Source organism: Bacillus rossius, chromosome 2, assembly GCF_032445375.1.
Source record: "Bacillus rossius redtenbacheri isolate Brsri chromosome 2, Brsri_v3, whole genome shotgun sequence".
NCBI lineage: Eukaryota > Metazoa > Arthropoda > Insecta > Phasmatodea > Bacillidae > Bacillus > Bacillus rossius.
Window position 1 is genome coordinate 85,443,000 of NC_086331.1, and position 144,179 is coordinate 85,587,178.

The window sequence follows — 144,179 nt, forward strand, 5'->3', positions numbered from 1 at the left end:
ACCTACCATCAATACCAAGGTATATATATTGTCAACTGGTATGACATCATGCCCGACATCTTGTCTTCGTCCACTGGAGGCCACCATCTTGTTTGCGCCTGCGAGAGTGTGCTGGTGTCATGTTAGTAAGTATAATTTTCTGTTCACTATACCTGTAACCTCGACTGTTGGCATTGTACTTTGCCCTTGACCTTGAACTTTGACCTTGACCTTGAACTTTGACCTTGACCTTGAAATTTAACCTTGACCTTGAAATTTGACCCTGACCTTGAACTTGAAAATTGACCTTGAACTTTGACCTCGACCTTGAAATTTGACCTTGACCTTGAACTTTGATCTCGACCTTGAAATTTGACCTTGACCTTGATCTTTGACTTTGACCTTGACGACCATCATGGATCCGACATTTTATGATCAGTATATGCTATCAGGAGCTACCGCCTGCTAGTGGTCATTGTCACCATCTGGTTTTCGTCTGCTGGAGGACACCATCATGTGTGTGTACTCATCTTACCATCATGATAGTTTTATTCTAACCCGCTACAGTGCAGTAATCATTTATTACTGAGGTGTCCACCATCTTGAAATCATGTAATTATTTAGGCAGACATTCCGAGGAGTTCCAGCTGCGCTGCGGAGGTGGACGGACGTGTCCCGGAGCAGCTCCTGCAGTCTTGCTTGTTTAGTTGTTGATAGAACTTCTCAGTGCTATCACAACCGACAGCAGACAGTCTAGAAAGGTGCCTGTGTGCCTAGTGCGGACAGGCGGTAACAGTTATCGCTGTACAGGTAAAGGTATTGACGACCGACGAACTCAGTGACACCCGGGGTGTTAGAACCCCTGTAGCCTAGCCACGAATCCGGCTAACTAGCCCCGGGGGAGTGGTCAGTGGGTGCAACTGAGCGATTAGGACTGAGTGACATCAGCGACATGGACGAAGGCCCTTCAGGCAATGGTGAGCAGCCAGGCTGGACCACAGTGTCCAACAAGAGGGCAAAGCGTGTCCACAGCGACCGAAGTGCGGAAAGCAGCGACGAGGAGGGCCCAGCCCCTACTCCCGCCCCCCAAGCGCCTTCAGAGCCAGCGACCAAGGCTCCCAAAGTGAAGCCATTATTTGTGTTCCTGGATGCAGGGCATCAATATCCGAGGGTCTATCACGCCCTGAAATCAGCCCTGGCAGAGAAGTTTGTCTGCCAGAACCGCGGCCGCGATGAGCTCATGGTCCATACGGCCAATATCACCGAGTACCACCGCGCCATTAAGGCCCTTCAGGCCATCGGCGCTCAACACTCCGTCCTGCTCCAGCGGGAGGAGACGCCCCAGAAGTTCGTGTTGCGTGGCGTGCACCGCCACTCGCCCAACGACTTCCTACAGCAGTAATTCGCTGCAGCCAACCTGCCGGTACAAACCTGCTGGTTTCTTGAAAACCGGCAGAAACGCGAAAAATGCGACGCGCTCGTCATAGAGGTGCCGCAGACGTACGACGCCGAGAAAATCAGCGCCCTGACAGAATTTGCTGGCATGCAGATCCGCGTCGACGACTACCGCCGCCCCTCAGGCCCTAGTCAATGCAGTGTTTGCCAGCGATTCAACCACGTCGGCAAGGGCTGAAGATCCGCCCCAGTCTGCAGGTGGTGCAGTGGCCCGCACCGCGCCCCCGACTGCCCTCTGGCCGGGCAACAGGAGCACAAAAAATGTGCTCACTGCCAGGAACAGCACTGCGCCAACTACAAGGGCTGCAGTGCCTACAAAAAGGAAAGCCGCAGGCACCTTCCACCCCAGGTCCGCAAAGCACGCGAACAGCAGTCTCGCCGCGACATCCGCGAGAACAGACGAGCCGCGACACAGCCCGCGCCCCAGCAACAACCCCCACCGGGCTTCTTCGGTCCCCCAGGCCCCCAACCATGGGGCCCACCGAGGCACCACCCGCCCCCGGGCTTCACTCAGTTCACCAACAACAGGTTCGAGGCACTGACACACCACGGTGTACCCAGCTACAACGAGCTGGACTTCCCTGTCGTCGCCAACAATCCCTGGCAGCGCAGGCCGCGACAAAAGCAGCCAAAGAAAAACTGGGCGGGCCACAAGAACGGCAATGGCAAACAACAACAACAACAACAACAACAACAACCGACCCCAGCTTTCCCAGCTGCCCCAGCTGCCCCGGCCAAGGAAAAACCCGCCGCGGCCCCGCGACGAGTGACGCCATCAGCAGCTGCCAAACCATGGTTGTTGACACAGCCCCTGTGTCACCACCTCCCCCACCCACACCCGCCACCGACACGCAGGTGCCACTCCTGGAGGATGTCCAATCCTTCCTCCTCAACAATAAGGCCATAAGTGCCACCACACAATTGCGCGGTGCCATCGGCCCACTTTGTCAACTGATGGCAATCTGGCTCGACCCAGCGAAATCCATGGCCGATAAAATCCGTGCAACCATGGATTGCGTGTGTGCGCTCGCCGACACCATCCATTGCGGCGATGAATAATGCGGCTCCGGTTCACAACACAAACCCGGCCAGTAGTTTTAAGTTAAATTCCCTCCTATTCTGGAATGCACGTGGCATTAAAAATAAATTAACGGAATTAATAAACCACCTGGATAAATATAAAATTAAAATAGTAGCGATAAGTGAAACGCACTTAAAACCGACTGATAGGCTAACCATTTTAATTATGTCATCTACAGGCGCGACCGCGATGCCAGAGGCGGCGGAGTCGCCCTGGCAGTACACAACAGTATCAGGCACTCTGCCTGCCAGCTCCCCGATTTTCAAAATTTAGAAGCAAAAGGTATTAATTTGACTATTAACCGCCAACAAATTAAACTCATTTCAATGTATGCGATCCCTGGTAGGTCCCTCAGCGTGGCGGATCTGGACGCTCTGTATGGGGCGGCCCCGAGATTCCTCGCTGTAGGCGACATAAATGCAATACACATAGAGTGGAACTGCAGGTGCGCTACAGCGAACGGCAGATTACTCTACACTCACCAGCTTAATAAAAACTATCACGTACATGCTCCCTCAGAGCCAACACATGACTCTGGCAGTCTAAATAGCATACCCAATATATTAGATATCGCCCTAAATAAGCGTGTCAACACGGGATTCGAACTCGAGGTTGTACACGACATGTCGTCAGATCATTTCCCTGTTCACTTAATCTTCGATGACGCAACTGTAGATAAAAATCCACCGCGCAAAGTTAGGGATTACAAGAACGCAGATTGGCAACGATTTAAACATTACTTAATGATTAATCTCCCTGACGCGGCCGAAATTAATATTGAAAATAGTGAAAATCTAGATTCTGCGATAACTGAATTAACTGTAAAAATCCAGGAGGGTATCAGCCAGTGCATCCCTGAAAAGGAGGCTAGGTTAGCGCATGACGAACTGCCAGAGTACATCCGCAGCTTGATCACACAAAAGAATCGACTGCGGCGCAAATACACGCGGCGCCGTACACAACAGACGAAACGCCGAATCAATGAACTCAAAACAGTCATATCCGACGAAATCTCACTCTGGCGCAGCAGCCAGTGGGAAACAAAAATATCAAAACTCAAGACCCAGGACGGCAGTGCCTGGGACCTGACTAAACGAATTCTAAACAAAACGGATAAAATCCCGCCCCTCCAAACAAACAACGGCGTAGTTTTTCAGCCCCAACACAAGGCACAGGCCTTCGCCGACACACTGGAAACAGCTTTCCAGCCAAATAAGCAGCCCTGCGACAGGCAATTCACCGCACAAATTTACCGCGAACTTCATATTAAATTGCGACAGCCCATTGTCTCCGAGCCCTTGCGAACACAAGAACAGGAAATAAAGCGAGCAATCAGAAAAATGAAGCCGCACAAAGCTCCCGGAAACGATGGCATACAAGCTGTTGTTCTTAAACAACTCCCAAACGAAACACTTGAATACTTAGCGGAATGCATAAATGCAATGTTTCGATTAAATATTTTCCCCTCTCAGTGGAAAGAAGCACAAGTTATATCCTTCCACAAGCCGGGTAAAGACAAAACACTACCACAAAACCACAGACCAATCAGCCTATTAAGCACTGTGTCGAAAGTCGCAGAATGCATTATACTAAATCGTCTCAACAGATACATTAGCGATAACAACATACTGCCTAACGAACAGTTCGGCTTCCGCAGTACTCACTCAACAGTACACCAATTAGTGCGTCTCACAGAAGTGATAACAAGTGCATTTAACGCACACGATTATGTAGTCGCAACGTTTATAGACGTAGAAAAAGCCTTCGACAGAGTTTTTCATGCGGGGCTGATTTATAAACTCTATCAAACAGGATTTCCAGACTGCTACATCAAGCTAGTCGCGTCCTACCTAGCAGACAGAACATTCAGAGTATTCACAGAAGGAGCTCTATCAGACATCAAACAAATACGAGCAGGAGTACCACAAGGTAGCATCCTAGGCCCTGTCTTATTTAACATATACGTAAGCGATATGCCACGCCCCACACACCGCCTCGTCGAACTAGGCTGCTACGCAGACGACACGGTGCTGTATAGCAGGTCTCACAACCTCCAGCTAGCCACAGACAGACTACAAGTCGCACTCACCGAGTTCCAACACTGGTGCACGACCTGGCGAATTAAAGTAAATACAACTAAGTCTGAAGCAATTGTGTTTACCCGCAAACGCATTACTCCTGTCGACAACAGGCCACACATTAGTTTGTTTGACGAAAACATCCCTCACAAAGACGTAGTCAAATATTTAGGCGTACAAATGGACAGGAAACTGCTTTGGCGCATTCACATAGACGCCAAACGAACGAAAGCGCAGGCTAGAATCAGTGCCTTATACCCAGTCATGAGTAGGCGACGCGGCAGCACAGTCAAAAATGGCTTGCTGCTTTACAAAGCCCTTATCCGCCCCATCATAACATATGCAGCCCCTGTCTGGGCAACCGCAGCTCGCACACACTTGCTGAAACTACAGCGAATTCAAAACAAATGTATTGAATCGCTACAGACGCCCCAGTGTATTGTCCTGTAGAAGCTTTGCATCGCGAAACGGAAACGGAAACTTTGCAAGACATTTACATTCGTACAACACAAACATTTTACGATAAATGTTTAAACAGTTTAAATCCGCATGTTTCATCACTTGGGAATTATGATCCAGACATAACACAAAAACACAAACGCCCGAAATCAATCCTCGCGCATCTCCCCCCGTAGCGATGCGCGATTGGCCGAGCAGCCGGCCAATCACAGCTGCCTGAGGCGGCCGAGGCCGGACCCCAACTACGTGGTTGCGGACTGGTGGGAAAATTTCGCACATACACTTGTATTGCTGGCAGTTCGTCATAGATAGATTTAGTTACTATCTTTTATCACACTAAAAATTTTGCGTTAAACATGCGAAACTCCTCCCCTACCCCCTGAACAACATACACAATCTAGATTATAGGTGTCAAAAAAAAAAAAAAAATCAAATAAGAAAAAATAAACAAAAACATATATAGTTGTTAGGAATTTAGCTTTAAGTACACAACATTTTGCGTTAAACATGCGAAATCAACACACCACAACACCACCAGCGATAAGGACACACAGTGCCAATTCAAAATAGTGCGAAGCACACAGGTGTATGTACGGCCCCCTCGGGTTCACTGCCTGTCGTGTTAGTACTGACCCTCATGTCTGATAGCATCGCTCGCCTGGCAGGCCTCACCTCCAGTGCTGGTTGTGTTCTGAAAGGCATGAGATTTTGAATTACAGCTTAAATAAATTAACTAAAATGTTCCTTCTTCGTAATTTTAAGTGGGCTGGCTGGCAGCCTGGCGGGAAACGACTAAAGTCGCCCCCGAAACAACCAGTGCCACCCAAAACAATGCGGACAGCAATGTCCAAGCCCCCAACCCCCCCGCATGGTAGACTCTTTTCTACTCTATCCAACTCTTCTTCCAGATCCATCCTTCTGTTTTCCCGTAAGCCTCCTGCTCGATATTAATGCATGAAATTTTGCATCCCGCGTGTCAGAGCCCAGTGTTTTACCTGTGTCTATGCAGGTTTTACCTGGGCCCAACTTATCTAGTTATATTCTAGTATAATCAGTGAGGGGAGTTAGTCATGGCGCCAATCGCTGCCATGGCTGGCCAATCCCCTCCTAGCATATGATGCATGCTACCCCTCCTGCATGGCTAATACCCTGCATGATTAGAGCGTATGGGCTTCGGCCTGAGATGCACTTAGTCTCCCTCCCTAACCCGGAACCCTCCCCAACACACTTAGATTTAATTTAGGTTAGGAAAAAAAATCGTAATTATTTAGCTAGAAATGCGGGAAAAATTCCAAAAGTCTCCGAAAAATCAATTATTAATTTACAAATTGAATAGATGTATTCCTGTCCACGGTTTGATTCTTGAACAGTGACAGTTGTAACTAATTATTAAATAAATTTTATATTCTGTTTTCCATTACCTTTTGCGGAGTTTATTAATCATTCACTATACGAAAATCAACTCAAGACAATATACCTGACCAACGAATTAAATACAGTGCCGATTAGCCTAACATGAAAGTCTAATTTTTCAATAATCTGAATAACCTATAAGCTGTTCATGTACAAAGCTACACATACAGGCCAATTGTCTTCAGACCATGAGACCGAGTCATGACAATATCAGACGTATAGGCTAGTCATTTCAGGACCGCGTGACCTTCTTCGTCGTTAGCTAGTTATATTTAATTAGTCCATCGTGACATTTTTTATACATACTAAATGGCAAAGTGACCTTGAAAAATATTTTAGTAACACCAAGAGGTTTTGAACTAGTAAATATTCAGTCACTACATTTTGTACTACGCGCAATCAACAAAAAGGAAGCACCGTCAACGAAAAGGCTGCACATTTGGAAGCACCGCCAACGAAAAGGAAGCACATTTGGAAGCACCGGCAACGAAAGGCAGCACAGTTGGAAGCACCGCCATCAAAAAGGCAGCACATTTGGAAGCACCGTCAACGAAAAGGCAGCACATTTGGAAGCACCGCCATCAAAAAGGCAGCACATTTGGAAGCACCGACAACGAAAAGGCAGCTCATTTGGAAGCACCAACATCGAAAAGGCAGCACCGCCAACGAAAATGCAGCACATTTGGAAGCATCGTCAAAGAAAAGGCACCACATTTGGAAGCACCGTCAACGAAAAGGCAGCACATTTGGAAGCACCGTCAATGAAAAGGCAGCACATTTGGAAGCACCGCCATCGAAAAGGCAGCACATTTGGAAGCACCGTCAACGAAAAGGCAGAACATTTGGAAGCACCGACATCGAAAAGGCAGCACCATCAACGAAAAGGCAGCACATTTGTCATTAGCTATATATGTATATAAGATACCATCATCATAAAGTGTAACAATGAAAACATAGTTGAAAGCGAATGATTAACTTGTTTAGTTAATACTAAACACCAAAAAACATAACATACTGATTGGCTGCGAACGAGGGAATTAGTAATCGACTGATTTTTATATGAGTCGTAAATAAAAGTTTCGTAATAACGATTAATTCGATTGTTTTTATTCAACGGTTCTCATTAGATATTATAGAAACCGGTATTTTTTGATCACAATTTAAACTGTGATAGCTCCTTTTGAATAGCATTGATTTTAGCTATGATACGATTACAGTGCAAGAACTTCTTATCTGTTCTAATTGTGAATTGTTAATAATTGCGAATAATTACAAAATTCGTACACGAAATAATAATATTAATAAAATAACTAAATTAAAATATGCTGCAAAGTGAAAGCTTAATACTAAACACCAAATACACTAATAAGAGAAATGTAGAGTAGAAAAGCTAACTGATCTAAGTGCCAAAAGTATGTTTTTGAATAAAGGGAAAAAATATGAATATTATTGAAGATATTTAAGAATAAAAATGTTACATAACATGTGTATAAGTGCATGACAAGAAATTGTTTACTTTTATTGAACACAAAACTTAAAGAAAAATTTGCAAACATGGTACTTTTGGAAATGATCTATGTGCCAGTAGAAGTGTACTTCTAAATGCACTATGTCCAGAGGGACGTCGAAAGTTAGGCACTTAAAATTTGTCGGTAAAACTGCCGGTTTTCTTCGTCAATAAATTCCAACATTGCACGAAGATCGTTCTTTTTGTTATCAGTCAGTGGATTAACATTAGGTAACCCCTCAATTTGCGCTGACACAATGTCACCCACAGTGATTCCTTTCTTCAGCACTCTGCATGTCTCCCATTCCAGCATGTCACTGAAGCTGTTCCTCTTGTACATTACTAAACCAGGATTATCTTTGGTCACTTTAAGGCACGAAACTTGAGTAATGCCTAGATTTGAGGCATCAATATAGCTTGATGAAGCTTTATCGAAGTTTAAAAACCTGTCAGTCATATCCAGTACTTGGAACGGTCTGGAAGGTCTCACTGAAGTAATAACACTTTTAACATGTTCAACAGTCTGCATTTTACAATGCTTTGCACGCTTCTCAATGATAGCAAAGTCTCTATCCGAGGAAGAGAAACTGTGGCCAGAAAGGAGGAATTTGTGTTCAATGCTGTCGAAAAAACCTGAAGCAACGAGAAAAATGTACACAAAAAGCAGCATTCTGTTTTTGATCTGCCCTGCGTAGTTGTCACTCCAAATGCAAAGCTGCCGTTTATATGGTGCAAATAGTCCAGAATTTATAGCTTGCAACAGACACCATGCCATCTGGTTCCCACCTCGGCCAGATTGCCCTTCGTGCCACACGCACATTATTGCATCTGAAGTATCATTTATGTGAATTCCGAAGTTGTAGCAGGATAGTTGGCGACTGTAGTACATGTTGGTATGTGTCAGCTTTGGAAGTGGAAAAACCTTTTGCAAATCCATTGTGATTGTGCATGTATCACTGTCTGGTAAAGCGCTGCGTGTACTATCATCTTTCATAGTCTTGAAAGCCTGTTCTGCTTTCCTGTGATGTAGTTCAAGATCGATTTTGGCCTGGCGTACTTCATCGGTGTCTCTACTCTTTGTTTTCATGTGAAGTAAATCACAGTTTTTACACGTGTCCATTCGAGGTCTTTTGAACGACAAGTTGGGAAAATCTCTCAAAAAAACACTCCGATAAAACTTGTAGTTCACACTACTTTCGGGGTGTTTTACTTTAAAAGCTTCAAAGAGCCTATTCACCTTCAGCTCAGGGTTCAAGTTATGTTTTTCTGATTTCTTACGGTTGTAATGGCTTTCATCTCTTGGGAAACTCTTAACATGGGTTTTAACCATTTCCCTGTCACGAACAGTGTACTTGAATGTTTTAACACAGCCACGTTTATCTTTGAAGACAGTATTACCGGCTTTCTTCTTCTTAACAAGTGTAGTAATTTTCTGTGGACTGACTGCAAATATTTCCATGAAAGTGTTCTTACATACCTGCTTATGATCGCCACTTCCATCAGGAACTGTAAAGGTAACTGTAGACTGCCTTCTGCTTTCCGAGGGATCATCGTAACTGCCATGACAACGTCTCTGCACAGGTACAATGTGGATGAGTCCAAAAAGATAGCTTCCTTGTTCGTTATTCTTCAGATTATGGAATGATTCGTACAGTTTGATCTTGCCGTCGTCCGGGGTCTCGGGCTCGAGTCCCGGTGCGGCTCCTAGCGGGAATGGCTGTTGCCGATGTAGTGTTTCCGGGTGGGTGCCAGACTAGCTCTGTTTCTAGTCGATAGGTGGGTCGTGGGGTCGGTTGCCCTGCGTGGCCCACTAGGACCGTCGGTGGTGTTGCGTGGGATATGAGGGATTCCTTACTGGGCAGTGGTTGGGAGTTGTATGGTTAATTGATTAGACGTTGAATTAATGCGGCAAATGACGTGCGTCGTTTATTCATGCGACTGTGGGCTTGGTGTAATACCGTGTATTACACACCACGTCGTACAGAGAGTGATGTCACACAATACATAAGTTACACAATTACACAAAGTTATTCTGAAAAGTTACGTAATGAAGGCATGGCACAAGTTTACAAAAATGTTGCGTGATGGTGCGTTGCACAAGTTTACTGAAATGTTACGTGGTGGCGCGTCGCACAAGTTTACTCAAGAATGTTCCAGGTTCAAGGTGTCGCACAAAATTACTAAAATGTTACGTATTAGCGTGGCACTAGGCAGTTCTGAGCCTGGTTATACACAAGAGGGGTGAGGGCGATTGGAGTCGGCCAATCCCGTATATCAATGTCTCGAGGCGGTGTTCGCATCCACTGTAGTGGAGCGCGGACCGCAGCTAAATTCGTCCAAGTTCCCTTACGGGGTGGTGTCAGTGCCGGGGCGACTGGTTTTAATTCAAGTTCTGTGGTTCGGAAGGCGGCCCATGCCATATACTGAAAACTACCCCGCAGACCAAGTGTGGTGCAGGGGGTTTTAAAAGTTATGCGGCCGGATTAAGTCCTGGACCGAAATTTGGACTGGGTACGCACGGAGAGATTAATAAAAAGAGGTTTCGAGGAAGTGACTATAATTACCAGAAGTGAGTTCAATGCAGACAAAGGATGATGTCTCTCCGTGGGACGTGCGTCCGCCCCGGTCCACGAGTCGCGCTGTACTGCCGTTTGTCATGGCGTCCGGCCGAGGCTCGGTGTCCCTCGCGCCAGGGTTGACCTCATTACGTTATTTTCCAATTTGACAAGTTAACAAGAGATTTTAAGGGCGCTAAATTCCTACATTAATTATTAAGGCTAAATTAACATTACTCACCCCTTCTACAATTTAGAGTTAGTATGTTTACGAATTATGTTCTTTAAATTATACGTCACACCAGAGACCGTTCGTCTCCTGCCGGACTGCTCCGGTGGGGGGTAATAACGAAACACAAGGGGTTAATAATTATGTCACATGAATTACTTAACTAATCTAGGCAGAAGGCCGCCAGGGGAACACTCACACACGTATCGACACATTTACACACGTGAGTGCCCGGGCACTCCTACGTCGCACTTTCATTAAGCGAATGTTTAATTTATACGTAATATTGTTTATATTCTGTGTGTGTTTTATCAACGTGGTCAACTGTACTGTTGGTCTGTTTATTATGGGGCCGGGTTCTACCTTGTCTGCTGGTGGCTCGCCTGACTCGGGTGGGCCATGGCTAGGGGCGCTTTCTGTTAGCGGGGTTGAATACTGGCGGTTGCAGGTCGGGCTTTAGCGTGGCCTTCGGTCGGACGACATCAATCTTCATGTGCTTTATCTCCTTACAGCTGTACTTGCATTTACAATTCACCTGAAACAAACGAGTAGAAATAATTACTGCAGTATCAAAACAATTAGTGTTTTCAAAATACATTTGATTGACCCAAATGGATTAGGTTCACAGTAGTTGTTTTTACTTTAAAAAATGAGTCTTGTTTGGCTTATTTCAAATGACTTAATATTAATTTTAACACTGGTAACATAATAAATATATTGTGTGATAAAATCCCTGAATGATACCACTAGACTAGTTTTTTTGGTTAAAAATGCTTACTAAACATATGAAAATAAATCACACACATACATTAACATTGAATACTAACCTCATTCGTTGGCATTCGTTTCGAATTTTTCCCTCTACAGCACTTTTTTCTAGCGCAGGGTGTCCCTCCCTGTTTTCTGCGTATGTGCACCTGTATGACTTCCTTTCATCACCACTAAAAGCAGGCGATTTATTAATGTTTGAAACTTCAGTTTTCTCCTCCATTCTGAGCGTTCATACTCGTTACATAAAAAGAAAATAGTGTGTCTACGTTCTTCCAGCTTGTGGCACTTAGATCAATTAGCGCTGCAAGGGCCTGCGGACATGCAGGTTGTGCCATCTGTTGTCGCTCGTAAAAACTATTTGAAACACGACTGGCACTTAAATCCAACAGCAGTACATTGGCGCGGGCACGTAGATTATTTTGCTGTATGAAACTCATTTTCGTAAATTTTGGCACTTAGATCAATTAGCTTTACCACTCTACAAATATGTTAGGTAGGTACTTAAATATTGAAATTAATATTCTTGATGTGTAATAGAAAATCACCATCGTAAAGCTATAAAATATGTTACTTATATCCCTGACTTGTTCTATATCCCGGAGTCATTACCTCCATATGGGATCTACAGAACAAAAATTGAATAAATAAATAAATAAATAACACTAAAAATGAAATTCCAATTGTGCCCAGAAAAATTATTATTTTGACTTTAGGTATGCTTTAACAGATGCTGGAAATATCTTGTCCTTTTTCTTCTTTTCGTTAGTAGTTAATATTTACAATATAACATAAATAATTTTTTTTTTCAGAAGAGATTATTACAGTAGTAAATTACAAATAAAAAAACTTTGTTATTAGAGATCAAACATTTGTATTTATTGCTGTGTGAACAGGTGCTGCGCTCTATTTGCCAGTGAAAAACTGATTGAAGTTTAGTTCTTCTATGAACCACTTTGATGTATTCATGAAGTAAAAAATATTTCCTTGACAATATAAGAAGAAAACATATGTGGCAATTGGTTGTCTGAGAACAATCACAGTTTCACGGGAACCGAGGCTTTTGCTATTTGTGGTTTGGTAGCATTTATAGTTTACAGAAAGCTGATGTGCTATTCGTGTTATGGGAGCGATCGCAGTTTCCAAACTCATGAATTTGCCACATCGGGTGGAGCGCTGGTTACGTCGTGCGACTGTTGATATTGCTACTCTGATCACAGATACTTCGTAAGATTATTCACATACTGCGTCTGCGACATTTTGATATCTTTGACTAAATCACAGGTTGTGATTATACGACCTATCTCGCGTTTTATCTGTATCTTCAATGTGTCTACACGTTGGAGGAAAATTTAGAAAGGTCTTGATTAGACGCTTTTTAATTTAGTGCGGTTATGTGATTGCATAATTACTGATGACTCTTGTGATTATGCTGTACCTAATAGGTAATTAATTTTGCCACTTATACTATTTTATTATATATTTCGTAATTTCTTAGCTTTCATGCAGTGCCCGGCCGGCAGGTTGTTGATATGTTTCAGCATATTTAAAGCTAGCTACTTATATAGAAAATAATTATGAACATATTGGAGAAACCTACGGAATATGTGAAGGGCTAATACGATGTTTGTTGAAAACTCCAAAGCCATTGTAAAGTGTTCACAGTATGTACATAATGTTCTTAAAACAATAAATATTTTAATTTTTATGGTTTATGTGAATTAATGACAGAAATAGTTGAAGGGTCATTCGGACTAGATGAATAAGCTACAAACAATTGGGGAAACTGAAATCAGGGTAAATATGGGTAAATATGTAGTTTAGCGGTATTTGCGAAAATAAATTTTAAAAATCCGAAAATACTTTTATTATATGCTCTTTCACTTTTTTAATTAAACCCGGCGGAGATAAGAAATTCCAAATACTTTAGGAGATATCGAATTTTTTAATTTTCATAGTTGGGTGGTATTTGTTAAAAAAAGTTTAAAAATTCCGAAAATACTTTAATTCTATGCTCTTTAACTTCTCTTTTCATTAAATCCGGCGGAGATAAGAAATTCCAAATACTTTAGGAGATATCGAATTTTTTAATTCTCATCACAATACCTGTGCATTCATGCTGCCTTAACCATTGTTTCTTGTTTACTAGTATGAATTTGTTTTTTCACGCGACGTAGGTGAACGACTACATCATTTTCTACTAATGGCAAAGGAATTGTACCCGCCTCTAACTTAGGTGAGTTTTTAACGTTTTAAATTTTAATGTTTTATTTAGCAAGTAATAAGTAAAAAAAAAAAAAAAAATTACGTGAGTTCCTACTGTTCATCCTTTGTCCCGGTTTGTTTAGTCAGGTCAGTTACATTATAAATACTTTAAAACTAAACAACCATTAAAATTAATTCACATTATTTTTAATGTCTGCTTAGTTTTAAAGTATTTATAATGTAGCTGACCTGACCTAATCGACCATTTTAATTAATTAGGCATTCACGAACACACGGCAAAATAAAAAAAATGGCAACGGTCGAATGATAAACACAGGTATTGTATTGCAAAATAAGAACGGCGATATCTCCTAAAGTATTTGGAATTTCTTACCTCCGCCGACTTTAATGAAAAGAGGAAGTGAAAGAGCATGTAATCAAAGTATTTTCAGATTTTTAACATTTATTTTCGCAAATACCGCTCAACTACATATTTACCCACAATTTAAGTATATCTAATTTAGGTAAGTCTAATAAACTATTTACAAAATTTTAAAGTATTTTAAATTTATTAACCTAACCTAACCAACCATCCCCAATATTATAAAATATTTTTAATGTAGCTTAGCTAACCTGACCCCTCATTCTCACGATTTCACGTTATTTTTAATATACCTAGGTACTTAATGTAGTATAACCATTCTTTAAAATCATAAATTACTGCTAAACTACATAAAGGATCACAGTGCCCTGTTAGGTAATAATTTGAAAACATGTAAGGACGTAAATAAATGCAGTTCCGAGTTTTTATTATAATTTTTAGTGGAAAATTGGATTTTCTTAAGAATTATTTGAGGAAAATGGAAAATTTGAAGGGGAGACACTTTTATTTAAAAAAAAAAATAATAACTGGGTGATTTCCAATATTAGTGACTTTTCCTTAGGGTATGAGAAAGAATTCTGAAAGTTTTATTTTTGATCACTACATACGTTGTATTTTCCCTGAAATCAGGGTCAAATTACTGCTTGATTGTGAGAAACTTTCAAGTGGGCAGGGCCATGCAGTGGAGGGAAATTTTTGTGTATAGGCCAATAAAAGTATTAACCGTATAATTATTAAAATTGCTGTTACAATAAAATTACCCAGAATGTAATAATTTACATCATTTTAAATTTGATTAAACTTAGTATTTTTGCAGATTGCACGGCAGTCTCCCACTAGCCTACCAAGTTTCCTCCAGTATCATGCTGCCAGGATCAAGTGCTCAGGATTTTCGGTGTACTAAATTAGAACAAGCAGCATGATTTACAACAAGATTAATGTATACAGGATCATGCCATCAGTATTAAGTGCACAGGATTTTCGACATACTAAATTAAAATAGCAAGCATCATGCTCAACAGGATCAATTTATACAGGATCATACCATCAGGATGATATGAACAGGATCTGGGTATTGCATATTACTAAAAAAATCTAAACTTTCAACCTTCACTAGGATTGTGAATGTGTTTTTCGCTGTAAGTAGAAAATGGAGATGTTTGGTATCATGTAGAACGTTCAACAAAACATGAATTCTGAGAGTTAACCAATATATTTAGAATTCATGACCATGCCAATGTATATTTTGACTCATAAGTGACACTCATGGACATTCATACTTCAGAAAATACAATTCAGAACAGACAAATTCACTATGAAAGACGTTAATTTCTTCTCCCAGAAAACTGATGCTTTCACTTGGCAAACAACATACAAAATGATAAGCAAACAACCAATCCCAATTTGACAGCTTTTTGTATTCATCTCACTATGTGGGGCAAAATATTTCTTAAAAATTAACACAAATCTGCAATTGTATTATAGCTATTGTAAATTATATATTGTAAAAATTTTAGTTAGTTGAAATACAAGTTAACCTAAAATTACCAATTGTATATAGTTGGCATTACATACACAACCAGAAAACAATGTATAAAACTGCTTCCATAATTAATTAAATATTACACTTGTCTGGGCTAGCACCAAAAAATAAAATAAACACAAAATAAACATTGCACGTATGATGTATGTACATGAATACAGTACTTCAGTGTAAAATTGTTGCAGATGATTAAAATCTGACAATATTGCACCTCTGTCTAAACAAAGCCACCACATTGGTTATTAGAACTGAAATATAAAACACATTTGGGATGTAATTTTTTTTTTTCATGCAGAAACTGATAATCTAGAAAATTACAGTGAGGATTAGGTAAATATGTATTGTACGGATTAGCGCCAAAAAAAATCGTACAAATATGAAATAACTTTCATTATATGCTATCTTACGTCCTCTTTTCAGAACCGCCTGCGGAGATAAAAAATTCCAATTACTTTTGGAGATATCAAATTTTTTAATATTCATTTTTTGGCGATTTTTTTAAAAAAAATTTTAAAAATCCGAAAATACCTTTATTCTGTGCTCTTTAACTTCCTCTTTTCATTAAACCCAGCGGAGATCAGAAATTCCAAATACTTTAGGAAATATGGAATTTTTTAATTTTCATGTTGTGCACTGATGCGGCGTTCAGCGGGAAGCCTACGATTCACACATCCTTCTGGACATACCCGAATACTCACGTTGGCAAGCCTTCTTTTCTTAAAATTAGCAAGAAGTAATTAAAAATACTTTAAAACATTGTAGATGGTTGGTTATATTAGGTAAGTATAGCTACATTAAAAAAACTGTAAAATCATTTTATGGTTGCTTAGCAAATAACATTTTAATATGTAGCTATCCAGTGCTAGAAAACCGCTTACATGATTTCACAGTATTTTTAATGTAGCTATCCTAACCAAATCAACCATCCACAATGTTTTGAAGTATTTATAATGTAGCTAACATAACCTAATTGACCATTAGTTAGTTAGTTAATTGACCATTAGTTAGTAGTTAGATGCACGATCGGGCGTTTGCCTCTCGTCTGTTGAAAGAAGGCTTGCCAACGTGAGTATTCGGGTATGTCCAGAAGGATGAGTGAATCGTAGGCTTCCCGCGTTCACCATTGTTGCTTGTTTACAAGTATTATTATGTTTTTTTTTTCGCGACGTAGTTGAACGACTACATCACGTAAAAAGAAAATTACGTGAGTTCCTACTGTTCATCCTTTTTCCCGGTTTGTTAGGTCAGGTCAGCTACATTATAAATACTTTAAAACTAAACAACCATTAAAATTAATTTTTATTATTTTTAATGTCCGTTCAGTTTCAAAGTATTTATACTGTAGCTGACCTGACCTAATCTACCTTTGTCCCGTTTTGTTAGGTCAGGTCAGTTACATTATAAATACTTAAAACTATACAAGTAAAATTAATTGATATTATTTTTAATTTCCGTTTATTTTGAAGTATTTATCATGTAACTAACCTTACCTAATGGAAAATTTCTGTTATTTAGGCATTCACGCACACACGGCAAAATATAAAATGGCGTCTGTTGAATGATTACATAGGGCTTGTATTGCAAAATAAGAACAGCGATATCTCCAAAAGTAATTGGAATTTTTAATCTCCGCAGGCGGTTTTGAAAAGAGGACGTAAAAGAGCATATAATGAAAGTTATTTCATATTTGTACGATTTTTTTTGGCGCTAATCCGTACAATACATATTTACCGAGGATTATTGGTCACTGTTAAATATTTTGGGTGTTTAGTTAGGAATTACCGATTTAAAATGTAGCTAACCTAACTTACTCACTGTTCACGACATTTATCTAATAAAATGTTCTCATAGTTTCACAGTATTTTATATGTAGTTAACCCCAACCATTCTTATGGTATTATGCTACTTTAATTAGGCCTATACCTTACCTAATCACTCATTAAAATGGTTAACTACCTACTGGTATACTGAAGTCTCATGACAGCCTCAAAGAGAATTATTAAAAAAAAAAAAAAAAAAAAAGTTTTTAAGTAACAAAAAAGAAATATTTTTTTTTATTTTTCAAAGATACTTTTCTTAAGAATTAGTCACAATACCAAGTTATTTGCTGAAGGGGCATTAAATATTACATATGAGGTTGCAGAGTTTGGGCTTTAGTGAAAAAAATATAATAACTATATTAGAGGTTGGTTAGGTAGATCACCTATGTTAACCCATTCGTGCACAGATCGGTCTGTCAGCCGTCGCATTCCTAAATGACCTTCGTGCACGAGTCGGTCTGACAGACGTCCAAAATCCATAGCATTTTTAAACTTTTTTTACAAATTTAGTTCCTCGATTTTTCACTAGAATGCGTGTTTACTCTCCTAAGTATTATTCTTTGCTTTGGTGGTTAAGTCTTATTCTAATCTTTGCTGTAAACAAATATATTTGTTTTTATTCACGCACGTGTTTTTGTTATGACATTTGGTGACACGTGACAATGTGTTCAAAACGTAAGCGGATTTTTGATGACATTAGCAATGCGGTGGATGAAAGTGATTCTGATGTTGTGGAAATGTTAGATAATAGTGATAGTGACAGTGAAAGTAGTTATTCTTCATCAGTGAACATTTCTGAATTAGAAGAGTGCGGCCAAGGCGACAATCTGTCAAAATCTGACATATCTGCGCCTATCGGTTCTCGCGAATGGTCCAACGAAAAAGGTAATAAAATTATAACTAAAATACCATTTCACAGTAATGTTGGTGTAAATCCAGTGGCTTTACTCACCCACAATTTTCCACCAAACCCTACAAAATTAGACTGTTTTCGGTTAGTGTTTGATCATGTGGCAGTCAATCTGCACTGAAACCAATGACTATGCCACAGAGTGCATTGCAGTAAAACCAAATTCTAATTGGTTTCCCACCACTTGTGACGAAATACAAGCATACTTCACTTTGTGTGTTATGATGGCACAAGCAAAAAAACACAGCATTCGTTCATATTGGAGTGGCAAAGGTATGACTCGTACACCAGGCATTCGTGAAGTTATGTCTTTGAAGAGGTTTCTGGACATCTCCAGGTATCTTCACTTCCAAAACAACAATGCTCTGAACAAACATGATCGTTTGTGTAAAATAGCACCAGTGCTAGATTATTTCAGGAAAAAATTGGGAAAACCTTTCATTGGACGAGTCCCTGATGAAGTTTCGAGGCCGTTTGTGTTTTGTACAATATAACCCTTCAAAGCGAGCTAGGTTTAGAATAAAAATATACAAACTTTGTGACTCGAAAACTGGGTACTGTTTTTCCTTTTCTATTTACACAGGGAAAACAGAAGGCAAACAAGCTACACTAGCCAGTGAAGCTATTGTAATGAAGCTAATGGAACCATATCAAGGGGTTGGTCACACACTGTTTGTGGATAACTGGTACAGTTCGCCAAAACTTTTTGACGAGTTACATAATCATGGAACTAATGCTGTTGGCACTGTTAGGCATAACAGAAAATCATGCCTAAAGATACTGAATTCAAACAGAAGTTGCACAGAGGGGAAAGTATGATCAGGTACAGTGAAAGTATGAGCGTTGTAAAGTGGATGGACAAAAAACCAGTTTTAGTGTTGTCTACATGCAATAGTGAAATTGACTATGCTATGACAAAAAAGGTAGACAGGAAAACAAAGATGGCTGTCATGAAGCTGAGAGTTGTAATCAACTACAATACTTGGATGGGAGGTGTAGATAAGCAGGACCAACAGTTAGCATCCTTTCCCATCATGCGGCGGTATGTAAAAGGTTACAAAAAAGTTTTCTTTTATGTAATGGACATGGCACTTTACAACACATATTTGCTATGGATGTCAGTTACTGGAAAAAAGGCCAAGTACAGTGCATTCAGAATTGATGTCATGGAAGAACTGATGGCATCACTGACTTTGCCACACTATCAACGGCGGGGACGCAGATCTGCGGGTGACACTCCAATGAGGCTTCAAGCTGCTCACTGGGCTCATTTCCCAAGATTCATTCCACCGAATCCTGGCAAGCAAAACCCATCCAGACGTTGTGTTGTGTGCAGTGCTCATAATAAAAGGAGTGAAACACGGTGGGAATGCAAGCGCTGTGTGGTTGCACTTCATGTGCCAGAATGTTTTGAGATTTATCATACAAAAACCAATTATTGAATCTTAATTATGGTTTGATATGTTTATTTAATCAATGCACAGTTCTGTAATAAGTGATTTTAAAATAAATTTGAATATGTTGTAATCGAAACTATTTTTAACCAGTAATTTTTCTCATGATAATTTTTGTGATTTTGGACTAAATTAATTGGTGTAAAAGGGCCGCGTTTGTAGTGAAAAATAAAGTGAGCGAATGGGTTAATAACATGTAAAATCACTTTTAATTTTGTATTTTACATGTTAATATAGCTGACTTAAATGATAAACCTTTCTCATAAGTTACTGTTCACCTTAATTTTCAGAAAGCACCATTTTATTGTCTCTACAAGTAAAAAAAACAATATTTTAATGCCCCTATTCAGAAAAAAAATTGTTGAATTAAGGGGCCACGCATTGGGGTGAAATACAGCACTCAGAACTTCATCTGAAAACTGCTCAAAATTTTCTAGGGGTATCTGTTTCTGCATTTAGTTTATTGACTGTATTTTAAGAGAGTGAAAATGGCTAAAATATATGTTTTCAGAATATTTTAGCAATGATATATACTCATAACAGTTTCTTGAAAGCAATAAAGGGACTTGCGTTACACCATTATCTTTGTTTCTCTGCCATATAATGTTATGGTCACTGTTTAAATATCATAGTTGTCCTATGCATGATAAGAAAACTGCACACTAGTTTCACTTAAGGGGCCTGCCTAGCAGAGTTGTATTTTTAATAGTGAGGTGGGATGATAAGTATAATGCTCGCCGATGCTCGCCAGTGCTTCTAGCGTGGTATTGCCTCTTAAGTGCAAGATTATGAACTGGTGTGCAGTCTTCTCGTCATGCATAGGGAAACTATGACTAGGTATGTATCATTTAATATGTTTTAAATTTAAAAAAGTAAAGTTTTCATTTTGTTTGCAGTTAGTTTTGTGTAACTTATGTTATTGGTTTCATAGTTTTTTGTTGCCTACAATAAATACTTTCGATAATACTTTAGAGTAGCGGTTTCTAGAAAATAAGACAAATAATAGTGGAAGTGTAATATTGGTTAGTTTGTAATGTTTATACTACAAAATAATATCATTATTTAAACATCTACATTCTAAGTTTTTAGGGCTATATATTTTTAATTTAGCTAACATAATCTAACCAACTGATCACTTTATGTATGATCCCCTCAATGTGCAAAAACCAACATTCCGAGAAAAAATGTTAACAAAAAGTCTTGTATTTCCATAATTTTGATTGGTAACGATTTTACGTAGGGCTTATATCTATATAACAGATCTAATGGAACCATCCTTTCATTTCAATTTTGGTCACATACATGTGTTAAAATCTAACCTTCTGAAAACAATTCAGAACTCAAGTGCAAATACTTAGCCTCCTTTCAAAAAAATTAAGTTTAAAACCAAACCTTTATAAAAAAAACAGCATTTATATTATTTTCTAACATGTTTTAAAATCATTCTCTAAAGGGGGACATTGTGATACTTCAAGAAGTTTACCATTTTAACAAGTGGTATGAGTAGGTAAGCTATGTTACAAATACTGTCATATCATGAGAATGTTCATTTGCATTAGGTTGGATACATTTAAAATACTAAAAATTGTGTCGATGGTTGGTTAAGTTAGCTATATTAAAAAATCAGTGAAATTGTCTGAAAGTTTTTTAGGTTAGGGTAGATTAGGTAAAAATAAAAGTACTGTCAAATTGTGTGAACGGTTAGTTTGGGTTAGCTACATTAAAATACTTTGAAATCATGTCAGTGGATTGTTAGGTCTGGTTAGGTACATTTAAAATACTATAAAAATATAAGGGAAATTTGTTACATTAAGTGAGGTACATTTTAAATGGGTACATAATTACTAACCAACCATTGAATGATTTTACGTGACTCATGTGGGTGCAAGACTCAAAACTTACCTCTTTCATCCAGCTACATGACCTGGTCTGCTCTATACATCTGGCATGCTACTTACAGTTAATGTTCGTAATTAAGTCGACTCTTTAAGGCTTTCCACGCACCTTAGTCTCAACTGTATCGGATACATGGTCATTCAAAAAATACACGTTCAAAAAAGGTTTATCAGTTCAGAATTGTTATACTTAGCTGTCCAGGTCACCTCGTGGCCTAGACTAAGTTCAGCACTCTTCGTTAAAGTTCAAAAATATGTAAACGGAGAAAAAAATAAATACTTAGGTTAAACAGTCTTCCACCCGAGGTAGGCCTTGAAGCAAATGAGAAAGGTTTAAAAATATTAAGTGCAGCGGCAGATGGAAACACATCAGTTTAAACAAAGTTGAAGGCTTCAGGGTGCGGTGAGCATCCTACCTCAGGTGGCCATCTCAGGAGACTTGGAATTGTCAAAGTGTCATGGCTGCAAGGAAGCGTCCTACTGCTGAACTAGGATTACCACTAAGCCGATTTAAAAAGTTTGCTGAAGGCAAAGAAAAGAAATCCCTCAATAAAATTTGTAAAAATAAACATAAGCCTTTTTACAATAATATTTATATATTGCATTACGTGAATTTAGGCTAACAATATGTAAAATATATTTGGGGATGGGGTGTGTTCCAAAATCTCACATGTGCAGTACTGCTCCATCCTTATTGTTAATCTGCTGAACTTGGGGCATTACACATAAAATATAAATTGGCAATGTTAATGTAATATTTCAATCAAAGAATTATGGGAACATAGAACTGGCTTGGCGTCGATAACATGTTGCACATGTGCGGCAGGAGGTTCTAAAACTGTGGAGGAGCGGGGTGGAAATGTGGTTGTTGCCGTGTCACATTGGGGTGATAGAAGCGTATCCCCTGGCCGACGTCAATATTGTGTTTTTAGTGTAGCTAACTTTACCTAACTGAGTCTTATGATTTTAAATTATTTGTAATGTACCTAACCTATCCTAATTAACCATAAACAATATTTTTAAGTATTTTACATGTAGACAATCTAACACAAACAAACATTATGATATCTCAGATTTGTAAGATATAAACCAAACCTAACCATTTGTTAGAATGGTAAACTACTTGAAGTATCACAGTGCCCTCTTAGAGAATGATTTAAAAACATGTAAAGAAGTTTTTAAAAAAAAAAATTATTTGATTTTATTTTTATTCCAGGAAATTTATTTTCCTTAAGAATTACCCAGCGTTCACAACATATACAAAAACCAGTGGTCTACAAAAAAAAAATTTCTGTCACAATAACAAAACTGGAAGATAATATATCACTTGAAACCATATTTATTTGCAGGATTTCTATAGCGGCCTCAGTTTCCACTAGATAATCTTTTTTGTAAGTGCTACGTCAGTGTTTATACCTACATTATAAGACATAAATATCGGGAAAAATTACATGCTCTCACAACGAGCGTTCCAAATCTAAACAGCAAATATTACAACATACGAGGAAAGAAAACTATGAAACCAACCTAAAAAAAATAAAAATATTTCCTTTCACTGATCCTGTGATATTGCAGCAGGAAAGACTTGTTTAGGTTCAGCAGTAGTTAGACAACGTCGCAGCACAATTGCCTTGATATCGCTCTTCCATTTCAGTTATTTCCTGGTGGAGACATTTGCCATGTTCGGCACAAACATTGCCAAGATTATCCGGGAAGAAGACCAATGGTCATTCAAGAAATTTAGTTTAAGTGACATGTTACATTCCATATGGAGATATGATCTTAGTCGTTCATGTTCAATATAGAGCATGTAGTTTGCCTTAATTAAAGTTGCCTAAAAAATAATTTGTAGATACTTTGTGAAAGGCAACCATGTCACTTTTTTAAATCACTTTATTAATCAAGGAAATTTTTATTGGCCATTAATTCCTTAATTGCTGTTCTTCCTTCCTGGGTCAATCCATATCAAATGTCCCAATTTTAATTTTTCATGTTGCTTGACCATTTTTTTTTTTTTTTTTTTAAAATAATTTTTTGTGTATGGCCTCACTAGAATATAATTAGTTCAAAACCATAATAATATAATTTTATCATGCTGGGTTTAAAATGGTGGCTAGATTTACATGATCGGGTGTGGCAGTTTTGACGTTTGCAAACCTTTGGGGGAACTCCAATAAATTTTTATTGGCTGCTTCCAGAATTATGAATTAAATAGCACTGTACTGAGCATGCTCTGAAGTAACTTCATTTGTAGTAAAAAGGTTTCTTTTATTTTTTTTTATTTTCAAAAATTGGGTACAAATATAGTCAAAATTTGGGTCAAAAATAAGAGATTCAGAGGTGTGTGGTGAAAGGAAGGCTTAAAGTCTCAGAGTTGAAATTCACACAGGGAATTCCTCTCTACCAGTAGTCTTTGTATACCAAAAATAAAACCTGAGAAATATTTCCTTTCGTTTCTATGAGCTCGTCAATTTCTCACTTTTTACATTTTGTACAAATTTTACACCTAAATATCTCTGGTGGGCAAACTGATAATAATTTGGAATTATGCTAGAATGAAGTCCTATATGATAGTAAACTCCTGTAAAAATTTGGACTTTGAGATTTATCTGTGAGTTCATAAAAAACAAGTTTGAAATGTGGCAATTATGCACATTAAACAATTATAACATGCATGCATACAGATACACTATATTAAATATCACATATTTACAATACATGTACTTTATAAATTTAAGTGTTTAATGGCCGGTTTCACCAATGTCCCCTAACTTTTAAGGGCTGCTTAAGGCATGTGTAAGGGCTGCCTAGCACATTGAATCGTTTCACCAATAGTTAAGGAACTCTTAAGTAATCTTAAGCATCCCTTAGTTTAAGTGGTGGAAATCGGGCCCCTAACTATTTAAGCGGCCCTTACTGTCACAAAACAAGAAAAATAAAATGGATGCCGTGGATGAATACGAACTAGCCGAAGATGTACATTTTATTTTTGATATAAATGTTATTGCTGAAGTTGTGGAACATTTTTAAGGTGAACTTAATGTGAAATCCTTTATTATAAATACATTCGAGAATGTTCGCATACTCCACTTTTATTTAAGAACTCATTAAATAAGGAAGTAATTAAAGGTTTTTCTTTTGAAAAGTCTTAAAAGAACATTTATTACAATGAATTTTGTATGTCCTAAAGGAAATAAACTGATATTTTTTTTTTCTTTTCATCTGCTATTAAAACTTAGTTTAAACTTAGACAAAATTACAATAGCGAATAAATTCTCCCATGCTGCGTCCTTTTCTTTGCTGGAAACAGCATCCGTCCTCTTATTTTCTATTATATTTTTATGCCTCTCAACTAGGCTCAACACCTTCATTTTCTCATCAGAAGAAAAGTTTTGCGTTTTCATTCTCTTTGTTTCAAACATTTTCACACTACTTTGCAACGACCATATAGCTACTACTTTCCGTGAAAATACACTAACATTGTAACATCCAATTACTGCGAAATTAATAAACATTCAGATATTTGTTTACTGTTTAGTAAAAATATTTGATTGGCTTATGTATGTCACGTGACAAGAAGTTCGAAGTACCAACCTGAAAACTATTAGTACTTATATCTGTACGAACCCTCGCTCTATGGCAAGCAAGTCCCTAAATAAGCAACCCCTACATAAGTGAATGTTACGATGGTGAAAACCAATTTCGTGAGAATTGACTTTAAGGAACGCCTAAACTTAAGCAGTCCTTTGCTGAGGGTGTGTTTAGGAGGCGTTGGTGAAAACGGCCCTAAAACTTACCAAAGATTAGCAAGCATGACTGCTAAGCAACACATCGAATTTCATCACAAAGAATGTTGGAAATATTGTGTGTACGTCCTGTGGATGTTGTAAGTTCCTGTGGTGTAAGTTTCCTCAGAATTCTGTTAAATGGCACCCAGGTAGAATCATTAACATGTTTCTTGAATGATGTACTGGGTCCTGTTGGATGGTAAAATTCTACATGGATATCCATATTTTCATTGCTGATGCCAACCACCATTGTCCATCGTAGATACATGCAACTATATCTGTTATGTCCACATTCAAGGGAGTTGTTTTGCGGACTTGAAAGTCTTCAAAATTGTCTGCATTTGAAGTAGCATAATACCTTACAGTTCTCTCATTATAGGCACAAACCTATGGAAGCTTCTTATTCCAGTAACTCGCTTGCAGTTTTAATATCTCTGTTTCAGCATTGTGGCATGATTGTAGATCTCTGTGCTTGTCACATATATGTAAGAAATACCAGTTATTTGAGTGCTGCAGTACTTAAACATTTCTTGAGGAGTAAGTATCTGGTTATTTTCTGTTTGTGAAGACTTGCTCGTGAAACATGTCGTTTTGTAGTGCCACCAACTCCATCACAGGCATTCTTACCGTGCGAAGAACCAAAAAATTTCCATTCACATCGCAGGTAAAAATGTTTTTTATGATTGCAGACATTCATTAAATTCTTTTTGTTCTTGTATTGGCTGGAAGCCCCATCAGAAAAATACAGAATTTTGTTGATTGCAGGTTTAGTTTCAGTAATGTTTCAAAAGATGATCTTGAAATGTGTGAACTGCCAATGTGTTATGTTCCAAACTGTCACTGATAATGCAAACACTTTTGTGTTGAATATTTTCTCCGTTCTTGTAGTAATAGACAAATGGATGTAGAGTGGCCTGGGTTTTTGCCCAATGAGCAGATTGGCTTTCATCTTGAATTACAAACTAGTAATTTTCAGCAAAATCAGCTAAGACCAGGCACTCGTATTCAGTCAAATACATCTTCCTTTCTTTCAAGAACTGAGATTGATTTTTGCTAATATATTGATGTTTTTTCAAAGAAACTGACTTTCCTGCCAGATCTTCCATTAATTCATCTCTTGGCTTCACAGTTGTGGCCATTTCTGCTCTATCAAAAGTAACCCATTGTTTGTAGACAATATTGTCAGGCAAAGAATCACTTTCTTCAAGCTCAGCAAACAACTCTAGGATTAAAACATCTTTTCCTGGGCATTGTTGGCATTCACCCATAATACACGAGTAGTTCTTTGAATCACACACTATCATATTGAGCAATTCTTTGTAGTCTAAGTCTACATTCAGTCGGGCTCCATCAATCATTAGTTTAACATTTTGATGGTAAAGACACACATATACTGTGTGTGTACCTGACGAACCCGCTAAAATTCACCACTTTGGTCTCAGCTCACAAAATTTAGACCTACCTATCTTGAATGCTGTATATTCATTCTTAAACTGTAGATATAGTTCATTTAGGTTGTTCAGAAGGAGTCTTTTTGTTTGTGAACTTTTTCTCCAATGATTTTCACAGCTACAAAGTCATTTTTTCCCGAACAAATACAACTGTTCTAATCCTCTTCATATAACCTTTCCACTTCTTTTGCAATGTCATCAATAATTCCAGCACCTTTCTTTTTTCCTAGGTGAGGTAAAATTCCTTGTTCTTTCACTAACTTTATTGTTGTTTTCACAATAGTCTCTGTAACTTGAAATTCTTTCATTGATTTCTCGCGAGACCAGGAGGTAGGAAGAAGACTGATGATTCGTACTGTGTATTCTTTGTTAGCTGTAAGAGTTTTAGCTTTCAATTTTTCAATTAACTCATTATATTCAGATGATGAAGATACTTGACAATGTCGTTATCTTGAATAACTGTATCATTTTCTACAAAACATAATCTCAACTTCTTCTTTACTTGTTCTGATACTCTGTGCTTTTGAACTGATTGCTAGATTCCTTTTGTCAGAACTAAGTTTTCTGATCTTAGAAGTTAGCATTTTGGGCACAGAGATTTTCCAGGCACAAGACATAACCTCAGACTTACATCTTGAAAAGTATGCTTCAACTTAATTTCCCTGAGTCCTTTTGATATCACCTTCTTGTGAACGTGCATCGGGTCACAACAAACACAACCAAAACTATGAATATATTTGCATAGAAACTTCATCTCATGATATTTACAAACTGTTAAAATATCCTTATTCATTCTCAACTGCAACATATTTTTATTTTCCTCACTGAACTCACTTATCAATTTCATTTTCATAGGCATATTACCATAAACATTCTTGTGACATTGTTCTGAAGTAAAAATTCCTATTGAACAGATACCCTCCATACTGATCTGTAAACAATAGCAATAAGACAAAATATCCAAAGATAATGCAATGACTAATTAATGTGCAGTGCTCCTTGTAGTACAGATTAAAAGTGCATTATAATTGTAATATTCTAAATGTGCTGAAAATATGGATTTTAATTATTTATATGAAATTGGTTAGGAAAATTGATGTTTTTTTAATGGGTGGGTAGTAACATAACCCAAGAATATTAAAGGCAAAATTTCACACATTAAAATAATTTTTTCTGCGCTCACAGTGCAGTCTCAAAGTCAAAATTTTTACAGGAGTTTACTATCATATAGGACTTCATTCTAGCATAATCCCAAAATTTTATCAGTTTGTCCACTAGAGATATTTAGGTTTAAAATTTGTAAAGAATGCAAAAAGTGAGAAATTGTTGAGCTCATGGAAAAGAAAGTAAATATGGAAATATTTCTCAGGTTTAATTTTTGGTATCCAAAGACTACTGGTAGAGAGGAATTCCCTGTGTGAATTTTAACTCTGAGACTTGAAGCCTTCCTTTCATTACACACCACTGAATCTCGTATTTTTGACCCAAATTTTGATTATATTTGTACCCAATTTTTGTAAATAAAAAATAAAAAACATTTTTTACTACAAATAAAGTTGCTTCAGAGCATGCTCAGTACAGTGCTATTTAATTCATAATTCTGGGAGCAGCCAATATATATTTATTGGAGTTCCCCCCAAAGGTTTGCAAACGTCAAAACTGCCACACCCGATCATGTAAATCTAGCAACCATTAATAAACCAAGCATGATATTTTTATGTTATTAGGGTTTGGAACTTATTATATGCTAGGGATGTCACACACACAAAAATTTTTTTTTCTGAAATGGTCAAGCAACCTGTGCTGGGATACTTGATATGGATTGACCCTCCTTTATTTTTGCTTCAATTATTCGTGGGAACATCTTTCACGAATACATAAATAAATACATGTGATTATTTGTCCATGGCTTTAAAGCTTTGACGAGACCCAATTTAATGTGCAGTACAGGTGAAAGCACATTTTTGGGGTTAACAAAGGAAGTGTTCACCATATTTATCTGTCCAGGCACTAGTTCATTCTGAGCAGGCTGTTTTTCCCCACAATGTTGGTTTTTTTCTGTCTCTACTGTCCCACTTTCTTGGAAAGCAGCAGTGCTTTGTGTATTCGAGCATTCCAAGCAGAATTACATTTACTTTGAGATCTCCTCATATACACCAATTGTTGTTCTCATATTGAATAAGTGTGAGTAGCAGTTTAAGTTCTTATATGTCTTCTGCGTGTTAACTACATGAACAATCAGAACAGAAGGAAATTGGTTCCCATTGTAAAGAACTTTGACTAACTTTGTTAGAATTTATAAACAAGCACCACTCATTTACACTGAATTCATGGCAAAGGGCCTCCATAACTGACTCAATATCATTAGAAAAAACCGTAGGCCTATCACTTTCCTTGGAGAAATATTCAGAAAAAACAGGATGGTAGTCATGAAAAACACACTTGTATTGCGAAAAGAAGATTCCATTCATTTAATCATGAAGCTTAATGATAAGCCTGTTTAAAAAAAAAATTTAATTCATAGACAAGATCGTTGAGATCTTCTTGAGAAGAAAAGTGAGGCTCATTTGATTCACATGTGGCTTGAAATGTTAGGTTGGCATACATATATTCTTCTTTCTTCTCCATGTTCCACACTGTATTAATCTTCACTCACTGTTACATTTTCAGTAGGCACTGGTTCTGGTTATTTTTCACTGTGACATACAGGCCTCTTAGCAGATGGTAAATTATAATATTGTACATTTTTCTCTTGTTTGAACCGAGGTTTCCCTTAAAATCATGGGAACACCAAAGGACATGTGACCAGCCTTTTAGGAGTGTAACACTAACACATGTTAAATACCATATGTGGGGGTGCCGTTTGTGGTCCTGGTCGCCGACCTTACACCCAAAATAAAGTTTGTAATATTTCTTTAAAAGAGGATTAAGTTTAAGTTTTTGCAATTTCATGGTAAATTCTCTCCACAGACATGTCAAAAAGAATTTGGGCTATTTATACCAGTAGGAGGCAGTTCTTCATCTGAAGTAACACAAAAAACAAACCTTTACAAACCTGGAACAACAAGAACAGACACAACTGGCAACAAACACAACATGATTCTGTCTGTTCGAGCAGGAGTCATCTGCAATATTGTTAAACCTTCGTCATTACCTGGAAGTGGGTTTCTCAATTGAGGTGCATGTTTGGGAATTCCTTAAACATATTTCAATTGTTTTTCATTAATTACATCTGCAGAGTAATTGAAGTAAGCCACAGCAGAATAACCTATCTGCAGCATTATCAAGGGTTTCTTTATATAGAGGGTAGCGTATCTCAAGAAAACTGAGTCCAATAGGCAAAATCTGATCTCAAGCTAAAAACACTCATCACATTCTTTGTGACAAAAATGCTATTGACCAATGTAGTTAAATTTGTAACCAGTTTGTACAATTTGCAGCAATTTTCTCATTTCCATGACTCAAATAACAATTGTGCAGATATCACAAACTGTATCAGACATGGCATAAATCACACATTAGGGTAAACACACAGCTAAAAATTATCTTTCTCTGGTAACAGAATACTTTGAATGCCAGAATCCTGTCAGATTATCATCACATTAATTAACACTGCTCAAAAATATCATTTTTGAAAAATATTCTTTTAATCTTGACTCTAGAAATTAAGAACATTACTTAAAATTCTCAATTTTTTTTGTGAAAGTAGATTTTTGCATGTTTTGGTGATCACAATAAAAATAAACAATTGGTTAGAAATGGTCAGTGTTCGTTAAAATGCTCTGAATTCAAGGAAATGTTAGATTTGTCACCATGAAATTGTATTTTTCTTTTTGACTGGATTCGAGAAAACTCGGTAGTTGTGAAAGGCCCTGAAGTCAGGAAAAATTATGTGGTTTAGTGACTTAAACAAACAGTACCTAAATATTGATGTAACATTTTTTTATAATCAGTGTAATTTTTTAGTTATTTTAATAAATTTTATTGTAATATGTCATATTTAATGTTATTTACCACACAAACTTGCTGGACCTAATTATGTTCCCTACTATCCAATGTTTTTAGAATCTAATAGGAAATCAAATGATGTTTTTCGTGACAGACTAGGAACATTTTTAGTGCTGTAAACTATCATTTTAGGAATTGTTTTTATTGAAAAGTTATTACTTTGGGATATTACAGTAAATATCTTCCTTCAATTTTTGTTTTGTTTTTATATCTTCGGTTCGAAAATTTTTAGCAGAAGTATTAACAAATGTCATATTGTTCCATGCTGTGCATGGAAATAAAATTTGGGTTTCACTTATTTTGTTTTAGATAGAAGATACCACATAGAAAAACCAATTTTACATTTAGTATTGTGTCTTCTCTTGGGGGTTGCTTTTGGTGACAATTCAGAGTCTAAAAACACTTTGGTGAAGGAGAAGTTGAAAGCGTACAAGTTCCCCCCCTGCAGGGCTTGTAAAATTCTTGCAACATCATTTCAAAAGGTAAGCTTTTCAAAATTCTTGTAACATGTCTAGTTACAAACAATAAAATTAAGTAATTTTCACAATAAACTTAATTCTTAATGCCTGTGTCAGAGCAGGATGGGTATTTGGCTAATTGGTGTACGTGTCAACTTCTGTGTCTGCACTTTGAAATCTCTGTGTTATCTCATCTCATGTACATCATACAGTTTTTTATTTACTAGTAAAATGCTTCTGAAACATAAAAAGCATAAAATGAAGGTATTAAGCATTTGGATTTTAACGCATCGTTTCCCATGACATTACAACTATTTTTCACTGAAGTTTACTTACCTAGATTTCAAGAAGTTTATTGTTTGTGACTGGTGCCAAAAATTTAAGAGGTACATATAACTCTTTTTCAAGAGGCTATGAGGCTTGCATCATTATGCCTTGCTGGAAGGTATTGTGCTAATCTGTGGTATGCAGGCATGTCACAGATGGCCAGTCAGGTGAATGCTGGGATAGTCTTTACAATGGCACGACAATCTTCCCATTGCCATTGCCACCATAAAGGTGGAAAGTGATCTATTAATAATTCAATGTTTGAGAACCTTGGAGCTGGAGCACAGTTAGTATTTTTGACAGAGGAACTATGGGGTAAAAGACAAGGTTGTGGTCAAGCATATTTTGAAATGTTTTTTTTAATTTTTCAATTGCAATTTTTCATTCCATTGCAGTTACATTAGATTATTTTCATAGTTATAATTTTTTTTTTTAATTTGTTTTTGTCTAATGTTTTTATAGCAAATGGACAGAACTTCTCGTGGCAAATTTGAAGGTGGAGATACTGCTTGGGAGGAAGAAAAATTGGGAACATATGCACGTAGTGAAGTGCGTCTTATTGAGATCCAGGAGAAAATTTGTGCAGATGTCAAAGAGGGAGAAGATCAAGTAAGTTATCGTGTTTTACGGGCTGCTGTGCTCACTGAAGTATCACACTCATGTGGAGAGTGACTGTGGTACAATACCGAATAGGTACCGTGTGGCTCAATTTATGAGCTACAATCCAGTTTCCAAATGGTTTGGAGTCCACTATAATCTATATAATATTATAAAGAGGAAAGATTTGTTTGTTTGTTTGTATTGAATAGGCTCCGAAACTACTGGACCGATTTGAAAAATTCTTTTTCCATTAGAAGCCGACATTATCCCAATGAACATAAGCTACTTTTTACCGCGTTATTTATTAACCACATTATTTAAGCAACATATTTTAATTTTTCTATAATTTTAATTCAGTAACTAGCAACTGTCCGTCGTCGTGGTGTCTCTCTTGACGCTCGAGTTCCCACCACCGCCTGCCTCTGCTCCCGCGCCCCACCCACACCCCGCTCGGCTAGCTAGGCAGCAGCATTTGACCTAAGCGTCACAGCGGTGCGGGAGGGGAGTCAATGTCACAATATAAAGTGCCGCGCGGCTCACTTGCGCGGTCGGCTCCCTACGCAGCGGTTGTGTGCAATTTCGTATATTTTTCCTTGAAAATATTTTGAATGTTTTATAATTTTTCAATCACCACTTCATATACAGGCTAATTCCTATTCAACACTTTGTCTGTTTTTGTTGTATAAGTGTGCACGCATGACACAATTTATTTAAATATAAAAGATAGACAGAGATAGAGTGATATATATAGTGAGATAGAGAGAGACAGAGATAAGTTGTGATAGAGCGAGGTATAGAGAATGAAATGGGTTAGATAAAGAGATATATAGATGTATAGAGCTATATAGAGATTTATATATAGAAGAGATAGAGATAGTGTGAGGTATATATGTATATATGTAGATATTAAGAGATAAATAGTGATAGAGAGATACATAGATATATAAAGATGTAGATAGAGATAAATATATGTTTAGAGAGATGGATAGATGATTTGTATATGTGTAACTACTTCAAACATATTACAAAACAAAACTGATTGAGGCATTGCATTGCATGCCGAGCATTAGCTAGATAATGGAATCTTTTCAATATTAGTAATCTCTTATTTTTCAGCTTTTTTCTATAGTGCTTTATAGAGTCTAGATTACATACACAGGGTGTCTACTAGGTCACGAAAGTCACGAAAAAGTCACGAATGTTGTAAAAGGTCACGAAAGTCCCAAAAAAGTCACCATTTTTAAGTATATTTTGGTAAAAGTCACGAAAATATTAATTGCAAGGCTAATGTGTATTTCTTGTGCACTGATCTTGTAAGTACCATATTTTTTGTGCTTTTGGCAGCTTGCATTTCCAGGAAAATCATCACATAAGATATTCCCACACAATACATTTTCCCGTGTTTAACTAGGCCAGTCCCGCCATTTTCGCCATAAGACGTTTGCTTTAAAATCCCGTTCAAAATGTTGCTTACAGCTTCTATTCTCCTACGTGCAACGTCATAATTTTCACATATAATGCAGAGAAAATTTTAATAATAGCGATTTGCTCTTCTTTATTTAAAAAAAAAAAGTCCATTAGAATGCTGTGAAAACGTAATTTATTCAATTCTCGTACCTTACATGCTTAAAAAAAAAGGTGGTATTTGTTCCGTGGCGGCCACGGCGTAGTCAGTTTCATTCTTACTCTACAGAGCGGACAACGATCGCACATAATCGATTGTAGCTGTCAAGGCGTCAATGCGTGCGACCCACGTCCATATCGATAAATTGTTAGCCAAATGGCGAGCGTTCATAATCGAAATTATAGCGTTGAGTTCGTTTGTTTACTGCTTGCTTGTGTGTACGAAACGTAAATTTATGTTTGGCTAGGATAAAAGAAAGCCAAAAATTTGTGCACATAATGTGTGATGTATTTTCGTGAAAAGAAGAAAGAAAAAGAAAATGTATGGCAAATGTTCTTTTAAAGAATATTGGCTCTCAGATGAAAATGATAGGTTTTCAAAGTGGTTGCGTCCTGTTAAAGATGACTTATACAAGGCATTTTGCACACTCTGTAAATCGAAGTTTGATGTAAGTCACAGTGGTTTGTCATCTGTGAAGGTTCATGAAGCAGGAAAAAAACATCTGGAGTTGTCTTCTGCCATACTACAAAGCAAACAATCAACACTAAGTTTTTTGAAAGTTGACAAGCTCACACATTTGGGTCAGGAAAAAGATACTACACCTTCCACTTCAAGTAGTTCAGGAACCATGACTACTATTGATAAATCATTTACTGAATGTTCAACTCCTTCAAATTCAAAGTCACAACATTTCCCATGTTCTTTAAATAAATATTGTGTTGATGAGAATGTGTGGAAAGCAGAAATATTGTGGTCACTTAATAAGGTAATGACACACACATCTGACAGAGGTTCATGCGCTACTAGTATTTTTGTTCCCCATAATGTTCCCAGACAGTGTTATAGCACAAAAATTCAAAATGCAGAAGGATAAAATTGGTTATGTGACAACCTTTGGCCTTGGCCCTTTTTTTCAAGATTAATTTTATAACATTTAAAAATTATACCGTTTTGACAAGTTTCGTGGTCACACTTTAGTAGAAATTGTCAAGAAAAAGTCACTAATTTTTATTTTTGTAACTCAGTAGACACCCTGATACATACACATACATACATCTGATTTTGAAAAAGGTCCCCTTCGCCCTGTGTTCAGCCCGGGCAACGCCGGGTACTGCAGCTAGTATTTTATATTTGCCTTAATCCTTAATGCATTACCGTAAATATAATTCTCAACTTTATCATTATACCTATGGTTTTTATTGGGTAAATATTCCGGTAATTATATAGAATTGTGGCTTTTGCATTTAAAAAAAACATACATTTCTACCAACCATTGCAGTGGTTGTGTTATCAGTAGTGCAAGATTCAGAGATTTTACCATATCTGCTTTATTAATCCAAAACATAAAAAGTGATAGTTTCATATTTAAGTACATTGAAGTTATGTTATCATGTTCATTGCTGGTAAATATATATATTTTTGGTGAAATATCAATTTTTTTAATAAAGGTCCATTTTCTGAGTAAAGTGATTCCCAGGTGTACAAAGAACTTTGAGGTGCACAGAACAATTGAGGCCAGGTGTGCAGCGTGGTGTACTGAGGGTTAAAAATGCTTGTATGTACTTTTTTGTAACACTCATAAGCTACTTCCTCATTGTAGTGTCAGTGTATCTCACATAATGTTTTGAGAGAATTTTCAGGCATATAAATCAATAGAAACAATTTGTGAAGTAAAGTGAACTGAAAGTGTGTTGGTTAACTAATTATTTCTTTAGATAATAAAGTTGCATTTAAATGACTTCCAAAAATATCCTGTGTAAGATGCAACCTAACTGTAATGTTATAACTGCAAATCAAAATAGCTCTTGAAAAGATCGTGCCAATACCTACATTTTTCTTTCACTGTGTGATCTTCGGATCCAAACTTGCAGAAAGCGCTTTGTTCTGATAAACATAAAATATGACCTTAAACCATTTCCTAGCTGCCACCACCTTACTTAAATCACCATAACATTCTAGCCAAGACATGTGTTCAGACTATATAAAAGAGATGATTCCCTAGAAAATTATAGGTAAAGTAATAGATACTGAGTTGTTAAAATTTATTATCTCAATATGAAACTGAAATCATGCTTAGTTAATTTACTTCTTGTGAATATATGTAGAGTAGCTAGTTACATTGTAAATTAAAAACTTGCACCAAGTCTAAACTAGGAGTCAATATAGGTCTTTGTATAAAATCACAAATTTTTGTATGCTTTGAGTGCGATTAAGCGTGTGAGATGTGGAAACTTGGTATACTGAGTGTGCTATCATTTGGTGTAATGTGAAAAAATTTTACAAGTAGTAATTTGTTATTAGTGTAAGTCTTGTTGATATTTTTTGTGGTTTAGGCTCAGGGTTGGGTCAGTAGAATATTACACATAGAAAATAAGTAATCTACATTTATATTCTACTGTAGAGTATGTCATGTGGAATATTGAAATTTATTACATAGTCTACACGTAGAAAATTATGTTTATTAACAGCATACAGACTACATATTTACCTGGAAACTAGAATTTGTATGTATTAAAGTACATATTTAATATTCTTTAGTAACCATAAAACTAGAGAGTAGGATTGGTTTCCATTTATCAAGTTAGTCAATATTCATCAGATGGGACATCTCGAATTTCAGCGTATGGTACACATGCAGCAACTTTTTTTGACCTTTCAAATGTAAGTATGTTTCGTAAGGGGCAGTGGACATACGACCAATTACTAAATGCCCTCTCTAGTTGTGCAGATGAGGCTGGGATATTCAAGAGCTTAATTGCTAGTTTGCTTATTTCTGGATGTTTTCTTTGAGCAAGCCCCCAGAAAGATGATGGATTAACAACACCTTTCTCTCTAAGTAACTGAAAAATACTATGCTCCGTAGAACTCTTGAATTTTGCTAGATCATCCAGTCCTTGCCCATCAAGTTCTTGAAGCAAGAACTCCTCCACCTGCAACAGATTAATTTGTGTGGCTAACTAGGAGCTGTTAAGATTTCAAATGTTAATAACAACAACAACAACAACAACAACAACAAAAACAACAACAACATTTACAACTGCATTTGGGCTACCGTATTTTCGAGGGTTCACTTTATCTGTCCTCTCTCCTTCCCTCCCTCTACCCTTACTCTCTTCCTGAATGCTCCAACCCCTAGATTCGTCCCCCAGCTCATTCCACTCTCACCATTCTAACCAGCATTCAGTTATTTCCTCTCTGTTCTCCTTCTCTGCCTATGGACCGTCCAACAATTGCCCCTCCTTTCCTTGTAGTGCCCTCTTACCGATCTGTCTCTTAGCTTCCCCATGATCCCTCTCCATTCAAAACATGGATATATCCTCACCAATCTCTCCACCCTCCTCCTTTCCTTCAGAGTCTCTCAACCCAGCCCTCCTTAAATTTATTCACTTCCTGGGTACATACCTCATCATGCTGTTCTGCAGAAAACCTCTTCCCTAGGTAGACTGGGTGCAAGAAGTTTGCTGCTAAGCCATAGGTGGTAAGTGCTTGCTCACGCCTCTTTTCAAAATTTTTTTGGAGTTGGATGTATCCATCTGGCAACCGTAATTGCATCCACTCTTCTGCAGCGTCAGCAATACTGAATTTGCTTTGCTGACACTTATTGATTAAAGTACAAACAGGGTCAAACAGCTGGATGCCATCTGAAACTTGCTTCATGAAGTTGTCATCAAACATCAGCTGAAGAACAGCAGGGTCAATTGATACACCCTGTCCAACCACCTTTTTCATTGCTGGTAGATTTTTCTGCAGACAAAGGAATGCATCTCTATTGCTGCACCATCGTGTTTCACATGCCAGTGTTATCCGGTGACCACCATATGCAAGGAGATGTACTTCTTGATCAGCTGAAGTGAAAGCTTTTAACAATGTATTTACTCTTGATGCCAGCTGGGGTGGGACTAGCTCTTTTGCAAGAAGATTGCCAGTATGTGAATTGCATGTAATGTGCCACAAATCTATTATTTTACCCATTTTCATCATATTGGCAGCATTGTCCGAACATACAGCATATAATTCTGTATTGTAAAGATCACGTGCAGATACAATTGCTTGTGAAACAATATCCTTTAGAGCACTTCCTGTTTCACTCTCTCCCGACAGTTCCCAAGCATCAAAAAATCCAATGTCACCTGCTGCATTATGTATCATAGCAGCTATGTTTTTTGTGTTGGCTGCCTCATTCTTCCATCCATCGATGAGCAGAACAGAATGTTCACCAAACTTAAAAGAAGTTCTGCACTCTTCATATTCTGCATCAAGAATGGTTGTTGCAAGTGTTTTTCGAACTGGTGGCCTGTATGACGGTCTTAATGTCTTGACAAAATTTTTAAAATGATTAGAGTCTACAACACTAAGAGGAATGTTACATCCAAATATAAGTTTCCCCAGTGCACGGTTGGCAATTTCATTCTCTGCTTTTGATATTTTATCAAAAAAAGTCCGGTTCTTATAATCCAAATTTTCTTGTGTCGCGTTTGTGTGTGTTTCCATCAACTTTGGGGGCTCAATACATTTACGTACTCCTTCTGAAACCTCTGGTATGGAATTCTGTTCCATACGGTGAAAATCACCCAGAGAGTCGCCTGCAGTGAAATAGTGTTGTTTTGTGGTTGTGACTGTGGGAATGCCTAGAACTTTGGTTAGTGAAATATGTTCATGAGATTTGTACTGTAAGCCACCTGTAGATAAAGATCCTTGGCTATTAGTTGCAACAATGAAACTCGTAGATTCACTAGGAGTGGAAAGGCCAAATACAGGATCATCATCATCATCACTAACTTTGTGTCTTCATTTAATTGTGTGTGGTTGAACAGATTGTGATGCAGAGGAAACCGCTGTAGAGGTTACATTGCGGCATACATTCCTGAAACAGAAGTCAGGTTTGAAGCTTTGAAAGTATGTAATTTACAAATGCATTGTACAATGTCCTTATCACGTAAAATATGAACAGAAAGAGACATTTAGACACTCTCTGGCATACCAAAGAAAGTTTTTTGATTGATTAAGACTAAGCACGTTTTGTAGGCAAGCTGATGAATGACCTTAGGTCTCTATTAACTCTATATTCCTTAATCAATGTATGAATGAATGTTAGAATAAATCTAAATAAATCTAAATAATATTAATTGTAGGCAACCTGTTATCAAAGTGACATAAACCTCAAACAAATACAAATCAAATGTAGTTTGTAATATAATAAAAATTAAGTTATAATTATACCATTAATAGTATGTTGTTAGAACATCTTGTTTACTTTTTTAGTTATAAACATCATATTAAGCAAACTAAAGTTAGATATTAATTATTCACTTGACATAAAATTGTACTTTTCATGTTGTAGGCCTAATGATAATCAAGTTTCATAATTATTTATTATATTAACAATACATATGCAGTTAGTGCAATAAGTGCCTAGTTTAGTTCTTGCTTTTTTAGGTTATAAATATCATATTAAGTAAGTACTAAAGATCAAAAAAATTATTTTCTTACCTGTGTGATTCTAGACGTTTTGCAGCAGTATTTGTTTTCTTTGACTAACTTAAAACCCAGGTCACTCCAAAATGAATGCTTTGGCCTGCCAGCCATTTTGAAACAACTGATGTGTCTCTCCTATGCCCTGATTGGTCTGCATACAATAGTCTGTTGCCATTATGTGCAATTGTATAAACATAAATTATTCCATTTGAATGAATGCATATTTTAACAAACCTCAAGATACATTATTTCACTTAAAATACAATATATTTCTTTAACAATGTTAGGCTTAATTTTCTACGTGTATGTAGAAAAATAATATTCTAATATTCTACGTGTGATGACCCAACCCAGGCTATTAGTTCCACTTAAAATGTCTGAGCTTGTAATTTTTGTTAATATTTTTAATCTTAGTAAATTTTGTTCATGTTATCGTTGTAGAAATTAAAAATACTGAGATACGTGCTTAAAAAATTCTAAGGAACTTTATTTTTCCCACAACCTAAGCTTAAAGTTAAAAGCAGTGCATAAAAGTACCAACATTGTGTGCTGCTATCTAGATTTAAAAATAAAATCTAGCTGTGTTTGTTTTTGCTGGAGCCAAGTCACCAGGCCTAAACTATTGCTGTTTCCACAATATATTTTTTTTATAGTAATAAACAGTAAGCTCATTTTTTAAGGTTTATTAAAATCTCTTAATTTTTGGCATGAATTTCAAATATGTTTCATTCTCCATTGGTATTGTATCAACATTGCTAACAGTATTTTGTTGCAAGTGGTTTTCTATTACTTGGCCATGCTAATGCTCTGTTTGATAATGTTCGTGTATTGTCAAAAGGACTTTTGTTTAGAGAATTTTTCATGATTGTCTTATATCATAGTACTAGTGCATGTACGTCGTTTTAGGTCAGCGCACCTTAAAAATTACATTTACAAACAGAATAACAGTGCAAACAACTATTTACAGTAGAGTCTTGCTTTAGCCAACATGAACAGGTCGATGGAACTTAATATAAGCAAAAATGACTAATGAAAGGGTTGTGCTTAGTAAAAGCCTATTAATTGTCAAACTATGTTATAATTTGACACATTATGAACCTAATCATGTTTTATAACAAAACAACAACAAAAATTAACTGAGAAAATGTACTTACAGTTACAAAATTTTCTGAAGTTAAATAGTGTACTTGAAAAGATCATTCTCTGATAATTTAAGTAAATTTTAGATCTTTTCTGCTTTCCTGGGGCATCGGTAAGATATAGGATAATACGGTATGTCGAATAAGTGAAGGTCAGATAAACGAGACTCTACTGTATTCTGTTTAGATCTACATATAACAAGCTCTCTGATGCCATGGCAGCAACCCACATAGGTGTGCCTTTGTTTGCCAGTAAAAAAAGTAGTCTTTCTTTTCATGTGTTTTTCTCAGATTATAGTCACATTTTAATGAAATGGATTACATGCTGATGCTTACAAAACATCAGAAGTTATTGTAAAAAGAGAAAAATCGGACAACATCTGTATTTATCCCCATCATTGTTGTGTTCTAACATTTTGGAGAACTATACAGTTAGCTATCACACTATTGTCAGCTAACACACATTTATAGAAAATAGTTGGTGGCCATACATTATGAAGGATAAAGCTGAAGAATGAGTATTACGGACTAGTAAATGTGGTTGTTTTTAAATGGCTGAAAGCGGTACTTTGAAACACGAAAAGCAGTGTTTTGAATAACAATATTTCACTGTGCTTTAATAAAAAATTTAGTATACATACATACTTGAAGAATGACTTAGAAATCAATCATTTTATAAACTGTTATATAGGTAAATATTAGATACCTACAGGTAATGCAGTGAAAATAACATTTTTGCTGTTTCTTTGTTCTCATTTCTGAATTGTGAAACAACAAAAATGTTTACTATTTTGTGATGTATGAGGTTTAGGTTATGCTAATAATTTGTATTAATGGAATGATTGTTGTTTGAAATGTTCATTAAAAATGTATGTATATTAGTATAGAAATATATTTTTGTTGAAATAGTTATTTGATATATTGAAATCAATAATTTAAGAAAGCTAGGCTAAGTTAATGTTTTTTTTCTCATTAGGAAAAACTTGAGTTGTTGAAATTGCTTTGTTTGGTTGCCATTCTAATGGTATTGTCTCCCAGGAAATACCTATTTAGACAGTTAAAAATAAGCATTGGTGCTGTACTAATTTAGGCTATATCCTATTGGTAGAGACATGAACTTTTCGCGATCGCGAAACACCGACGTAATTTCGCGATTTTTGACATTTTTTTGAGAAATCGCGAAATTTTGTTTTTTTCTGCAATTCGGTCGCGAATTTGCCACAAATTTGGTTAGTTTTCTTCTTTCGGAGCTTTGTTACATGATATAAGATATATTAAAAATCCGGGATTTAACACCCAAATGTCAAGAAATAAAATAAGTGAGAGAAAACGCCACAAGAAAATTCTGCCGCCAATGTAAACATTCGTATCGTTCGTCCGTAACACTGTTCATAACCTCACTCGGTAACCGACAAGTAGGCCTAATCATGTTGTGATCGTGTGAATTCAGAAGTATGTTAATTTATCGTTGGTTTTATTTTCCTGTTGTTTGATAATGCAGGGTTAAGTTACTTACGCTTCTTTTTAACAATTTACAATAGCGAACATTTTATTTTAGTTCGTACAAATACAAAAACAAATGCAATGCAGCACCGTAGAGTCGTTGCATTTTAGGTAGCGGGGACGGTAGTTGGATTTGCCAAAGAGTAGGCGAGAGAAATTGATTGCTAACACGTGACATAAATCGATTATTTCAAACATGTCAAAGATCGTGGAACGATTTGAAATCTTTTTGTTGGGTTTAACTGCAGTAACAATCGTTTTTAAACGTTAACAATTCTTTGTAAAATTATTTTTTTTAGATATTCACGCACAGAAATGAAATTTCAAACACATTTTTTTTTACAGAATTGCAAAGGCCACTATACCATTTCGAAATAACAACCAGCCCCCTGCATGTGTGTTATCTGTGATGTGATTAAATGCGAGCGCAAAACTGCGCGCATAGACAAAGGTAGCGCGCGTCTGTAGAATAACAAACATTTGGTCGTTGACTAGTTGGTTGAACATAAACATTTTGTTTGTTTAAAAATTATGGTTTAAGCAGGACGTTTATTTGAGTGATACCTAAGTGCATGTGAATAAAAACTGTATATATATATTCGGATGTAAATTTTTATTTTGCATCGCCATGCCTAAAAAAGGTATTACTGCTATTGATAGGGGGAAAGAATTCACTTCTGATGGTCTGTATTCTACAGATAAATCGGTTTTATTTTGTAAGTTTTGTAATTGCAGAGTTACCTGGGATCGTAGAGACTCAATATTAAAACACATTAATGGTGAAAAACACAAGAAGTCTCGCATTTCCTCTAATTCTATTGTGACACTTCAGCAAACTATTGGCAGCTGTGCCCAGTTAGCTAAAAAAAGGAAAACGGATGCTGATTGTTTTGCCATGAAAACCACAGAAGCATTCGTAAAAGCAAACATCCCACTAGAAAAACTACAAAATCCTAGTATTACAAGTTGGATAAATAAATATATTGAAGGTTTGTACACTTATTTATTTATCTAATAATTATTTTAGTTAAACTGCAGGTTATTTTAAATGTGATGTCTGGGACATGAAAAGTGTCAACTAGTGAAAACTGTTAAAAATTAACTCACTTAACTTACCCATATTGCAATTTCTGCATTCTCTTTTTTTTTAATTGTACGTTGCTTGCTTATGCTGTTTTTAAAAAACTGTATTTTTTGGTTGTCTTCCACAGGTTCTGGAGATTTGCCATCTATAAAGACTTTAAGAGAGAAATACGTCCCTTTATTAAAGGAGGAAAGAGCAGAAAGTTTGAAAAAAGAAGTTCATGGGAAGTCCATTTGCATTTTAGCAGATGAAACTACAGACAGAAGAGGAAAGTGTGTGTTTGTTGTACTGTTTCGTCTGTTGGAGCCTACAGACACACAGAAGACCTTTGTGGCCGGGGTACATTTTCTTGAGCAAGCTAATGCAACACACTGTGCTCGAGCAGTGTTGGACTCCATGAAAGAGTATGATGTACATTATGATTCGGTAGTGGGATTTGTAAGTGACAGTGCTCGGTATATGACAAAGTGCAGTACTTCTTTGCAAGTAGTTTTGGGTGATCAGATGCTGCATATTCAGTGCTGGGCACACAAATTGAACATTGTTGGCAGCATCTGCCCTAAAGTGTTGACTGAACTAAACTCTGCAATCAGCAAGATTAAGTCAGCATTCCTCAACACTAGGAAGAGGAAACATCTCTATTCAAAATTTTTGATGGAGAAGTATCCAAACGGAGAGAAAAATGTCACTCAGTTTCCCCTGCCCATCTTGACTCGGTGGAACAGTGGGTTTCAATCTGTGATATACTCTTCTGAGTATATTACAGACAGGATTGAGTTTTTTACTTCCGAGGATATTCAAGATTTGCCAAACGCAGGGATTGAATATTTCAATTCTTTGTCACAAGTGGATACAAAAAAAAATTATAGTGCAAGCTAATTTTGTGAAGGAGCATCTTCAAAGTTTGATCAAAATGATTGAGCACTTGGAAGCATCCACATATGCCACAAGTCACACACTGGTCAACAAACTTGTACTCATCAAAGAAGATTTGTCTATAGCTGCTTCAGGAATTTTCAATACTGAGACGGCTGCTGCACTCGAGGACATTGACAACAAAGTCTTTCAAGCTGAAGTTAAGAACGGACTTCAACGTGCAGCATCATTATGCATGGACAAATTGCAGCTGTTAATGGCCACTAATCCAGCCAAAAAGTTTTTTGAAACTTTGGGAAAGCTGTTTGACCCTTCAAGAATACTGCTAAATGAGGTCAACAATCAACTAACTGTGCTCTTCACAACTCTGCCAGGAATAAAAGACTTGAACCTCACGTGTACGGACATTGCTCGAAGTTACACACGAATTAAAGACTTGGTTAAAGAAAAAACACGAGATTCGCGAGCGGAGGTGGTGGACATTCTTTTCGCTATGAAAAATGAATTCCCCGAGTTCGCATCTGCTTCTCTAAAATGTATCTGGATTCCATGCTCCAATGTAGATAGCGAGAGATTTTTTTCATCATACAATACAGTTGTTACAGACAGAAGGCATAATCTGTTGGGCAAAAATGCAGAACTAATGACGACACTGGCATTTGAGCAACATGAATGATGAATGAATTGTTAAAAAGTTGCATTTCTCTGTTTTTGTTAGAAACTGTTCCTTGCGGAAAAAATTCCATTTTGTAAGTCATTGTCTTAATTATTGGTTTTATATATACTGATAATTTGCAGTTTATATTATATAGTTGCAAAATTTTGTTAGTGAACAAATGTGAATTCTGCTTCTTATTTTATGTTGTTCTACTTTAGATTCATTGTATTATGTTATTAAATGCATCAGAAGACTTGATTATTACATTATTAGTTACATTACTTGATGTAATATTTTTCTCTTGCTGAATGGTCAAAAATATGTTTCACCGCTTTTGGCTATTCTTTTCACCGCTTTTGGTTTTTTTTAACACCGCTTTTCAACTTTTTTACACACCGAAAAGTTCATGTCCCTACCTATTGGGTGATTATAAGTCATTACTGCAAAATAATATCTTTGTTGCCTATAGTGTTAATAAACTTTTGGCTGTTCTGCATCATATTTTGCATTGTTCTCCCTAGAATGATATAGCAATCTATACATTCTACATTGACAATTCATGTTTACCTGCAATCAATGATAGTTGATGTTATTTAAAACCTTCATAGCTGTTTTATTTCAGTGTAAGTAGTTGATACTGACGTCGTCCCGACCATGGCCTCTAAGCCCGTGCTCCGCACCGGTAGTACCAGATCCCTCGGAGTGCACCCCTAGCCCAGCGGGAATGAGTCAGGTGAGCGCCTCGGGCGTGACCCCACTAGACTCAAATAAACTTAAGGGCACGAAACCCCGGGGGCTCGACCCCATGAAACAATTAAGGGACAAGACACTAGGACACAATTATTAATTCACAGGCATTAAACAAGTGCGTCGTAGCCACTCGGTGCGAGCACCGCACGCACGGAGCAGACAACGAACCTCATTAACAGTCACCGCGGCCACTGGCCTAAATTAAAGTGCCCGTGACAATGATCAAGTCGGATTAGGAGAAATCCCACTAATACAGTTCACAGGGAGACAATATGTTAATGAATTTACAGTCGCCATCTTGATGCCACAATTCAAATAATTAAATACTCTAAAACAATTGTTAAGCCTTAAGCACCCATTTACCAGGTGCTACCTATTAATTGGGCACCTGGAATGTGTTTTTAGCTTATAATAGAGCAAATAAAGTTAATGTAAGTTTTGGCGCGGACTCACAAAGGAGGTGAAAGTTTCCCTCCCTTGTGAGGCAGCCATGTTCGGCAGTCTCCAACCACTCCGCGCCGGGTCAAGACGTGTGTCCGTGAGCAGCCTTCAATTTTGTTCCACCGACCATTCACTTTGTACTCACTTTAATATCCAAACCTTTTTACTTCATTGCTGCTCACGTCGACTCAGCATGTATTTCGCGGATCCGGGCTTATCTCGACTGGCTTCCTTAGTGGTTCCGCACCGTGTCGCGGACCACGCAATTTACGGCACTGGCCGACTCCAGCCAACTCACTTTCGCTAAGACCGCCGCGCATACGCCTGCCGGATGCAACCTCAAGTAAGTGTAAAGTGTAATTTATGATCATGCTCACTGAGCCCCCCTAAGACTTTCGGTACTGGCAGTCTCTAGAGCACTAGTAACCGCACCCCCGCGAGACTGCCGCGGCAAATTCACAGTGTTATGTTAGTGTCGTGTTTTGTTCTGTAATCAGAGTGTGTTAATGTAACTGTACAATGGCTCAGACGCCGCATAGCACATTCGCATAGTTTTTGTAGCGGTTCTGCCACCGTGTAGTGTGTGTATAGGGAGTACTGTGTACCCATGCGCACCACCGGAGAAGTCCGTGAATTAAACGCAAATTAACATAAACTGTGTCGCTTACGATTATTTCGCACCACTCCGTCCTCCACACGGCTCGAGCGGCCTCAGCCAAGTAGGGAAGTTCAGGATAGATTTCAAGCCGCGTACCTGGCGGGGCACGCGGGGGCAGAGTACCCACGACCTATCACCAACGGCCTAGTGTCCTACTAGCCTGCCCCCCCCCCCCCCCCCCCCCCCCAGACAACAGCAGCTCCGCGATGCCCGTAGCGCCCGTCAGGTACTTTCTGGGCCTTCTACAGAGGCCGGGTGATGGCAATACTCAAAATAAATCAATTACGGTTTTACATACCATTGTGTGTGTTTTGAGCTGGCATCATTGATAGTAATATTCTTTCACTCTTTTCGACTCGCTACTGACCACCCATTTATTACATTACAGTTGTTTAGAGTTGAGTTTTGTATGGTCTGATACAGTGCTGATTTTAATTAAACTGGTCCATGTTTGTAACTCTACCTGGTTTGGAACACAATGTGGAGCCATATGAAAATGTTTTTCGTAATTTGTCTGAGTGATAGTCAGAATGTGATGAATATTTAAGTGGTTTTTCTTCTGTTACAGTGTTTGTTTTTGGCAGAAGAAAATGAGCATGTCCTTGAAGATTGGTTTTTTCACAAACAACTGGAAGAACCTGATGTTTTAAACTATTTATGTATCAATACACTTAAAGTATGTTGTCCAGATGGCACTTATGGTGTGGAGTGCAAGCCATGTCCAGGATTTCCAGAGAATGTGTGTAATAAATGTGGAAAATGCCAGGTATTAAAAGTTTTTTTTTATATTGGTCCCTATTCTGTAGTTTATTGTGTAGTTAATTCGTGTCAGTTTTGTGTTTGTACACTGTGTATATGTTTTATTACTTATTAGTGATAAGGTTTTTGGAGGTGATTTCTAGTGAAAATTGAGTTAGAATATATACACTAAAAGCCTTGTTCCCAAGGGTGATATTCACCCTTTAAAATCAGATATGGATAAGTTATTTATTCATAATATAAAAATTATTTCAAATCAAACATCAATTCCATTGTAGTGTTTTATACAAATAATTTTTACTGTAGGAACAAACTTTAGATAATACACCTTCCCCTTCAGTAACATATTGTAATGTGGTGTTTTAATAAATAAATAAGTGTAAATAGTTAAAAGAATGATTGAAGGTGTGAGATTGTAAGTTTTACAATCATAATTAGAGACTCCTTATTACAGTAACTATAACAACTTTGTCAATACTTCTCAAATAAAATAGAGGGGAATGTTGCTCTCAACAAAAGAAACATTTCGCTTGGCTAGGGTGAGAGAGAATACAAGATCTACTATTTTTCTACGCGCATTACAGTGTGGTTACTGATGGAAGCTATTAAATTACTTAATACTGTTTAGAAAAGAACTTACATTTAGTTGAAATAAATTGTCTTCAGTAAAATATTGAATAAACAGCTATGATTGTATCGTCAGTAGTAAATTACAGTTACATTAACACAAGTTAGTTTATAGAGAGAAAATGTCACCTAACTCTTCCGTAAGTCTGATATACAAGTTAAATTAATCTCTAAAACCATAATTTATCTTAAACATAAAAATTAGATAGTTAAGTGCTCACATTTTTAACTCCTTTGCACCAGTCTCCTCTGCCCCTCCAAACCCGAACTATCAAAAACTACGTGACTCATTACCACTGGCGAGAGGCATAGCCTCCCCCAGAGTGAGCTTTGATCCTACTTTCGCTGTCGCTTAAAAACAGTTTGCGCCCCGTGCCTACCAAAACAATACTAGGTTGTTGAAACAAAATTTACAAACAAAACTAACCAGGACAAGCGTGCAGCCAGACAAACAAATCACAAAACAATTTGTAACATCTGCATGCCCGCAGCGCACCGCCCAGCCCCGTTTCCCAATTGCGTGGTTACGCCACCTGCGCTGGATGTGAACAGAAGAGCTAGCCCAGAGTCCCATCAGTAAAGTTTCCAAATTTGACTTCAGAAACCCTGAGAAAATTCTGCCATGCGACAATATTATGGCAATATGTATGCTTTCCGACATTTTGATATTATCATGAAGACTGACAAAAGATAAAAAACTTTGTTCTCATTGCCACTCTGTAGGGAATTGCACAGTGACAGATTGCTGCTCGAAACAAACTGGCATCAAAAATATATTATTATTGTAGCCTGTTAGTTGTGTTAGTGGTTAGGATACTTTTTTTGGTATATATGGTATGTTACTCGGGCTAATGTAGCCTGCTGTGATGTATGTCAAATGTATGTTCGCCAGCTCCTCTCAAGTGAACATCAATGCACACCAACTGCAAAGTCACGTTCCATTTGGGGCTGTCAGGAATAGTCTGTTAAATATTGGTGATTATAGTGTATTTTCATTCCTCTTTGTGTTTGATTGGTTAAATTTAAGTTTTGATTTATCAGTTTTTGTAAGAATAGTACAGTAAAACTTATTTTACTCTGCCCTTGTTAATCTGGAACTCCGGATAATCCCAGTCAGATTTGTAGAAATTTTACTTCATGTTCACATAACATTTTTTAACTACATTAGCAATAATGTATAGCTAGAAGTACGCCAAATATTAACTTTTTAGTTTTATTAAATGTACAGTTCCTGCATAAATGGTAAAATTACGATAACAAAATGTTTTTTGTTTTGTTGAGTTAAGAATGTGCACCAGCTGACAAACATCATTGTGTACTTGGAGCATCAGCCTGACACCACTCCAGCTGAACTATTAATGATAAATTATTTGAGTCACCATGCTTCAATCAAACGGTGTACATGTTTGAAACAGAAGACAGTGGACAAGTTCTTTGTTAAGAAATGATGTGAAAAGTTATTTTTAAAATTTTTTTTAATATCTTGTAAACATCTTTATTACAAACCTGAAGGAACCATAATTTTAGCACTTTGTAATAACGAGGTTTGTATTAACCAAACTATCGGGAAAACATTATGAGATAATTAAATTGATTGCCTTCTAATTCTTATAATTAAAACCATTAAAAATATTATATAAACTGTATTATATAAATGTTGTGGTCAAAGCGATTATTTATTTTTTTAAATATTGTTGACGGCAATTGCAGGATGTTAAATCTCAAGCGATAAGTTTTTTTTTTTTCCCCTTTATTGTCAACTTCTTTGATATTTTTAGTTTTAATTTGCAATGTAATATAACGTTTTTACGTTTTGTAGTCATTTTATTATAAAATAAGCTCACAAAATTCAGGTTATGGCACACGTGTAAACAAAAGAAAATACCCAAACTTAATCATCATAGATTATCTAAACTTCTTCATATGTGCACTTTCAACGAATATCTTCCTTTTAGTTACAATTTTCATCTTGTTTTTCAACCATTTTGCAATGTAGGATACATACATCTTTGGAGAAACAAATGTGTACTTGATGGTTATAAAAACCTGATCATTTATTTTGAACTTCGGTGGTGAAATTTTGTTTTAACTATTTATTTATACATGTAAACAGCAACTTGAGGAACCAAAACTACTTCTTATTTCATATTAACCATATTTTGTATTAAAATTACTTAATAACATAGGAAAGCATACTACATTTTCTGGGACTGTTAAAGTACTGGCATAAACGGGAACTTCGTACTAAGTGGATACGTATTATAGATTTGACTAAGTATTTTGTTAAAAAACTTAAATTTTTTGTCATAATAAATGGAAAGTGTGCTTATTTAAGGATTTTCTTATCCTCATTACCCACATTACCAGGATTTTCCGAATTTTTGTTGTCCAGATTGCCTTTGGCCCCAGTTTGTCCAGTTTAACTGTACTTACACAATTATATGTATTTAGTGGCTATAACAGTTAATATAACAGAAATGAATCATGAATAATAGTAGCTGGAAATAAATTGTGTGATGTTTGATATGTAAAATGCTTACTGCATATTCATAGAAACAAAAAAATATATATAAAATTTGAGTAATTGTGTGTTTAATTAACTATCATATTTTTTTGGTTGTATTCAACAATTAATTTTTTAAGTGTTATTGTTATACTGACGTGCATGATTTTTCAGGGTTCTGGAACAAGGAAAGGCAATGGAAAATGTGTTTGTGACGATGGATACTCAGGCGATTTCTGTAGCTCATGTGCAGAGAATCATTTTGAATCATATCGGGACAAGGATAAATTACTCTGCTCACCTTGTCATACGTCATGTAGTGGGACGTGTACACAGGCAGGAACCAAAGGTACAGTTTGTTCTTAAAGAGAAGTAAAGAAACTACTGTAAAGTTAGTAGAATAACTGTAACTGGGTTTATTTCTTATCGAGGGTTTACATCTCGATGACGAGGTCAGTAGAGACAATAACATAACGATACACACAAAGAAAGGGATATTGGGACAGGCATCGGCCATGGCGTATTGTAAGAAACCGTTCCGCACTTGCCTGAAGTGGTCGGGAAACCATTGAAAACGGAACTAGTGATTGCCAAACTGGGATTCAGATCCGGGTCCTTTGGAGTACGAGTCCAATGACAAACACTGTGCCACCTGGCTTTATGTAAGTAACTTTTATTTGAGTAGTTTTCTTGTAAATTTATTTAATTTAAAAAAAACTACAAAATATTAGCATTTTCGTGAAGAAATAAATTTTTATGATAACTCTTTCGATATTTTAAGCATGTTCTTACGTTCCTGCAGGCATGTAATGAATGTAAAGTTTTTTAATGTAGAACCTTCAATACATTTTTGATATGCAGAATTGTTTGCTCACTAACTTACTGAATCTAACCTAATCAGTTGGTTGCATAGTTCCTGCTTTTTTTGGGAATTGAACCTGTGCTCTGCTCGGTAAGCATGTTGGCCCACCTTATATTTTCCTTAACCCATTTGGTCACTGAATGGGGGGGGGACAAATCACTAGTACAATGATGGTGCTTTGAAGTGGTGTGATGGGAGGAACGGAAGTAAGCTGTGAAAGCTTGCAGCTACCTGCAAGTCAATTACAGATCTCATTTCACTCCGTTTTAATGTTAATGCATCTTAGTTAAGACGTATCATAATGCCACTAATCTTTCATGCTGCCATAATATTATGACATGGGCATCATAACAAAGACATCCAAATTTGGCCGGTGTAAGTTTAAATGTTGCATCATGAGACAGGTGCAAGATTTTGTTTTGAGAGTTTTTACTAATTTTTTAAATTATTTCCTGCAAAAATGTGTTGTAAATACATTATTCTAAGTTATTGCCATCTTATTACAGAATTACAAATTTGTTGTATTCTAGATTTGTTATTTCACTGATATTCACAGGTGTATGGACAGATGGTTAAAAGTACATTAAATAATGATTACATTTCAACTAGAGTTATAATACAAAGTTTAACTGAAATATGTTATATGTGTTTATCATTGATGTATTCAATAACAGTAAATAATAATGCATAAATCTGTATTCCTCTTGGAACCAAACCTCTTAATGTGCTAAGCATGCCATTAATTTGGTTGTTGTAGATCCACAAAGTGGGCTAAGTTATTAAAAAGCTGATTAATTACTTTGCAAAAATCAAAATCAATATAGCCTTATATATCTTAGCTCCAATGTTAAGTCAATTCAATTTGATCTTGGTTAGGGCCTTACCCAAAAGCTTAGTTAAACAACTGATATACTTACACCTACTTTGCATAAAATTGATAAATATGAATGTTATTTTCGAATGCAAGATTAGGTGTTTTATCTTTTCCGTATGTAGAAAAATACAGCCTATAAGTACTGATATTGGGTGAAGTGGGGAATGCCAAGAAAATTGTGTTGCTTTCTACAGAAAAGAGTAATTAAATTACTTCCCTTTCCACATCCCCAAACCAGTTCTGTAGATTATAGCAAACATGCTAATCTGTATAAGTAAATACCATAAAAACCTTAGATAAATATGTGGAGTAGCAGCTATGGTTAAATTAAGGCAAGTAGTGTTATACTTCACTCTCTCTTGATGACTTGTGTAACTGGTGGATCTTTTAGTTTCAAAAGGTTAAACACAAGGGAAAAAAGGCATGATTTCATCTAGATACAAGTACCTCTATGATAATTTAACTCTTAATTACTTTCACATTAAAATTATAACTTTTGATAAATTGATTGACAAATACAGGATGTATCAAAATTCATGTTACAACGCTGGAGGGTAGAAAGCTCTTATTATTTGCAACCATTTTTTGCCAATAAACATGTTGCCGGAAACGCGTAATTAAGCCCCTGTAGCCCCAGAAAGAGTCAGCGTAGGCAACCCATTGTAGAGTGTTGTGTTGTGGATGTTCGGGCGTTCGAGTAGAGAAATACCCTTTTTAATAGTGGCACAGATTTTAATTTCACTCTGAAATCAATCACAGCTTCGGCTTTGTTTCACAACATTGAAATTGTTGCATACGTTTTAACAACGTGACAGCCTAAAGCAACGGCTCAAAAACACGCCCACCTTGAGCGACACAGAGGTGGCAACGGCGAATCATGTTTTCACGGATACGCTGGAGCATGTGTGGAGTCAACCTTATGATTTTGAACGCTTCAATCATTCGCTGTGTAAGCACTTCTACCGTTTATACCGGCGTAGCGTAGATAAGCCCTTTTACGTAACCCCACAGAAAGAAATCTAACGGGGTTAGGTCCGGTGACCTTGGCGGCCATGCGACAGGGCCCGCTCGTCCTATCCATCGGTTTGGAAATGTTTGGTTTAAATACTCTCGCACTTGCAGGGAGAAATGAGGTGGTGCCCCGTCATGTTAGTACCACATCACACGTCGGACATGCAATGGAACCTCTTCAAGAAGACCTGGTAGTTCGTTCTGAAGGAAGTGGAGGTATCCGGCGCCGGTAAGTCGTGGCGGAAGAAAAAAAGGCCCAATGAGTACGCCGTCAACAATACCGGCCCACACATTAACTGAAAAACATTCCTGGCGAGCTGTAAAACGTTGCATGCGTATTGACATCATTCCAAACATGACTGTTGTGCGAATTGAGAATAGCATCTTGAGTGAACTTGGCTTCATCGCTGAATAAAATCGCTAACTCGGGGTTCCTCAATACTCTTTGAATGTACCAACGAGAAAAGGTCATGTGAAGAGGATAGTCCGCCGGACCCATATGTTGCACTTTTTGAAGGTGGTACGGGTACAAGAGTTGCTCATGAAGAACTCGCCAAACAGCCATTTTGTCAGCGTCCATATCGGAACCTTCTGCCCTTGTGCTTGTATCCGGACTCTCCTCAAATCTCTGAAGTACATCTTCAAAACTGGGAGTACGAACCCTGCGTGGAGCACCAGCATTTGGTATTGTGACGGCACATGTACCAGTATCACGCATTCGCTGAGTAAGTCTTGCAAACATGGCGTGAGCTGGAATCCTACGACCCGGATATCGTTCTTCATACAGACGACGGGCGGCTCGTCCATTTTGTCTAGCTTCCCCGTAAACAAGCAGCATGTCCGTGTACTCACTAAACGTGTACTCCATTGAGCTCCACTAAAATGTCGCCCTTTTCAGAACCACAGCGAAAGAAATGACACCAGGAGTTTGCTTGTACGACAGAACAGTCAACGACAAACCACCAGTGATATCAAAACACACTGAGACACTGCGATGTCATGCTGCACAGTGCTATGGCACGGCACGAACGAAAGAAAAGAGGTGAGGGCGCCACCAACGGAAGTAAAAAGGGGCGGGGGTCAGCATTAGACATCGTACAGTCCTCTCGAGCGCTGCCTTGTGTCGTAAACACGTAATTCACCACAGCATCGTCTGTCTCGCACAAAGCCCAACGGGTTGCCTACGCTGGCTCTTTCTGGGGCTACAGGGGCTTAACTACGCGTTTCCGGCAACATGTTTATTGGCAAAAATGGTTGCAAATAATAAGAGCTTTCTACCCTCAAGTGTTGTAACATGAATTTTGATACATCCTGTATATTAAAATTATTAAATTATATTAAAATATGTAAAAATTACCTCATTTAAAGAATGGGCCAGCCCTAATTAGAAAATTACCATTAAGTTTCATTGGACATAATTAAAACAGAATCAGAAACAATAAACAGGTTAAGTTTTACAATCCCAGTGTGAACGCATAGAGCGATTAAAGTCCCGAAAGAAAAATTTCTGGTGTTCCGATTTTTCAACTTCGTGATCGAATGGTTTTTCTGAAGATAAAAAACTGGAGGACTGGTGTTTTGATGTTCGCTGGCCAAAGTTGAGCTGTTAACATGGTGTCAGGGTGCCTTAGCCATCCTGTTTGCTGGAGCAAGGACTCGTGGGTGGTGGTGTTAGGTCCGCATCCGGCCCTTGGACCCTGTCTGCGAACAAGCCCAAATCGAACATGATCAGAACTGGTTCACAGACAGTTAGTAAAAAAGGCAGAAAATGCCTACTAAGAAAGGTGATGGTCAGGGAATAATGTTTGTCAAAAACTTACCATACAGCGAGATGGCTTCTAGCGTCAGCCAGGGTGTGAAACTTGCGAACACGCGGTTGTCGCGGACGTTTCCATAATTTAAAATGATTAGAAAATATTATTAAGTATAATTAGTGAAGCATGCCTATTTCTACAAGGTACGCAGACTGACTAATTACTAATTACTTAAAAGTTGTAGGGACAACATCTGTTGCCTAGCTGATTACATATTTGAACAATGACCGGAGTGAAGTCTTGTGCGGTTCACCAACGATGCGGTGCGGTCAGTCTGATCTCGCGAAGCAAAGTATTTTCGGGACGGTAACAACTCGTAATTAAAAAGATGAAGTCAATCAAAAGAAAGGGGGAGACTTCATCTTCTGGACCGAAAGGTTCCCGAGATTTCCGAGGGGGGTGATCGAGAAATACTGACTTCGATAACTCGAAGTTGGTGGTACTGGCCGATGTCAGCGCGATCTACTGAGGGGTGTCCGAAACAAGCAGAGATTGACTAGCCAATCTCTCGCACTAGATGCATAGAGCTTATGGAAGGGACTTGTGCAGTGCTCTGGCAGCTTGGAAAGGAACTAAGGGGGTACTGCTTGTTGCGTGCTGCGCCAGGGGGCAGGCGTTTAGCGGGCGTTCAAACACTCAGGGGAAATAACTCGCAAATCTGCTACGAGAGGGCAGAGGCGTTGCCTTCGCAAGCCAATGGCGTGACCTCAAGGCAGGCCGGGTTGGTGACCGGCCAGTGAACTGGACATGGTTCCCTGGAAAGGCTGTAGGAGGGGGCAGATGGGAAATATGCTGCAGCCAGTGGGAAACTCTCTCGGCAGGGACCCGAGGCATGCAGAGAAGGCTGTTAAGACAACCCGCTGGTATGCCTGAAATAGCTCGCGAAGACTGGCTCTCACAACCTAGCGGCTCTAATAGCTTGCAGGACATAGCACTTCTTGTCACGGCTCGGAGGAGAATTACAGGCGACGGCCGTGCTTCAAAGCAAGGATAAGACGAGTGCACTTGCTGGCTCATTAGATGGTTGGAAAAATTAGATTTAGTGCTGGGAAAAGATTGGGGAGACTGGCCTGGCAAAGATTAGACTGTAGTGTACAGGAGGTGAAAAAAGTTTTAAGTTTATTTTTAGCTGCAAAAAAGACTGGCAAAATTATTTTTAAAAATTCAAATTTAGAATTGTGCCAAAAATACTAATTGGCGGCAGAGTAGTAATCAAAGTACGTCAAAATTTTGAAGTAAAAATAAGAGAAAAATATATATATTTCTGGAATTTAAGTTTTTTTTTATCAAAATATGCATGAACACATCAGTTATTTAAATAGGTGACTTAAAATTACCAACCTTTCACCGTAGTTTATATTTGTTTTATAGACCACTACTCTACAAATTTATGATTACAGAGTTAAAATAGACCCTGTTTCCAAAACTGACAATTTTTTTTTAATTTACTACATTTCTCCAATTTATTTTCTTAGAATGTTTTTCTTGGAATCACAATTTTTCAAATACAAGAGCTAATTATACTAATCTAAACTAAAACATGCTGATCCAGCATACTGAATATTTAGAAAAAGTTTAGTATTGAAACATATCTACATTATTTATTCTAAAAAGAGAGAAAGTGATGTGAACTCTTTATAAATACTATAAATACATGCAATAACATGAGCACACACACACACACACAGAGATACACACACAGGTACACAAAAAACAAAAACCCACCTGTTTAGTCGCTAATCATTCATCTAATATTAAGAGATGATTACACTTTTTTATTGACAGCTCTCTCAATGAGTTAAGAAATGTTGTGTGTTTCAAGGGGAAAGTCCTATTATTAACTGTTAATAAAGCTAAAATAAGAAACAATTACTAGTAATTAATTGAAGCATTACTCGATTAGTCAGGAAAATAAGCCAATGTCAGTAGTTATAATCAAAGACACCCTATGTAGGATGAGTAAAAACCTTTTTTCCACTCCCCATCATGACGAGCTCACCATAACAGTAAGGCGTCATAGTTACGACACCTTAAGCTAAAAGATCTGTAATCTATCTTCTGGGGGCAGGCTAGTGTGCTTGACCATACAATTACCTGTGCTTCTGCATGAGAGCACTTGTCGGCATCTAGTGTTTGTGTGTTAACATGTGTGCAGAACATCTGAAATTCAATTTTATCATAAGGTTTTATGTATGCAATTTTGTTTACAGGTTGTATTGCATGCAAGCCTGGCTGGCTCATGGATACTGAAAGAGGATGTGTTGATGTTAATGAATGCTTGGGAGAAACATCAGTCTGCAAGAAGGATCAGTTTTGTATCAACACTGAAGGCTCCTATTCTTGTTTAGGTGATAAATAATTCCATTTATTTTTAATTTATTTACTTGAAAATGCCTAAGTGAACCTTCATTGATAGACGCAGTACAAAAATATCAATACATAAACTCAAAAATAAAGAACGTAAAGAAACAAGGTCACAACTAATAGACAATGATAGATATCTCGTAACATTTACAAGATCATATTAGTAGATGTTAAGTAAATAAAATACAATAGTTTTTTTGCACCAATATGTTTATCTGTTAAAGGAACATAATTTTTAAATTATTCAAAGTCGTGAGTCTTAAGTCAAATGCGATTTATTTTTTTAAAGTACGAAATAGTGGTTTTGACTTCCATTGATTTGGAGTATGTAATTACCATTCCGGTTGTATTTATAACAGTACAAATATTGCATGTAATATTTTTTTTTCTTGTTGGCAGAGAACCAAGAAGGGTATCTAAAATCTGTGTCATTATCATCTTTTTTTGTCTATAATTCTTATTTATTGGTTCTTGACGTCATGAAATGTTTCACTATCAATTTAATTTTTTACAAATAATAGAACCTTGTTATAGTTTATCTCAAACTAAAGCCATTTGGAGACTAATCATGGAATCTTTGTTAGTAGAATTAGTATATGTAATATATTTAATGAGGGCAGGAGTACTACTACCATTTGATATTAGTGCGGAGTTCCCACAGACAGGGAAAAACTAGGGAACTGAAAAGGTGTCTTCAAAACCTGGAAAACACAGGGAAATTGACAAATTGTTAGTTACCAAACTGGAGGTGTAGTTTTTAATACTGATTTGTTCCTTTAATGTCTAATAATTATTATTTTTTAATCACTTAGTAAATCAACAGTGTGTTGATTTAATTGTTAAAGCACAATCAAATGTAAATAGTCATTCACCTGGTCAGAATCAATAAGTTTTCTTTCAAATTTTGATCAAATCTAGTGGGTTTAAATAACAGACTGGTAGCATTTGTTGTATAGCATTAATGAAAATGACAGTGATAACTGGTATTGCGCAAGAAAGGCTTTTATGTTCATTTTTACATGTTATGTTGTTTCTTTAAGTATTGGTGTTTTAATATATTTATGTAACATTGTGATATTAATGAGATGGGGGGAAATGTTTGGTTGGACAGGGTAACAAGGAAAACTTAGGGAAACTCTTAGAGTAAGTGTTTGGGAACCCTGAAGTGATTCCATATGATGATTAAAATAATAATTTTAGAATCAGTTGAGGTACCGTAAACTGGGGATACTTTGAACACGGGGGAAACTTTGAACACTTTTTCAGAAATTGATATTGACGTCTATAGAAAGTTTTCCTGTCTAATTTCACAGGTAAAACTTATGTTGGTATGTTTTTTGTACTATATTTAAGCGTTTTGGTGCAACTGGCCTACAGAGGTTTTACTCATATCTCTTTGGTGGATATTCAAAATGGTTGCTAATTTTCACTAAAATTATTATCTGGGACAACTTTAATCTCTAAAAAGGTTAGTATTTAAGTTAACCACTTTATTTACTGGTTTTCTAGTTTACAAAGATGTTGGTAATATATTTTACTCATGAACAGTGCATTGATTTGGAATATTTGCATGTTATGTTCAATAACTACAAATTTGAAATTTTCTAATCTAAAATGGGGTAACTTTGAACATTGTTCAAAGTTCCCCCAAGCCGAATAAATTATTTCATTCATTCCCTCTTCGCTATTTATGCTGTTTTACTATTCAGTTATGGTACTTTGTTGTTAAAATGTTATTTGTGTTGTGTTATATGAGTCTGTATTTGTTTTGTTTGACAGATAATGCCAAGAAAACATTTTCGTAGGATAGATGCACGTGCATACCAGAATTATACCACACAAAATCTGGATCAAGCTCTGAAAAATGTGTTGCAAGGGAAAATGACATTAAGAAAAGCTAGTAAGCAATTTTCTATTCCATTGGGAACCCTAAGCCATAAGTTAAGAAATAAACGCACAAATAGCATTGGACGACCATTAGTATTTTCTGCCGATGAAGAAAATAGTTTTGTTGACCACTTGATAAAGGTTGCTGAATGGGGATTTCCGTTCAACACATTAGACCTGAGAATGATGGCTAGTGCATATTTAAACATTAGAGGCCGCACAGTACCCTGTTTTAAGAATAACATTCCGAGTAGTGATTGGGCCTTAGCCTTTCTGAACAGGCACAGAGCCAAAATATCCAGACGTATGGGTCGAAACATCAGCATAAGTAGGGCTTCCTTATCTGCTGAAACAGTAAAGCAGTACTTTGACAATCTGACTGCTACACTGTTAAATGATGATGGTACTGAAGTCTCGCCAACAACCATATTCAACTATGACGAGACTAATTTGTCTGATGACCCTGGCCAAAAGAAATGCATTTTTAAGAGAGGGGTCAAATATACAGATAGAGTTCGAAGCAGTACCAAAAGCTCAATATCCATTATGTTCTGTGGTTCAGCATGTGGTTCTATGTTGTCTGCATATGTTGTCTATAAGGCAGAGCACATATGGTCCACTTGGACAGAAGGTGGTCCACCAAACACTCGATATAATCGCAGCAAGAGTGGATGGTTCGATATTGTTACTTTCAGTGACTGGTTTGAGACAGTGTTCGTTCCACATGTGAAGAACATTCCTGGGAAAAAAGTCTTGATAGGTGACAACCTGAGCAGCCATTTCAGCGAACGTGTTCTGAAGCTGGCACAAGAAAATGACATCGCCTTCACCTGTTTACCAGCAAATGGTACTCACCTGCTGCAACCTCTGGATATTGCATTTTATGGCCCATTGAAGCGGTACTGGAGAAATGTGCTGGACTTTTGGAAGTCATCATCAAAAAAGAAATCCCAAACACTCAGTAAAGATCAGTTTCCACGATTACTTACCAAACTGTATGAGAAACTATACTCTAGTGTGGCTGATACTAGTAATAATTTGACTGCAGGGTTAAGAAAATGTGGAATATACCCTCTGAATCCTACCATGGTAATGGCAAGACTACCTGATGGAATTTGTGACCAGTCTACAGAAAAGGAACTTGCACCCAATGCAGTTGTGTCAGAGGCAGTCGTCAGCATGCTCAAGGAAATGAGAGGAGTTGATGAGCCAGTGAGAAGACAGAGGAAAAGAAGAATTAATGTTGTGCCAGGAAAAAGTATCTCTGCATTTGACCTATTATTAGCAAGTAGTTCTACCCAACAGCAACAAAGCCAGAAGAGTATTGTAGAGGAAGATGACAATGGTACAAGCAGCGATGAAGATGTGTGTGCATTACAATAAAATAGTGAACACAATCATAGTGAACATGAAGATGATGAGCATGAGTATGGGATGGAAATTTTGAATGGTTCCTCAGACCATGTTCTAGTAGAAGAGGCTTTTTGTTTGGTCAAGTTTCAAGTGAAGAAATCCGTAAAACATTATGTTGGTAAGATTATAAATGTGTCTCAAGATAATGTTGGATCAACATGTGATGTAAAGTTTCTTCGGCACAGTCATAAAATGGCACTGAAGTTTTATTGGCCCAATGTAGCTGATGAAGGAACAGTTTGCAAGGAAGACATAGTGAGGTCATTGAGTGCTCCAAGGGTTGATAGACGAGGATTTCTAATTTTCAGTGAGAATGAGCTAGATTTGTATCTAAAAACACTTCATTAGATGCAGTTATGTGATTTCAAACTCTGCAAAGTTGAAATTTCTGGACTAAGATAATCTGATATAAAAATAAGTAGTTTCTAAAAATTTACAAACAAAATTTGTGTGTTGTTGTGCTTTAAATTTAATGTTATGACATAAAAAACATAATTTATTAATTTACTTAGTTTGTGAAACCTAGCAGGTGTTCAAAGTTGATTGTTAGCAATATTAGTTTGAATGCCAGTATAAAATAATGGTTGTTCAATGTTACCCCAATTGCAGGGAAACATTGAACACTGCATTTTTATTTAATTTTAATAGTAATTTTTTTTTATCTGACCAACTAAACTATGGTATCATTTTGGCTTCATGGTCCTCCTATTTTGGTGAAAAAAATTTCAATTAATACATTGTAAATATAAATTATATTTAATAAAAAAGTCAAAAAGTGTTCAAAGTATCCCCAGTTTACGGTACTTCAGTCTTTTAGATGTTGTTTTTTTCATGATTGATTGATTTGCTAAGTTATATCAAAAAGATGAATTTTCCTAGGTAAGATTATGGTGGTAGTTTTTCTTTATTTAAAATTGACAAAGTTTTCATCACACAACTTTACAATAAAAAATAAGTCAGAAGTAACTAACTGTCATGTAAGGAAGTAATTTTTCTTAACAGTTTTAGGTCATCGGCAAACAGAAAACCAATACATGTTGTGGTTTATCTTTTTAATTATATAATGAATAAAATTTTTAATAAAAAAGTCAATTGGGTACTTCCTCCTTGAACCCCAGAACTAACAACATATAATTCCAATTTAAAGTTATTGACTGAAACGCAGAAACATCGTTCAGACAATGTATTGAACCATTTTAATTATTTGGACCTTAATCCAATATTAGATTCTTTTGTTAATTTAACATTTATTGTGTCAAAATCTTTTGCTAAATAAAAATAGCAAGCATCCATGTGATCACGTGTTATTACTTCAGAATAAATAGAGTTAAATCAATGCCAAGTGGACTTAGCGCTCGTTAAAGTATACAGTTGTGCAGCGCATTGTACCATATTGGTGAAGTTGGTTGTCAAATGTGCTTTCGTATGGTAGCTTTCATTTTCAGAAGGCGTCTACTATTAAATAAATTTATATTTGATTTTGAAAACGTGTGGACTTTGTGCCAGAGATGGCTGAATGTTGGTTGTGGCTCGTGAGTGATTGACAAAACAAATATAATTTCAGGCCTATGCGACATACATCCTAACTCTAGTGATGAGGTTGATTTGAAATGAAAGGTATCACTTCGGTCACATGCAACGCACATTTGTTATGTTCTCATAGATCGAGATTATAATAAAGAAGTGTATGTATTTGCACGCAAGGAAAAATGTATGGTTTTGTTGTGTTTTTTTATGCCATGCTGAATAGTTTGCCCAGTCATAAATCTTTCCACATGGGATACATTTTATATGTGGCTTCAGGAAAGAAAATGCACATTAAAATTTGTGTATTATAATTAAATGTAGCTTGAACTAGGGTAATATTTATATGAGGTGTGTATCAGCTGTGGCATTTTGTTGTTTTATGCTACATGTACTTCAAGTTTCCCTCAGCTGTCAACTACGTTTCCACCTCCTTGCAGGAGGAAACCATCCTATTTTCCATGGTTGTAAAGTTGGGCTTTGTGACATGGGCAAATGGCAGACAAAGAAAAAATCCTTCCATCAGCTTGTGCGGGAATACGTCGTGTGCATAATATAGTATCTGCACTGTGGTGTAATAGTCAGTTACTGCTGTTACATGTAGGATACGCAATGGTGTACAGCATCATTAAGTACTTCTCGGTGGTTGCATGAATATCACAGAATCACAGAATTCTTCATAGTCTGTAGTATCTTATTTCTTAAAACCGGTATAAATTTTAATCATAAATATATATGCCATTAATAATTCCTATCACTAACGTGTTTTAAACATAAGCACCAGGTCTCCAAGCTACTGTGTATTTATTTTAAGTGCAATCAAATATATAAAGCCTTTGCTTGTTTAAAATCAATGCATCATTTCAAAGTGATCAAAAAAAAATTTTTTTTTTGTCAGACAGGCAATGTGTTACATAGAAGAAAATTATGTAAATTTGCATTATGACTTAGTCACACCTGTAAGTGGTTAATAAAATCTTTCAATTTTGTAATTTAAAATGTGCTAAAGTTGTACTAAAAGTCATTGAATAAGCTTCATAGTGGTGAAAAAATGTTAAAATTAAATATTTGAACAATTGCAAAACATCAACTGGTTTTACACCTTATGAATGTAATTAAGTTTGGTTTGAAAAATTTTATAAACCAAAACACAAAAATGTTATAATGTGAAAGTGTAGTATTATTTAAATTCTCAGTTTAAGAAAGTAATTTCAAGATAGCGCACATCACCACGAAACGGTAACAGTTCCAAACAGAGTAAACTGTTTGGCTATATTGCCACTGAAATGTATGGATCCTGAGGGGGGAAAAAAACAGGGACATAACGTATTAACCTGTATAGAGGCCGACCCCTACTTTCTCCAACAAAAAATTACAAAATTCATTTTTCTTCATCAGAATCCTTTCTCTCCACATGTTCTTATAAAACCTACATTGGCGAACTGCTGCACAGTTGTTCGTCTGTTTGGCATAATGTACTACTATGAATTTATAATTACTATTAGAAGAGTTTATTCCTGGTTTTGGAACCTGGGATGCAGATGTACCACATTTTTGACATAATCATTAATAACAGATAAATAATTATAAATCTTATGAAAAACTGAAATGCAAATTTCAGTTATGCACAACGTTTCTACCATACAGTTCAGGTTAATGTTAAATTTAAGAAGAAATTTTTTTTTAACTGTAAACAAGTACATTGTGAGAAATAATATTCATTGGGTCCGTTCTTTTAGCTAACATAAATAATAACCTGTACTTAACTTTTTATTATATTTTTTTTTTCAGACTTCTAGGCAGATGTAATGGAACATACCTTGCTTGTAACCATATTCTTTCCTTTGTAGTTTGGTTAGCCTGCATCCAAATACCCTGTTTACATTTTTTTTTTTCCCTGTTGACAGAGGAAAAAACACACACATACTGAAATTTATTTGATTCTGGTTTATATGCTTCAATTTTAGTTTAGGATATTTCAATTTTTTGAAATATAATTTTGCAGTCAAGAAGTCAAAAATGAGGTGGTAGTATAAAAGCTTATGCTGTACTGTATGTACTGTATTTTTAGTGTTTATGACCATTCTGTGATAACATTGTTTATTCGTATAAAATTTCGTGTTTTTCAGAATATTTTATTGCATACAGTGTAAACTCTTTATAACGTCACTCGATTTAAGATAAACTACTTAAAACGTCGAAATTGCTTGACTTTGGTTGGTTTACCTTGTTTTTTATACAATAATACACTCTATATAGCGTCACGCTCACTCTATTTAACGAAAACAATACGGCATTATAAATCATTTGGCAGTACTTTCTATGTTTCAGAAGTTGATAATACTGCAGCTGTGTACGTTCTTTTGTTTGCTGTTTTGTTGTATTATCTAGCACGTGTTTACTTCGACTGACGTACTGGGGATTCTAAGAAATTTTGTCTTTTGTTTTTGTATGATGAACTTGCTCATGTTTACCTTGGTCACTAGACTTTTGTAAAGTTGTTACACGTTATCATTATCGCAGTTGCTTACAGACTTTCGAACTGTAAACATGGCGAGTAAATGAAATCTTTGTGTATTGACAAAAAAAGTGTTATTAATACGCTCAATAGAGGCGGGAGAAAAGATCAGTGATGTTGGATTTAGCTGATCTACCGTGTCTACAATATGGAAAAACAAGGAAAAAATTCTGTAAGCAGAGGATGGAAAATCTGCTAAGAAATTAAAGAAACCTCAATACGAAGATCTGGATCAAGCGATGCTATCATAGTTTTATAGACATGTAAAATGTGTACTATATTAGTAAATACATTTTATTATAGAATAGTAAAATTATATCTTTTATTTCTCTCCATTTAACGACCACTCTCTATAACGCCGAAAAATGCTCAGTTAGTTAAGCGTCGTTATATAGAGTTTACACTGTATGTTAAAAAAAGTGTGCATTTCGTGTTTCTAGTCATTTTTTTTTTTTTTTTCATTTTCACGACAAGTGCATGTCCTAAATTACTGCACATTAAAAATTATGGAATTGTGTATGTTTTTTAAATGTGTTTTGATTGTAATGTGTATTGTAACATAAGTGTTATCTTGCCAGTTAGACTAATGAAACCAGGGGAAAATATTAGGTGAGACAGGAAAACTTGGAGAAATTGGGTGGATAAGTGATGGAAATCTGGGGGGGAAAAATGGGAGTGAAAACATAATATAAAAGCTTAGTAAAATTACTTCATATATTTTAAGAGCTTAAAACCCTCTTTACATGGTTTTTTTTTTTTTAAATTTTAATTAAATAAAGTACTCAAACAACTTACTAACATTCCTAAAAAAAAAACTAACAATTGTTCTTTAAAAGCAATAAGATAACACTTAGGTTATCATTTCATCAGTACAATTTCATACAGTAAGTATACTTCAAATTTTAAAACTAGCTGCTCATAGCTGAAACATTTCTAACCTATGATTCTGGAATAGAGATGCCACATGGGTAAATCACAGAGGTTGTAAAACTAGGGTTTGAGATTAAATTAAAGGTAATCATTGTAGCTATAAAAAGGGAATCACATGGGAGCATTGTAGAATTTGTAACAATGTATGCTTTTTTTGTGTGTTTACGAGTAATTCTGTATCCAAGCTGGTTATATATTACTTGGTATTCAAAATTCAGTGCTAATTAGATAATTTTCTCCAATTTCATGTATTACGTGTGTATGGTTTTACTTTTAATATTTAAGAGTTTTATACAAGAAATATTTCTAAAAAATATGGACCAGAGTTTTTTTTTTTTGTCCAAGCTCATTTGATAGCATTACACTCAGTTATGTACTCAGAAAATGATAGCATCTTTAAACTTAGTGGTAGTTCCAATTTTTTTTTTTCAGTAGCAAAAAAATTACAAAAGAGACAATGAACCAAAGCCTTAATTTTTGGTCACTAAGTTTGTGGGTACTAGTGACCTGTGACTAGTTCAATTGAGAAAATGTCACAAAATAAACTTCTCTGACCTTGTACACTACTTTGTCAAATGTTGGATTTAATATTGTATGGCTGAGCACAGGGACTTGAGATGATGGGGCATCCAATATTTTGAACCATTTAAGCAGAAATTCTTTGCCCATAAATTGAATCATGTCTGGGATTGGGTTTAAACAACCAACCATTTCCTAATGACCATTTTGTCTCTGTGATCATGCCACCTAGGACTCGACCCTATTTTAGTAATTTTACAATAAAATTGGTTTCTTTGATTTCAGAATGTGACAAATCATGTGCCAGTTGTCAAGGAGATGGACCAGATATGTGTGAAAAATGTGCAGAGGGCTATACACGGAAAGATAATTTTTGCATCGGTGAGAAAATGTTTTGTGTTAACCACTGTAATAATGTTTGGCTTATTTAGCCAATTTTTTTTTATTTACATTACAACATTTACATGGAGAAATTAAATTACTTTTAAGAGGTTTTTTTTAATGTGGATATTGTTAATAGAAACTGTATCTGAAATTTCTTATATTTGTTGCTAAGTTAGTAATGTTTCTAATTTTTTTATAATATTTTCGAATTATTCAAGTTGTTTTACAATGGAACCCATCTTGGAAGAATTCTTTGCATGCCAAATTTGGTGAAGGGGCTGCGAGTGTTCCTGTAAAATAAGGGTTCAGTTTTTTCAAGGTGTTTGTGTGTAGACTAGATCATGTTTAAACCTTTTGTGTATGGTTATCCCTAATTCAAAAGAAAAAATTGAAATAGCTTGAACTTGCAGATAACAAAACAATGTTTTTGATTTCTTTTCTAAAATGTTACAAAATAAAATTTTGTTTTTTATATGGAAACTTATAGCTATAAATGTTTTTCATTTATTCATGTACTCTTTGATCTTTTGTTTCAGATGAACAAAAGCTGTCTCGTGACACACATGTAAATTTAACACGCTACCTGACTTATTTTGGCCTGTGCATTGCTACGTGCATTATTTTTCAAAAAAATCCTCTTATGGCAAGTATAATAGGACTGTGTGTAGCTTTGTATATATCCATTTCAGAATATATGGTGAGAACTATGTCGGAAGACAATGGTTTGCCTGGACTGGATGTTAACAAAGTTCTAGGAACATAACTAATGGATGACCGTTAAGTGGAAAAAGTTCAAGCATTTATTTGTGACCAAATTAGATTCCTTTTTGTTAGCTATTTATTTACTTAAATCTATGACTATTTGAATGGGTACATTGTGATTTTTCTTGCATTTTCCTTGGACCAAAATTTAAAATAGTAAATTGTTTTACCCTTGTTTAAAGTTCTAAATGTTTTTCTTGTAATAGTGTCATGTGTCTGTTATATTTAACTGTTTTTCATGATCAATGATTGTGTTTGTTGTTAATATTGTTATTTCTTATTTGTGAGTTATAAATAAAAAGAAAAAAACAATTTGTTATTAATTTATGTTATAGTTAGTGTGCTCCTTTAAACATGTGACTACTAAACTACTATATATTTTAATCAATATAAATTAGTATAAAAAATATATTTTTCTCTTAAAATAAAGTTAATGCAAACAAAGAACTCTCTCTGTCCTATTTGATGTAGGTTAGTAAATGGAAGCCTTTCAGTTTTACTAAGGTTTTTAATTGCTATGATTAGAAGAGTAGAGAGGTTAGTGATTACCACTGAGCTAATTATGAGTCCTTGAAATGGGTATTGAAGGAATCTTAATACTTTAAATTCTTCTAAGTACCCCTTATCACCCACCAATCACATGCAATTTCTCCTCTACTTCACCTCATCTCACCTCATGCATTCCTCAGACTGGCTGGTGCAACAGGTGTGTCCTTTGGGTCTTGCCGTCTTCCACCTCGTGCAGGTATAATCCACCAGCCGGACCTGACTCCCCCTTCGTCCCCTCTCCTTCCCCTGTCACCATAGGCATTACCTGTGGGCTGCCATCTCAGCTTAAAACATGAGAACATGCGTGAGCACCGCTATCTCGTTGCGAGGAGACAAGAAAGGGGACTGTCACCCGAGACATGACGTGCTCCGCCTGACGATTGTCACTTGTACGCTGCTGCCGTGATAATTGCCAGCAAGTCTGACTTAACCATAACTATGGAGCATACATGTATAAAGTACCAGAAATGCAGGTTATTGGACAATGCCACAGAAAGATGTTATGCCAATTATTTTTGAGCGTGTGCGGCCACCGGTACTGACGATACTGCAGCCTGTGTTCGCTCGACTCGCGAGAGACATGTGAGGTGCATCTGCAGCTTGCGACTGACCAAATGGCGAGATTGCGTTGTGTCAGTGTTTGCTCAGCAAACATTGTCCATGCACTTCATGAGAGTTGTTTACATTTGTGGTGTCCAATACTTGTGTTCCTGATGTGATAAAACTACTCTTAGTTTCGATCATGCTCAATTTGCATCCGCGCCCTCGCCCACACTTGTGCCCACTCCGCACCCCGCCGCACATCCAGTGGGTTCTCTGGAGGGGTATATGGGGACCTGTTACATTTCCTGCACGAGGGTCTGGGGAAACTAGCACATTGTGGGGTTGATCACGACGTGTGATTCAACATGTGGCCAAGCTGTGTCAGCAACGCACTTAACGGGCTAAGCGTTCACTTGGTGGAGCAGCACATGCGAATACGGGATGAACTGGCAAAGCTTTGCGTGGAATTTGCAGCCACAATATGGTGTCACACGATCGAGGCAGCTGAGCTGTGTCTTCTGCGACCGAGCACTTCCCGCGGGTGGCGGATGTTATTTACTTTGCTGGGTTGACCATGAATATATAGAATAGCAGTCTGCTGGCTATCTGAGGGGAAGGACAGTCTGGTATGATTAAGAAAAAAATTAATAACATCAATAAATACCAGTTTATAAATTCAAATAAATAAAGTAGAACCAAAGGGAAAAAATCCAAATTATGTGATTCAAGAATTAATACTGAATCTATTGTGAAATCTCTGAAAGAATAATAGTCAATTAAAAATGGTTTATCCTTTATGAATTTTTTTTTTTTCAATGGTTTAATTTTTGATGTACAATTTTCTGATAACCTCAAATTTTAACTATTTTTTTTTATTTTCCTAATATTACGATAATATATTACCATCTGCCAGACAATAAATCTAGGGTCGGCGGGAAAAAGCACATAAGTCAAAAATTACAATTTTACAGGACAGTGTTTAATAAGTTTAACTTCAACTAGTCTTAAGAAAACTGTAATTTTTGCTGTAAGACGAATTAATTTTATAAATACGTATACATCTTTACTCACATTAAATCTATTGCTAAAGAAATACATCTAAACAATCACTTAGGTGAAAATGCCCAATACAAATTTTAATGCTCTGAATTCTAATGTAATCTTATAATTTAAACTACACTGTTTTCTTTCACAATGTGTGCACCTTTTACATTGCATCTGGGTCTATGTCAATAAAATCTGGGTCAACATTACAGACATTTGCTGTAGGCAAGTCCCTGTAGAACTGATGTAAGATGGGAGGGACCAGTTCCAACAAAAACATCAAGTCTCTTTTTTTCTGTGTACTTATGGGCACAGGTTTGTCGGTAAACGGTTTCAATTTAATGTAATGTATGCCTCTACTTCGCAGATCTAAGGACTGAAATACTACTTCTCTGTTCAGTGAGGTCTTGAATTGTACTATCCCAAATTCTTGCACTTAGTGGTGTAGCCAATTTGCTTTATGCCGTTTGAAGGGGTTTCCTGTAGCATCTTTGTGTCTCAACACCAAAGGGCCTTTCAGAAGTGCAGAGAAGTCCAAAAAGTCACCCTGTCCTGTTTCAACCACACTGGATTTATTACTACATGCTCGAATCAGTTGATACCAGTCATGAGGATGATATATGGGTACACTAACTTTCTTCTTCTTTTTTTCGATGATAGCATGATCTACATCCACTTCCATGTGTCTATGTTCCGGAACCATAAACTTGTGGTCGATTACTTCAATTTTTGTTTCGCCAGCAAGAAATGCTGAAAACATGGCAGCCACATGAGAATTCTTGTTTTGGCCACCGCAGGTATCTGAATAAAAAATTATGTGTATAATTGTGGGTGGCAAACTTTTCATGTGTTTGAACAAACTCGATGCAATCTGATTAGCACCACAACCAGAAATAGCTTCATGCCACATGTAGTGTGTTGCCTCTCCAGTTGCGTTGTCATGAATAGTTGAATTATAAGTCCATAACTGCCTCTTGTAAAATGCTACAGAGGTTTCCAGAGCAGGTGTCGGTAAGCACTGCTGCAAATCAAATGCAAACATTTTGTATTTGCATTTTGCTTTGCATGTTCTTGTCTTTCCGTTTTTCTGAATAAGCTGCTACTGCAGCATCATGGTGCTCATCCTTTGCTTGACAGACTTTATCTTTGTCATCCTGTGTTCCAGGAATGGTAATCTTCATTTTCAACTTGTCACAAACAGGCAAGTATCGACTTTTGGTTTCTTAAAAGATAACTTCATATCATGAAATACGTTGCTGTAATACTTGATGCCAACAGGATCATCTGAAGTTTCTTTGTACATGATATACATTTTTTGTAAGGTCAAGTTAGGTGGAAGATACAGCTTCGATGATTCTTTCCTTGTGTAGTGGCTCTCGTAGGCAGGAAATGATATTATTTATTTATTTATCAATTTGTTACATGCCTACCAACGGCATAAGGCCATGGGTGGTAGGCACGATAAACATAAAAAATTACATAGACAAAACAACCACATGAAACAAAATGAATAACATTGAGGACAATGCTATAATAACACATACACAGGACAACACAGCAGGCAACTAACAGATAAATAAGAACAAGTTTCATAATTATATAACAACAATAAAGATAATGAAGAACCTGTTTATAAAAAAAAATTAAATATGGTAGCATCATTAACCTTAAACATATTAAATTTAAATGAAGATAAGAAAAATGTTTTATATTTAAATTATTTTTTGATAGATTAGAAATAGCAACCATGTTTATTAAAATTTGATATAATTCTGTATAATATATAATTTGTTTTGCCTAAGGAGCATAATAAAGGTGCATTTCGACTGTTATAGGTGGGTACTTTAATCCCAATATTTTCTAGAATATAATTGCATTTTGTTTTATTAGTATAACAGTTATAGATAAGAAAAAGGGCATCTAATAGCTCTCTTCTTAGAGCTAAAGATCTGAGAGAGGATAGACTATTAGAATTGTTGGTAATGTTGGTCTTTTGATTAATGATGTTGATTAATTTATTTTGTAATTTATCTAGTTTGTCACTCTGTTTTTGTGAATTTGTTCCAGACCACGGAGGCATACTCAATCTTGGATCTTACTAAAGCTATATATAAACTAACAATAGAATCTAAATTAGTGGCATTGAAAGTAATATATTTAATCAATGCTAACAATCTATTACATTGTGATCTAAGAGATTCAATATGGTTATGAAAGAACAATTTACTATCAAAAAAGACACCTAAATCTCTAACACAAACTGACTTCAAGATAACATGATTACCAAGTTTATAAGGTTGACCAGATTTATTTTACACCATTCGAAAACTGATGAAATGTCATCTTGAAGAAGTTTACAGTCTAGGTGAAGAGAAATTTTTCTGTAAATCTTAAGATCATCAGCAAAAAGTAGGCAATTAAAGAATTGTCATACTTTGGTAATGTCGTCTATAAAAATGTTAGAGATACGTTTATGTGAGAAACAACTTCTTCAGTCTTTTCAGCTGGATACTTATTCGCAGGAGGATTTTTCCCACGCATATCTCTTGTTGGTAAGCCTCCAGTTGATGCTCGTTTCTTCAAAGGTATGTTTTTGATGAAATTTTCAGATTCATCGAGAGTTTTGAGAAAGCATTCCCTACATACTGCTATTCTCATTCCATCTACAACAAGGTAATACTTGTATGTCTTCAGTCTGAATTTTTGTTCATCAGGATCTGTAAATCTTGGTCGGGATGTGGCTTTGTCTTCTACATCAATCATGCTAGCTACGAACGCAGCACGTTTATTGTAGCTACCCATCTGCCAATATTCTGTAAATATTTCCTTCCTCTTGGCATCAGTTATTTTGTCCTTGCATTTTTATCTGCAAGATGGCAAAGACTTCATCTGTCGTGCTTTGATAACTTTCCCTTTGTCTGTACTATATTCTTTACCTAAATTTCTATTCTCTTTTCTGACACTTTTCTTCTTTCTTGACTTGAGTGGTGATTGTTTAGGTCTTTTCATTGGGTTTTGGTTCTTTTCCAGATGCATACCTTTCTTCACAATCTTTATGTAATTCATCGAAACTATCAGACTCTTCTTTTCTTGGAAGACAATATGTAGGATCTCTATCACCGTCGTCACTGGATAAGTCTGCTGGTTCGTCACTGCTGCCTGTAGAAAAATTATATTGGTTTTTATTAGGTGATAAACCAAATGACGTACTTGGCTCTTCAATGCTTCCTCCTCCCATGCTTCTTGACATGTATACGCCTAGGCAGGTGTGAACAGTAGATGTAACACAGGTCTCAGAATTATCCCCTGAAACAAACCAAATGTAATATATTTATTTTCAAAATGAAAACAAAAGAAATTGATGTTGACATTAGAAAATTGTATTGACACAAACACAATATATTATATAAAAGACATATACACATACTCAATCTACTTGCCCTAATTCACTGCTAACTTAACTGGAAGTAATATGCTATAATTTAGTAAAAATTAATTCATTAATGGACAGGGATATTTTCCGAAAGTTTAGTTTGAAAGTGCTTATTTTACCTTAATTAACTAGGTTGATGAAACATTGAACTTTACTATATACAGTAAGTCCTCTATTTACGTATTAACTAGGTTGATGAAACATTGAACTTTACTATATACAGTAAGTCCTCTATTTACGTCGTACCGATTTACGTCGTTTCGGATTAACGTCGCTAATGTTTGAGTACTCATGTTTCAATTTAAGTTGTCGCCGATTCACAATAACATCGTTTACAATGACCGTAAATCTTTATTTTAACCAAAACACCGTATATAATTCGTTTATAATTCTTTGTTTCCTTCAGTAGTTAATTTATGCTATGTAGCGTAAGCTACACGTTCACCGCCTTATCTTATCATACATCATTAGGGACGCTTCCTGCTCTTACGTACAGTATGTACTATATATCTGTTTTTATATTTCAATCAATAAAGGTAATAAAGCAGCTGGTTAAATAACCATTCTATAAAGCTGAGAAGTACTAGTTGGACTTGTTTCCCACGCTGTCGGTTGTGATTTGCTGATAAAATTGCCCGTTGTCACGTCTGTATGCCAGCGCTTCCGGCCGACCTTGGGCCGTGGCCGGCCGGTGGCATGAAACATGGCTCATTTTGCGTCGTTTCTATTTACGTCGCGGTTTTCAGGAACGTAACCCCGACGTAAACCGAGGACTTACTGTACAATGATGTGTGGTATTGTTTTCTTATCCTTGGCATATTTTTAAAAAATTAATTTTTAAAAATTCCTTTTTTTAAGACCTGGTAATTCTCCTGCCGTTCCAGTGTATCATAAGAAGAGGTTATTTTTAATTAGAGAGGGGGGGGGAAGCTATAAATATAAACACACTAGCCTTGACATATTTTTAGAAAGATAATTTTGAAATATGCTGTTTCTTTTCAAAAGGCTATAATGTTTCTGTCATTCAAGTGAATCTAGAAAAGAATTCAATATTATAAAAAATATGAAGAAAAAAAAAAGCTTTAAAATAAAAATTGGTTGTGATGATAATTAACAAAACCATCTGTGACCTTAGCCAAGCAAAGAAAAAGTTAAGCTCTGCAACCCCACATTTATAAGTTTATGGATGTACCTAATGGATTCACGGCATAGGAAGAGTATAACATTATTTAAATTAACTTCAATAAATATAGAACAACAAAAACGCAGGCTTCACAGCCTCAAATTTCATAAAAAAACTGTGCTATAATCGTATTACAATAATTACTAAATAGAAAATCTTGAAAACAGTTGTAGGTGAAAATAATGTAATAAGTCAAAATATTTTCTCCAAAAACCTAAATTTAATGTCCCAGTTTCTTTTCTAAATCAATCCATGGATATCTTTATGTAAAATAACCGTTCTAAAATGAAAAGCAAGAAAGTAAAAAAAATTGGAGGTTGTGATGGGAACCAAACTCTGATCTGCTTACTATGCTAGCGCGCTACTGTTATTGCCACGCAGTCAGTGGCTTCATATGGGCATTTTTTTTTATCTTGCTAATAAACTGCAGCTAGCAGAATGACACAGCGCACATTACTATATTTGTTTTAAATTAATTTGTATAACCTCACAGATTAATTCCAATAACAAGACCTGTCTGTATAAGAAGTACCTGTACAATATACTATTTACACATTGGAATATTGTTAAGTGAGATGAACTAAGTTTATTGTGTTTACTTACCAGCACACTCTTGTTCAACGTCTTGAGAAGATGATGTTTTGTGGATGGCCACAGAGTGTTCTTGGAATTCTAAAACATGTCAACAAAGGTGCATAGGCTAAACAACTATTTTTAATGTTTTATCGTTCTAACGAAATACATGATAGTTTCCATATTGTTCCACTTACCTGAACGTTGTTCATATTCCCTATCCTTTTCTGTTTGATTAAATGCTAATTGCACAAGCAGTTTGCCCCTACTGCTCATTATAGAAAGTTTATTCTTCCATCAACACACACTTTCTTATTATACTGCCATTTCACTGTTTTTGTTTTGCAGGGCAGCCAACCGCATAAAAAATAATTACAGTACCTACTTTGGCCATCTTTAGAGCTACAATCATTGAATTCTCATGAGGTTAATAAAATAAGAATTTTAGATTATAAGTCCTAGTAAATAAATTAACTACGAAAATTAAAAAAAAAGTGAATTTTATTATAAATGTTACATGTGAAATGGTTGAAAGTAAGAAAAATATATTAGTTCTCGATTATTTGGTGAAACAATACGAACAAGACAATTAAGAGCATATTTTAAATAACTTTTACGTCATCTATGCCCTAAGATAGTCAAATGGCCTACATAAGTAATAAACTCTAACAATAAAAAAACATTTCTTTAAACAGGTAGCTTCATTGTCACATATTAAAACACTATTGTGATAAAGATAGTTTGTTGTGGGCATGATAATCTTCCAAATGAAAATTGAAGAATAAGTTGGGGAAAAATAACACAAAATGTGACTTAAGTTGTTATTCCCAATCAGAATGATTCAGACTTCATTTTGGCAAAAGTAACTAACTTGACTTACATTATTCTGCCCAGCTACTCTCTCAGAAAAATTATTGTGGGTGATTCCGTTCATGTGAATCAAACAAGAAGTTAAATAGAGTTGACTTTGATAAGATTTATTTCATGCAGAGACACATGGTAATTCAAAATGTTACACTATTGTTACACTACGATTTAATACACATCTTGGTCTTTACATCCACTCATAGATAACTCCATCCCTCGTCGTCTGTACCAGAAGTACCAACTCAATAGAAAAACATAACATTTCTCAAACAGTTTAACACTCCCCCTCAAGTTAAACATTTTAATGACAGTTGACAGAAAAATTTTAACTTGACACAATATAAACCCTTCAACAGAAAAATTTTAATTTCAAAGCTTCTCTAAAGTATATAAACTTGTTCAGTCCCAAAGCCTTTGTGAAAATGTCACCTACATTTTCTTCTGTGTTTACATACTTAAGGGTGAGCATTTTCTTTGTAATAACATCCTTTAGAAAATGCATCTTGATGTCAATATGTCTTGACCTCTTGCTATTCTCGAAACTTACAGCCATGTTAATCGCACTCTGATTGTCTGTGTATAAGGTGGGTATCACGGTATTGTTCTCGAAATCTTGGAGCACACCTTGAAGATAGAGAAGATCAGCAGTTGTTGTTGCACATGACACGTATTCGGCTTCTGCTGTTGATAGTGCTACTGCTGACTGTTTCTGTGATGACCAAAGAATAGGATTTTGTCCATGAAAAATTACTGAACCGCTGGTGCTCTTACGATCTGTTGTGTCTCCTCCCCAATCTGCATCAGAGTAGGCACACAAGGTTTTGTCCGAACTTGTTTCAAAAGTCAGACACACTTCACTAGTTTTCTTCAGGTATCGCAGTACTCTTTTACCAGCAGTCCACAGTTGGTTTGTTGGTTTATGTAAATGTCTGCTCAAAAATGATGTGGCGTAGGCTATATCTGGTCGGCTTACAGTAGCCACATACATGAGCGAACCTACAAGTTCTCTGAATGGCAGTTGAGCATTTACAGGTTCTTTTGTGTCAATCTGGAGATTATTTTCCATTGGAGTATTTGCCCCTTTGCAGTCCTGCATCTTAAATCTCTCCAACATTTTGCCAATAAGTCTTGTTTGTGAAATCTTCATTTGATTCCCATTCCTTATTATATTGGTTCCCAGGAAGTCCTTTGGTTCCCCCAGATCTTTAGCATTGAACTCTGTTTGTAAAGACTGTTTTAATTTGATGCACTCGACTGATTTTCCTGTAATTAACATGTCGTCAACCCAAACAATTAACCACACATTTTCACCTTTGTACAAGCAGAAATCACAGTTTGATCGTTGCATCCCAACAGTTTCCATAAAGTTATGGAATCTTTCATTCCATTTTCGTGGAGCTGACTTGAGACCATAAAGGCTCCTGACAAGTTTCAATACTTTCCCTGGCTTATTTATCACACCTTCTGGTGTTTTGATGTATACATCCGAGTCTAAGATGCCGTTGAGAAACGCGGTAGGTATGTCAAGTTGATGAATTTCCCACATGTTTGAAAGAGCAACTGACAGGAATAGTCTTACTGTAGGCAGTCTAGCCACAGGGGCATAAACATTGTAAGATGATTTTTCCTGAAACCCCTTTGCCACAAGTCTCGCCTTCTTCGTACCATCTTGCTTTGTTTTAAACACCCATTTTGTGTCTATGGCCTTTTCTCCTGGAGGTAGGGTGACTGATGTCCAGGTTTCATGTTCTTCCAGAGCTTGAATTTCATTTTTAATTGCCTCTTCCCAACCTTCGCCTATCTTGATTGCCTCGGCATAGTCCACTGGTTCACCAGCACATAGGCAGTAGGCAATGTGAAGTTCATAGTCATTGAGTCTACTTGGTTGAACAATTTTCCTTTTTGTTTTTCTCGATATTTGGTTTCCTTGGTTTTTGAATCCATGAAAATCTTCTTCGCTATCACTTGTTCCGACATTCACATCACTGTTATCTGGCTGAATTTCTTCAAAGCGTGAAAGACTATGCTCTTCTGTTGCCCCTTCTATGGGCAGAGGGTTTTCTTCAGTCACAGATGAATCTTTGTTGAAAAACACATCATCCTCATCAAACACAACATCTCTGGACTGTACAATTTTGTCTTCTTCTGGATCCCAAAGCCTGTAACCCCCTCCACAATAGCCCACAAGCCTCATGCACTTACTTTTAGGATTCAGCTTATTCATCCTGGGTAAGGTCACTACCCAGGATTTTGAGCCAAAAACTTTCAGTTTTTCCATGTTCCTTTCTCCATACCAGTAATCTGCAGGTACTTTGCCCTTCGGCAGAGACATGGTGGGACATCTGTTTAGTTCATAAGTTGAAGCAAGTAGTGCATCTTTCCACATATGTTTAGGTAGGCCTGTTTCTACAAGTTTTACTCTTGTTTTGTTCAGTAAGGTTTGGTTCATTCTTTCAGACACTGGATTTTGTTGAGGAGTATATGGCATAGTGTATTCTAGTATGATACCTTTACCCTTGCAGTAGTTCTTGAAACTATTACACACATACTCCCCCCCATTATCACATCGTATTCGTTTGGTTTTGAGCCCAAACTGAGTTTTAATCAACCTTACAAAATCAATAACATTCTGTGATGCTTCATCTTTGGATTTCAAGATCTTAACAATAGTAAAGTGTGAATAATCATCAATTAGTGTCTGAAAATATTTTTCCCTATCCTTAGTTGGTGGATTTATCGGACCACATATGTCTGAATGAATAAGATCTCCAATGTTATCTGATGACTTATCATGAGCAGGAAATTTAAGTCTATTCATTTTCCCTTGTATACAAACACTGCATTTGTCTTCGCTATATGGAAGAGCTATAATTTTAAGTCCATTTCTGCCCAAATGACCAAGCCTTCTGTGCCATAGATTATTGTTGACATGGAGGTTACAACTTTCATTTTCAAACTCAAAACTAGCTACAAATAGGTTTCCTTGCAACTCACATTCTATTGGGAAATTGCTATTGGTTACTATAGTTGCACGACTCTGTGTGAAAATTACTGTGTTTCCTTTAGAATTGAGTTTTGAGACAGACAGTAAATTGTGAGACAATCCCTCGACAATGAGAGCATGTATGGTTACAGTTCTATCCGCATATTTGAGACGTATAATGCCTTTGCTGTTACTTGTTAGGGTGGAACCATTTGCTACTTTTATGGTTACTGGATACTTAAGAAATTCAACTTGTATCATGTGCTTTTTAAGTGAATCTTGAACCAAGTGTTCTGTGGCACCAGAATCTACAATGAAGTTTATTTTCCCTGTTGCGCTTATGTTTACTTCAGAAGAGAGAGCAACGAAAGAAATTTCAGATTCAACATTATTTACATATGCTTGATGTGATACTAATTTACTGTCAGTGGGCTTACCTTGATGTTCTTGATCACCATACCTGGGCCTGCCTTGACCGTAACCCCTTTTGCTGAACCATCCTCTTCCTCGTCCTCTTTCAGGGGTTGTATTTTTGCTAGGGCAATTTGAAATGAAATGCCCTAAGCCATTGCAACCAAAACATCGCCTATTGGTACGTTCTCTTGCGCTGAACGAGCATTCACTATCACTTATCACTACGTTTGTATTCTTCATCTTGAGTTCTGCATCCAGAAGTCTACTCTTGACAAACTCTACAGTCAAGTTATCGGTGATGGTTTCCAGCGCTGTTACAGTTGTTTCGTAAGGAGACGGCATGGTCAATAAAAGATGACACACTTTGTCACTCTCGTCCATTTTGCTACCCGTTTCTTCTAGTTCACGTATCAAACGGTCAAACTGTTGAAAATGTTCCTCTAATTCAGTTCCGTCTTTGCACTTTAAACTCAATAACTTTCTTCTCACGTACAGTTTTGATAAAATCGTCTTCCTTTCAAAAATGTTTTTCAAACACTTCATCATTTCATAGGCGGACTTTGCATCTTTAACATACTCGATATGTCGGTCAGTTAGACACTGTACTATAATTGACCGAGCTTTTGCATCCTTCACATGTAATGCCTTTTCATCTTGTGGTGTTAGTTCTTTACACTTTTCCGTTATTTCGTCTTCCAGCACTTCCTTACACTGTTTTTCGTCCAATAAACATTCCACTCTGAATTTCCAATTTGAGAAATTTGTCGCAGATAACTGAGGAAGATTGTTGTGCAATGCAGCCATCTTGTCTTCTTCTGCGGCGACTTACCGTTTCCAAGACATTTGTAGTTTTAAATATATCTCCCTACATGTGCCATAGCGAATTTTTTTTTCTCCCACTTTCACGGGCTGGGCCCATAACCTGATAAGATTTATTTCATGCAGAGACACATGGTAATTCAAAATGTTACACTATTGTTACACTACGATTTAATACACATCTTGGTCTTTACATCCACTCATAGATAACTCCATCCCTCGTCGTCTGTACCAGAAGTACCAACTCAATAGAAAAACATAACATTTCTCAAACAGTTTAACAGACTTATGTGCTTTTGTCAGAACCTGGGATTGACTGTATACACCATGAATGTGTAAAAAAAAAAAATCAATTTTGACTTATGTGCTTTTTCCTGCCGACCATAGAAATATTTGATTCATTCAGCAAAATCCATGCAGTTTGGTAGTAAAGAGTTTTGCTGTATTTATATGCATTTTAAATTGTTTGTTATTGTTGTTAAATTGTATTTATATGCATTTTAAATTCATTGGATTGAAAAGTATGTTAATTTGTGCAACAAATTAAAACTCTTCAGTGCACTGTATACACATCCAGGTTAAATTTTTTGCCGCCAATAAAAATTAATCTCGTTAAGGCCAATAGACTCGAGGTTTGTTTAGGCGTGGATACTGTGTTACCAAATCATGCAGTAATAAATAACATAAATTATGTTTTCAGTATTTTTTTCTACTGTAAGATTATTTTTATGTATTGGTTCCGGTTTAAAAGTGTCCAGAAATTTATTCCAATTTCTGGCTTGACCTAATATTTTTTCACCCTAGTGATATGTAGCCCGCGATTGTCTTGGGTTTCTTGTACTCTGAAGCTTCGTCTTATAACTGTTGGATGTAAAAATATATTGTTATAGACATACCCTCCCTTTTTTCACAGTGATTCTGCAGGAAACTTATCATTCGACTCCTGTTAACGTAGAGATTGCTTTTGATTAAAATAATTGCATGTAAACAAGTTAGTATTTTGTACAAGGTGTTTCCCCGGGACCTTGAGAGAGAGAGAACCTCTGGAAAGTCACGAATGCCAGTCATTTAAAACAGCAACATTACCACTTGCATCGAAACAACACATAGAGGTGTTATTGAGTTTCAATAATAGTCTAACTATACTGTTATAAAACTTTTGTGTGTTTTTTGAGCATCATGCAAAAACTACTGGACCGATTTTGATGAACGTTTTATTAGAAAGGTCTTCGGCAAAATTAAAAATTAGGTTATTTATAATTAAATAATTCTACCACTAAGGGGGGTAAATATGTTTTTAGGATAATTATATCTCGGAAACTAATCAAGCTAAAGAAAATATATTCTGTGACAATAATTAACATACAAAAACACAACCTTAAATTTAAATTTTGTGAAATACAACTCCTAAGGGGTAAAAAAAGGGGGAAATATGTTTTAAAGTTGAATAATAAAATCTCTGAATTGAATTAACTGTAATATATTGGGTACCAATAATAAATGTATGAAAAATACCAACAACAATTATTTATATTGTCAAATTTAATCCCTAAGGGGTAAAAAAGTTTTAAGCATGCTTTTAAGATAAATAAGTATATCTGCAAAATTAATTAAGTGTAATAAATTTTATTGGGTTCAAATAATAAACATAAAAATACTACAAACAACAATTTTTATATAAGTATGTTTTTGATAATAATAATTTTATTTCTTCAAATTTAATAAAGGTAACAAAATTGGGTACCAATAATAAACTTACAAAAACTTACATTGCTAAATTTTTTATATTGTGCGAAATTAAATCCCTAAGGGATGAAAAAGGGGTATGTTTGCTTTAACGATTAATAATTATATCCGCAAATTTAATTAAGCATGATAAATTATATTGTGTACCAATAATAAACATACAAAACCTACCAATAACAATTTTTGTATTTTGTGAAATTCAAACCCTTAGGTTAAAAAAGAGGGTAAGTATGTTATTGAGAATAATGATTACATCTCTGAATTTTATCAAGTGTAAAAAATGATTTTGGGTACCAATAATAAACAAAATAATACAACCACAATGTTCATATTTGGTTGAATTCCACCCCTAAGGGGTGAAAAAGAGGTGGGTATGTTTTTAAGATTAATTATACCCCCAAATTTAATTAAGGGTAGTAAATGATTTTGGGTTCCAGTAATAAATATGTGAAATCAACCAAACACAATTTTTATATTTTGTGAAATTGAAATTCCAATGGGTTGAAAAAGAGGTAAGTACATTTTTAAGAATAATAATTGTATATCTGTATTTAATTAATCGTTATAAATAATATTGGATACTAAAAATATACATATAACTAGCAATTAAAATTTTTAAATTTCCAAAATTCAACCCTTAAGAGGTGAAAATGGGACACTGTGAAAAAGGTAAATATGGATTGAAGATAATTAATTACATCTCCTGAGCTAACCAAGCACAACAAATGATACAAGGGACCCATAATAAGTATGTGAAATCTACAAACCAATTTTACCATTTTGCCAAATTCAACCTTTAAGGGGTGAAAATTGGTAAATATGGTTTTAAGAATAAGAATTATATCTCTGAATTAAATTAAGCATAAATTATGTTGGGTACCAATAATAAAAATACAAACATAATCAACCACAATTTTCTCAGTTCGCAAAATTCAAACCCTAAGGTTGGTTAAAGGGATAGGTGTGTTTTTTAAATAAAAAAACTAACACTTCTATCAATTCCAATTAAAATAACTAGTTATAAACTAAAAAAGTCTTGTATCTTAGAGTTATGTATTGCTTATTTTTGTGTTAATTAAAATTATTCTTTTAAGGGGGGTGAAAACAGAGTAATTATGTATTTAAAAAAATTGTATATCTGAAACTATGATGTCAGTTAATTATAAAATTAATGGACTATTATATTATTTAACTTATGTTAAAGGTTCTGTCCTTAGAGGGTGTAAAAGGGTTAAGTTTTTTTTAAAGAAAAAGTTCATAGTTTTTTAATCTACTATATCTAGGTGTTACAAATGAAGAATGAACATTAAGCATATAGTTACCAATTGAAATTTTTCTGGATTTTGTCTTGTAGTAGTGTGGAAAAGAAGTAAGTTATGATTTATCATTAAAAAACTCATATGTTCATAGCAAAAAAGCTGGATGTAACAATCTTAGCATAAATAACGTAAATGATTACGTTGATTTCTTTGTGTCTATTTATTTAGAGAAAAAATGTTTGTAATTGGTCACATGCTTTTCTTTAAATGGTAAGATTTAAGCAATACGTACTCTGAAATTGCATGAGTGAAGCCACTGTTTTTAAGCTAGTTTTGTATAAACTTAATTGCACACTGTTAAGATTTATTTTCATTATCTTAATTTTCTTCCTTTATTGATAAGTTGATTTTGCCTACCAAAAGAATGTTACTAAATTATATACAAATAAAGAATGCTAGAAAAACCAACATTCATAATTATTTTGTTATATTTGTTAAAGCTCAACCTATATTTGATTCCTCAGGTGAATATGATGAGTTACAGTTCCGATAGTAATAAAATACTTCCACAAAATGTGATACTGGTTTGTAATTATTTGAACTCTAAAACTCTTAACAGTTGAATTTGTTTAGTTGAACCTTAAACAATTGTATTGTATACTCTTTATATAAAATATTCTCTATTAATTGTTTGTGTTGTCCTTGGCATTATGCTTAGTACAAAATCGACATTACAGACACATTACATTTGTCAGTGTTTTAATGTTGCACAATTGTAAGTAAATAAATAAAATTACTGTGATAAAAGTTTTAAATGTTAAAGCGTAATAGGCATTTGAATTATTACAAAACCTAAATTTAATTATAGAATTTGAAATAATATTAATTTATGGTCACAATTTACAAGAAATCCAGTTAGAGCATCTTAAAAAAATTAAATTGTTTTAATACAAATTGATTAAAAAATTGTTATCTATGAATTGTAAGAGGTCCTGAATAGGTTGTGCTTTAGAGTAAAGAGAAAGCTGCTACTTCTGTCGCTGTTGTTACATCGAGAGGCTGGAAGTGGGGGTCTGATTAAGAAATACTAAGAAATACCTGAATTTCTGTGAACACATGTACAGTGCCACAAATAGGACCACGGCTATAATAATTTAATTGCACTAGTACTGTAGTAATCCTTTCTTTACTCTCTAGTTTTGGGTTGATTTGAAAATCATCCTACAATATGGTAGCAACCCAATAAAGAAACATTACTACTATTTCTGTGAAGCTACATGTTAAATTCTCAATATCTATGTTTAACTTGAATAAGTTCTATAAAGCAGACAGTATTATCATTAAAAAAATAGGAAATAAATAATTTCTTAAGATGAATCTACTTCCACTGGTTGTCGTTAGGCCTCTCGCAGTCATTAGAGGCGCTTCTGTGAACGAGTAAGAACTGCACTGGCGTTTATTCACTCGTAAGTATTGTTTTTAGCTTTGAAATATTTTATTATCCGTTCTTTATTTTGCATTTATTAAACAAAAATTAAAATATATCTCAATATTATAAATGTATATGTTTGTTCCATTGTTGGAACATACTGTGATAGTATATTGTGATATATCATCACTGTTAACACACTTTGGTGTTGTATGGCGGCTTTCCTTAGATTTTGGGAGAGATGCCACATCGGCTATATAAAATCACGTCTAGGGAGTGATGCCACATTTTTTATATGACTTAATATTCTATGGAAAGAAGTCATGGTTAGTCAAAATTTGATGGATAAGCCTCAAAATATTTTCAACATGGATGAAAGTGGTATCAAGTTGACAAACAAACCAGGGAAAGTTTTGACAATGAAAGGTGCCAAGGATGTCCACATTTTGACTCCTCGTGAGAGAGACGAAAACTTAACTGTAATTGCATGTTGCAATGCAGAAGGAGTATTTCTACCACCAGTTCTTTTGATGAAAGGAGTGAATAAGAAAAAATAATTCGTAGATGGACTCCCTCATGTATCAGATGTTTACATGAACCCAAAGTCGTCGTTCATAACCACAGAATTGTTTTTCAAATGGTTTGAGGAGCATTTCCTACCCCGGAAACCTCCTGGTAAGACTGTTTTGATTTTGGATGGCCATGCATTACATTACAACGCATTCAACATGTTGAGTCTGGCTGACAATAATGATTTGAATATAGTATGTTTGCCTAGTCACACAACAAATGCTCTCCAGCCACTGGATCGTTCATTTTTTGGTCTGCTTAAGGTATATTACAACAACGAGGCCAAAGTGTGGATGCAACATCATAAGGACAGAAATATCACTAGATATCAGGCTGGATATCTCATTGGCAAAGCCTGGGAGAAGGTAGCATCAGTTGGTAATGCAGTTGCGGGATTCAAAGCAACAGGAATATATCCCCTTAATCCCAACATTGTACAAGAGCACTTTTATGCAATATCTGATGCATCTGTTTCCACATTGACAACTATCAACACACCACTTACTTCTAGCAGCCCTGTTTCATCAGCTTCCACAACTCATTCTACAGCACTTTCAGCTGCCATTCCATCAACATTTCGAGCCTCAAATCCAACCCCATCAGGAGCTTCCAAATTTGTTTCGACAACTTCAACCCCTGAAAGTGAATCTCTCCATACACCAACGAAATATCTTCATGAGGTTAGTCCCGTGCCAACTGCTCCAGTTTCTCTCAGCAAGAAAAGAAAACAATCTGCAGCAGTTTTGACATCGTCAGAACACATTCACAAATGCAAAGATTCCAAAGAGAAGAAGCAAAATAAACTAGACAGACAGCTCAACACCAATCAATGTAAGAAGAAGGTACCTACCTACCAAAGAAGAAAAGTAAACATGCGAAAGTCGAAGAAGCAAGTGATGTTTACAAATTTGGTATCAACGGGACACTTGCTACAAGTGAAGATGATGTGAGTACCAACAATTGTGTAGAATGCTGGGAAGATTACCACACCACCAAAGAGAAGGCAGACTGGATTCGGTGCGTAGTGTACCACAAGTGGCTCCACGAGTCATGTACGATGTATGGGCCCATGTGCAACACTTGCGGAAGAGAAGTGAAGAGACAGGACGTGAATAAAGTAAAAAACATCAAGTGAGGCATCTCTCCCGATTTCCGTGGCATCTATCTCTCCCTTAGCCTGTGGGAGAGGTGCCCAAAAATAACTTTCATTGCTATTTTTTATTGGGTTTTTTCATTATGTTATTATCTTGTAATATTTTATCACAATGAGTACACTTCTCTGACATTATTTGAGAATTTTTTTAATGTATTAAAAATTATTTTATAGATTTTGTGATTTTTTTTCAAAATGTGTGGCATCACTCCCGCAATTGCCATATATATATATATGGTATATATATATATATATATATATATGGTATATATATATATATATATATATATATATATATATAGACACACACACATATATAGGCTATATATACATAGGGGAAAGGTGCGTAAATCGCACCACTGTTAGTTTAAAGAAACTGGATGACTCGAAGTGACATCTGGTGGCAGCTGTAGTACCTAGGAGCATAATCGATGTGTACACAGTAATATAGAACCCACCAGAAGTTTCAGTCGTCCATTGCAAGCGAAATAATTTTCTCGTGTGTTGTGGTATAAGATTCTGACGGAAGACAATAGTCTGTTTAGACATTACCAAGGTATGTTTATAGAATAATTTAATAATTACTGTTCGGATTCCTTGCAATGTCAGTTATTCAGTTGTATTGTTACATTGCGAATATCTTATTTTAGTTGAGGTTAGAACTGCTGTTTGTTGTAGCAGGGAAAGTTGCATAAATCGCACCACGTAAACATGCCTTAAATAGAACCTGGTGCGATTTAGGACACTAATAATTTTATGTTAATTCCACTATCGGGATGTTTGTTCATTACAGATATAGGAATGTCTAAGCGTGAATACGGAAGATGGAGGGCAGAAGACATGGCACAAGCTGTAGAAGATTACAAGGAGGGTAAATTAGGTTTGAATGCATGTGCTAGACAGTACAATGTGCTAAAGCGCACACTTTTAAGACATGTCAGGGGTGAAGTTAAAAGAGGTGTAGGCCTATGTAATCGTACCCAACCGATAAATGGCCGACATACTGACCTCCCACCAGATGTTGAGACAGAATTAGAGCAACACATTTTGAAACTGGAAGAACATATGTTCGGTCTATGTATAACTGATGTTAGGAAACTTGCTTTTCAAATTGCAGAAAAATATTGCTTACCTCACCGTTTTAATAAGGGACAAGAAATGGCAGGTAAAAAATGGTTTTACCAGTTCATGAAGAGGCATCCACGTCTCAGTCTGCGACAGCCTGAGTGCACTTCAATGGCCCGACTAAAGGGATTCAACAAAGAGAATGTGAATGGATTTTTTGATCTGTTGGAAAAGGTAGTAGACAGTAATGAAATTGATGCATTAAGAATGTTCAATGTTGATGAATCTGGATTTTCCACTGTCCAAAAATGGGCAGGAAAAGTTATAGGTAGGAAGGGAAAACACCAGATTGGTGATGTGTCTAGCGGTGAAAGAGGGGTGAATACCACTATTGTATGTTGCACAAGCGCCTCTGGAATATTTGTTCCACCGATGATCATTTTCAAACGACAGCGCAACAGTCCATTGCTGCAAGCTGGTGCTCCTCTTGGAAGTCTAGTTGAAGTTTCTGAAAGTGGTTACATCAATTCAGAACTATTCGTTGAGTGGCTGGAACATTTTGTCCAACACATTAAACCTTCTCTTGAGAACAAAGTTGTACTTGTGATGGATGGCCACAGTCAGTGGCGTAGCGTGGCGCGCGCGAGCCGAGTTGAGCCGCACTCCTTATTATGTTAATTACTCATACAAAATCTTTTGTTTCACGCGTCGGCCCGTGTCGATGGCTCTCTTTCGCACTCATTGAATTTAGTACTACGCATTGTACTGTAAAGTTTGACCTTAACCCAGAGCAAACCAAACAACTTCCGCAAACCGGGACACAGTAAAACTCATATATTATTATTATTATTTATTTATTGTTTACAAAAGTTACAATATTTCTTACATTAGTCTCGCAAAACCTATTCACCTAGGTTTGTCTGCGAGTACGGAGTCACACTCGTACATTAAATCTTATTTTATAATACACTTAAAATTGCTCTAATAGCTGTTTGAACATTGATTATTGTTTAAAAAGTATGGAGTATATTAACATAAATTACATTGAGTTAAGGTACATCTTTTTAAGATTACGACTGAATTTTGTCCTGCTACTTGAATTTAAAACTTCAATAGGGGATGTTTTGTAAATCTAGTAGTAGTCTAGGAATATTTTTTTTTTTGTTTTTGGATATCTTGATTATTTATGGTACCTGTCATACAAAGAAAACATAATTTTTCATTTAGCTCAAAAATGGCGCCAACGATTTTTATCAAATTTCTTGTCATTTTATCTTTTAATAACATCTATAACATGGCTTACTCAGTCAGTTTTTACCGGGAAACTCTAAAAAAGGTAGCTGCCATACAAAATCAATTTTGTTTGTAAATTTTCCTATAAGCCCGGCAAACCGCGCCGTCACCAAAACCACTTTTGTTTTGTGATAGATAAAATACTTATTTGAAATTCGAACGTGTCCTCCGGCCAATATTCATGGGAATACGTACATAACTTATTTTACAGGTACAAGAAGAAGACGTACCTGCCGTCGCAGTTGGAAGTAGTTCTGGTCCCACCACAGAGCAGGGTCAAGACGAAGTCGACTCATTAAAAGTACCTCAAGCATCTAGTCATAAGCCTGCAGAAAAAGTGAATGTTGCCAAAGAAGACATAATTGAAATCGTGCCTTCTGCTCCTGCCGAAATCAAAGATGTGAATCTCGACGATGTAGGTTGCTGGCCTTCTCCTATGACCGACGAAGTAAGAACGCTTCTAGTATGTCGCGGATCTGACTCAGTACAGCACATCGATTCCAAATTTGCCGATGTTGTTCGCTCAGGGACTTCAACGAAAGGCGGTACCCGAAAACTAACCAAAGAGTGGTTCTACAAACCATTATCTAACGGCGAAAAGGTTCTCCGAACATGGATGGTGTACTCGCCTTTGAAGCAATCCTTGTATTGTTTTTCTTGCAAGCTGTTTGGCAATTCCGGCTCTAACTTCGCATCTGAAGAAGGATTCAACAAATGGTGGAAGCTAAATCCAAGAATAGGAGACCATGAAAATAGCCTGGGCCATGAACAGAGCTTCTTGAAATGGAAGGAGTTGGAAGTTCGCCTGAACTGTAAAGCAACCATCGATCAGAAACAACAAGAAGTTTTCGAAAGTGAGGAGAAGAAGTGGAGGGATGTACTGTACAGGTTGCTGAATATTATCCAGTTCTTAGCCAAACAGAATCTGGCCTTCAGAGGACATCAAGAAGACATTCGAGGAGATGATAGTGGCAATCGCGGGAACTTTCTGGAGTTAGTGCACCTCCTAGCTAAATACGACCCTCTTCTAATGGAACACCTGACAAAGATAAAGCTGGGAGCAAGAGTCTCAGTTTCGTATCTATCTCCAGAAACCCAGAATGAATTTATAAACTTACTGGGACAGCAAGTTCGATCCACCATCATCCGTCGTATTCAAGAAGCTAAATATTATTGCGTAATCTTCGACAGCACACCAGTCATCTCCCACAATGACCAAATGAGCCAAGTTCTGCGATACGTACATATCGAAGGAGAAAAAGTCGCAGTGGTAGAATCTTTCATTGACTTCTTCGAACCAAAAGGAAAAAATGCAGAAGATCTCAGCCACGATATAATCGCGAAGATAACATTAGACGGACTGGACATACAGAATCTGAGAGGACAGGCTTATGACAATGCTGCCACAATGTCAGGGATCCACAATGGAGTTCAAGCCCGGATTAAAGCACCGAATCCGAAAGCTATATTCGTTGCATGCACAAACCACTCACTAAACTTGGCTGGGGTACACGCTGCTTCTGAATCAGTGGATTCCGTGACATTTTTTGGAACTCTGGAGAAGCTGTTTGCCTTCTTTTCCGCATCAACTGTTCGGTGGAACGCTTTGGTTGCCGTCACAGGTCAAGCATTAAAACGAGTCACTGAAACGCGCTGGAGCGCTAGACATGTAGCTGTCAAGATGCTTAAAAATAAGTTTGAGGTAGTTCTTGAGGTACTGGAACAATTAACAGATTCATCTCAAACTTCCGAAACAAGATCGGGAGCCAGTCTTCTCCTGACAGCCATGCAGTCATTTAACTTCCTAACTTTTCTTGGCTTTTGGGCTGCAGTGCTACCTGAAGTAGATGACGCACAGATTTACCTGCAGCAACGAGGACTAAGTGTGGATAAGTGTGCTCAGAAACTCTGCGCTTTGAAAACCCTCTTAGTGGAAAGTAGAGACCGTTTCGTGCAAGAAGCAATCGACTTTGCTAAGACTCTCTGCGAAAAACTCGGAATCGAACTGAAAACGAGAAGAATTCGCAGGAAAAAACGCATGCATGGCGATGAATCTTCTGAAGATGCAGCTTTGTCTCACGAACAGGAAATCCGTCGAGAGATTACCGCATCATTCGACAAGATCATTCAAGAAATGACGACTCGATTCCAGCAAATTCAAGAAATATCGGACAAGTTCGGATTTTTGATGCCAGCGAAACTTTTGGACAGCAAGTTCGAGTGCGATCTTTCCCATGTATTAGAAGACATCGACAAGGACGAGTTTCAGATGGAGCGGAAGCGTCTTTATCAGTTTGTTGTTGTTGCCTGTTCTGAATCAGAGGAACATATAAGTGGTAATGGACCACTGGAGCTCCTCCAGTTCATTCAAAAACTGAATCTCGGAATTTCGGTTCCAAATATAGTCATCTTGATTCGTATATATTTGACTTTGGCGATTAGTGTTGCAAGTTGTGAGAGAAGTTTTTCGAAGTTGAAGCTAATAAAAAATTACCTCAGATCTACTATGAGCTCCGCTAGACTATCAAACTTGGCTATATTGTCGATTGAACAAGAATTGGCTGCTAATATTGATTTTGACAAAGTTATTTCTGACTTCGCTGCTCATAAGGCCCGTAGAATCCGCTTGTAAAACCGCTCATCCTATTTTAACTTCAATAAAAGGTACCTCATTGCATGTGAAATTTAATTTTAAGTAAGCACCTATAGAATGGGGGCGGCAAAATGGGTCTCCCGCCCCAGGCGCCGAGATGGCACGCTACGCCACTGGCCACAGTACACATTCAAAAAATCTTGAAGCGATAGAACTTGCTAGAAAGAGTGGTGTTATCATGCTACAGCTACCAGGACATACTACCCACCGTCTGCAACCCTTATATGTTGCTCTGTTCAAACAATTTGAAACCTATTATGAGCAGGCAGTGAACAAATGGCTTCGTAGCAATCCTGGGCAATGCATCACTCAATACCATGTTTCAACTTTACTAGCAGAAGCTTACAGCAAGGCATGCACAATATCTAATGCTGCTGCTGGGTTCAGAGCAACAGGGATATGGCCTGTAGACCGCAGTGTGTTTTCAGATAGTGATTTCATAGCATCTGAAAATATTAGTTGGAGACATACTATCACAATACCTGAATCAAAGCAAACAGCCAACATGTGTTCCACAAACGATGACTTTCATATGTCAACCTCTGGTGTCCCAACAACAGCAGGAAGCACAAGCTCTCCAGTTCACATGTCAACCTCTGGTGTCCCAACAACAGCAGGAAGCTCGAGATTCCCAGTTCAGACGAGAGTGCCAATATAAACTATATCGCCCATACCATCACCGACCTCTTCAACCTCACAAATTCGAAGGAAACGTGAGATCCAAAAATCTGTACTCCTTACCGAGAGTCCGCATAAAAATTATCTGATAACCAGCAGAGCAAAACGGGTGAAAGGACAGAACAGACAGAAAAAAAAGGGCAAAGAATGGAAAATCTACAATGACTGGTTCATCCCAACAAGTTGTAGTGGAAATAGTTAATACCAATGAATGGCTTTGCGCGCTATGTGAAGAAGCAGTAGTGGAAGACATGGTGCAATGTGTGAAGTATTTGAACTGGGCACATGAGTCATGTGCTGGATACGGTCCTGATTGTGTCGAGTATTTATGTGATTTATGTATAAAATAAACTGATTTTCCTTTCAGTGTAGTAAATCTCCAATTTTTCAAGCTTATGCCAATACTAGCCAATGTATAACCTATTTAATAATTTCAATTTATTTTTTCATATTTTCAATGTTGCAATATTTGTTTACATAATTGTCAAAGTTTGTATTACATACAATTAGTATGGTGTTTAGAAATGTTTAAATAAAGTAGTCATAATTTTAGGCCTGTTAAGTGAGAGTGCGATTGATCCGCCATGGTGCGATCTAGGACACTGGTTCCTAAATCGCACTTATTGTAGACTCTTGATTTTCTGCCAATAAAAGCTATATTATTGACAACCTATGTTATGTGACATTCTTCAGTGTATCTCTACTAACTGCAATCACAAAAACTGTATTCAGATATTTGAAAAGGTTAAAACGTTAAAAAGCAACAACATAGGCCTATCTCCTTAAGGGGTGCGATTTATGCAACTTTCCCTTATATATAGGCTATATATATATACATATAGGGTATATATACATATATAGGGTATATATACATATATAGGGTATATATACATATATATACATATATATACACATACACGTCCGTTAAAAATAATGAGGCTAATATTATCTACGAGAAAATATTTCAGATCGAACTATGTGGTTCAAACACCTTAGCTCTAAAAGTAAATGATTGGCCAAAACTCAAATCTATACCTAATTACACAAACAATAATATACTGTCTTTAATTTAAACTTTCCTTGAAATTGGAGAACCCGAAGTGTTGCTCTATATATGGGACACCGAATACTGTTAGGTGCAAGACTTTTCACGGAACAATTACGTCATGAATTGTAGTTTGCTGTATCGCTGGAATCCAAATACATATGTTGGAAACTGTTACACTTCTCAACTGGAAAACATCGCCAGTTACGCCTGTGTATCAGAATGACAATGGAGAAACTACGCTGTAGCTATATAAACTAAAATTGATCTTAAAATGTAACTATCACTTGAGACCAGAATGCTTCATTATTAGAGCATTAAAATTAAATTTAAACATCCGCAACGTAATGATGGGTAAGATGTAAACCACTGCGTTAAAATAGATCATATCATGTTTTCTTAAAAAAAGTTACTGATATGTGCATCTGTTTTTTCTAAGTTAAATATTTATAGTTATAATTATTTCATTGATATAAAGTAGCAAGACGGGAAGAGAAACAGGAATAACGCAGTGGCAATCATCTGTTCTCACGCGAATCGTTAAATTAACTCCTCTCCTGCCACAGTTTTTACACCGCTATGACGAACGACTTCAAGAACTTACAAATCGCAAATAAAGCAGTCAGTTTTAACGAACGTTTCTCTGCTTCTTTAAAAGTAAAGTAGTTTGTTTGTGGTTTCAATTTTTTTTCAGTTTAAATATAATTAAGAAATTACTGATCCAGATTAAGTTTTCATGAAAAAGTTTTAGAAAAAATCTTATTTCGTACATTGTTTCATCTGTTAACATGGTCTAACATGTATTGCATTTGTATTTTGTGTAGGCCTACGCCTGCTTTAAATTCTATGTACTGTTCTTGGGAAATTATTTGCGTTGATTTGTGAGATAAAGTACAGTAACCTGTAGAATAAAATTTAAATAACTTTTGGGTTTTAAATGCTTATACATATTAAAAAACATTCATAAACGATTAAAATAATTTACGTTTGTTTATCTTTTTCTTAATACGGGCGTAGGTAAAGCGTGTGCTGCGAACGTCATAAACAACATTTATAGGTAGGTAACTTATTTAAATGTTTAAAATGTAAAATGGATTTTACCTATGTACATGCTTTAAAAAGTTGTTTGATTTGTCCTGTTTTGCATGTTGTTTGTATTAACGGGATTTAGACTATAATATAAATACATAAATAAATAAGATAAAAATATTACTTATTACTCTCGAACCCAAATGTCATGGCGAATCGCCTATTTAGTTGCTCACGCATTGGTAATCAGAAGAGTATGGATCATAGTATCTGAAATTGTTAACAGCTCGGTTGTAAACAGACCATTACCAAATTAGCGACTGGATGTTGAGTCAAGTTCTTTGATGTGGCAATGCCCTCCCTCATGAAGTTTCACCCGCCAAGAAGTTTGGCGCAAACTATCTAAGTGACCAGTTCAGGAATGTAGTCGTAGGTGAGTCTCTAGCCACTATTTTACAAAAAAAACAATCTTAGATTACATAAATCAAACCTTGATGTTAATTATATATTAACGAACCTCATCATGAGCCATCTAAATTGTGTGAACTCATTTGCCAATCACGGGCTACGTACTAACTTTCCCAGCGCTAGGTGAAATGGTAAATAAATTAACTTACAGTGTATTTTTTTTACATAGGCATTATGTCTACCATATCAAAGTCATTTTCAAGGGACTGTCGAATCACCTCACTTTCGTAAATTTAATTTTCATAGTGAACAGGAAATATTTTCTGTTATGTTTCGTGCCGAATATAAAACTTAAAAAAAGAGTGGTATAATAACATTCCGCGTATTATAATTGTAGTGATTGGCATGTCATTGACATTACATTCGCTTGTAAATATACATTTTCAACGTTTATTACAATGAATTAATATTCTATCAAGTGGTCTCATTTTTCAAAACACACTATATTTAATCTTCATTAATTACAGCGCTGACTTAGTTTCAAAGTTTTTGATAATTTTATTTTGTAGGCTATTAACCTTTTTAATCTTGTGCTGGCGGGCTTATTGGGGCTAATCATATAAACATATCCTAGGAACACCAATACCTAAAGTTTGACTAATACCCTTAAGTTCGAAGACAATTTTTTTTTTACAATTTAAGTAGTTTCATCGCATTGTTATTTTTAGCAAGTCCGGAGCAGGCGACCTACGAGACTCTACAAAACATTATATAAAAACAGGGCCAACATTCATGGCATAACCCAAATTCTTACCCGAGTTAATCTAAAGGCACTTGGCGACTTAAGCTACGGTCACCTAAATAATAATAATTACTATAAATCTGTGCAAGTATGCAAGTGAGCAAGTATACAAGTGCGCAAGTGTTCAAGTAAGCTATTGTGTTATAATGCAAACATGTCATCGAGCACCTCACTCCTCAGCCCCATTCCCCCATCCGCCTTCGAGTGCTACACTCCTGATCGTTGCACTTTTTGTCACCCTCTGAGCATTATGCTATTGTGATGCTGATTACGTCATCGACTCGATTTACTTTACCCACTGTAAAAATTTTCAACTAAAATTTTTTGTTATTATTGTTACATCATATGAATACATACTTCATTTTAAATTTTAAATCCTATCACATTTTTCATTCGCTTCTTCGTGGACTTTCTACGATGTGAAAGGTTCTTGGAACATATACGCCAATTTCTTCAACTAGCTGTACCGTAGCAACTAGAGAATTGATCCGAACACAATTATGTGCGATGGGTTTAGGGCTAGTCTACATTTGCAATGTTCTAAATTGTGTCCGACACACTGATTACTAATTGTTTCGCGTGTCCCTCTGACATCGTGGGTGGTGTGGGCGATGGTTTGAATCCCCTTGGTTTGAATACACCAGTAAACAAACTTTTTTTCCGTATCGGTGACCTTTAGTAACATAGAAGAACACTCGTGATCTTTGCTGTTTCCGGTTCCTGTTTCTAAAAGTTAAACAGAAAATAATTGACAATGTATTAGGAACAAGAACCCAAGAAGATGAAGACGAAATATTGATTAGTGCTGTCCGTTTTCGACCGTTTAAAAGGCCAAAAGCCCATATTCATTTTCGGCTGTGTGATTATAATTAATTTATTAGTAACATTTAATTTTGCCTTACCTAGTTAATAACTAAATATTTCTGAACTTCCAAAACATTCATAACTTAAATGAATATTCAAAACAGCTGCGTAGTCATTATTTACAATGCATGAAAATAAACAAAAACAATTGAAAAAAAAACTTATTTTGGCATTATAGCCTATATTTTACTGCACTCAGGTAACTACTTGGTAAATCAGTATAATCAGACATCGCAATTGTAGACAGGGCAGTTTTCTATGCAACAATGTGAGGTTATTCGCATTAGGATAAGGACACGGACTGCCCACAGGTTCGGATTGGTGTAGATTGGCCTTCATTATTTCATTGCCCGTTGAGTGACATTTTGGTGATAGAAGGAAGATGAGGAACAGGCGAAGTGGCAACAAGGCAATTACTTCCCGCGCTCTCCTGTCACCGCTGTTGGAGCTTATCATATTGCTAGTATGCATACATAAGGTTCTGCCAAAAATATAAATTCTAAAAATTATTTTTTACTTGTATAGTTAAAGAGATACAATGCCGTCGCCCCGAACTTTTCTTAAGATTAAGATATGACCAAGGTCGCTATGTGATGTTTTACGTGGTATTACTGCCTGAAAATTGTGATGAAATGTAAACTAAACATCGTATTATGTCATAAAAATCTAAAACCTAAATTTTGTTCACGAAGGACCTGCGTGGATACAATATCTACTATTTGACGCCTGTTTGAAAGTTCTATTATAAAAACTGGCCAAAATAGCATGCATTTAAATTTAACATGTAAATCTCTATCCTGACATTTGGCTGGCGTGGGTGTGAACAGTGTAGGACTTATGATAAACCTGGACCATTTGAAGACGACACTAGCAAAATATCATTCAAGCTTATGAATACTGCTCTTTACCTATCACACAATGTAGAAGAGTCTGTAAAGGATGTTATAAAAAAATCTGTCACGAATAAGAAGAATACCAGGGAAAAGGTAGCAGCAGAATGACACTTAGTCAAGTGGAGATATTTCAACTGAGAAAAAAAAGACTCCGCTCACTGAAATAATAACATTTTTTATTTGCTTGTATCTGTGTACTTGTATTTGAGTAGAATTTATGTAATAAATTTTATTTTTAACAAATGTATTTTTATATCTTGAACCTGTCACGTTTTAGCGAATCGATGTGATATTTAATTGAATTATATTTTTATATTTATCCAGGATTGAACCAAGCACTGTAATGGATTTAATCAATCAGTAAGTTAATAAGCGATTTTTGATGGATTTTAGAATTTTACCCGAATTTCCAGTTAAAAAATTAAAGATTTTTTAATTGGCAGCTTAGACGACCGACAAGATTGCTGATGCCCTAGCAATAAATAATTACTGCACTCTAGCTGGTAAAATTGAAACTAATATGGCAACAGCAGCCGCTACCAGAACAAAAATTTATGTCGGATCCAATATGGTGGCCTCCAGCAGACGAAAACAATATGTCTGACATGATGTCATACTCACTGATGTAATATCAGTCTTGGCATTAGTGTAGGAGGTCAATTTACCGGTGGCTTCCGTGGAGGAACGAGCCATCGTCATTTTTAATCGAATGAACTCGTCGGGTTGAACCCAGTAACCTTTTTTTATAAATTTTACCATCAAAGAGTATTTAAGTAATTTTTTTATAAAATGTGAAATTTTTCCCTATTTTGTACCTTAATAATTACGAGTTTCCAAGATGGCGGACATGACCTTACTATTCAAAATGGCGTAAGGTTCTAGAACCTAAGATGGCGGGTGTGACATAAACAATGTAGTTATTAATATTTTATTTAAATTTTAAATTTAAATTTTAAATAATTTTTTATTAATCAGTTACATGTTTACTATCGCCGGGAATCGAAGCGAGGACTTAAATGGATTAATTAACAAAACATTTAAAACAAACCTTTTTTAATTTTTTCATAATTTTTTGGTCAAAAATTAAAGACTTTTCAGTTTACGGTTAAGGTCAAGGCGGAAAATTGCCCCTCTCTGTGGAAATTTAGCCCCTTGAATTTTTTGAGGGAAAAAATTGAAAATTTTTCCCTATAGATGCGGGATTTTTTCCTTCGAAATAGGGATATTTTTAAAAGGAATTTTAAGGTATTTTGAGACAATTTTGTGCAATTTTAAGCAAATTTTGAGCAATTTTGAGGAAATTTGGCACCAAGATGGCCGCCGTGACGTCTCAATCCAAGATGGCGGACACCGACACCACACTCCTACTCCTGCCGCCGGAGGAACCTTTATGTACTACTTACATGGGTGATAGTCTCCATACATGCATGTGTGGAGGCTGCTAGACTGGCTGCAGAGGATGCTGAAGAGCATGCTGCAGATGTATCTGCATTGGACGATGAAGATTAGCTGCTGGGTGAGGGGGAACGTTTTGACTCGGTTTGCTTAAACACTCGGGATTTTTCAGACACTGAATGAGGTGGACAGCGATATATATATATATATATATATATAAGTTACCTTTTTGTATATTGATTAAAACTAGGTTACGATGTCAGCACTGTATTTTTGTTTCAGTAAGAAATTATTAATGTTAAACTATTCCATTGCTTCATCTTAAGCATAAATGACAACATATATAATTATTTTCTAGGTTTAATTTTTATATTCAGGCAGGTCATATGCTCAATTGGTTAGTTTTTAATATTAACTTCACTTGATTTGTGAAAACTTTGCAGGTAGGGTACATAAAACATTTTATAATTTGTCTGGTTAAAGCTTGTAAATTGCTGCCTTGCACATTACACAGCCGCAATGCTAGTTGTCGATGCTTACACTATATTCAAACATGGATGTATTATTATTATTATTTTTTAATTTTAGAGAAATAAAGTACAGACTGTCGGGTCTCCCTAGATGGAGCTAGCATTCACTAGTGATTAACATCATTCTTGCTGAAAAGATGCATATAACACAATAGACTTACCTTGTAGGAATTAATCTATCACTACGAAAAATTAAAGCATCAGATTTTTATTAAAAATAAACATTAAAATGAAACAAAATGAGAGAGCATAGTTATAATACTTATTGTTGAGATAGGGGGTATACATATACTTTAAATCTCTTATCTTATAAGCATATAATTAAAATTATTAAAAATAAATCACATTTTAGTATTAAATTTTTTTTGTTATTAAGGCTACCAATATATATTTTTTTAATAAGTTTATGTGACAATATGCATAACTTTAATTATTATACACCATATTATTTTTATTTACCGCATTACATGTTATACATTCTGGCCACTTATCTACCACTCTATAACACATAAATTTAATTTATTTTTCACTGTATAATAAATTTTATTTAAATTCAATTGTTACTATACATATTTAATAAACAATGTAAGTCTTTTACCGAGAACTGGCATTAAATTTATAGGAATATAATATTTAACATTACTTTGAAAAAAGACTGTAATTTAATGTTTTTATTATAAGAATAGGTAAAAAAACAGAACAATAAATTGAGAAAGCTAGCACTATAAAATTTTTATTTATTTAATACTTTAGAGTATGGAGCTGCAGAGTGTTGAAATCGTCCTGGAAGATGTCTTCCACCACTTCGAGATGAAGAGATACAGAGAGTCTAAACACCACTATAAGAATATTTATTATTTAATAAAGAAATAATGGCTATTACAAAAGATGAGAGAAATAGAGAGACAGATAAAACTATAAACAAGAGCTAGTTCTATATAAAGAGATATATACCAAAATAACTTTAAATATTAATTTTAAAAGGGCACAGAACATTAATCAAGAAATAAACTTGAGAACTTTCTTATGCATCTTGTGCGTGCATCTAATGCACAATATGGAACGCTTATGCACCATGCCTACATCTCTCCATTCATTATGATTGTTTATGCAAATTCCAACAGGGTGGCTGTAGTACATTCTATTTCCTTGTGCACTCTATGCACTATATGGAACAGATACTTGGGTGCACCATCCCTACACTTCTCCATCCAAGATGGTGGGGTACTGAATACAATATGGTGGGGGTAGAGCGACACTAAGGCCGGGTTTATAGAAAACGCAAGAACGCAGAAACGCAAGAAACGCAACTACGGTAAAAGTCCTACCTTAACTCTTCTACCAGCACGTTTATAAAAACGCAAGACACGCAATAACGCAAGAACGCAACGCAGAAGTTGTTGAACTTTCTACTTCTTGCGTTTTCTCCTTGCGTTTCAGCCTTCTATACTGGTTGCTTTAGTATGTGGAAACTGAAACTGTCATGTAATGCATATAGAAGGCTCTGCGATTGTAATCGTTACGCTTGTGTTTCTTTATTTATGTTTTGGTCTGGCATTCTTCTAGTGAATACAGCGCAATGGAGGAAGCTGATTAATTTCTTATTCAGCTTATCCAAAATTTTCCCTGCCTGTACGATAAGTACAACAAAGATTTTAAAAATAATCATGACTTATTCCTGAAAATTTATTTTTTGACGTTGGCGATGGCCGGCGTCCTTGCGTTTTTTTATAAACGACTGTGAATTTCTTGCGGTTGTCGCGTCCTGCGTTCTTGCGTTTCTGCGTTCTTGCGTTTTCTATAAACCCGGCCTGACGCTCTCTAAGGGCGCGGTTACACGGGACCCTGAACTACTTCAGGTGAACATGTTTAAGTAAACACGTTTACAAACGCGAAAGTGTGCGGTTACACGGTAGTTGCTGAAAAGTGTGTTAAAACCGATTGTCTACTGTCAACGAATGACTGTGTTGTTGATCTCTATTTTTTAATTGCATCCAGAAAACGCGGGATTTTCTCACTTGTTTATACAGCATTATCAGCAGAAATGAAATGTGTTTACATATTGCTCAATATTTTTTTACAAATCGGGAATTCAAACATGCACAGTAAAATTTTTAAACTTATTTTTTATTATTTTCTGAGCGAGAGTACCTATCTCAGTTTTAAGAAAATTAAGGTCAGGATAAATTGAAAAATATGTATAATTATCTGTTGGTTTTTTTGTTGCATTCGGTAAAATATTACTCGAACTTGTGCCAGAAACACTTTCCATCTAGAATTTCTGCAAAAGACTGTTTATATTCTAACCAGCCAATCAGAGGCTAATGTAGAAGATATGTCGATCTGAACTACTTTGCCAACCTGTTTAAGTTAAATGAGAAATGGCCTCGAACGAAACATGTTCAGACTGTGTGTAACCGCACTCAACAGCTGAACATGTTCACCTGAAGTAGTTCAGACTCCCGTGTAACCGCGCCCTAAGGCCTGTTCCACAATGACACGGAAACGGAACAGACGGAAACGGAGACGAAAACGAAGTATTGTTCCGTTCCGTCTTTATTTTTCTCGTTCTACAATACACGGACCCGTAAGAAATCTTGGCCAATAAGAAAGAGCGAGCGTGACGTAACTGAAAACTACGAGTATCAAGTGAACTACCTGTTAAATCAAAATGTATGGCTGTTAACTTGGTAATGTAGTAGTAGTAAGTCGATTTGTTATTTATTTATCTTTTTGCGTTGTGGCGGTGGTAAAGTAGTCCTTCTCCGTCTTGTCATATATAGCAGGTAGTATATCTTTAACCATGAAAATTAAAAGTTCATTAAAATTCGTCATGATGAAACCCACGTGCACAATTCAAATTTCAAAACAAATCTGTTTTGTTGTTCACACATAAAAAAAGTAGTCGAGAAATACGGAAACCAACATTAGTCAAAACTAATATCTTAATTAACATGAACGCGGAACTGTAGCTTGACAACTGCAGTGAATAAATAACGTGCTCCTATTGGTCTAACGGAGTAACGTAAACGGAAGACTTCAGCACTGCTGAGCAGGTCCGTACGGGTCCGTCTCCGTTTGCGTGCTATTGTAGAAGCTCTGTTCCGTGAAATCCGTCTTCGTTTCCGTGTTCCGTCTCCGTTTACGTGTCATTGTGGAACGGGCCTAACAGGCAACACTGACACTAAAGATGGCCATTATTGGTGCTATCTATCAACACTTTTTTTTTAAATTTAAATGTGGGTCTCTCTGGCAGCTACACGTAAAACTATTGGTGACACTGGTGACACCTACCACCAAGCTTTAGAATTATGATGGTCGCCGACAGCTGTAACAAGATGGCGTCCCACTGAAGATGATAAGATATTTATGGTATGGTGTGCCATACAACAAGGTATACCATAATTCTCACGATATTTCTAACTTAACTGCAGTATATGTACCATAATTCAGCTAAGGTATACCATGACTATCATGCATACCTATAAAAGATCCCAGAAAAATATTTCTGCCCCTATTTAAATTCATCTGAATTTTAAACGTGATTCGGAGTCAACACAAAAAGAAGACATGGAGTATGTTAAACAAAAGTTTGTATGACAATTAAAGTGTAGTTATAAGTGTATATTTATCATAATAATTTTGCTAAATGATCAGCAAAATCTGTTCTATTATAAACACATGTCCAATAATAATTTAGTTAAACATAACGTGCCCTTTAAAATACACTCGTTCAGTAATAATTAACATATTTACTACGAACGGGTAACATTTATTTTTAAATTCTTTCAGTTTTTTTACATCTATTCTGCTTCTCGCTGTTTTAAGAGCTCAGAAAACACTCCATACCGAGTGAGTTTACGCTATGGCATAATATTTGCTTGTGTCAATGTAGACATCCTGCTTTAGATTTTCCACAGTTTCCCGAAATTACTCAAGGCAAATTTTAGAATGGTTCCTTTTGATGGTTAATAGCCGCAATACCTTTACATGATTGATTGGTTAACAGTAGTGACTGAACCACAGCGGACTTTAAAACCCGGGGATAAAGCAACTGGGAGACTTAACTTACAATTTGCAAGATGGATTTTCAACATTTTTCCAGTTGGAAGACATAATGGTTTCCAGTAATTTTTCAACTAAGAATTTTTAAGATACTACCTGTAATGAATGCTTTTAAAATAATTGAAATAGGGAATTCCAGATATTGTTCAACTTTCCTTGAAATAATGTTCAAAAATCTTTTTTTCATTTTTAGAAATGCAATTACTTAAACTCTGCACGTGACGCTCTAGTTGTTTCACGGTCTCTTTGCCTTTTTATTTCTTGTTTTAGATCTTGCGCGGCCCTGCAATGGTTGACGCTTTCCAACCGAACCGAAGCGTTGTTTTTGGTGCGGGAAGCCATTAAAAGAATAAATACTTCTTCACAGTCGAGCGCCCGCGACGGTTTACAGCGGACCGAAGCGAACAAAGAGAGATAGGAAAAAAAGGCCTCTCTCCGTGGCGAATACGTGGCGAAGGAAACGACGGCGTGACCTCGCATCGAACATCGAAAATCGACCTCGAACATCCCCTGCGCATGCGCACTAACGTCCCGCGCCTCGATCTACTCGAATGGATCTCAAAGCAACGAACCTCTTTCTCCCAGTGCCGCCCTTGTCGGCTCTTGTTCTTGCAGCTAGCTAGTTGGCCCATCATGCGGGCTTATGTTTTTTTCCTTCCTTCCATATACAGTGTTACTTTTTTTTTTCAACCTGACGGAAGGGTGCAAGGGTAATGTTGGTAAAGGTTATGGAGTCGTATTCGTACATCTGCCTTTAGGAGATGTGAAGTTATAAGAGTCTGGGTGTTATGACTAGCCAGAAACTGTGTTTCACGTAAAAAGTGTTTTTTTTTTTTACTTTTAAGTAACCAACACTTGCTTATGGCTCGGACACAATAAACATAAACATGTTACAAGAACAGCACAATATTTTACTTAGGACAAGGTTTTTATAAACTACGTAAGAAAACAAGACATGAAAGATTTGTAAAAGTTCAATAATGACGTTTTCAAATACCCGCCTATAAAATACGCCAGACGCAGATACACAACACAAGCATCTAGCAGCTTTAAACTTCTTGCGTTTTGACTTGCGTAACCGCCATCTATATTTGAAGCGAAGTGTTTCGGAAACCTTCGAAGACGCAGACAATATATGCATAGAATGCCACGATGTTGTTTTCACTATATACATACATTACGTTTTTAGTTGTTCAACTTTCGCACAGTGAAAAAAAAAAAAAACTTTAAAATCAAATAATAACAAATTGCATATGGTTTCATTATAAAAATTAATTAACAATCGAACTCGGGGAAGAAAAAAGTTTTCTACTTTTTGAAACTTTAAGTTGTAGGGTTGGTGACGTCTTGCGAATTTTTTTGCTTTCTCAACGACCATGATTTCCATGCATTGGTCCATGTTGCGTCGTTGCGTTCCTTGCGTCGTGTGTAAACCCAGTCTTGCTTAGTTTACAGTTAAAACACACGAACAGTATAACTCGCTACAATAACACATTATGAGAGGGGCAAGCCAGAAATCATTTGTTGGAAGATTTATCGTGAATAAACGTCACATTATCTGTACGATGAAACTGACTAATGATAATGAGGTAAATTCTACAACACCAACGAAGTGGAATGTTGGAAAAATATTAGACGACTATTATCATCACGAAGAATGTGTAAATGCTGATTCTAACAAATCTATCCCAGATCCCGCTAATAATGGGGAATTTAAAGATAACGAAGAAATGAGAATCTTCATGGAAAATGAAATTAAATCTACACCTCTTTGAATTTGAGATTAATATAAAGGCATCTGAAACTGACAAGAACAAAGACTGTGAAAGATCTCTGAGACCAAAACATTGGTAAAAAATGCATTGAAATAAATTTTCCTGATCAGGATTATGATGATCACTGGGACAATGACGATTTCAATGACTATGAGACTGATTGTTAAAACCTATGATTTAGAGTTTTTCGGAATGTTTGTAACAAATATCTATGGAAAATGACAGCATAAGAGACTGATTACACATCATGGGGAAGATCCTCACATATGCCGAAAATTTATTTGTCACAAAAGAAACATGGACTCTACTTCATTTTCTAAGATATGCAGGATACAAACAATGAATGACTTTTTTATAAAATGTGAAAAAAAGATATTTATTTTTTTAAAAAAAGTTTTATTTCTCATAACCTAAATTCTAGCTCAAGGCTAATTTATTGTAATCCAACTTATAACTTAAGAAAGTAAAAAAAAAAAAAACTTCGTCAATGACTTACAAAGTGGAGAGTAATGAGAAAGCAATTCGAGCCATTTACCAACCTGTAGCCAAATGTGATTGTAATCAGTTGGAGACTTTAGAGCCATTGTATGTTGAATGTGTCTATGTGTGTGTCTTAATTAACGAATGTGCATTCTTTTTGTTGAATGTGCGTCCAAATGTGAGCAATTTTTGTTGAATGTATGTCTTAATTTGTGTCCTAGATGACGATTGTGTGTCCATTTGTTTTATTGTGTGGTCAAATGTGTGTATTTTTTGTTGAATGCATGTCCAAATGCGTGTCATGAATGTGCGATGTCAAGTCTGTATTTACGACACAAGAATTAATGGTTCAAAACCTCTTGGTTTTGTAGTGAGCATTAAACATTTTTCAGGGATTCTTGGTCCTATAATAAGAGTTAAACATATTTAGTTTTTGGGTCAAAATGCTTGTAATAGATTATATTCATACTGTAGGTTTGGCAGTTCGGAGACCCTTGTCTCGTCTGCTTGAAATGGGACATTGTTTTTTTTTTGAAAGGTATAAGAAGTATTGAAAAGAAATCCTTGTAATTAGGAGCTAACTTATGCCTTTGTCGACATATAGGCAATGTATCGTTAGCTGTTCTACCCATTCGCTGGTTTTACAGACTTCGTCTGTAGCACTGCCTTTCAAAAGCTTATTATATTTTATTTTACAGAATACCAGCGATTCTCGTTGCTGCCCCTGCCGTGTGCCAAGCACGAAGTGGAACTTGAACCCACTAGGCCGCGGCCAGAAGTCTTGCAGGCTTGCCAACACATCACCGCGGCCGGGTGTAAAGAGAGAGAGAAAAAAAAAAGAAGCAGATAAGTACGCGCCGGAATAGAAAATAATTACTTGATGAGACTGGTCTGTTTTAAAAAGTAAATTGCCTCGATCTTTCCAGATTAGATTTAATTCCGAATTATATATATATATATATATATATATATATATATATATATATATATATATATATTCTTACCCCCAATTCAGATGATTTTCGTGTAACCGTTAGTACAAGTTTCACAAAGTTTTGTTTGTGCCTTTTTTTTTTCCCCGAGGAACAGGGAGTGATAAGCTATCGGGGAGGGACAATGCCGTTGTCGGCTACAATGCGAGCGGCGGAGAGTGCGAAGCGGAATTTAATATGGTTGGTGGGGTTTGCCAAGGGGTGTGGCAAGGGGCAAGGGGGAAGGGGGTAGGGGTAAGGGCTGCGCAACCCATTACAAAGGTTGATCGGAGCACTACAGAACAGCCGCGTCACCTGGGGCTGGTCTTGCCGCCAGCCGGGAGGACGGGCGCTCGGGCGGGTTGTTCCGCGGCTGGGGACGACCGGATCGAATTCGCGGTCCCGGAAAAGTAAGACGGAAAATTGAAGTCGGGGGGGAGGGGGGGATACCTTTTTCCAACGCCCCTTCCCCCTTCACCCACCCCTTTCTTCCCACCAAAAAACTACGTCGCCCTCTCTCTCCCCCCCCCCCCCCCGTTTTTTATCCCCCTTCCGCCCTCCCGGACCGGGCATCTGTCGTGTGTACCCTTTCAGCGAAAGGGGAAGCCGGGTATAAAAAAGGGGGGAAGCGGCCCCTGAATGGACGCGGGACTTGGGGTGCATCTAGGATATTGTGTGGATTAGGGGCGGCCGCCAGCCGGCACGCGCAACCCACTCTCTCAAGGCCTGCCGCATTCGCGCAGTCGCGTCTGTCTCGACTGTGCTGTCAGAGCGCGCTGACTGCTAGGTGGCTCCATGCATTTGGTCCACGGCAGCACGGTTGATGGCTGCAGCTATTTATCTTGGTTTTACTAAAGATATAGATTAATGGAGATGTTTATACATAAAATATCGGTAATTTTGTTGTAAATTTTACTACGAGTTTAATATGTATCTATTTTGGGCCAACCTGTTATTTTCAGACCTACACACTTATTTTTTATTTATATTAGTTGGTACTTCGTATTCCGTTGCAAAGAAAACTACTGGAAAACAAATGAAACTTATTGGTGCCCCAGACGAAATGATAAAAACATTCAATTAATAGGTTTGTTTAGAAATTATTATTTTTCCACGATTTGCCGTTTGTTTGTTATCATAATGCTTCACATTGGCTAATATTGTCCTTGGCGTCAGATGCAGATGGTGGTGTTGTCTGAACTTGGAAGTTCAAGTTTGCCAGTTCTGTTCAGACAAGTTTGCTTTAAGCGACTGTAATTATAAGTACCTGACTAAATAGGTCATGTGTACCAATAAAATTAAATATTTTCATCTGCACCATCAGCTTTGACACGCCAGACAGACGTGACTGTGCGAATGTGGTAGGCTCTTCACTAACTGCACGGGGGCCCCTGCATCCAACCAGACACGGCTGAAGCACGCTGTGTGCGTCGTGCAACGTACCTCGATCCTGGCACGGCGGGAGCACGTACCGTGTGTGTCGTGCCACGTTTCTCAGACCAGACACGGCTTGAGCATCGTGCGACGTGCCTCGATCCTAGCACGGCTGGAGCACGTACAGTGTGTGTCGTGCCACGTTTCTCAGACCAGACAAGGCTTGAGCGTCGTGCGACGTGCCTTGGTCCTTAAACAGCTGGAGCACGTACAGTGTGTTTCGTACGATGTGTCTCAGGCCTGACACGGCTGGAACGTCGTGCGACGTGCCTCGATCCTGGCACGGCTGTAGCACGCACAGTGTGCGTCGTACGACGTGCCTCAGGCCTGCAACGTCCAATTTCAAAAACAGTGTAAGAACCGCGGGTGAAGTCTTAAATAGATAGAAGATTATACCAATTAATGTTGTTAGGTAAAATAATATAGTGTCTTATAATATGCTTAAAGGATTATTTTGCTAACGTGAACAGTGGTGTTCTATAAAACCGTAAATTTTTGTTTTTATGTGCGAACAATGTTTGTGTAGCGTGACAGGCTATAGCGCTGCTGTAATGAATACTTCCACGCCCGAATAATGGTCAGTAGCGAGGGTTCTCGACCGGGATTTTCAGTAAATGCTGTTTCATAGAATTTATAGTTCTGTAATTTACACAAATTAACAATATTAATTTGTTAAATACCGTCTAATTATTTTTTTACGTCTTGTCGCCAACTTTTTTTTCCGAATTTGCCTTGCTGAAGATTTTCCTCGAGCAATCTCAATAAAATACAAATTAAATACCTCTACGGATCATCATAAGTTCACTGAAGGCCCATGGATGTTAACTTTTTTTCAGTGAAACTTGTTTGCTCTACCGCCAATTATTTTCTACTGGTTATAAGTAAATGGACAAAACAGACAAGAAACTATGCTTAAATTTTTTTTGTATCTTTCCCCTTTCACTGGAATACTAATAATGATATAACTATAATGTATTGGTTAGATATGCTTTTATCACTTCAATAAATGCTATGTTATAGTTTTAAGACCAATTTCTAATCTAGCATTTCCTCAACTAGACGCTAATATTTTCTGATATTCAATTATATTTTACATTAACTTGTGTAAAATGTGCAAGTTGTGTATGGTAATTGGTGTTTATCTGTCAGGTAAAACACTTGTAGTTTTTGACAGTTATCAGTTAGGTATGAATTCTGCAAAAAATATAGTTTAACCAGAGAATGTTCCAATGAGAATTTTTTCAGTATACTGGGTAGGGTTCGAGCGTCAGTAATTGTAACTGTATTATAAAAAATAAAATAAAAAAAACAGTCACTTTCGAGCGCTCAATTTCGAACAAAAAAATTAAATAATCTTCAGTTGCAGGCCTACACCTCCTGTAGCTCTGGAGGCAAAACCAAAAGCATTCACTCGGCATTTTTATTCTTGCACTTAACGAATATATACCCTGATTATGTGGCTGCAAGAATTAGACGATTTTTTTTTTTTTTAGTTTTGCTTACTTTTCGAAAATAAAAATTAATGTTACTGACATATTTGCTACTAAAAACCGAATAATTGAGATGTATAAAATTTAAGGTAATGAATAAATTATATTTTATTAGTTCCTTGTTATTTTTAAGTGCTTTACAATGTAGATAATTGTATAGTCTTATATTATCAAAATAAATAAGTCAATGGCGAAGCCATAGGGCTTGTAGGTTAGAGCCATCTACGTTTTCTAAGAAATAACATATTATTAAAATAAATTAATATTTATACCATTGGTATTTTCAATGTCCAGATAAGAAAACTACTTAAATAACACCATTTTGCAACTTCAAATCCAAATGTTCCCGGTGGAGGATCCTGTATTGTAGAGATGGGTGTTAATGTTCTCCTGCTGCGAAACTCACGCTTCGCCACTGGTCGTGCGACATGTCTCAGGCGGGACACGGCTAGAGCATTGTGCTACGTGTCTCAGGCCTGACACGACTGGAGCGTCATGCTACGTGTCTCAGGCCTGACACGGCTGGAGCGTTGTGCGATGTGTCTCAGGCCTGACACGGCTGGAGCGTTGTGCGATGTGTCTCAGGCCTGACACGACTGGAGCGTCATGCTACGTGTCTCAGGCCTGACACGGCTGGAGCGTTGTGCGATGTGTCTCAGGCCTGACACGGCTTGAGCGTCGTGCGACGTGCCTTGGTCCTGAAACAGCTGGAGCACGTACAGTGTGTTTCGTACGATGTGTCTCAGACCAGACACGGCTAGAGCGTTGTGCGATGTATCTCAGGCCTGACACGACTGGAGCGTCGTGCTACGTGTCACAGGCCTGACACGGCTGGAGCGGCGTGCCACGTGTCTCAGGCCCTACACGGCTGGAGCGGCGTGCTACGTGTCTCAGGCCTGACACGGCTGCAGCGGCGTGCTACGTGTCTCAGGCCCTACACGGCTGGAGCGGCGTGCTACGTGTCTCAGGACTGACACGGCTGGAGCGGCGTGCCACGTGTCTCAGGCCTGACACGGCTGGAGCGGCATGCTACGTGTCTCAGACCCTACACGGCTGGAGCGGCGTGCTACGTGTCTCAGGCCCTATACGGCTGGAGCGGCGTGCTACGTGTCTCAGACCTGACACGGCTGCAGCGGCGTGCTACGTGTCTCAGGCCCTACACGGCTGGAGCGGCGTGCTACGTGTCTCAGGCCTGACACGGCTGCAGCGGCGTGCTACGTGTCTCAGGCCCTACACGGCTGGAGCGGCGTGCTACGTGTCTCAGGCCCTACACAGCTGGAGCGGCGTGCTACGTGTCTCAGGCCTGACACGGCTGGAGCGGCGTGCTACGTGTCTCAGGCCTGACACGGCTGCAGCGGCGTGCTACGTGTCTCAGGCCCTACACGGCTGGAGCGGCGTGCTACGTGTCTCAGGCCCTACACGGCTAGAGCGTTGTGCGATGTGTCTCAGGCCTGACACGGCTTGAGCGTTGTGCGACGTGCCTTGGTCCTGAAACAGCTGGAGCACGTACAGTGTGTTTCGTACGATGTGTCTCAGACCAGACACGGCTAGAGCGTTGTGCGATGTATCTCAGGCCTGACACGACTGGAGCGTCGTGCTACGTGTCACAGGCCCTACACGGCTGGAGCGGCGTGCTATGTGTCTCAGGCCTGACACGTCTGGAGCGTCGTGCTACGTGTCTCAGGCCCTACACGGCTGGAGCGGCGTGCTACGTGTCTCAGGCCTGACACGGCTGGAGCGTCGTGCTACGTGTCTCAGGCCTGACACGGCTGCAGCTGCGTGCTACGTGTCTCAGGCCCTACACGGCTGGAGCGGCGTGCTACGTGTCTCAGGCCTGACATGGCTGGAGCGGCGTGCTACGTGTCTCAGGCCCTACACGGCTGGAGCGGCGTGCTACGTGTCTCAGGCCTGACACGGCTGCAGCGGCGTGCTACGTGTCTCAGGCCCTACATGGCTGCAGTGGCGTGCTACGTGTCTCAGGCCTGACACGGCTGGAGCGTCGTGCTACGTGTCTCAGACCTGACACGGTTGCAGCGGCGTGCTACGTGTCTCAGGCCCTACACGGCTGGAGCGGCGTGCTACGTGTCTCAGGCCTGACACGGCTGCAGCGGCGTGCTACGTGTCTCAGGCCCTACACGGCTGGAGCAGCGTGCTACGTGTCTCAGGCCCTACACGGCTGGAGCGGCGTGCTACGTGTCTCAGGCCTGACACGGCTGCAGTGGCGTGCTACGTGTCTCAGGCCTGACACGGCTGGAGCGGCGTGCTACGTGTCTCAGGCCTAACACGGCTGGAGCGGCGTGCTACGTGTCTCGTGCCCTACACGTTTGCAGTGGCGTGCTACGTGTCTCAGGCCTGACACGGCTGGAGTGGCGTGCTACGTGTCTCAGGCCTTACACAGCTAAAGCGTTGTGCGATGTGTCTCAAGCCTGACACGGCTAGAGCGTCGTGCGATGTGTCTCAGGCCTGACAAGACTGGAGCGTCGTGCTACGTGTCTCAGGCCTGACACGGCTGGAGCGTCGTTCTACGTGTCTCAGGCCCAACACGGCTGCAGCGGCGTTTTACGTGTTTCAGGCCTGACACGGCTGGAGCGGCGTTTTACGTGTCTCAGACCCTACACGGCTGCAGCGGCGTGCTACGTGTCTCAGGCCCTACACGGCTGGAGCGGCGTGCTACGTGTCTCAGGCCTGACACGGCTGCAGCGGCGTGCTACGTGTATCAGGCCCTACACGGCTGGAGCGGCGTGCTACGTGTGTCAGGCCCTACACGGCTGGAGCGGCGTGCTACGTGTCTCAGGCCTGACACGGCTGGAGCGGCGTGCTACGTGTCTCAGGCCTGACACGGCTGCAGCGGCGTGCTACGTGTCTCAGGCCCTACACGGCTGGAGCGGCGTGCTACGTGTCTCAGGCCCTACACGGCTAGAGCGTTGTGCGATGTGTCTCAGGCCTGACACGGCTTGAGCGTTGTGCGACGTGCCTTGGTCCTGAAACAGCTGGAGCACGTACAGTGTGTTTCGTACGATGTGTCTCAGACCAGACACGGCTAGAGCGTTGTGCGATGTATCTCAGGCCTGACACTACTGGAGCGTCGTGCTACGTGTCACAGGCCTGACACGGCTGGAGCGTCGTGCTACGTGTCTCAGGCCTGACACGGCTGGAGCGGCGTGCTACGTGTCCCAGGCCTGACATGGCTGGAGCGTCGTGCTACGTGTCTCAGGCCCTTCACAGCTGGAGCGGCGTGCTACGTGTCTCAGGCCTGACACGGCTGGAGCGTCGTGCTACGTGTCTCAGGCCCTACACGGCTGGAGCGGCGTGCTATGTGTCTCAGGCCTGACACGGCTGGAGCGTCGTGCTACGTGTCTCAGGCCCTAAACGGCTGGAGCGGCGTGCTACGTGTCTCAGGCCTGACACGGCTGGAGCGTCGTGCTACGTGTCTCAGGCCTGACACGGCTGCAGCTGCGTGCTACGTGTCTCAGGCCCTACACGGCTGGAGCGGCGTGCTACGTGTCTCAAGCCTGACACGGCTAGAGCGTCGTGCGATGTGTCTCAGGCCTGACAAGACTGGAGCGTCGTGCTACGTGTCTCAGGCCTGACACGGCTGGAGCGTCGTTCTACGTGTCTTAGGCCCAACACGGCTGCAGCGGCGTGTTACGTGTTTCAGGCCTGACACGGCTGGAGCGTCGTTCTACGTGTCTTAGGCCCTACAAGGCTGGAGCGGCGCGCTTCGTGTCTCAGGCCTGACACGGCTGCAGCGGCGTGCTACGTGTCTCAGGCCCTACATGGCTGCAGTGGCGTGCTACGTGTCTCAGGCCTGACACGGCTGGAGCGTCGTGCTACGTGTCTCAGGCCCTACCCGGCTGGAGCGGCGTGCTACGTGTCTCAGGCCTGACACGGCTGGAGCGGCGTGCTACGTGTCTCGTGCCCTACACGTTTGCAGTGGCGTGCTACGTGTCTCAGGCCTGACACGGCTGGAGTGGCGTGCTACGTGTCTCAGGCCTTACACGGCTGGAGCGTTGTGCGATGTGTCTCAAGCCTGACACGGCTAGAGCGTCGTGCGATGTGTCTCAGGCCTGACAAGACTGGAGCGTCGTGCTACGTGTCTCAGGCCTGACACGGCTGGAGCGTCGTTCTACGTGTCTCAGGCCCAACACGGCTGCAGCGGCGTTTTACGTGTTTCAGGCCTGACACGGCTGGAGCGGCGTGCTACGTGTTTCAGGCCCTACACGGCTGGAGCGGCGTGCTACGTGTCTCAGGCCCTACACGGCTGCAGTGGCGTGCTACGTGTCTCAGGCCTGACACGGCTGGAGCGGCGTGCTACGTGTCTCAGGCCTAACACGGCTGGAGCGGCGTGCTACGTGTCTCAGGCCCTACACGGCTGCAGTGGTGTGCTACGTGTCTCAGGCCTGACACGGCTGGAGTGGCGTGCTACGTGTCTCAGGCCTGACACGGCTGGAACGTTGTGCGTTGTGTCTCAAGCCTGACACGGCTAGAGCGTCGTGCGATGTGTCTCAGGCCTGACAAGACTGGAGCGTCGTGCTACGTGTCTCAGGCCTGACACGGCTGGAGCGTCGTTCTACGTGTCTTAGGCCCAACACGGCTGCAGCGGCGTGTTACGTGTTTCAGGCCTGACACGGCTGGAGCGTCGTTCTACGTGTCTCAGGCCCTACACGGCTGCAGTGGCGTGCTACGTGTCTCAGGCCTGACACGGCTGGAGTGGCGTGCTACGTGTCTCAGGCCTGACACGGCTGGAGCGGCGTGCTACGTGTCTCAGGCCCTACACGGCTGCAGTGGCGTGCTACGTGTCTCAGGCCTGACACGGCTGGAGCGGCGTGCTACGTGTCTCAGGCCTAACACGGCTGGAGCGGCGTGCTACGTGTCTCGTGCCCTACACGTTTGCAGTGGCGTGCTACGTGTCTCAGGCCTGACACGGCTGGAGTGGCGTGCTACGTGTCTCAGGCCTTACACGGCTGGAGCGTTGTGCGATGTGTCTCAAGCCTGACACGGCTAGAGCGTCGTGCGATGTGTCTCAGGCCTGACAAGACTGGAGCGTCGTGCTACGTGTCTCAGGCCTGACACGGCTGGAGCGTCGTTCTACGTGTCTCAGGCCCAACACGGCTGCAGCGGCGTTTTACGTGTTTCAGGCCTGACACGGCTGGAGCGGCGTGCTACGTGTTTCAGGCCCTACACGGCTGGAGCGGCGTGCTACGTGTCTCAGGCCCTACACGGCTGCAGTGGCGTGCTACGTGTCTCAGGCCTGACACGGCTGGAGCGGCGTGCTACGTGTCTCAGGCCTAACACGGCTGGAGCGGCGTGCTACGTGTCTCAGGCCCTACACGGCTGCAGTGGCGTGCTACGTGTCTCAGGCCTGACACGGCTGGAGTGGCGTGCTACGTGTCTCAGGCCTGACACGGCTGGAGCGGCGTGCTACGTGTTTCAGGCCCTACACGGCTGGAGCGGCGTGCTACGTGTCTCAGGCCTGACACGGCTGGAGCGGCGTGCTACGTGTCTCAGGCCTGACACAGCTGGAGCACGCACAGTGTGCGTCATGCGACGCACTTCAGATCTGAACGTCCTCAGAAGCTGCACCGATGTCCTTCTGCCGCGGTTGTAAACAACATCATGTGATGGTGAGAATCCGCAAACAAACATTATCATGCGATGATTTGCGAGTGAAAGTTGGAGAATTGGCACCACTGGTACTGAGAACGTATCAAGGGGGTTGAAAAAAAAAGATTGGGGGCTGCTTTCCCCCTTTCGAAGGGCTGCTGTCCCCTTTTCGAAGAAGAAATAAAATAAGACAAGGAAGAAGGAGCTGTAGTTGGAGAGAAAAAATTGTAACAAATCCTCACAAACTATTGTAAAAAATATTATTTCAATAAGATGTTCTTTTGTTCTTTTATATAATGACATGTTACCATGAATCCACTCTCCCCATGAAAGAGGTTGAATTCTGGAAATTTGCCCCTTTCCCACCCCCTTATGACTAATTCCAAAACATGCTCCATTGTGTTCTGAGTTGGATACGCCTTTGACTGGTACTAATATTGACAAATGTTGAATTCCAGACAAGTTACGCGATACAGGCCATATATTGTCTCTCATCTTACGTACTCGTTCCGATTTGATAGTTAGAGAAACATGCAAAAAATATACGTGTTAATGTATATTTCTTGGGGCATGTATTTTCCGTGAAAAATATCTGATCGCTTATTAGGCAGCAATAAGTTATGCCTGCGCTAGCGATTGTTCTCTTTTATTTGGGGGTGATCTGCAAGGAAAGATATTGCCCTATTTGGCCGGGCCATTCAGAAAGCGTTGGCTTCGGCACTGGAAGACTATTATTGGTGTGCCGACAGTATACATTTACCTGAAATTAGCCAAGCCAAACATGCGACAGAGACATAACTATGTGACCCCTGGTCATTAGCCCATGCTGGACTGAATGAATTGTTTAGACTCTTAAGAGAAAGTTATTTTTAAATATGTTATTCTTTATGAATTTGCAACTTTTTTTTTTGTTCAGACAACGGTTAGTAAATTTGTAATTCAAGTAAATTGAAGTTTATTATGAGATACGAGTTTTTTATATTTTGAGGCTGGCAAGTGAAACGAAGTTGGTAAACAGTGAAGTTATATTTTTATAATTGTATATTTTATTGTATTTTAGGACAGTTTTAAATATCTGTGTTTAAGACTTTTAAGTTTGTACATTAAAGCTATATGAAGATTAAGTTTTGAGGACTTGTTTAAAGACTTTATAAACGCAGCAAAGTAGTTCCGTTAATCACCAGAGGCGGAAAAGAGACAGGAACTGACGTCATTGGTGTATCAGCGGTACGTGAGTTCACACTGAGACGCGGTGCAGTTGAGTTGGGCCTTAGGGAGGGTGCGGGTCATTAGAGTGCAGTCCACGACAAAACATAAATAGTTGCGAACTGCGGAAGTGTGTTTGGAGGAAAGTATTATATAATAGCCGGTACTGGGACAGGGTTCAAGGTGTGTTGCTTGGTGCTGACCGCAATCATGGATTTGGGACATTTTGGCGGCCATCTTGAATGACTTTGAGCTTTGACCTTGACCATGAACCTGACCTTCAAAATTTACCAAAATTTGCCCAAAATTCTAAAAAAAGGCAAAAAGTCCTGTTTTTTTGGAAAAAGAAATTCCGCCATAACCCCTCAAACAATTTAGAAAATAAAATTTTTCCATTTTCGCGGGAACAATTCACGTTTTGAGGAAAAATTTCCCGTTATATCTTAAAAATACCAACAACTTGAAATGTCCATATTGAGGCTTAAGAATCTACATCTACAGTCTCCGATAAGCCTCTGACGTCATCATGGATTATGAAATCACTGTTGAAATTTCCGTTATGACCGCCACTATGTAAATATTTATTTATTATCCGATTTTAATGAAAAAAATATCAAATTAAAAATAATTAATTAATCCTATTTTAATAAATATATTTTTTAAAAATGCACTAACATCTTGGAGCTCGGAGTCCTAGGTTCCAACCCGGTGAGGTCAAAAAAATATCGACCGATTCTTCAGTACCGGCTATTATAGACTACTGAGGAACACTCCGATACCTTTGTGAAGAGTTCGGCGCAAATTTGGGGGTGTGCCTGATGACACACGCCTTCGGTTCAGCGCGTGCCGGGAATGGCATAACTTTGAGTTAGTCTAGTCAATGAATTCTCAAAAGGAGGATGCAGAGGGAAATAGAAGGAACAAAATTTTACTTTAGGACTTTGTTAGATTATTTAGGAGGTAAACATACTTAAAATCCCTACTTATATTTTGCGAGCGTGGCTCAGGGAGCACATAGACGGTTCTTTTTTTTTCGGTTTTTAGCTTATATCTTGGGAACTATGCGTCCTAGTGATAAGAGGACTGCGTACAATATTACAGCTGACCAAATGTGCCACAATATTGACTCCGTTCATTGTTTCTCTATCACACATATTTTCCGAGATATTCATGCTCAAAATTCGCTAATTAAAAAAAATTGCCTCACTTGTTTGTCTTATTCGAATAGCCCTTGGTCTTGCGAAAATGTCCAGAGATGTTCAAGAATATAAATTTTAATATTTTATCTTCAACTGTTGAAAGTTACAGCAATTTTAACTTTTTGTGCAAATTCCTAGATTCTGCAGAAAAATGTAATTTCTTATTTTTCGTTATTCCAGTGATCTAACCCTAAATATAAGCCAATACATACCTATTAATATGAATAAACATATTATACCATAATTATGTGGTAAATTAAAAATTATATGTATATATGTATTATATAATATATCATCAGGTATATGTGTAGTTCTTAAAAGTAACATTGTTTGATGTCGTTGAATACTATTTTCGACACCCTGAATAGAATGGAAGTACTTTCAGAGCACCATCTTTCACCCTTGTAGATTTTAGGTGATTCACTGTATCTCTGTCATTTTTGTCCGACTAGGTAAGGTCAGACAGACAGTGATTTCTGTAGTGTCGTTCTTCAGGCCTTTCCCTAGAACCCCGCATACACTTTGTCTTCAAAACTAACAGCCGAACAATACAACAAATTTGTAAACATTTACTTCACTTATGTGTCGATCTGATCGTCATCCAATATGACCATCCAGACCACCCTTATGTGAGCGTTTACAATCCAATGTGGCATGACCCATGGTATAGGGATGACAAATATTACACTCAGAAAATGGATAGCTGTAATGAGTGCGGCCCATAATATTTGCATATCTCCAGAATAATTTTATGGGGTTATATTTACATCAAGTAAGCAGCATAGATATTTTGGATAAGCCTGTCAAACTAAGGATGCAGCTATTGCAACGGGGGTGGTTTGTAACAAAACAATCACTTGCTACAATGCTGTTACATTTGGTGGCCAAGCAATAGCTAAAATTGTGAATTCTTTATTTTCAGATATCAAACTGTCTCGGAAAAATCGAGCACTCTCCCTTTTGACTGTAAGCTCGTCAATCGACGGAAAGGTTTCTGTGGATCCTTTCTCGCTATTCCAACGCATATCCATGAGTAAGATAACAGATGAAGATTTGTAAACTTATTTACAATATGAATAAGCCCCTTTCCATTTGGCCTTCTTCAATGAAGGTAGGATGAGGAAATCGAATAACTAAGTTCTCTGTAAAGAGCTCAATCCAACTAACAAAGATATACGTGTGACACACTTTGAAATATTTATGGATGGAGGACTTCTCCACAAAGTTATTTGGCAAAAATGTTCCACGATATCTGCCTTTTGTGATGGGTTCACCAATTAATTGAACAGTCATTATTGTGTAAGGAGTTGCACTGTAGTGTTTGATGGGTACACGAGTTTATCATCAAGTACAAAGGTCTCTCAGCAGCGAAGGCGGTACCACCTCAACAAGTCAGCTGACATACATTTTGATCAGGAGACAGTCATAAATTTGAATCAGGAAGCCTTCCTGTCAAATATCTACAACAAGAGTCGGCTGATTGACATGCTGAACGTCACACTATAGGCACATGGAATCAAAGCCCTTCAACCACAGAACAACGTGCACATCCTCATTGCAGATACGTCCATGGAGTTTTCATTTACCACCACTGTTGCTGTTATTCTGTTGATGGCCAAGACACCTGGTGACCAGGACATAATTTTCGTCAAGCCAGGATGTTAACATAAAATATTCATTGTTTCTTCCCAGAAGCTTCAGACTCAGGGGGTGCGGGACAAACTATTCCTACATGCTTTCACTGGGTGCAATACCACCTCAGCAGCCTTCCGAAAAGAGTAGGCTGTGATTTATCAAAATGTATTTAAAATCTCCAGACGTCCAGGTAGCTGCTGCAGTTTTCTCACACCTTTCCTCAATTAAGGATGATATAGAGGAAGCTAGGAAATTGTGTATTTTGAGGTGGAACGGGACCTCACCTAATACGAAATTTCTGAAAGCTTGTCGTTACCAATCCTTTGTTAAATCAGTAGCAATATCAAAACGGACATCTCGTACCTCCCACCAATTGAGGAGGCAGCGAAATAACATTCTCTGAGGACATATCACCAAGTCCAGATGTGGTTGGGACATGAGTTGCCTCCCCAGATGTATGGGTGGGAGCTAACCACTAAAACATTTATAGCCCCAGTGCACAGTGAGCAGCATGCTTCACCAGATGAAATACTAAAAATGATTTTTGTTGGTGCACAAGGATTGTGCCACCACCAAATGCGGCTGCAGGAAGGCATTTATCAAGTGTTCCCTGTCTGCCAAAACTGCCAGAGGAACTGTCTTAATGCTGACCCCTCTTGGACCATGAGGATGAAGAACTCGACATCGATTCTGTGTCAGCCATCCTCAAAATTGTTTACCCTTTCTAAACGGGTGAAGAAGAAAACGAAGCAGAGCTCAATCCAGGACTAAGTTCCTATGATGAGCCAGGACCCTTCCACCCCAAGAGAGCCAGGAATTGATAACAATTGTTGCTGTATAGTTGTACTATAAGAAACATTTACTAGTTGTGTTTAAATAAAAAGTTATGTTCAAATGGTTGAATCTTGATTCACCCAACCTCAAACCTTTGCAGAGCAAATCTAGTTCAGTTACAATATGTAATATATATTAAGATTACGTGATATATAGTATACATTGAATAAATTATTATAGCCTATTTAGAGGGTTATTATGACTCCTAATTAAAATTATAGATTAAGTGATCCTCGATAAATTGCCAATTTTTAGTATTTATAGGAAGTTTCCATGAAATATTGTCATTGTATGACTTTAGGGGTGAGATATGGAGCTCTCAAAGTGGATCAATTAGATTAAGTTTGTCAAAAAAATTAATTCAAATACACCAAAAAATAGTTCAATTAAGAACTACATCCATACTTGAAAATAAATTATATTATACTTATATACATATAAACTTAACTAAGGGTTGTAATTCCAGTAGTCTAAAGTATTTTTTAAGATGTCATTAATTATTTTATGACTATAAATTATGATCTAAAGTTTTAAAGGAAATTTGCATTATTATAAATTTTATCTTGTAATATGTTAAAGAGTATTTGTACTATTATAAAGTTTCATATTTTAATACATATGCGTGGTGAAAATTCTACGATGTTCAGCAATATACACTTATTAATCAAGTGGGTCCACCATCTTTAAGATATTTCTGAGACTTCCACAGAGGGCAGCACCGTGGTTACAGATTACCTTTCATTCGACGTCCATTCCATTCACAAAATTACTCCTAGAAAATGCCGTATACCGAGAGCTAAAATGTTTACACATCAATAAAAAATGTTTAAAAAGCTAACACAGGTACATAGAGATACCGAACAGCACAATGGATATTTCCCCCAATCATACATCCTAATGAGCAGAGCGAGAGTGTTATATCTTAAGCAAAGCACGGGTACATAAGCTAGTTTACAATAAAAATGTTGTTCTACCTCAACTTCCAACACGTATACCAATCTCGAGAAGCACTTTAGGCGATAAGTCGTATATATATATATATATATATATATATATATATATATATATATATATGTTTTCGAATTATTTTGTCGTGATGAACCTGCAGCCATGGTTGTCGGTCGAATTTAGATTCATTCTGTATATACAAACAGGTAACAATCAATAATGTACCTACATTTTAGTTCATTAAACCCCTTACACTTATACGCCACTTCAGTTTTAATTTAAACTAACATATTTTCTATGTGAGGTTGAATTATTTAAATTTTGTATCCAACCATACGATTTTTGCAGCTATACAATGATGATTTTCCTAATACATCCGGAAAATGTTTTCATGCATAAATATAAATAAATACCCATGGTCGTATCTACAATTTTTAAATACTTCTTCTGACCAAGACGAGGTGGTTGAAATTTTTAGGAGAAAGTCAAGAAAAAAATAACAAGCAGCAGAAAGAGAAGAGTGCGAATCTAAATTATAAACTGAAAGATTTCTGTACTTCTTCGTTAATAACTTTGCTGGAATGCACTATATGAGACTGTTGAAACTCCTTCCAGTCAGAGAAATTTCGCTTGAAAACTGTCAAAACAGTACATACTGATTTAAAAGGGAGAAGTTGTACACATTTCCAGTCAATTTACACTAATTCTTGAAAAATACCGGCCCCTTCACATGGGCAAACTACAATAAAATTTTCGCATTTTTTTTCTTGTATAGCCATGTTTTCGTGTTTCCAATGCACAGTGCGTTATTCGCTTGAAATCCTTGTTGTGTGGACTGACTGAAACGCACCTGATAATATTTAGCATTTAAAACTCTGTCTCAGCTCACGTACCTCAGCTAAAATCCACAAGCCGAACCAATGAAGGATATGTTTATTGGAAGGGCACGTATAGAGACCTAAACACAGATGTGTAGTTTTTATCACTAGTTTATGCGTAGTTACGTCGTAGTACCTGTTCTACAGAAGTGAAATGCGGCGTCACTTCAGCGAATTATTAGTAGGTGTCACACTATTTCGTTGAAACGGAGTGGCTGCCAGTATCTACTAGGTGATTTCTTCTACATAAAATGTTCACATGTTCGATTTTGATAAATTTTTTTAGAGCATTCATGTGAGACTTTATTGTGCACTCTTAAGAAAAGCGGACCAAAGAATATTCGTTCAAAAAACGCTACGGATGTTTAAGACGCCAGCTTCTACCATAACTTTAAACACGTGACACGTTTGCTTTGCCAATTAGCTTAAAGACTGAAAAAAGAAAGGGCGGAAACAATAAAAATGAAAATTTTTTTCTTGTAAACATAAATTTAGCAACACAACTCAAACCTTGTCTGAGTTAAAAATGTTTACTTGAAATTTATGAAGAACATTGGTTACAAAATATCCAGGTACTTTGTGAATTTACGGATATCGTTGCAAAGTTACTCAATTTACTTAAAAATAACATGAACTCAAAAAAAAATCTTTCTTCCACGTACAGGTTTATGTGGTTTACAGCTGAATACAGAACTCAGGAGTTGTAATCCACGCCTAGTTTCTGCGGATATTCATTCAGTTATTGAGAACTACATTTATTTCTTCGTTTATTTTAAGTGCATTCTTAGTTGAAATAGTCCTTAAATTTACTGTAATTTCTAATGGTGTATGGTAAAACTGCATTAAACCTTGTTACTTCATCTCATTATCGCAAATTATCACAAGAAAGATATCTAAAAAAAAAAAAAAACCAAATTCAATAAACTGTCACAAACATGTGAAATATTACTATGTCCTATAATTACGCTCGTTATTCATCCCACATGTATAGGGACAAAATAATAACAATTTTTCTTGTACAACGACAGTTATCTTTGCTTTGTGTGCAGAATCCTAAGCTCGCTATATTAACACCGGGTAAACTGCACGGAAAAGGAAAGTGATCATAATCCAGGACGGACCCATGGCCGAAAATAAACATGGTTTAAGTACTGTGAGACGGCAATGGTTTACATTGGTTCATACACCGAAATTGCTGAAACCCAGCAAGAGCACCACGAAATGAGGTATGTAAAAAATATGGACGTCCATCCTGAATGCAGAGCTAGCTACATAGGTGGTGTACATGTGAACGTGTGTCCAGCATTTCAGTCTGTAATAAGGTTATCCTCCGATGTAACACGAGTAGAATGCACCATATACTTCTTGGCACCCCACAGAAAATTTTTCAAGATGTCCATAACCCGGTAACCGTGGTGGTCATGGAACAGAACCTTCTCGACAATGTCCTCTACAATCCATCAATGTGGATGTGTAGCGTACAAGTAATGCTGCACACTTACATCAAAGTGCGCTGGAGCTTCTGTTGCAGCAACATTTCTTGATGACCCCGTAGCGACACTACATACAATATGGCGGGTGAATATTCTCTTAAAGCGATTATCAAGCGCGACTCCAAAAGTTATGCTGAGAGGCTATAAGCCCCTCCCGAATCCGAATTTTATTTCTTAATTTTGGAAGTTATTTTGGTTTGCTTTAATACTTAATGTATGATTTGAAATTTTTTATCACAAGAAATTTTATGAAATAACTGGAGTTTATTAATTAAGACTTTAAATGTCTAAACATTCCAAAGCCAATTTTAGAATTATTTAATGTCATGGTATGCAACTGCATTCCTCTTTGTACGATATGCCCCATGAGGAGTGTTCCTGGAGCTGCCCTTGGCGATTATAACATCCAAACCAATCCAAAACGACGACACCCTGCGCAGATTCATAAGAATTCAATTCCGAACCTGCCCCCCCTCCCTTCCAATTGAAAAATGAACAGTTTTACTTTCCTCATACCACACAATAGGCGCTATCGTAGCTATTTGAACATGCCCGGTAATTTTGGTTTACGGGCTTAAGTATGTCTCCATAACATCTCCAACATCTCCTGCGCAGTCCTCCATTGCCGGTGGTCGGCGCGAGGGGTCTGCGCCCCTGCTCTCCGCAAGGGGTCAAGCATTGTCGCCCTGCACTTCGCAGGGGGTTGTTGCATCCCCTCATCAACCCCCACCTTCTACTGCGATTCCCAGCACGCTCCACTCGCTTATCGATCACCGGGTGCCGTGGCGTGTGATTGGCCGCGGGCGGAGGCATGGCAGGCGGCCCAGTACCGCCATTTCCCGAAACACAACCCCTAACAACCCCCCTTCTCCACCACAATATCGCCCTTGTTACTGCATCAAGCAATGTGGAGCAACTTCCGGAAGTTACGCTCACATTTTAGGAGGACAAGGGTTCGAGTCCGGTTTAACCAACCATCCATCCATCCCTGTATCTATCCAACCATCAATCCACCCATATAATTATCCAGCCGTTCTTAAATCAATCCATTTATCCATGTCCACCCATCCATGCATTAATGCATCCATCCATGTATCCATCCATAAATCTGTCCATCCATGCCTGCATCCATTCATTCATGCATCAATTTATCCATCCATTCACCCATGCACCCATACATCCAACCATTCCGTCATGCAAACATCCATTCATCCATCCATCCCTCCATCCATCCATCCATCTATCTCTGATTTTGGTTTTCCGTGGTTCCCCGAAATCTCTCTTTGCCAATGCTGCACTGTATAAGAAATGTTTCGGCAATTAAACATGCTTACAGCAGACACAGCTATCTGAAAGCTTGGCAATCTAATGAAGTATTTGTATTTGGCTTGCGATTTGACGACCTGTTGTAAACAAAACCACGTGGCTTTTTTTACTGGCGGTTAATCAATAGTAACATTCTTTAGTCGAAATTAATTGAATGAAAAGTAATGATTTGACAAGAAATACATTCAAATGCACTTATAATAAAACATTAACCACATAATTATTTTTAATTCAGACATGTGTGGTGTTTCCACCAAATTATGTTTTTAGAACGATCAAATTTTTTGTATTGATTTTTGGTTACATTATAGTTTAAGGTGCTTTGTATAAGTAGTATAGTTTGGTTCCTCCGGGGACAGGGTTTCAGGGTGAGGTGCGAAGTGCTGACCGAGCTCTGACGTCACAACCATCTCTGACGTCACGACAGCCATCTTGGATTACCTTGAGCTTGAACTTTGACCTTGACCTTGGCGGCCATCTTGGATCCCCCATCTTTAAATCGAGCGCCACATTTACTCACGAAGAAATTTTCTTCACGGCCGCCATATTGATTTTTTTCTGTTCCGCTGGAGGACGCCATCTTGGATACCGCCGACTTTGTTTCTGCTGTTTGTTCCTAGAGAGTGCCAGCGTCACTCTGTCTCATCACAAGGTCGATGTTCCATTACCTACCAGAGCTATTGTGGTGCTTATCGACATATTAAATTTTATTTTTTATGCAATGTATATTGGAAGTGCTGTGATTCGAACCATTGCCGCTCTGATCTTTAGTTTGTTAAAACATACGCCTTTAACCGCACGACCATCGAGACAGTCACCAGACTGAAAATTAAATAAGGTTTATATAAAAATAACATGCATATTCGGACTTAAAACTTTTTTAAATTTGAAGTAATAATAGCATCAACTGTTCGAGACAGAACCGCCATCTTGTATTATTATGTAACTGTTGCAATTATCGTTACGGCCGTCATCTTGAAAATTCGTAATTTTAATGCTAGAAATTCCAAAAAATATTTTCAAAATTGCTTACTTCAAATGTTTAGTTACAAAACGAATTCGGTCCTCGGTTCGATTTCCGGCGAGAGTAAACCAGTAATTTATAAAAATATTTTAAAAATTCTGAATAAAAAGTAATAAAAATGTCTTACACCACAACCCGACATTATAAATTATGACACCACTGTATCAATTATCGTTACCGACGCCATCTTGAAAATCTTTATTTAATAACCGATTTTAATGAAAAAAATTCAAATTTCATAAAAAAATAACTTATTAGATTTTTGATTGGTTAGATCGATTCCCGTCCTTGGTTCAAAACCAGTACGAGCAAAAAATAAAAAACCAAAGATTCTTCCTCCACGGAAGCCACCTACAGACTGACCTCCCTCCACCAGTACCAAGGTATATATCGTTAACTGGTATGACGTCATGTCCACTATCTTATATTTGTCCGCTGGAGGCCACCATAATTTTTTCGTCTGCTAGAGTGTGCTGATGCCATGTTAGCATAATTTTCTGTTTACCATACCTCTGACCTCTACTGATGGCATTGAACTTTGACCTTGAACTATGACCTTAAACTTGAACATAGACCTTGTACATTGACCTTGAACTTTGACCTTTACCTTGAATTTTGACCTTGTCCTTGAACATTGTCCACAAACTTGAACTTTGACCTTGACTTTGAAATTTGACCTTGACCTTGACGACCATCTGAGATCCACCATTTTGTGTTCAGTACTCGCTACCGGGAACGATAGTCAACATATGCCACCAGCTAGTATGACATCACATCCGTCATCCTGTCTTCGTCTGCTGGAGGCCACCATATCGTTTTCGTCTGCTAGATTGCGCTGACGCCATGTTAGTTTAATTCTTACCCGCTACAGTGCATTAATCATTTATTATTACTGTGACACCCGCCATCTTGTCAATTGGGCGCCATCTTGAAATTGTATAATTATTTAGCTAGAAATTCGGGAAAAATTCCAAAATTCATTAAATAAAATTGTAATTAATATACTCATTGATTGGATTCGATTCCTGTCCTTGGTTCGATACTTTATCGATGCAATAATGTTTAATTTTATGTAAAAATTAATAATTTCAATAAATCATGTTCAAAATCCTAAAAGAGACTTAAAATACTCTACTACCAACCTCCAGTAAGCCATTATGACCGGTAACGTTTGAAGTTTGTATTTATTGACCTATAAATTCAGGAAAAATTCCAAAAGTCACCGAAAAAATCACTCATTAATTTACACATTGAATCGATGCATTTCTGTCCTCAGTTCGATTTTTGACCAGTGACAGGTGTAACTAAATATTAAATAAATTTAATATTCTGTTTTCCATTACCTTTCGTGGAATTTATTAATCGTTCACTCTACGAAAAACAACGTAAGACAATATACCTGTCCGAAGAATTAAATACGTTGTCGCATTACCTATCATGTAAGTCTAGTTTATCGATATTTAGAATAAACCCTAAACCGTTCATGTACAACACTATCCATACATATAGACCAAGCGGAACAGAAAAAAATCAAGAGCGATGCTGGCGCTCTCTAGGAACTAACAACAGAAACAAAATCGACGGTATCCAAGATGGTGGCCTCCGGTGGAACAGAATAAAAATCAATATGGCTGCCGTGAAGAAAATTTCATCATGAGTGAGTGGGGCGCTCGATTTAAAGATGACGGATCCAAGATGGCGGATCCAAGATGACCACCAAGGGCAAGGCCAAAGTTCAAGTTAAAGGTCATCCAAGATGGATGCCGTGACGTCAGAGCTCGGTCAGCACCTCGCACCTCTCCCTGAACCTTGTCCCCGGAGGAACCAAACTATAGCTACTACTTACTTGTATATATTTAAATTAATTTATGTTAAGTGGTTTATTACCGTTTTTATTCCTGGTTGGCTGATAGGCTCTGGCCACCGCTTCCAGAAAGTTTTAGTTGTCTCTAGAATTTGAGTCAAGTGTAAGCTTGTAATATATTAAATTTTGGCAATAAATTTTATTAATTTTTTTAGTAACTTTTTATTTGTTATATTGTCCAAAGTATTTATTAGGAATTAAAGGGGTGCACTGTTACGAGAAAATAATCGAGGTCAGAACTTTCGAGTGCGTCGATGGCCGTTAGAGGGCGTGACGTCAGTAGTGAGTGACGGCGGCAATACAGACAGCGGCGCGCTGTTGCGCGTGGGTTTCTGGCGTGTTTCGGGAACCGGGTTTATAATAGTGTTCATAAAATGAATTAATTTTACGTGACGTTACGTCTACACGCGGAGTGCTGCATGATAAATAATTCCGTGAACGACGAAGTGAGAGAAGAATGCTACGCCCATGTAAATTAAATATTGCGCGGATTTCTGCGCGCAAATGCTTCGAATCTGGAAACAGCCTTAGAACCGAGCACGTAAGATGCAGCTATGTGGGGCAAGGTTCTCAAGTAAGAGGCAGAACTGAATACGTCAAGTGAGTGGCCAAGGACTTAAATATTTTGAATGGTTGTTTGGATCCCGGGGGCGGTAGCGGGATGATAAAATAAACCGATTGAACAAGTAGCGGTGCACAAATGTGTGTTTGGATTCTGTCAAAAAACCTCGCAGACGAAGCCCGTAGACATTATGCAAAGATTGGAAGACTTAGCACGAGTGTATTGCGTGCATTGGTAACGCAGTGATAAAGTTGCGGAGTTAGTGACGTCACGGCCCTTTTGAACTGTTGGCAGTGCGCTTAACGACCTTAGACTTGGCCCGGCACAGAACTTTAATCAGGTTTTGTAAAGAGAAAGTAATGTTTGTAATTTTTGTTAGCATTGTAAATTACGTTAGAAGTAAAGTTGTAAAAGAAGGGAGTAAATTAGGAAAATTAGTATTGTTTTTATATGCATATTTATATATATGTATGGGATTTTATCGTGATATTATTTTAGTATGAAATTGAAGCGTGGACAAATTACGTGAATGTAGCAGATAATATCTGAAATGCTACGAGCCTTGTAATATAGCCTTTATTTACCTTTTTTATATATTTTTATATATAATTTTTATGAATGTTTACATATTTTTTTTTTTAGGAAACCGTCCCATTGTCTATTATTCTGCATTTGAAAATAAGATTTTTTTACTAAGTTTAGAGGTTGTAAAAATAAGGTAAGAAATCAGTCCAAAAATAAAGTGCAAAAAAAGGCATTAATATTTTTTTGGACTGCTGCTTTAAAAACACCTACCTTGCCTTTTTGTGACAGTACATTTTTTAAGTAATTTTAAATGGTAAGTATATGTTTTTTTTATTGAAGTTTGCCTAAACCCTAATATGATGGGTTTTAAGTCAGAATTTTTGCACGATTTAAATAAATTTTTGTATCGGCAACATTGTGCCACATAGATACACACCCGGGCCGGGTGTGGGGGTTGTCTCTTTTTACTCTGGAGCGGAGAAAATGGGACACATGCAAAATGACGCCCCACAGTCAGCCACGATCATTTTTGCGATAGTTCTATCGGCAAATAATCCGTTAAATTATGAACTGAAATAAATTAGATTTTATCCAGCTCGTAATATTCCATACTTAGTCTACGGTCCTGACAAAATCTGACATTATTCAGGAAGTAACTGAAGATTTTTTAGTTTCAGGTGAAATATTTTCAACATAGAATTCTATGAGAAAAAATAAGCAGTTTTTTAACAGTTTTACAATATAGAAGTTACTCTACTTCAATACAAGCGAAGTAACGTTGCATATACAGAACATTCCAAGCCATAGTTCAGTTCCATGAGTTTCAAGAATTATCTATATGATACCTTGACTACAACTAACTGTTTCTCTATTAACAGTTTGGATTGGCTACGGGTAAGTAGTTTTTGTTCCTTCGATCATTTTTTAAATTAATTTAACTAACGTGTTTATTAAAACTAAAGTGTGAGTTATTTACACAGATTAGTCCGTTTTTAGAATTGCAAAATGGTTACCCTAGACTATATTTTTAACTCAGGTTTAGTTTGCGCTGAAATATTATTTTAATAATAAAAAAAATGGGCGCGTGTACTTATGTACGCGCGTGAGAAGTCATACTTCTTTGGCATCATTAAAAAATAGTTTTTAATCACATGCAAATAATTAATTACAATGAAATAATAAAAGGGCTGGAAAAAAATAGTCAACATAGTCAGTAAAGTTTATTTAATTTTGAAAATTAAATAAATACAATTTAGAGAATAATAAATATATATGACATAATTTGTACTAAATATTATTATATTCTTAATTTTAAATATTTATTATTGATCATTTAATATTTTTAAAGAAAATAAATTAACTTAATAATAAGTTCAAAAATTTTAATTTAAGTTTATTCATTTTTAAATATTTATTATTTTCTTAATTTAATATTCACTTTTCATTTTAATCAAAAGTATTCATTAAATTTGTTCATTTATTTTTGTAAATATTTATTATTTATTCAATTTAATAATAAATATTACAATTTAAATCACAAAATGTTTTATTAAATATTTTATTAAATTTATTTCTTTATTTTGTAAATATTAAATAACCAATAATAAATATATAACAATAATTAATAATATTTAGTATTAATTATATTAAATAATATTTTAATTTATATCAATAAATAATACATACGAATAGTTAACCTCAATTATATTGGAACACTTGAAAAAGTATATAGGCACAATTATTTTACTAATATTTACGAATAGTAAATAATATTAATCAAAATATTCAATTTCAATTACTATTGAATATAATTAATTAGCACATTTATAATTCGCACTTGCATAAAACTAAAACACGTGTTGTGAATGCAAAAACTAGAAACATGTGGATAAATATTATAAATATGAAAACAGTGATCAGAGGCGACGAGCGTGCCAACATGCGCGACTAATAGAGGTTCTATTTCTATTTTGTTGGTAGCTTTTTTTCTAGACTCAATGAGCGGTTTAGCAGGCAGCTTCAACCTTTTTTTTTTTTTGTGTTACAGTGAAGCGCGTGCATCTTAAAATTTCACTCTCATCATTTTTTCATAACACGCCTAAAGAAGTATAACTTCAAAAAAAAGTTAAAAAAAAATACATACCTCCGAGTTGTGAACCACTGTCCTTAAGCGTATTGACCGCGCAGTATAACCACTTCTCTGACAGGAGGTTACGAGGAAACTAGGTATTATATTTGATGTAATACCAAAATAATGTGTTTTTTTTTTAAACCTTGGAATTTACTCTTTACAATGACTATTTTAGTTTACCAAAATAAAGTCCATGGTAATTTCACTATCATAAAGTTTAATTTGGCACACCAATACGTTTGATATGTCCCCTAATGTGGGTTTATGTTCATACACTTGGGTCCGCCATCTTCCTGTGAAAATGTAGTTACATGGTGCGCGCGCAGCTTCAACTTGTTAATTTTGTGTTACAGTGATGCGCGCGCATCTTCAAATTTCACTCTCATCATTTTTTCGTAACGCGCCTAAAGAAGAATAACTTCAAAAATAAAATATAAATTTTTATTAGACCTAGAAATATACTAAATATTTAATGTCTTAACAATGAAAAATATTCTGGAATAACCTTTTCATCGCGAATAGTAGTATATAATAGGGGCTCCGAGATCTGGGTTCTGAGTGTGGTGTCGGTGTTGTCGACCGCCATATTGGATTGTGACGTGACGGCTGCCATCTTGGATGGTTGTGACCTTGACCTTTGACCTTGACCATGACCCCGACGGCCATTTTGGATCCGCCATCTTGGATCCGCCATTTTGGATGACGTCATTGTGTTCTCAAACATTCCGGAGATGTGTTTTCCGCCATTTTGGATGTTGACGTCACCGTTGCAATTTCTGTTACGGTCGCCATTTTTAACTTTTGTATTTATTATCCGATTTTAATGAAATTTTTTTTTAAATTATATAAAAATTCAATTAATAAAATTTTAATAAAAATATTTAAAAAACATACATTAACGACACGGAGCTCGGAGTCCTCGGTTCGACCCCGGTGAGGACAAAAAAATAAAAATGATGACCGATCCTTCCCCCGCGGTGGCTGCTGGCATACTGACCCCTACCACTTTTTGCCATTCATATATATCGTCACCTAGTATGACGTCATGTCCGCCATCTTGTCTTCGATGCTGGAAGCCATCATCATTGTATCGTCGGCGAGAGTGCGCTGATGACATGTTAGTTTAATTCTTATCCGCTAGAGTGCAGTAATCATTTATTATTAGTGCTATGATACCCGCCATCTTGAAATTTGGGCACCATCTTGAAAATCCGTAATTATTTAGCTAGAAATTCGGGAAAAGTTCCAAAATTCATTAAATAAATCACTCATTAAGTAACATATTGATTCGATCCGCTCCTGTCCTCGGTTCGATACCCGATCGATGCAATAATGTTTAATTTTATGTAAATAATAATAATTTCAATAAACCATGTTCAACATTCTTAAACAGACTTTAAATCCTCTACTACCATCATCCTTTCAGATATCAAGACCACCATCTTGGAAATCCGTAATTTTAATGCTAGAGATTCGGGAAAAAGTTCAAATTCATTAAATAAATTTGTAATCTATATACTGATTGATTCGATGGATTCCTGTCCTCGGTTCGATCCCAGGATGATACAAAACAACTTTAATATTTTAAAAAAGTACCACAAAAGTGACAGGTTCAAGAAAATAAAAACACCACAAGTTCTTTTATAAAATAAACTTTATTACATACATACTACACTACTACAAGTACAAAAAAAACACAGACAAATTACTAAAGTCTTGTGGATTTCTCGATTTCCGCATCTGCCACCCACGAATTAAAGCGAGGTGGAAAGCCCCACCACTTGACGTAGGACAGTCCATTTCTTCGTTTTATAATCTTCTCCACCAAGTACGTATCGGGATGCAACGTAGGCTGAATCTCTTCGGCATAGAAGCCGCCACGGATAGGTTTGTGGTCCAAATCTTCGAGGTAATAGGTCCTAGGCTCTGATTCACGAACATGTGTCACACGGAAAAGTTCGGGACTCCAGTTTGCAGTGAAACATTTCTCGTAGATACATTTCTGCTTGGAGATTCGCACAATGTCACCGACGTTAGCTTTAAGCTTTCGTGGATCTTTCTTCTTCGTGTTGGAAAACACTGTTTGAAGCAGGCGATTTTTCGTTACGTCTTTAGCTTCATTTTCGTGGTAGAATGCACCGTGGAATTATAGTAGTATGTATTGGTTCTTCTGGGCACAGACTTCAGGCTGTGGTGCCGGTGCCAGTGTCCGCCATATTGGATTGTGACGTCACGGCGGCCATCTTGGATGGTTTTGACCTTGACATTTGACCTTGACCTTGACCCCGACGGCCATTTTATATCCGCCATCTTGGATCAGCCATTTTGGATTACGTCAATTTGTGTTCTCGAAAATTCCGGCATTGTGTCTTCCGCCATATTGGATGATGACGTCACCATTGCAAATTTCGTTATGGTCGCCATTTTTAACTTTTTTATTTATTTTCTGATTTTAATGAAAATTTTTTTTAACATTTATAAAACAATTCATTTAATAAAATTTTTGATGTATATATTAAAAAAAACAAACATTTACGACATGGAGTTCGGAGTCCTCGGTTTGAACCCGACGAGTGCAAAAAAAATAAAAATGGCGACCGATCCTTCCCCCGTGGTGGGTGCTGGCAGACTGACCCCCACCACTTTTTTTCAAAGCATATATATCGACACCTAGTATGACGTTATGTCCGCCATCTTGTCTTCGATGCTGGAAGCCATCATCATTGTATCGTCGGCTAGAGTGCGCTGATGACATTTTAGTTTAATTCTTATCCGCCAGAGTGAGTTATCATTTATTATTATTGCTGTGACACCCACCATTTTGAAATTTGGCCGCCATCTTGAAAATCCGTAGTTATTTAGCTAGAAATTCGGGAAAAGTTCGAAAATTCATTAAATAAATCGCTCATTATTTTCATATTGATTCGATCGATTCCCGTCCTCGGTTCGATACCCGATCGATGCAATAATGTTTAATTTTATGTCAAAAATAACAATTTCAATAAACCATGTTCAACATTCGTAAAGAGACTCTAAATCCTCTACGACCATCATCCTATCAGACATCAAGACCACCATATTGGAAATGCGTAATTTTAATGCTAGAGATGCGGGAAAAATTTTAAAATTCAAAAAATAAATTGTCAATAAATATACTGATTGATTCGATGGATTCCTGTCCTTGGTTCGATCCCAGGATGATACAAAACAACTTTAATTAAAAAAATACTAAAAAAGTGTTTGGTTTGAGAAAATAAAAACACCACAAGTTCTATTAAAAAAAAGTTTTATTACATAAATTCTACACTACTACAAGTACAAAAAATACAAATTACTAAAGTTTTGTGGATTCCTTAAATCAAACAGTCTTCTTAATGGACGAAGTAAGCCCTTTACATGACTTGAAATGTCTATTTAGTCTATCAGGTCTACATATTGGTACACTGCAATTTTCACACAAAGTCGAATTATCGATTTTATTAAAAGGACAGTGATATATTTCGTGTTGTTTTGCACCTCAAATAGTTGCTAATGTTTTGTTACAAAATATACAGCTTGAATCTGATGAATGTACACCCAGTCTACGACAATTCCTGAGGTGTCGTTTTAATCTTCTATAGTGTATAAACTTGCCGGAACACCTGTTGCACTGATATTTAATGCGCTCAGAGTTATTATTACAATCGTGTATTACATAATCACGTAATTTCAGGTTTTTGATCTTCTCGCAGTACGTACAGTCGGGCGATGGAACACCGTTGGATGCACCTTCCTTTATCAATGGCACTGGAACTGTTGACAACCATTGTAACACTGCTGACATGTTAACTTCTGAAGCCTTTGAGGTCTGCACTGCGGAAGATGTTGCACACGTCGAAATCTCCAGCTGTGCTGAGAGAGCAGGTGTAGCTGTAGACGACGTTGTCATCGGGCTCTGCACTGATGATGGTAGACCTTCGATCCAGGTTGGTGTTGATACTGGTAATGATGCCATCGAGTTCTCAAGAATAGCTAGATAATGGTCTATTATGTTATACAAGTCTAACTATCCGAGCCGTTCAACACCGCAGCCAGAGACAGACTGAAGTTCATATCACCAGAGTCTCACTTATATATTCTCATTAGCTTGTTTAACACACGAGTCAAAACAATAACCATGTTCATTATACTCGCAATTAGCTTTCTCGGAGCAATTTTTATAATGACGATGTAAGCTGTCGAGACGTAAAATTAGTTTACCACACTTATTGCACTGAAATTGTATTATTTTCAGTAAATTATTCGGACAACTGCTTCTTTCATGTCTGCGCGCATTCGTAGGTTTTGTAAAAGATGCGTCACAAATTTCGCATTGATGCACTGTACGCTCTTCATTAATTGAAGTCTGGAATGCAATGGTGAAACTTCAGCTGATGATGGAACAGCACGTATCGTTGTCTCCTCTGCAGCAGGTATCGGGATCTCCACCGCTGTCGTGATCTTCTCTGCAGTCGGTATCAGGATCTCCGACTCTATCAACGTTGATGCCATCGAGGTCCCCGCCGCTGATGGTAGACAGTTTATTCCGGCCGACATAACTAAATCTCACGAAACTACCTGAAGAGAGTAAGTCCGTACTGCACCACGGTCAGAGGTGAACTGTGGGTCCAGTCGTCTGAACCTCACTTATATACCCGTGGTCTACTGGTATACTACATTAGTCAAAATATTGTATGTATTTAAAATTATTTTTTTATTAGGTATCTAAAAATTGTAGAAATAAAAAACACACAAGTTCAAGTTTTACACATTTATTTACAAAAAGTACACAAATACATATTAGGTTAAGGAATCAAGCATTTTCACAAGCAAAGTCTTTAATGCTGCACGAAATGACTCGTCGACTCCGGTTCCAACTGGTTCGTTGACTCCGGTTCAAACTGGTTCACCGGTCACGCGATCAGGAACACAGGTTTCCAGCTGGTCATCTTCGGCGACGTCGATAACTCCGACAAGACATGGTCGGTGACGTCTGTGACCACGTCTACGTCTGGGCTTAGGCTCAGATCTAGTTGGGACAGATTCACTGCCTGAACTGCGACGACGAGACGCACACCGTTTGGACGTCTGCGTAGAAGCATCACAGGTTGCAACATGTTGCAACACGTCCATGTTTGGTGTTGCACGTGCAGACGAGGCGACTACCTCAGCGATGCTAGCAGGAAGGATTGTGTGTGGTCTCATGTGATAGACGGCACAGTTTCCAGGTTAGCAACAATCTACCAGCCGCTGAGTCGGTTCGTAGGACACAGGAAAGTGCGCAAACCGCCAATGCTGAGCGCCTCCATCACAGGTTTCTGTATATGTACGTAGATACCCGGAATCCCAGTAGCTGTACTCGACACTGCTGAAGCTAGGTCTTGCGCTCACGTACACGTTAGCAGGATGAAACGTAAACATCTTCTTACAGGTCGAACGACAACTGAAGGCACGTACGTATGTACGCCATTTATATATGCAGGCTCCTACTAACATTGTGTGTGCCATTTCTGCATTAACTGCGAGTTTGTACAGGCACAGACATGTTCAAACTTGTCACGTGGCTGCACGTCGTATATTGCACTAAGCTTGCGCAGGGAAGGACAGCCGTAGTCGGTCTGTAGGTCTACAATTTCAGCAGGTGCATCACATAACTTGCTCAGCCATTTCTTCTGTTCAGGTCCGGCGATGTAGATTATTTCGTTTTAAAGTAGTAAATCTTCAATAGTGTTTTTCACTTGGTGGTACGGAATTTTTCCATCATCCCACTCTAGTCCGTGATAATATTTACATAGCCATTCATTCGACCGTTTACTTTTTTCGTCTAGTAGTTTCCACGGATCCAGAGGTCGGAAGGTGCGAGTTCGAGTCTTTTCTCTGGAGGTGACGCTAATTTCCTTGAGCACGAATCCATTTTGACTCTGGAAACCTTGCAGGTTGCAGTACATCTTGTCGCTAGCAATGCTCGGTCGTAATTAAATTTATTATTATCTAAAACGAAACAGTATTTATGTCAGAATTTTCACAAGTTTGTCTCGACAATTGTACGATGCAAGCCGATCGTGAAGTATCAGACAAAAAGCATAGGTGATTGGCGGAATATTTCCACTAGTCGTTATCTCGATCCTACAGTCGATGATGTTTGAATTTATTCGATCATCCTGTTTGGAAACGTCAAACACCATTAACGGAGCCTTGTTCTTGAAACTGTCGGGACTCAGTATCAGTGACTGTCTCCGCCCATAGTAAGCTTGCTGAAACTTGGCATACATTTGATATGCGAGAAGAAATCTTCCACTTTCAAAGTCCATGTTCATGTCAACATATGGATAACTTTCGCTGTTTAAAAATATTTTTACATTGCGTATTTGACAGTTATTGAATACGGAGCGACTTACTCCTGCATTGAGCTGTCTTCCGGTCTGAAGCCCGACGATGATGTATCTTGGTTTTCCCGTAGCGAAGCTGGACTTTACTATCCAATTGATACACTGACTATGAGGCAAGCCAGGATAAGTTTCCAGGCTCCAGGATCGGAATGGCACATCGAAGTTCTTGCCATTTTCTATGATCTTCAAAATCTTGACTCGTTCAACAGTGCTCACTTGGATGTGGGGCAGCATCCACTCGATAGACTGTAGTGTTAGCGAGACATCTTGAGGGTTTTCTGCAGCGGCGACAATTGCATTAATGTGCGTGTTTGCTAGAAGCAGTACGAGCTCTTGTTTCGAATTAATGATTATATGCTTGTAGTCCTCAGCGAATCCAAGAAGCATGGACAGAGGAACACAAACTTCGAACTTCCCTTCGGCATAAACCGGAAGCTTATATTCATCCTCGAGAGCCCAACCGACCATCTTTGCAGCAGACAGTTCATTTGGCGTGAGAAAAAGGTAATTTTTCTTAGCAGATGTTATGCCTACATCTCTCGTCTGGTCTACCTCGACGCCATTGAGTACATAAGTAATGCGGTCGATTAGGTGTAGAATACCATTGCAGGATATTGATGTCGTTGTCGGGTGCGTACCATCAGCTTTTGTCAGCGTGCCTCTTATACGTAGAAATGACTGCGAAGGTAAAGTACAAATATCTTGGTGCTGTACAGCAATGCGTACTTCCGATGGTAGTGCGTACGGTCCGAGCAGGAAAGGCTGGTACTCATGCAATTCCATTTTCGTAATGCTGTCATCAAAAATGACCGGATCTTCCACGTTGAGGAGTTCGTCTTCCATATTTACTCAGCACTTGTCCAATACTGAGAAGATACTTTATGCTGTCAGGTGTTAATGCACCGATGTCTGGTAGAGAACTGTTCTTATTCACTGCAATAGGATTTCTTTTATAACTGTTCGGTGTTACGAACTTTCTGCCCATCGCTTCAAGTGCAAAAATAATGTAATTTCTTCATCTTTAAAATTCACCAATCGTCCTCGCTGGTCAACGATTCTGACGACGACTTCGTGTGCGCACTTCACGACGACTGGAACGTAAATGATACTTTGCGGTACTTCGACCAGTTTATATCCTGGCGGGACTATCGGCGAAAACTCGTGCAGCATGTTGCTTAGTCTTCCGTTGAGATACGTTCCACTTGCCAAATAACAGTTTATTCTTATGACATTCACAGGCAAAATGTTTACTGCGCGCGTAGATTTGTATGTTCTTCCTGTATCATACACCTTTGATTCGAATCCGAGCATCGTACCTATGGTGCCAGGTTTCGTAAAGTCGACATTTTCACTGCATGTTAGAATTCTTTTTTGAGTGTTTGGATTTACACGCAGTTGAAAGTCTACATCCTGTGGTAACATATCCCTGATGTAATTTGCAATGTCATCAATTTCGTAAGAGCCAACAGGTAACTGTATTTCATGAGCGGTCCCATCGCTTTTCAGGAAGCAGATATTGCTGTTTTCTTCGTCGATATTAGGTATGGCATTATACGTTTGAAAATCTACGAGTCCGATACACCATTCTCCGTCTAAATCCAGAGGCGGGAAATGAACCGCCCGCAGCTCAGATGCGTGACCTGTCAAGGTAAGTGTTATCGACATGACTAATAAATTATCATCACTGCACAACCTTTAAGTAGCAATTTTTATTTGTCAGCTAATTTTTGTTTGTTAAAAAGCGAAGACACAAGTGCCCGCAGTTTGTTTGATTAGGTGACTGTTCGGTCTCGTCATTGTAGAACAATGTCGTGGTTCGGCCCAGGTACAACCTAAGTTCTGGAGGAGGTCGTAAATTTCCAAAACTATCGTAGTACTCGACCATTTTTCCCGTCTTCACATAGACCACCCAGTGCGTGCCGCGACCTGCCGACGTGTCTAAATTAATTATGGCGCGCTCACGTGTCTTTGGCTTGCTAGGCAAAGTGTCTCGCATTAACACGCCGTGAAAATTTGGTATTTTCAGTTTTCGAGCGTAACTGATCAAATCTATATTGGTGAGCGGACGTTTCGGTAGGGAACTTAGGATTTTTTCATTCGTTTCTTTTTCATGCCTCGGCCTACCTTGTGAGGTTGCAAGTAGAGTCCTGCGCCGTTTTTTTTACCCATGGCAATGGCTTCCATGCTGGCATTGTGTCGCTGTGCTTCTTTTAACTGCTTGCGCTCATTCTTTGAAGTGTTGACTGCCCGCACTATACCGCTCGTTGCACCGATGAGGCCGCCGAGAGCACCCAATGCAGGCAAAAGCAAAGGGAGAAATCCTCCTATAATCTTCTTTTCGAGAGTCTGTAATTTTTGCTTGGCTTTTTGCACGCCTGCACCAGTCTTGCGTTTGGTCTTGCGTCTTTGACTTGATGGAGCCGGCTCGACGAGCACCCAGTCCTAATTTCGTCTTTGCCTTCATGATTTTAGATACACCCCACGCTGCGATTTTCTATTCTAGTCCCACGTTCGACGATTTACTTATATCTTCGGCTTCCTGTGCTAATATATCGTCGGCCCGGTGTCTGGAATGCAGATCCTTGCTTAATGAATATGCGATATCGTGTTGCTTGCACTTTTCGTCGAGAGAATTAATGCCCACGTCACCGCGAGCTAACCTTTTCGCTAGTTTAGTGCCGGGGCCGCAGAATCTGTAGCCGGGAATGTGTAGCTCGAATGGTAGATTGTTTATCAGCGAGTTCACGAGTCCTGCACCGATGTATTTTTTGTTCTTACTTCTTCGAGTCATCACGCACAAATGACCAGAAAGTATAAATGTGTTTGATTTTATACAATTTATTTAGTACAATGCAGGTCGTCAAGCAAGACGTGTGTTTGCCCGTGCGCATTACGCAAAACTATGTATTTAGTGCGCGTGAATCACGACATGGCTTACTGTTGCCTTCTGCCGTACGTTGCATAATGGCGGGTCCGTCCAACTGCGGCAAAACGTGCGTTCTGCTGAGTTTACTGGAGGAACCAAACGGTCTTCGGTTCGAGAACGTTTACTTGTATTCCAAGTCGTTGCAACAGCCAAAGTACCAGCGCCTAGCTACTGTTCTACAATCTGTGGATGGTCTGGAGTATTTTCCATTTAATGATAATGCGGATGTGGTACATCCAAGCGAAACAAAGACCAATTCCGTGTTTGTTTTCGACGATGTAATGTGCGAGAAACAAAGCATAATACAAGAGTACTTTTCCATGGGCAGACACGCCAAGGTAGACTGCGTTATCCTGTGTCAGACGTACAGTCGTATTCCAAAACATCTCCTACGAGACAACGCAAATGTCATAGTTTTGTTTCGCATGGACGAACTTAATCTAAGTCACGCTTATGATGATCACGTAAACACCGACATGACATTCCAGGAATTCAAAGACATGTGCTCCTTGTGCTGGAAACACGAGCACAGATTTCTAGTCATCGTAAAGGACTGGCAGCTATATAAGGGCAGGTACAGACGAGGTTTCGATCAGTTTATTGTCAAACATGAGTCATAGCATTTCCAAATTTGGACGCAGCAGTCGAGACTTACGTACTGCTCTCAAGTCTCATGACGACGTTATCCGCAAATACATTTCGCTACTGGCTCAAAAAGTAGAAAGTGTGAAAAACGAATTACTAGATTATCTCGTTGCCATCGACTAGCGTGTGGAAGCATCGGATTCTCGCATTCGCGACATGATCGAAGTATCGAATGCACAAAGACGTGACGATTTGAGAACTTTTCAAAGTAGTCTGAAAGCATCACTATCTCACTTGTCAACAAATTCAGATTTAGCCAAACACAAGAAAGAAGATTCTGTGAACGAATAAAAAAGTATAAAAGGAGGTCTTGCAATATGTTTTCAGCCAGTACAATGTCGGACCTGGCGAGTGACCTTCATCGGGCTATACAGTCTGTTCGTGAAAAATATTTACTTGCTATACGAACCAGACTTGCACGTGAGATGGAAAATGAGGAGATATTTAAACCAATCACTAGTCGCCTCGACGAACTTAAAAACAAGGAAGAACCAGCCATCATTGTGAAGACAGAAGTTGAAGATGAAATGCCAACTGTAAAGAAGAGAAAGTATAAACCAGATCGAGAAGAAGAGGACTTAACAAGTACAGAGTCCATGCACAAGAAGAAAATACCGAAAAAGGGACACCAAGTGAATGCAATGGTCCGACCATACCTGATATCGTTTACGAGCCGGAATAATGACACGACCTACGGAGTGTACAGAAAACATAATAAGTGGTTCCTCGGTGCTAAAGAAATAGACTTTCTACCAGGAAATATCGTGCACGTAGAAGCGTTCAAAATACGCGGAACTCCGGGTCTGTACGAAATGCTTTTTCGCAGGGAGCCTAAAGGATATTTTCACAACGACTTACAAGAGTACAAAAAACTGCTAGAGCTAACCAATGAACATTTTCGCGATAACGATCCAGATAGTAGTGTATATAAAGATGAAGATCATTAAAAAATAAACATTCTCGCTAATCTCTTCAGTGAACTAACAATACATGGTGAAGGTTTAAAAAAGCTAGAAAGTGGTCCGATATTTGACTATGTATATTGGGACGACCCCAATGAATTAGTTGATCGTCTTAGAATTCTACATGCTTCGCTTAGTGTAGGAAACTATTCACACATCAACGAAATAGTCTTCATACTTGAAGAACTGAGGGAAGCCGGCTACATACAATGAGTCGAACTGGAATCGCTCGCGAACTTCATGCTCCTGCTAGACGGAAATACCTTCGTCGCAAAGTCATTGTTCGCGGCGGACCTTGTTGAGATGATACCGTATTCCCGATTGAATAAAGGTTTCAAGTACATGTTGACAGTCATCGATGTTTATAGCAAGTTCGCTTGGGCTAGACCTGTAAAATCAAAGTCTACAACTGAAGTATCCAAGGCCATGAACAATATTTTGCGTGATGGACGTGTACCGTCGCACCTGCAAACGGACCTCGGGAAAGAATTCTACAATGCAACCTTCAAGGCTTTGATGAAGAAGTATGGCATCAAACACTACTCTACATTTAGTAACGTCAAAGCCTCCGTTGTCGAAAGATTTAACAGAACTTTGCGTTCCAATATGTGGCGGCAGTTCACGGCTAACGGATATTACAAGTGGCTTGACATCTTGCCGAAACTAATAAGCGAGTATAATTCCATGGTGCATTCTACCACGAAAATGAAGCCAAAGGACGTAAGGGACAATCGCCTGCTTCAAACAGTGTTTTCCAACACGAAGAAGAAAGATCCACGAAAGTGTAAAGCTAACGTAGGTGACATTGTGCGAATCTCCAAGCAGAAAGGTATCTTCGAAAAAGGTTCACTGCGAACTGGAGTCCCGAACTTTTCCGTGTGACACATGTTCGTGAATCAGAGCCTAGGACCTACTACCTCGAAGATTTGGACCACAAACCTATCCATGGCGGCTTCTATGCCGAAGAGATTCAGCCTACGTTGTATCCCGATACGTACTTGGTGGAGAAGATTATAAAACGAAGAAATGGACGGTCCTACGTCAAGTGGTGGGGCTTTCCACCTCGCTTTAATTCGTGGGTGGCAGATGCGGAAATCGAGAAATCCACAAAACTTTAGTAATTTGTCTGTGTATTTTTTTGTACTTGTAGTAGTGTAGAATTTATGTAATATAAGTTTTTTTAATAGAACTTGTGGTGTTTTTATTTTCTCAAACCTAACTCTTCTTTTGTATTTTTTTAAAATTAAAGTTGTTTTGTATCATCCTGGGATCGAAACAAGGACAGGAATCGATCGAATCAATCAGTATATTTATTGACAATTTATTTAATGAATTTTGAAATTTTTCCCGCATCTCTAGCATTAAAATTACGCATTTCCAATATGGTGGTCTTGATGTCTGATAGCATGATGGTCGTAGTGGATTTAGAGTCTCTTTACGAATGTTGAACATGGTTTATTGAAATTGTTATTTTTGACATAAAATTAAACATTATTGCATCGATAGGGTATCGAACCGAGGACGGGAATCGATCGAATCAATATGTAAATTAATGAGTGTTTTATTTAATGAATTTTGGAACTTTTCCCGAATTTCTAGCTTAATAATTACGGATTTTCAAGATGGGGGCCAAATTTCAAGATGGCGGGTGTCACATGAATAATAAAAAATGATTACTGCACTCTGGCGGATAAGAATTAAACTAAAATGTCATCAGCGCACTCTAGCCGACGATACAATGATGATGGCTTCCAGCAACGAAGACAAGATGGCGGACATGACGTCATACTATGTGACGATATATATTCTTTGAAAAAAGTGGTGGGGTTTAGTCTGCCAGCACCCACCACGGGGGAAGGATCGGATGCCATTTTTATTTTTTTTGCACTCGTCGGGTTCGAACCGAGGACTCCGAACTCCGTGTCGTAAATGTTTGTTTTTTAAATATTTTTTATTAAAATTTTATTAAATGGATTTTTTATAAATTTAAAAAAAATTTCATTATATTCGGATAATAAATAAAGATTTTAAAGATGGCGACCGTAACGGAAATTTGCAACGGTGATGTCATCATCCAATATGGCGGATAACACAATGCCGGAATTTTCGAGAAAACACAATGACGTCATCCAAAATGGTGGATCCAAGATGGCGGATCCAAGAAGGTGGATCCAAAATGGCCGTCGGGGTCAAGGTCAAGGTCAAAGGTGAAGGTCAAAACCATCCAAGATGACCGCCGTGATGTCACAATCCAAGATGGCGGACACCGGCTCCGGCACCACAGCCTGAAGCCTGTGTCCGGAGGAACCAATACATACTACTAATTATACTCGCTTATTAGTTTCGGCAAGATGTCCAGCCACTTGCAATTTCCGTTAGCCGTGAACTGCCGCCACATCTTGGAACGCAAAGTTATGTTAAACCTTTCGACAACGGAGGCTTTGACGTTACTAAATGTAGAGTAGTGTTTGATGCCATACTTCTTCATCAAAGCCTTGAAGGTTGCATTGTAGAATTCTTTCCCGAGGTCCATTTGCAGGTGCGATGGTACACGTCCATCACGCAAAATATTGTTCATGGCCTTGGCTACGTCAGTTGCAGTCTTTGATTTTACAGGTCTCGCCCAAGCGAACTTGCTATAAACATCGATGACTGTCAACATGTACTTGAAACCTTTATTCAATCGGGAATACGGTATCATCTCAACAAGGTCCGCCTGGAATAAATCGTCAATTCCACGAACTACGACTTTACGACGAAGGTATTTTCGTCTACCAGGAGCATGAAGTTCGCGATCGATTCCGGTTCGACTCATTGTATGAAGCCGGCTTCCCTCAGTTCTTCAAGTATGAAGACTATTTCGTTGATGTGCGAATAGTTTCCTACACTAAGCGAAGCATGTAGAATTCTAAGACGATCAACTAATTCATTGGGGTCGTCCCAATATACATAGTCAAATATCTGACCACTTTCTAGGTTTTTTAAACCTTCGCCATGTATTGTTAGTTCACTTAAGAGATTAGCGAGAATGTCGATTTTTTCATGATCTACGTCTTTATATACACCACTATCTGGATCGTTATCGCGAAAATGTGCATTGGTTAGCTCTAGCAGTTTTTTGTACTCTTGTAAGTCTTTGTGAGAATATCCTTTAGGCTCCCTGCGAAACAGCAATTCGTACAGACCCGGAGTCCCGCGTATTTTGAACGCTTCTACGCGCACGATATTTCCTGGTAGAAAGTCTATTTCTT

At 37.8% G+C, this 144,179-nt stretch overlaps 2 protein-coding genes across 2 annotated transcripts; both read left to right on the forward strand.

Moving 5' to 3' along the window:
- Positions 1–1,522: 1,522 nt before the first annotated feature.
- LOC134528916 (protein disulfide isomerase crld-1) lies at positions 1,523–67,636 on the forward strand. The gene is made up of 10 exons (XM_063362583.1): positions 1,523–1,597; positions 1,712–2,200; positions 13,706–13,760; positions 31,290–31,462; positions 32,228–32,374; positions 47,142–47,339; positions 50,637–50,811; positions 57,234–57,371; positions 66,464–66,559; positions 67,099–67,636. Exons 1-10 carry the CDS (start codon positions 1,523–1,525, stop codon positions 67,323–67,325), a joined length of 1,773 nt encoding a protein of 590 aa, XP_063218653.1. The 3' UTR covers positions 67,326–67,636.
- LOC134529425 (uncharacterized) lies at positions 57,383–66,450 on the forward strand. Its single transcript, XM_063363490.1, has 2 exons — positions 57,383–58,855; positions 59,167–66,450. The coding sequence occupies exon 2, from the start codon at positions 59,170–59,172 to the stop codon at positions 60,655–60,657; it is 1,488 nt and encodes a 495-aa protein (XP_063219560.1). The 5' UTR covers positions 57,383–58,855; positions 59,167–59,169; the 3' UTR covers positions 60,658–66,450.
- Positions 67,637–144,179: the final 76,543 nt, after the last annotated feature.

Coding starts and splice junctions, on each gene's coding strand:
- LOC134528916 (XM_063362583.1), top strand. CDS start 1,523: ATGCAGATCCGCGTCGACGACTACCGCCGCCCCTCAGGCCCTAGTCAA. Junction 13,761..31,289: donor TGTACCCGCCTCTAACTTAG/GTGAGTTTTTAA, acceptor ATTTTGTTTTAG/ATAGAAGATACCACATAGAA. Junction 47,340..50,636: donor ATAAATGTGGAAAATGCCAG/GTATTAAAAGTT, acceptor ATGATTTTTCAG/GGTTCTGGAACAAGGAAAGG.
- LOC134529425 (XM_063363490.1), top strand. CDS start 59,170: ATGCCAAGAAAACATTTTCGTAGGATAGATGCACGTGCATACCAGAAT.